This window comes from Eptesicus fuscus, chromosome 21, assembly GCF_027574615.1.
Source record: "Eptesicus fuscus isolate TK198812 chromosome 21, DD_ASM_mEF_20220401, whole genome shotgun sequence".
Taxonomy (NCBI): domain Eukaryota; kingdom Metazoa; phylum Chordata; class Mammalia; order Chiroptera; family Vespertilionidae; genus Eptesicus; species Eptesicus fuscus.
In genome coordinates, this window is record NC_072493.1 from 20,354,520 (window position 1) to 20,473,791 (window position 119,272).

The following is a 119,272-nucleotide window of genomic DNA, read 5'->3' on the forward strand; positions in this document are numbered from 1 at the left end:
ACCACTGCAGCCTCAAACTCCTGTTCTCCTCCAATGGACTTTGGCTCAAAACCACCCTCCCTAATTTCCTCCTAAAACCTAATAAGAGCTGACCTTCCCTTTGTCTCTTTGGACTTGCCTGTAGTTTGCTACAGTTTGCCTGTCCTGAATTGGAATTCCTCTCCTATTCCTGAATAAACTAATTTTTTGAGCTTGCCTCAGTTTACCTTTTTAAGTCAACATCTCCTACCCTTCTTCTCACTCTCACTGCATCAGCCTGGGAGCTGGCCGCCTCAAAGGTCCTTACATATGTGGGCTGGCTCCCTCCAAAGAGCCTTTGTGCTTGTCGCCCCTTAGCCTGGAATACTCTCCGCAGCTGCCTCCCGCCTCACCTCCTTCCGTTTTTTGCTCAAATGCCACCTTCTTGGCGAGCCCTTCTCAGACTAAGTATGTGAAGTTGCCATCTTGTCAGCCTCTATCTCCCTTCTCTACTTTATTTCTCCATAGCATGTATCCTCTCAGACATGACGTCCTTTCTTTTATTGTGTTTACCTTCCTTTGTTTTCCTCAATGTAATAGAAGATCGTAAGGAGCAATTTTTGTCCTATTCACCATTGTATCTCCAGCACCTGAAATATCACCTGGCACACAGGAGGTACACCATAAATATTTGTTGAAGGAGTGAATTTCTTGTGTGAATAAAGTGCCCAATGGGGACTGGACAAAGGAGCTGTGGGAAAGAACTGCTTTCCTCCTCCTCTTGGTCTGGCCTCCAAACCCTCCCGTATACTGTGTTGGGTGCAGTGCCCAGGCCTAATTGGATCAGGGGCTTTTTTTTTTTTTTTTTTAAATATATTTTATTGATTTTTTACAGAGAGGAAGGGAGAGGGAGAGAGAGTTAGAAACATCGATGAGAGAGAAACATCCATCAGCTGCCTCCTGCACACCCCCCACTGGGGATGTGCCCACAACCAAGGTACATGCCCTTGACCAGAATCGAACCCGGGACCCTTTAGTCCGCAGGCCGACGCTCTATCCACTGAGCCAAACCGGTCAGGGCAAGGGTCAGGGGCTTCTTATACATTCTGTGTTCATCAACATTGTAATTATTTGTGGAACTACCTGTTTATATGCCTTTATTCACTCCCTTCAACAAGATCTTCCGAAAGCCCAAACCCTTTCCATGCTTAACCCCGCTATGGCTCCCCTGTGACCTCAGGACAAAATCCAGGCTCCTTAGCATGGCCCCACAGATTCTTTGTGAACTGAGCCAGGGTCCCCTCTCCATCCACAGTGATATTTCAGTTTATTGAACAGTGCTATGAAATCTCCTACCTTCAGGCCTCTGCCCATGCTGCTTCTTCTGCCTGGAACATTCTTTGCCTGACTTCTAAAATCAGCTGTGGTTCTGTTTTTGTTTTTTTCCTCTCCAGGAAGCCTTTCCTGACCTCCTCTTCCCCAGGCAAGGTAGGGTTCCTCCTTTTGGGTCCCTCCATACCCTGGAGTTTTCCTATCCCAGCCCTGACCACTCTGGGCTGTCCCTGTCTGATGATGAGTCCATCTCCCTTAAGGGCAGGGTCCAGAGTTGCCTTAGTCACTGCTGTATCACCACACCAGCATTGTCCACAGGACCACTCAGCAAGCTCTCTTTATTTTATTTTATTTATTTATTTATTTATTTATTTTTTAAAAATATATTTTATTGATTTTTCACAGAGTGGAAGGGAGATAGAGAGTTAGAAACATCCATCAGCTGCCTCCTGCACATCTCCCACTGGGGATGTGCCCCGCAGCCAAGGTACGTGCCCTTGACCTGAATCGAACCCGGGACCTTTCAGTCTGCAGGCTGACACTCTATCCACTGAGCCAAACCGGTTTCGGCAACAAGCTCTCTTTAGGGGCTCAGTGGTTCCCAGAACGGGGCAGGCTCTTCTTAGAGTCTAGGTCTGAGTTCGATGTTCTCCAGCTTGGGTGGGGAAAGAGTGGGTGGCTTTGGGGCGGGGGAGGGGGTGGGAGGTGGTGGTAAGCACTAGGTCTGATTCCTTGCCAGTCCCTAGCATTGTGAGAGCACACAGTAAGCCCTTTTTGGAGCCCCAGTCCTCTTTTCAAGGGGGACAGAGTAGGTAAAGTCACAAGTTAGTGATTTTTTGGGTCTGATTTTTTTTTTTTTTTTACAAGTTCCAGCACAGGGCAGGCACACAGCAGAGCCTCTGGGGGTCCTGAGTTAGAATCCTTTGCATGTCTCATCACACCATGAGCACACAGTAAGTCCTCTAGGTCTGGGTCTGTTTTGGTCATGGTATGTTTTAGGATCACACAGGTGGGGAGGGGTTGGGTGGGGGGGTGAGGGTGCACACAGGCTCCCCAGCGGGTCTAGGGGGTCTAGTCGGTATCATTGAGAAGGATGCAGACAGCACACGAAGGAAGTTTGACCGGATATGTTTATTCCGTGGCTGCTCCCTGTCGGACCCTGACCCCTGCGTTGTCTGGATCAGCGAGGCCGGGCACGCGGCCCCCGAAGCGGTACGTGTACTTGCGCCCACCGCTCTTCCGCACGATATCGCGGCGGTAGTAGTACCGCAGGCCTCGGCTCAGCTTCTCGTAATTCATGCCAGGTTTTCTCTTGCGCTCGCCCCACAGTCGCGCCACCTAGGGCGAAGGCCGGGCTTAGTCAGAGAAGGTGGGAGCCGGGGTGTTGGGGTGTGGGGGGGGTGCACAGCAATAGATGGGCAGGGTTCCGGTGAAGTCCGGACACAGGTTAGGTCGGGCAGAGTGCGGGTGAGGTGAGGGCATGCTGGGGCGGGACCAAGGGCTAGGCAAAATGAATGGTGGCGCTAAGCTGGACTAGAGGAGACTAGGGCCGGACTGGGCGGGTCTGGGGGGGCTGCCCCACCTCTTTGGGGTCGCACAGTTGGAACTCGAGGCTGTTGCCTGTCCAGCGGATGCAGCTGCTCCGCGCCTCGTCTTGGAGCAGCTCCAGGAGGAACTGCCACAGCTGAATGGGACCTGCGTGGGGGGTGGGGAGGGGGCAGGTGAATACTCAGGTTTTCGGGCCCTCGTCCAGGTCATGCCGATGACCCAGGAGCCTGGGGTCCCTCACCTCGAAGGCCCAAGGGTCCAGGTTTCCCAAATCGGGACCTAGGAGTCCGGATCCCCTCCTCCTTGGGGACCAGCGAGTCCAAATCCCCAAGAGTCAGCCCCAGGCCCCATCTCGGGGATTTAGGAGTTTGGGTGCCCACCTCTGAGACCTGTCCTCTAATCCAGGAGCTTAGGTCTTCGTCCCTGGCTCCCTAGAAGACGACCTGCGTCTGACTCCTCCCTTCCCTTCCCTTCCCTTCCCTTCGGACTCAGGAGTGAGGTCTGGGGCACCTAAGTCCCGCCCCCTCTCCGCCAATTTCCCGGGTCCCCGCCCCTTCGGCGTCCAGGCCCGCCCCCCTAGACTCCAGCTTCGCTCCCTCCGGACCAAGTCTCCCGGACCTCTCACCTCGGTGGTTCGTTTTGGGGTAACGAGCCCAAATCGCGCGGTCCAGCTGCTGCTTCGGTTCGGAGGAAGTGGTGAGATCGGAACTCTGGTACCCCTTTGGAGAGGCGGTGCACGCCGCGTGCAGCCCCGAGTCCCAGGAGGCGGGGCAGTCCGAGCCCCCAGGCGCACCCCAGGGAATGCAGTCGGCGCGCCGCTCCTCCGCGCAGAGGCCCCGGCTCCAGTACGCGGCGCCGTCGGAGCCGAGAGGATCGTCCCGGCCGGGGGAGCTAGCGGGGGCGAGGGCGCGCGACCACGCGTGGGTCCCCCCCGCGGAGCTGGCAGCGTTCTGGCCCGCGACCCCCGGGGACGCAGCGAAGGGGGCGGGGCCCGGCGCCGGCGAGACTCGGCTCCACGCGTCCCAACCGGTGCATCCCCGTTGTATCCAGTCCCCCGGCCACGGGAGAGCCTGCGAGGCGTGCTCTGCGAGGAGGGACGGACCCGGAATGAGGGGAGGCCAGGGGTCCCGCTCCCTGGCCCCCTCGGGAGTTCTAGAAGCCAGAGCTCTCGGCCCTCGCGCCCGAGGCCCCCTGGCTCCCCGATCTGGGCCAGGCCACGTGAAGGACACAAGCGTCCCCCAGTCCTATCCCCATTCTCCCTCAAAATATCAGGGAAGCCAAACTTCAGCCATGGTGGAAGACCCCACACTCCTTCCCTGCCTCTCCGCACACACTCACCCGCGCCCCAGGGAGTTTCTGGGTGCGGCGTCGCGGAGCTCCAGTCCTGCGGTGGGAGGCCTGCGAGGGGTAAAGAGGTAGCTGAGTTTAGGGAAGAGGGTGAGCAGTGACTAGAGCACCCCCTCAACCACTCACCCAGCAGGCTTTATTTGTCGGGGACTGAGAGTCCTTATTACCCCCAGCCCCTACTCATTCAGACCTAGGGCTCAGGACCCAGCCCCCTCCTCTTTCAACCTCAGGAGTTCAAGCCTGCAGCCCGCTCCCCACTAAACCCCAGGAGTCCAGGCACGCCCCCTTCCTCCTCAGACCTAACCTCCCCCAGCACCCCGGGGGCTCCGCTCACAAACACCTTTCCAGCAGGCCTCCTCTGTCAGTGTGTCCACTTCAGGGAGGCAGAAGCCAAGCTCAGCTCCTTCTGCAGGCAATCAGATCAGAGCTGGTCAGGGTCAGCGGAGGCCCCCCACCTGGGCACCCCCCCACACACACACAGTTCAGCCCCACAAACCTACCCAGCCTTGACAGTCTGTTTCCCAGGGGCACTCCCTGTGGCGGTGCTTCATCCCACGTCCACAGGTCCATGGGTGCTTGTGAATGCTGGGCAGGGGGAGGAAAGGCACAGGGGGAGCTGGGGACACTGAGGGACCCTGCAGTCTGGGCCCCAGCCTGCTTCTCTCAGACCCAGTAGTCCAGACCTCCAGTCCCCAGTTCACGACAGCTCACCTCTGGTGGGTTCCTCTGCCCCACCTGGGGGTCTCAGCCTCATTTCATACCATGCATCCCCTCCCCTGGGGGCCTGGGCAGGGGGAATTTTCCGAGACGTCAGAGCTGGGGGTTGAAGCTAGGTTGAAGCTAAGGTCGAGTTGCAGGGGGCTGGGGCGGGGCTGAGCTACACTCCCCTCGCCTCCCCCCCCACCCCCTCAGGGATGGCCTCCTGCCTCGTAGCTGGGGCTGTCCTGCTACAGGGATGGCTAGGACTTGGACAGAAGCTTGGGGAACAGCAGGCTGGGCAATGGGGGGTGCAGGGGGTGATGGGAGTGGGACAGGGGTCTTGGTGGACAGGTTCTCCATCTTGGGGACTTGATCCTGCGAAATGAGTGGTGGTGGTGGGGAGGAGGGTTTGGGTCCAGCTGGGCTGTTCCAGGCTTATCTGCAACCGGAAGGGGGATTTCCGGCCAGACCCTTGGTCTGCCTACGTCACAATCCACAGGGGGACTGGGGGGGATGGGAATGGGGGGAGGCCTGACCAGGGTTTGAGTTCTCCCTTTCCAGGGCTTTAATCATAACAATAGCATTAAGAAAATAAACAATAACAACGGAAACAGCCGCCCTAGTCGGGCTGCAGGTTTAATTCCTGATTAAGGGCACATACCTGGGTTGCAGGTTCCATCCCTGGCCCTGGTTGGGGCCCTTGCAGGAGGCAACCAATCAACCCATGTGTCTCTCCCTCCCTCCCTCCCTTCCACTCTCTCTAAAAAAAATAAAATAAAATTCAATGGAAATAATACCATTGGGTGAGGATTAACAACAAAAATAACAGTAATACTGATAGCTAACATTTTATTGAGGGCTCATTGCATGCCACCAACAGTGCCATGGACCTTCATTTAACTTTCTTATGAGGTAGGTACAAGTCTGATCTCTATTTTATGGAAAGAGGAAACTGCGGAAGACTTTCTTCATCTCCAGAGTCCATGCCCTTCCATGCTATAATAGTTTGGGACAAATGGGAAATTTGAGTATGAACTGAATATGACATATAGAATTACTGATTTTCTTAGATGTGACAGTGGTATCATGATATGAATGATGTCTCTATAATGAAATGAACACTGAGGTATTTAGGGGTGATTATGATGTCTGTAACTTGCTTCAAATGATTCAGTAAACCTCCCCAGGTCTCTGTTGTTTTTTTAAAAATATATATTTTATTGATTTTTTTACAGAGAGGAAGGGAGAGGGAGAGCCAGAAACATCGATCAGCTGCCTCCTGCACCCTCCCCGCGGCCCCCCCCCCCCCACCACACACACACACTGGGGATGTGCCCACAACTCAGGTACATGCCTTTGACCAGAATCAAACCTGGGACCTTTGAGTCTACAGCCTGACGCTCTATCCACCGAGTCAAACCGACTAGGGCCCCAGGTCTCTGTTTTTAAGCCTCTCTCTCTTCTGCCCATCTCCAGTCCCATTGTACTGCCTCACAGCACTCATATCTTTTATTTTTCTGCTTCCCTCCCCATCCTTCCATTTCTGTCCATCTCTCAACTCACAATCTTTCTGTTCTCACTTTAAAACCCTATTTTCTGGCATTATTCTCCTTCCTTATTGCCTCCTTTGCCCCTGTGGTGTCAGTAGAGGCAGGGCAGGAGTAGGGAGGGCTAGTGATATGGGGGTGGGGTGGGGTTTCAGGGTGGTCGAGCCCGGTGGCAGGGGACTGAAGGGCACTTCCTGCTGGGGAAGGAGGCCCTCACCCTCTGACCAGACTGGAAAATGTGACATCAGAGAGGGGGCGGTAAAGGAGAAAGACAGAGGGAATTTGACACCTCTCCCGGGTGGCTAGCTTCCCGGAGACTGGCATTGTTTCCCACTTCACCTCTTACCGCTTCCAATCCAGGGTTCTGACTACTATGCTCCTGGGAGAATCTCATCCCTTCCTCATGCTGGAACCATGCAATCTCCCTCTGCTTCATCCCTGCCCCAGCCTCCTTCTAGACCTCCAGCCCACAGTAGTCTCAGGACTTTCTAAAGTGCAGATCTGTGATGCCAGATCCCTGCCTGAACTGTCTCAACTGCTGCCTTTGTGCTTTTAGTCTGGTATTCAAGGTCCTGCATGGACACTTCTTCAGACAGGCAGACAAGCTGGGAGCTGGGAAGAGATGGGAGGAGAGCCCCACAGATACAGAGATAACTGATTCAGAGAGATCTAGATGCATAGCAAGGGATAAACAGGGCACTCACAGAGAAACACTCAGAGAGGATTTATAGCATGAAGAAATTGGGAAACAGAGATCCAGAAGGTGAGAACTGCAGACTGGGAGAGAATGATAAAAGAGAATGAGACCGTCTCAGAAGTGACCGGTTCCTTCAGGAAGCCCTCCTTGATTCCCAGGTTGCACCAAACTCCCCCATTCCAACCCTGACCCATCTGAGCCGTCACTATCTGGCACTGGGCTTATCTTCTATCTTCTGACACTGGACCAGGAGCTTTGAGGGAATGACCTGGGACTGCTTGTCATCAATGTGTCTCTTGCAGTGCGTAAGTACTAGGTAAGTTTGCTGAAAGCCTAGAAGGCGCTGAGCTCCAGAAGGGTGAGGCCCAGAACCCCTACCTCGGTGCTGAGAACACAGGCTGGTGTCAGAAGAGCATGGGTCTGAGCCTCAGCCTGGCTTCAGCCCTGCCATAGCCCAGCTTCCTCTTCTGTGGAATGGGCTGCACTCAGTGTGCACTTAAGAGGTTTCCAGAAGATGTTATGGGAACTCAGGAGGCACTGAAAAATGCCCATCTGCATTTCTGTCTGTGTTAACTCTCAAAGCTCCCCACTATTCCCAGGTGGGGTTTGCGCTAAGCCTTGCACCCCAAAGAGTGCTTCCAAGCCCAGCCAGCGATGGAAATGAACAAAAATTTATTGACACTCGTTTTGGGGAGGATGGATGGGTGAATAGTTGGGGGTTTTCCAAAGATAACTATGGGGAGGAGCCAGCGCCCGGCCAAGTGGGAGCGGGTGCCCGGCCACAGACCCTATCTCAGGCCCAACTTCTTCTTCTCTTTCTGCTTCTTGCGCACCACATCCAGGTTCCGGTCCTTCCACATGCTCTTGCGCAGCTTGATGGGGCGCGAGCCCACATACTTCCCTGTGGGAATGGAGGTTTCCAGGTCAGGTTTAGGCCAGATGCCCGTCACATCCACTGTCCCTAGGGGAAGCCTCACTCACCATTCATCTCACGCATGGCTCGCACATAGTCGCTGGGGTCCTTAAAGCTAACGAAGCCATAGCCCTTGGTCTTGCCTGTGCGCTTGTCACGGATCACTTTAGCCTTAAGGAAGGATGGGAAGCGGCTGAAGGCGCGTGCCAAGATGTCATCATTCACCTCATTGCCCAGATCCCCACAGAAGATCCGGAAATCATCTGGAGTTGGGAGAAGAGAGGTCAGAGGATGCAGATGCCTAGTCCAGTGTCTGCCTTATTTAAAGAACCCCACCTTCTTTGGAGGCACCCCTTCCCCCCCCCCCCCAGCCATCCTCCCTTTGTATCCCTCAGCACTGGCCCCCTTAGTAATAACAGCCAACACCTGTACAGTATTTACCTGTACTAGGCTGCCCACTAAGCACTCATGAGGTTTTTAACACATCTGGAACTCCCAACAACCCTTTTACACTGAGGCACAGAGAGGTCAAGTGGCTCAAACAGGAAATGGTAGAACTGGGACAAGAACTCAGGCATCTGGCTCCATAGTTCTTTTGATTAATTGTACTATCCTTCCCACTCTAGGGACATCTTACCCATTCCCATGATGAAGCCCCTAACTCTATCCCAGCCCTGGCTTCTTCTCTGAGCCCTTGGCATCCCCTGGTCTCCTGAATACCTCCCCATGGACATTCCCGGGGTCCCTGACACGGCTGGCTCCCATAATGGCCCCCTCCTACCACAGACTTCATCTTTCCCCAGCTCTGCTTTCTCTGCAAAGGCTACTCTTAATTCCCACTTGAGTCCCTGGAACCTGAACACATTGCCTGATCCTTCTCCAAGGCTGACCTCAGTTGCCTTTTCCAGACATATCCTCTGGGCTGAGCCTCAATAGAATATGCTCATTCCCAAAGAATCCCTTCTCCACAAAGCACATACTATTATTATCCCCTTGTTAGAGAGGAGGAAAACGAGACTGGAAGGGCTAAGTGACTTGCCCAATGTCACAAATCTAAGATCTACATCAGTGGTTCCCAAAGTGGGGCACACGCCCCACAGGGAGGCAATTAGAGAATGAGTTATTATCTGAATTTTTTGCATTTCTTATGGTTCCAGGGGCCTCATATACATAAATAAACATATATTGTGACATATTTATGCATTTTCTCTATTATATGTTTTGAAACTTTGCTATTTTTTCGTATCACTTCATATTATTATTTTTTAACAATTCTTAGTGATTTCTGCCTCAGTACTTCAACTGTCCTTTCTTTTATTTTTCTCTTCCATGAGTGCCATGTTCTTTGGAAGCCTGTTTAGACCAAGTTAATGGCCTTTTAGGCTTCCTCCACGTGAATAGGAGTTCACTTTTTGAATAATCAGAATTATGTCATAGGGGGGCATCAGGATTTTAGAGATGCTTAGGTGGGGCATGGCCAAAAAGAGGTTGGGAACCACTGGTCTACATCCTGTACTGGCCACATCTGGGCCCATGCTGCCATGGCCATGGCCTGGGGTGGTAAACTGTCCAAGGAGAACAGGTAGAAGTCAAGGACTGGGATGGGAGGTAGGTACCTTTCTTCACCTACAACAGGCTGCCCCATTGTCTCTGTGGTAATTAAGGAAACTCTGAGAACAAGTTAGGCCAACCCAGGAAAAAATATTCTAACAAACTCAAGAGGGTGAGATCTTCTATAAGACAACTGGTCTGGACACTTCATATAACTATTATACACAAACAAGGCAGTGGGAGGGAAACCATTCTCATTAAAAGATAATCTAGAGCCCTAGATTATCAGTGGATAGAGCGTCAGCCTGCGGACTGAAGGGTCCCAGGTTCGACTCCTGTCAAGGGCACATGCCCAGGTTGCAGTCTTGATCCCCAGTAGGGGGCATGCATGAGGCAGCTGATCAGTGATTCTCATCATTGATGTTTCTTTCTCTCTCTCTCCCTTCCTCTCTGAAATCAATAAAAATATTTATATTAAAAAAATCTCGAGGCATAAAACTGCATGTATCCTGATTTGGGGGAAAATGGCTATAACATACAGTTTGGGGAGAACTGAGTTAATTTGAATATAAATGGAACATGAGATACCAAAGAATTTTTGTTAATTTTTTTTTTCCCTTACATGTGTTAATGGTATTATGACATGAAAGAGAATGTCACTTTTCTTAGGAGATGAATACTGAGGTATTTAGGAGTGAAGTAATAACTTAATCTATAACTTGCTTCAAATGATTGAGCAATAACCCAAAAAGCACACATACACACAGAGAGATAAAATAAATATAGCAAAATAGTTGCTGAATATAGGTTGCGTATATGTTGCTGTTCACTGTGCAATTCAGTGTTTAACATTTTTCATAAGAAGCTGGGAGAAAAAAGAATGTTTTCAAGCCAGGCCCCTCATGAATAAAACAGAGGCCAGAAGGTCCTCAGTGCCAACCACCTCCATCAAGTTCTGTTCAGTGGCTGGATGAGGGCCTGCCCCTGAGAACTGCAGCCTAGTCCTCCATGAGGTGTGCTAACAACCATGCCTGCCCTACAAAGAGGAGGCAGTTGTGAAGTTACCTGGTTCATCTTCCCTCTTTCTGCCTCAAGGAAGAGAGCTTGGCCTGACTTCGGCTCAGCAATGCCTGACCCTGAACTTTGGCCCACTTACCTGCATCCCACTCCAGCAGGCTGGGGTCTTCCCAGCTGCTCCCAGCTGCTGTGCGAATGCAGCGTTTTAATTTCTCTGGCTTTCCTTTCTTCTTGTCCTCACCCAGTGGCTCTGGGACCTGCAGAAGAAAGGGGAGCAAAGGCTTGGTGTTGGAGTCTTTTGGACCCATCTGCCCCCGTTCCCCTCTTCCTTTGCCCTCCTGCCTCCACAGTTAAAGGATACGGTCCTGGGTGTGGGGTATGTGTTTGTCACCCTCTCCCCATGTTTTTCCAGTCCCTCCAATGTCCTAGGCCAGCGGTCGGCAAACTCATTAGTCAACAGAGCCAAACATCAACAGTACAACGATTGAAATTTCTTTTGAGAGCCAAATTTTTTAAACTTAAACTTCTTCTAATGCCATTTCTTCAAAATAGACTCGCCCAGGCCATGGTATTTTGTGGAAGAGCCACACTCAAGGGGCCAAAGAGCCGCATGTGGCTCGTGAGCCGGTTTGCGGACCACGGTCCTAGGCCCCTCCTACTTCCTTCAATAGAGGACCACATGTGTTTCTGTGTGTGGAAGCCCATGGGCTCCTGTCTGCCCTCCCAGTCCTTTCTCTCCCCCCTCTGTGGTGCTCCTTACTTACCTCAAGAGCCATGAGGCCAGGGGGTGGCTCAGGCCTCGGGGGCCGGGGTCGTGGACGCAAGGACAGGAGCTCAGGAATGCGTAGTGGGGGCAGCAGGCCTCGCACAACTTCCAGAGGGAGGGGCAGGGGCTCAGGCTCAGGCAAAGGCATGGCCAGGGCCAGTGGTAGGCTGGGTCCAATGACGGCAGGGCCAGTTGGGGTGCCTCCTGCTCCCACAGCTACTGCTGCACTAGCATCCTCCAGCCCGGCTGCTGCTGCCACCACTGCCTCCTCCTTCTCTTTAAGGCCCAACCCCAGGCCTAGGCCCAGCTCTCGGGGTGTTGCTGGCTCTTCCTGTGGGCAAGGGAAGTGAATGAGAGGGTCAGCTCAAGGCTCAGACTTTACTCCCGTTCTAATCCTGTATAACAAAGCAAGGGCCCGGGGGTCAGGGAGCAGGCAAGAAATATGGAGACAGAGAAAGGAGTCTCGTCAGAAACAGACACAGGGACAGAGAAACACAGTCAGAGATACACACATACGAACAGATACAAGGACAAAGAAAGATACCAAGACAGAAAAACAGAGAGGGCCAATCAGAGGAAAAATTGAGATACAGAAATATACCACAGCATATGTTTCTCTACAGTTTTCTCAAAGAAAAACAGAGATTTGACCACAGAAATACAAGGAAAGTCAGAGAGAATGAGAAGGCAGAGATGAAAAGCCAGGGAAAAGGCAGACTTAGACACAGTCCATCAAGCCAGGATCAAGGATGTCCCCACCCACCGCACTCTGACCATCAGCAACCTGCCCACACTTACCAGGGGAGGCCTCAGAGCAGCCATGGAGCCCAGGGGAGGGCCCGGGGCCCGAGCCATCGGTGGTAGCATCATAGGTGGTCCAGGGGGCCCAGGCAGAGGGGGGCCCACGAGGGCCTGGTGAGGGGGCCGCAGGGCCATAGGGCGAGGACCACCTGCTGCAGAAGAAAGAGCAGAATCTGTCAGGGTGTTAGTGGGAGAGTTAGAGGGCTTGGGGGGGGTTATGTGGCATGGATGATGACCCTTGCCCCTCACCTGCTCTCTGAAGCACATGGGGGACGAAGGCCGGACGCAGGATAGGGGCCCTCTGGGGGGCCACAGCTGCGGGAAAGAGAGATGGGGGTGTGTGTCATGGGGGACCAGGGCACTTGGGGCAAGGTGTGTGTGTGGGTACTCTCACCATCCAAAAAGTCCTGGAGAAGAGTGTGGGGAGATGCAGAGGTCTTTTCATTTGTTCATTCAGCAGAAATTTACCATTGAGGATCTCCTCTGTGCCTCCTCCTTCTCTTTAAGGGCAATGCCAGGGACACACCAAAAGACCAAGGCTCTTAGGGAACTCCTGGTCTAGAGTAGGAGGGAATTAACCCATTACCAGAGGGTGACAGCCCAGAGTGATTAGGGCTGGGGTGGGGGAAAGACCAGGCACAGTGATTGGGGCTCGGAGGGGGAAGCCCAGGCAGTAGTGGGATCCCAGAGGAGCCCTCTGACCTATCTAGGGGACTAGAGAAGGTTTCCTAAAGAATGGGACCTGGGAGCTGAAACCCAAGAGAGAATGAAGCATTAGGCAAAAGACAAATGGAAAAAGTACTGGCAAAGGAGAACATTTATAAACAAAATCCTTTCCCCCTTTCAGTTTAGTATAATTATAAAAGAGGAAGTCAGGGTTGGAGGACATCATAAGAAAATGGTCAGGAGGTCAGTAGGCATCCAAGCATAGCCTTATTGGCTGAGCCATGAATGTCCTCCTGAGAGCACCAAGGAGTCACAGCACGGTTGGAAGCTGGGCAGGGTGACTAGATCTGATTTGCATTTTGATCAAAACCATATTAAAGAGTAAGAGATGTTAAAATTTCTCAATACCAGAATCTTAAAAAGTACAATAAATAGGATTTAACATGTTTGATCTAATAGAGATTGTACCACATCCTTTTCACAAGGAAGTAATATCACAAAAATTGCCTAAGTGTGTAAAATTCACCTCTACAACAAAAAGTAAGAATGGCCTGTGGAGAGGATAGATGCTAGTTGCCTTTGGTTAGTTGGATTTTGGTTTAGTTTACAGGTTTCAGAAGGTTATAGTTGGTGGCAGTGGGTAGGGGAGAGAACTTCAACATGAGCATTGCTGGCACATCCCAGCACAGTTTAAGGATGTGGGCGTCTCTCTCTGCCGGGAGCCAGGTGATGCAGGGTCTTGACTGGAAGGTGAACAGCTTGGTGCTTGTTTGATGGTTTGCTCATCTCATCAACAACTATTAGCATGTAATGCTTACTATTTGGCAAACACCAAGACTTCTGCCCCTCATGGAGCTTATATTTAGAGAAAGCAAAAAGTAATAAATTGTATAGCTTGTTATAAGGGGTTAAATGCTATGAAGAAAGAGAGTAGAGGGTAGGGATTAGGAATGACAAAGGAGGTTGGTTTACAATGACCAAGTTAAGCCTTATTAAGGCCAAAGTAACTTGAAATACATAATCATAGAAAGATGACAACATCAGGGTGGGGATGAAATGAACAGGGTAAGTTAGAGCAATGAATCAAGCAAGAGGCTGAAGCAGTTGAAATAAGACTGCTTAGTTACATGTGGGTTTCCTGGCCCCAGACCTACCTGCTCGTCGCAAAAACATCGCTTCTCGAGCCTCTGGACTTTCCAGGTGACTCCGATCACCAGGGCCAAAGCCAACTGTTGAGAGAGAAGAGATAAGAATGGTGGGAAGAGAGTTCTTTTTTTTTTTTTTTTTGAATATATTTTATTGGTTTTCTACAGAGAGGAAGGAACAGAGAGTCAGAAACATCGATGAGAGCCGAAACAGGTTTGGCTCAGTGGATAGAGCATCGGTCTTCGGACTGAAAGGTCCCAGGTTCGATTCCGGTCAAGGGCACGTACATTGGTTGCGGGCACATCCCCGGTGGGGGGTTTGCAGGAGGCAGCTGGTCGATGTATCTCTCTCATTGATGTTTCTAGCTCTCTATCCCTCTCCCTTTCTCTCTGTGAAAAATCAATAAAATATATTAAAAAAGAAACATCGATGAGAGAAATATCAATCAGCTGCCTCCTGCACACCCTCCACTGGGGATGTGCCTGCAACCAAGGCATATGCCCTTGACCGGAATCAAACCCGGGACCCTTCAGTCCGCAGGCCAACGCTCCATCCACTGAGCCAAACCAGCTAGGGCGGGAAGAGAGCTCTGAGCATCCCTTCTTACCACCCTACCCAATCCCCTAGCTCCCTCACCCCACTATTCCTTACTTACCTGGACCCACAAAAGGAGAGCCACCCACCATGGGAGAAACCACTGTGGCTGCAGCAGCTGCCCGGGCCTCCAGAGTTTGTTGGACCTGTTGGGAAGGAGGTTGGGGTAAGGGGCCTGACTCAGTGCTTCCAAACTGCCCTGGCTGGTGCACCTTGGGAGGCCAAGAGTTCCCAATCTTTGCACTGTGTGTGGGGCTGGCTATCCGTCAACCTTTAGGGCTTAAGATGGAATTTTTCAGAGAGGCCTTTGGGATCACACTAGCTAAAGCTGTCCTTAGCCCATCCTTAGCAGCACCTTCTCTCACTATCATGCTACTTCATCTGCCCCATAGCACTCAGCACTATCTGAAATTATGTCCATCCTGTCCTCCCTATCTCCCATGCCACCACTGTCTCTTGCCTTGATCATTATAATAGCCTCTTCCTCAATCTCCTTGATTCTGCCCTTGCCCCCCTACACTCTTTCTCTAAACATAGCCAGAACTACCCCATTAACCTCTAAGTTGGACCATATCACCCCTCTGCTCAAAATCCCTCAGGGCTTTCACACCTCAGAGTGAAAACCAAGGTCCTTATGGTGACCCACAAAGCCCTGACAACCCTGGTGTCTCTGTCCTCATCTCCTCCCACTCTCCATTGCTCACGCCACTCCAGCCACACTCTTCTCCTGGCTGTTCCCTGAACATGTCAGGTACACACCTGCTTCATGGCTCAGATATCTGCATGGTTCCCTCCATCATGCCCTTTATATCTTTGCTTAAATGTCACCTTCTCAAAAAGGCCTTCCCTACCTGCGCTGATAAACCTGTCCTTCTGACTGCGCTTTGACCTGTCTCTCCCAAGTAAAATTTAAACTCCGAAAGGTAGTGATTATTGTTCCATGTTTTCTTCTATACATGCCTAATTCCTAGAATAGTGCCTGGTGTATATAAGGCACCAAATAACTATTTGTTGACAGAATGAACAAGTTTCATTTAATTGTTTTCTGTTTAGTTTCTCTCTCCACTAGTCATACATAGCTAGCTATTGAGCACTGGAATATGACTAATGACATTCAGACACTATTTGACTGAAATATATATTTTAAATAGATATGAACATTTTCATCATTGCATAAAGTTCTACTAAACAACATGCTCTAGAATATAAGCTCTCATACGGCAAAAATATTGTTTGCCTTAGTTATTACTGTGTCCTCAGTGCCTGGCACATACACTATTTGTCATGCAAATCAATCAACAAACCAACATGTCATTAGTGCTCTCTACACAAACACTGTGTTCCAGGCATTGTGCTCTCTGACTTAGATGCCTTAGTTCAGACGTACCTGCTGGTATGTGTTGGTCGCGATAATCGGGCGGATCACAGGAGCTGTTGGGACCTGCATTGCTTCTACTGTGGGGACCGTAGGCATTGCAGGCATGGCAGTTGGGATCCCGGTTATCGGAGCCCCCAGAACTTCCTGCTCAAACCTGGGGGAACAGGACACCAAAGCTCAGGACCTTGCACCAATTCTGGAACTTTGGCTATATTGAGACAGCGCCTTCATCCCTACCAACATCTCCTTACTCCCGCCCCCACAATCCCAAGGTCCCATTTCTCCATGATAAAGCCCATATGTCGGCCCTATCGCGGCCTGGAGGCTCCAGGGTTCGGCGGCCCTGGCTCTGGGACTTTTTTTATCCCGTCCTGTCGCGGGCCTTACAGGGCCATCTCCGCCTCCATCTCCTTCAGGCGTTCTTCGCCGCTCTTGCCCGGAATGCTGGCGCCAGGGCCCGGGACCACGGGTCCTCCTGCACCCGGGAGTCCCGGGAGCGGCCCCGCTCCAGCCATCGCTGCTGCCTTCGCTGTCGCCGCTACCACCCCGGGCCTCCCTCGGTTCCGCTGTCTACTCTCGGGCTTGGTCCGCGTCGGCGCCCGCGGATGACCTGTAAGCGAAAGCGACGGGCGCTGGTGCGTGATGTCATACGCCTGTCTTCAGAGCGGAGGCCAATGAGAACCTGGCCACACCCGGAGGGCCCACCCAAGGAAGAATATGTAGGCCAATCAGAATGCTGGAAATTCGAACCAATGGAAGGACCCCTGAGTCTGGGAGTGTGCAGGGTAGAGAGGCGGGGCCGGCCTTCACAGAGGCCGAATGAGAGCGCTCTGAAGTCAGTTGGCCCGCCCCTAAAGCGGAAATCGAGCCTCGGAGAGCTTGGGAAAGGGCGGAGGCCCGTTCCGGAAGCTGCAAAACACACTTCCGTGCGCGTCAGCCCGGGGCTGGGCGAGGCTGGAGACAGCGGGCAGCGTGCGCTCCCAGCCCGGGGCAGACAGACCAGGTCCCAGACAGTGACTCCCGGAACACCAGGGGCGTGCTGCGGGAAGCTCAGAGGAGGCGCTTCCCGGAGGAGCGGACAGCTGCAGGCTTTTACTAGCGGAAATGGGGCGATGTACCGGCCGATACTGTAGTCCGGAGCGTCAACTCGGAAGGTCACGTGTGTAGGTTAGGTCTGTGTCCTTTCTTGAGACAGCTGACCGCTCCGGTTTTGGTAGTCCTCAAAATGCTTTATTATGAGTATTTTCAACAATATGCAACAATAGAGGAATGATATACCTCTCCACAATTACTAACATTCTACCCTCTTGTTTCATCTATACTTCTCTTATTATTATTATTATTATTTTTGCTGGAATATATTACATTCCAGCCATTTGTCGATTCATGCTTCATGATGTTTCTCTAACAGATAAGGGCTATTAAACATTTTCAAACCCAAGAAAATTAATTTGTAAGTATCATCTAACACCCGACTGGTGTTCAATGTTCTCTGCCTCAAAATGTCTTTATACAATAGTATTGTAAAATCGGGATCCAGATAAGACCCATATACCGCACTTGGTCTTTGTTTTTTTTTTCTCAGAACAATTTTATTGGCTACCTTGGATTCTTGAAGTTTCAGTCTGAGCACAAATGAATGTTTTGTTAAAATTCTGGCTCGTGTTTCTGTGTTAGAGATTTCATAAGAATAGGTAGCCTTTTAAAAACATTGTTATTAACTAGAGTCCATATTTTATTCAGGTTTCCTTAGTGTTTACCTAATCTCTCTTCTTTTTGAGCACTCTAACCAGGATACCAGCTTACATTTAGTTATGTTTCCTTCAGCTTCTCTGCTTGAGAATTTCTCACGCTTTCTTTGTTTTTCATGACTTCAGTAGTTTTGATGGGTAATGGGCAGGTATTTTTGTAGAATCTTCTTCATTTGGGATTTGTCTGATTTTTTTTCTTATCATTAGACTGGGTTTATTTATTTTTTGTTGTTGTTGTTGTTAGAAAAGACCACAGAAGTAAAGTGCAGTTCTCATCATATGATAAACACTATCAACATGCCTGTGACCACTGAACATGTTAGCTTTGATCTCCTGGCTAATGTAGTGTTTGTCAGGTTTCTCCACTATGAAGTTACTTCAAACAAAAACCCAGCTCTCTTTCCATGCTCTTTGAAAGGAAGTCATTATTCATTCCCAGTTCACACTTCAAGGTGGGAGTTAAGCTCCATCTCCAGAGTGCAATATTTGCATAAGTTATTTGGAATTCTTCCACTCATGGGATTTGCCTACTATCTGCCCTTTAATTTTTAAATAATATCAATATGGACTCATGAAACTGTTATACTTTGGATTGGAATACAGTAATACTTTACTTTGTTGCTCTAATTATTCCAGCTTTAAAACCCTGTCTTTTTAAAGCTATACATTTCCTTCTCCCTGCTTCTTTCTTCCTCCTTCCCCTTTTCTCTCCCTGCCCACTTTTGGCCTATTGGTTGAAGAAACTGGATCAGTTGTCCTACAGGATGTGCCACCTTTTGGATTTAACTAATTACAGTACATTGTTGTACCTGTTCCTCACCGCCCCCTCCTCCTTTTCTTACATATTGTAGTAACAGCTCGAAGCTTGATTTGATTTAGTTTAATTGGGTGAAAGAATACTTCATAGGTAATGCTGTTGCAGTGTATCCCATCAGCACATCTGGTTGTCCTCTTTGTGATGCCAAGCTTAATCAGCAGTGTCGTTCTGTCGCATCTGTTTTATGAAGTCCAGTCAACCTTTCCACTAACAGTTTTAGCAACCTTGACCATCGTTACCTGTATCTATTGCTTCATTAATGTAATGAAAATAATTGTTTTGAATTTTATTGTTCTTTTTGCAATTATTAATTTCAAATAATTTCCCACTCATCAGGAACTTGGTTCCTTGTTCACATGAAGGATAGAGAATATGCTTGATTCTTTCCCTATTTTATGAAAAAAAAAAATAAAAATGAGTTGGTTCCTAGCACCTTTCAAAGGTGACCAATGTGGTATATGTGTATAACTACCAATATAAACTTACATTTTCAAAAATACTCTATGTACTTCAAATCACTGCAGTCACCCTTATCGTTGCTCAGTATCTTTGGCAAGTGGCAGCCGTGTTGGATTGCCTCCTGAGTTCTGTCCCAATTCCAGTCGTCTTGGAGGCTTCCTTGCTCTCTGGTACAGGAAGCTCTGTACTCGTTTTGTACGTGTCCTGCTCCAAACCTGGGATCAACTATTTCCTCCTTGACTCCAGGTTCCTTCTAGTCAAAAACAGTACTGGTATTTAGAGACCATAATTTGGGCACTAGGGTTGCTCAGTTACTAGACATTTCTGTGGACTTAGGGAAATATATATATTTTGGAAAGACCTATGAATGTTCATTCTGATATTTTCAATGCAAATGCAAGATCATGGGGTATTCACTTCTTTGATTTGACATATGCATCTCTTTTTATTTACATTAAAAAGTTCAGTCTCCAGTAACACCAAAACTACTTATCTGCTTTAGTCTTAATATATCATTTATTTATAAAGTTTATTTGTTGATTTTAGAGAGAGAAGCCTCAATTTGTTTTCCACTTATTTATATATTCACTGGTTGCTTCTTGTATGTGCCCTGACTGGGGATTGAACCTGCAACCTTACTCTATCTGGCCGATGCTCTAACCAACTGAGCTACCCAGCCAGGGCTATGTAATTTCACTCTAAGGTAATGTAGAGTCTCAAAATTTTAAATCATGTATTTTTTCAAAGTAAAAATACCAATATTATAATGAACAATAAAAGCTATTGAATTCAGTTTAAAATTTCATTGCTGCTCTTTTTCTGTTAGAATCTATGTATCACCGGAGGCATCGTCTAAAACTGCTGTTTTAATATCACCTGAAATACTTATTGGAAACAATTGTGCCACCAACTTGATACATAATTAGGGTCATTTATTTCAGTTTGTTTTGAAATTTTAGGGATTTTTTTTTCCATTTTGAAAAATTATCAGATGTTTCCACAGTGAAAAGTATGAAACAGGAGCATTTGAGATCTTGCTTCCTGGCAATTATGCTTTGGCTCAAATAAACTCATAAAAATTCAAAAGGAAAAAGTATGAAAGCAGGTACATTTAGAGATGTCTGGCTTCCATCCCTCTCCTTTCTACCTTATTGTCTCCTGGTGTGGATTATTTAAAAGCAAGTGGCAGCCATGACTGGTTTGGCTCAGTGGATAGAGTGGCCGCCTCCTACATGCCCCCCACTGGGGATGGAGCCCACAACTCAGGCATGTGCCCTTGATGGGAATCGAATCTGGGACCCTTCAGTCCACTGGCAAACGTTCTATCCACTGAGCCAAACCAGCTAGGGCTACTTTGGTCTTTTTTTATTTTGGCATGCAAAAAAAATTTTTTTTAAAAATATATTTTATTGATTTTTTACAGAGAGGAAGAGAGAGGGACAGATAGTTAGAAATGAGAGTTAGAAACATCGATGCTAGAGAATTAGAAACATCGATGCTAGAGAAACATCGACCAGCTGCCTCCTGCACAACCCCCACGGGGGATGTGCCCACAACCAAGGCACATGCCCTTGACCGGAATCGAACCTGGGACCCTTCAGTCCGCAGGCCGACGCTCCATCCACCGAGCCAAACCGGTCTCGGCCAAAAATTTGTTTTGATCAATATTTTCCTTTACTGCACCTGGATTTTAAATCATTTCAGAAAGTTTGCCCAATGAAAGTTAAAGTTTGTTAGATGTGGAGAAAAGTTAGGCATAGTGGGGAAGGACCCCATGATCAGTAGGGAGGTGGGGTTTGGGAGCTGAGATGAAGAAAGGGAGGAGGGGGCACATAGGAAAGCAAATGTATAAAGTTTGGGGAAGAGTAGCTAGAGATAGAATTGAGAGTGAGGGTACTCTGGAGGCCAAGAGAGGAATTATGAGAAGGGAGATGGAAAGCCAGGTTCAAGTTCACAAAGATGTCAAATCTGCCTAATTTGTAAACTTACTGCAACCCCAATAAACCTCCCATTTGTGTTTGTATTTCTTCTGGAGCCAAGCACGTTGGGTCTAAAGTTCATTTCATTGGGAGAAAAAATTAGCAGGAGACAAGAAAACCTTGAAAAATAAGATGATGGCAACTGGCCATTCCAGATACTAAAAGGTATTTACAAGGCTTGTATAAATAAAACATGGAATGGCACACACAAACCAGACATGGGCTTGGAGAGAACCCAGATACAGCCCAATTACTCATGGACATTGAGTGTATGAAAAGGTGGCATATCAGGTCACCTAAAGTTTTACTTTATAAAGTTTAGGTGGGTAATTTTACTTTATAAATTCAATTCACAGTGAAATGCAGAGACCTAAAAATGTATAGCTCGATGAGTTCTGGCAAATTTATACACCTATGTAACGCTACCACTCTCATCATATACAATTGACCCTTACACAGTACAGGGTCAATTGAACTGTGTGGATTTGTTTCAATAAATACACACAGTACTATAAATGTATTTTCCTTACAATTTTCTTAACATTTTCTTTTTTCTGGCATACTTTGTTAGAATATAGAATATAATATATAAAACATACAAAATCTTAATTGACTCTAAGGCTTCTAGTCAAGAGCAGGCTAGTAGTTTTGGGGGAATCCAAAGTAAAAGTTATATGTGGGGTTGGCACCACTAATGCCAGCATTGTTCAAGGGTTAACTGGAATACATTCTAACTCTAGAAAGCTTCCTTCTCTTCCTTTGTTACATTTTTTGTTGTTGTTGTTAATCCCCACCAGAGGATATTTTTCCCATTGGTTTTTAGTGGAAAACCTGGAGGAGGGGAGAGATGAGAAACATGTTGATTGGTTGTCTCTAGCCTGTATATTACAACATACTAGATATTTGGCTTACTTATCTTGTCAGTGGTCAGCTTCCTTATCCTAGGATGTCAATTTCCTGAAAGCAGGGACTTTTAGTGTTTAGAGCAGGTGCTCAATTATGCTTTGCAGAAGGTAAAAGTGATGAGAAGAGTTTCAGTGGGACCTGGGGTGGGGTCTAGAGCACCCCATTCTCTTGGCTTTGGTGGGATGAAAGAAGTTGAAAGGAACAGCAGAACAGCCTGTGAGGGGAAGGGCAGGTGTGGGTGGAGACAATGGGCGACACAGCCAGGTGATGCTTTCTTTAATATTGAGGAAGGTGAGGTGTTGGGGTGAACAAATGTGAGGTTCTTGACTCCTGTTTGTGTCCCCTCTTCATCTGCACAGCTGCTGCAAGATGCCTTGGGCCTTGGCCCAGCGTAACCGCCACTGGGGCAGGGACAGGCCTTGGCAGAGCTCCCCCGAGAGGGTGACTTGGCCTGGCTGATCCCACCTGGGGAAGGGAATGGTGTAAGAGGAAGGCCTGAGCCTCCAGACCCTCACTGGCTTCCCCACATCATGGCCAGTCTCCCCCCATTCCCCTCCCAGTCTTTTCCCCAGCCCTGAGTTTGGCCTATTCCACCCAGCTCAGCTCTACCCCCCATCACCAGTCCCCCACATTCCCCTCTCACCAGTCCCCCACAATCACCTCTCACCAGTCCCCCACAATCCCCTCTCACCAGTCCCCCACATTCCCCTCTCACCAGTCCCCCACAATCCCCTCTCACCAGTCCTCCACAATCCCCTGCAGCTTGGGGATTCGTTCCAGGGTTTGTTCCAGCAGGTTCTCCAGCTGCTTTAGAGCCTGCCCCACATTCTCTTTCTGCTCCTTTTCCTGGGATGCATGGATCTGCAGCAACTCTGCAGGTTAGAAGCCCAGAAAATAGCATTGAGTCCTCTAGTTCCCTGGTGCCTTGCAGCCAATGGGTCACCAAGTAAATCTAGAGTCACCTAGTCTTGACCTCAACATCTCTCCCAAACCTCTCCCTCCTCCCAGGTCCTCATCTCAGGAGCAAGCCCACTATCCCCCCCCCCCCCACTTCATCCCGGATGCCTCCCGCCCAGACAGGCCATCAATCCCCATGACCTATTCTTCAGCTTCCTCCTCCTTCCCTACTCATGCCCCATCCCCAGCCTCCCTTAGGCTCCAGGCCTCAGTTTCCCACTCTGTTCCATCCTTTACATGGCAGCCAAAGTGATCTTCCTGAAGCCTAAACCTGATTCTTTCTAGCTTGGAACCTTCCAAGGCTTCCCATTCTAAGGTTTCCCCCTCAGACTGCTACAGCCCTTCACTCTACCAGGTCTACTCCCCCTTCACAGGTCCAAAACAGGCTCATATCAGACCTGCAGTGTGATCAGACTCCTTGGGTCTGAATCCTGACTCCAATCTCTCCTTGTGACACTGGGCATGACCCTTAGCCTTTCTTTAGCTATTCTATGGTCAGTTGTCATTATCTGAGCCACAGGATAGTGGGGTTGGAGCAGATTGAAGCATTCTGGAGATGGGACCCAGGGCTTGCTGACAGGCTGAAGGTGGGTGGGTGGGTGGGGTTAGGGGCCTGGGAGGAATTAAGGATGATTCCTGGTTTCTTGCTCAGGCACCTGGATGAGGAGGGGAGGATCATTTATTGAGGGAAGGAAATCAGGCTGAAGAAAAACAAAACTGCTTTTGGAGCAGAGGGAACGAAGTCCCATCCTATCTAATAATAGACAAATATGCAAATTGACCACACCTCCGACACACCCACAAGCCACACCCACCATCCAATCAGAGCAAGTATGCAAATTAATCCAAACCAAGATGGCTACAGCCACAGAGAGCAAGGTTTCCTAGGTAACAGAGGAAGCCAAGCTTTCCGCCTGCCCTGGCCAGGCCTAAGCCTCCACTCAAGCTACAAAGTTTCAATTATAGAAGGTAAACAAATTCAAACAAATGGCGGCAGAATGGAACTTGAGAGAGCAGGCCAGGGTTGCTGCCGGCAACAGGGGAAGCAAAGCTTTCCCCATACCCTGGCCAGGCCCACCCGCTTAAGGCAACAAAGTTTCAATTATTACCCCAACACAAATGGCTACAGGCCTCAGAGGGAGCCCCAGGCTTGGCTCTGCTCCAGGCTACAAAGTTTCAATTGTTGAAGGAAAATAAATTCCAGATACCAGGGCCTCTGCTTGGGTTGCCAGGGGGCGTGGCCGGCCTGCAAACCACCACAGGCCCCTCGCTCAGGCCGCCCCACACCCCAAGGGAACCCCCACCTGATCCGGGATGCCCTTCAGGGCAAACCAGCTGGCCCCCACCCCTGTACCAGGCCTCTATCCTATCTAATAAAAGAGTAATCTGTAGATTGATCATCACTGCAACACACAATATAGCTGCCCCCATGTGAACACAAGATGGCCACCACAAGATGGCCAGCAGGAGAGGGCAGTTAGGGGTGACCAGGCCGGCAGAGGAAGGAAGTTGGGGGCAAACAGGCTGGCAGCAGAGTGGTTAGGGGGTGATCAGGCTGGCAGGCAGAAGTGGTTAGGGGCAATCAGGAAGGCAGGCAGGTGAGCAGGTGGGAGCCAGCAGTCCTGGATTGTGAGAGGGATGTCCGACTGCCCGTTTAGGCCCGATCCCAGTGGGCAGTCGGACATCCCTTGAGGGTCCCATATTGGCGAGGGTACAGGCTGGGCTGAGGGACAACCTCCCTCCGTGCATGAATTTCGTGCACCGGGCCTCTAGTTTACACATGTTCAAGTTCACAATGCCCACGAGGTGGGATGCAGCTGTGCTGGCTCTGGGGCTGCTCCTGCACACCGCCCCGTGCCCATTGGAGAGGGGGAAGGCACCAAGCCTGAAACTCAAAAACAGTTTCTTCCTATTTTCTTGACAGTACCCTGATTCATTTCTCATCAATTCACCTCTTCTATTTACCCTTTGATTCTACCACCAGGACACCCCCGGGGCCGGACTGCTCTTGCCTCTCTCCCCATTGAGCTCTTGGGGCCAGCACCTGGCAGGTACCCACTGGGTGCTTGCTGAGTGAATCCAGGAATGAACAACTTTTCTTAGAAATTTCCATTTCCTCATTTGTAAACGGAATCTTAAACTCTTTCTGTCCCTCATGGTAAGCACTGGAAGAGACTGCACATGAGCAGACAAAATGACTGTAATCTCATACCTGACTATGTCTTCCCAGCAACTCTGTAAGGTATGCTTATTCCACTGAGGAGGAAACTGAGGCATAGGGAGATTACACAAGAGGCAGTCCTGAGAAGAGATTCCAGGTAGTTTAGCTCTACAGCCCAGCTTTTAACTCTTCAAGCATAATACTGGATGGTGACAAATGAGTACTTAGCAATTAGATAGGCAGTGTCACCTAGTGGTTAGGAGCACAGACCCATCGGAAGCCAGAACGCCCGAGTTAAATCTTAGCCCTGCCATCTTGGCATCTAAGCAGGCCTCTGCATCCAAGTCCCTCCTCTGTAAAAGGGAGAATGGCAGCACTAACCCCCTGGGGCTGCTGTGCAGATGAAAGTAGTGAACATGCTTAAAGCACTCAGAGCTCGGAAGGCTCTGTGTCAGCCATGGGTGGTTTGTGATTGGTCCTAGAGGTTGATGGTCCTGGGAGTGGGCAAGGATGCTAGATATAGAAGCAGGGCAGGCCTACCCTGGGTGGATGGTCCTGGCGGTAGGCTGTTCTTCATATGGAGCAGATCCCAGCACTGGAGTTTACCCTGGTCCTGGGAGAACAGAAGGTCCTGGCGAAGGGAGGCAGCCTTTGGGAGGAGCAGCTCTGGAGCCTAGAGGAAGGGGGAGAAGACAATCATCTCGGGTGGGGGTCGGGATGGAAAGATAGGTCCTAGGGGTAGAGCACTCACCTTCCCCGTGGGTAGCCCCAGAATGTGGCTAAGCGCTATAAGGCTGGAGCCCCTTGAGGACGCAGGATGTAACTGGTGGATGGATGGCAAGACTGTAGGCAGGGGCTGCAATCTGGGGGGAAAGTCCAGGTTAGGTGGGGCATTGAGAGCAGAGGCTCTGGGGCTGAGGGATAATTTTGGGAGGTCCAGGAACCTGGATGTGAGTCTTGGGACTAGAATTCTAGAGTGGGACTGAGGACCTGAGTGAGGTCTGGCAGCCTGGGAACACTAGGGTCTGGAATTATCTTTTCTGGAGTAGGCGGATTATTTTTTTGGAGTGGGACGGTCAACCAAGGGAGGGGATACAGGGGATGGCCCCCGTCTCACCCTCCAGGACTGTGCCGCAGCAGGGTGCCCAGCAGAAGGTGGGGCAGATGCCGGGCCTCCTCCTCTAGACAGCGAAGCAGTTCCTGGCTCTGTGGTGCCACTGCCTCAGATGTGGGGGCTACCTTTCGCTGAATCAGAGCATGCACCTGTGGGGAAGGAAAGGGAAGGGCGGGGAAACCGGAGATCACCCAGCCCCATCCCCTAGACCTGGCCCTACCCAGACCTCATTCCAAATCCCAACTCACCTCCCCAGGGCTCCGACACAGGTGCGTCTTGCTGGCTGAGTTGCTCTTGATGAGTAATCGGACCTGCTCCTGTGTCTCCCCCTGGATAACCAGGGGGCCACCAAGACGGGCTGCTATTCCTTCCCAGCTCCCAGCCTCCAGCCCTGCCCTCCCCTTTCCACAGGTCCTACTTCTTCTTGGGAGACTCATCCTGGGCCTCTTCCCCCACCAGGAGGCCCAGTTCGGTATCATAAAGCTCCCACCCTCACTCTGACCCTCCACCAGGCCCTGCCATTTCTCCCGGAATCCTGCTTCTCACCACCAGCTGGCGCCAGTGCAGGATCCGTTGCTGTTTGGCTTGTAGCTCCTGCAGCAGAAGCTGCTGCCGTTCAACTGCCTCTTCCAGCTCCTGGCTATGGGCACGCAGGGCCTTGAGCTCTGCCCACAGGCCATGAGTCCGGAGTCCCAGCACCAATGCCTGCCTGGAGAACAAGCAGAAGAGAACAATGGAGAGGAAGGTGACTAAGACTCACGGTGGCGGAGGAAATGCCCAACGCAAGGAGAGCAGGGAGGCAGGGACAAGAGCGAGAGGGGCAGAAAAAGCCCAATATTCTGAGACCCCAGGGAGAGAGAGACGGCCTAGAGGCCTCTGCCCTGGGAGCCCCCTCACCTCTCATTGGATCCCAGGGCACACCTCTCCACCTCCTCCAACAGGCTCTGGAGGCGCTGGGTCAGGACGCGATGCTCCTTCAGGAGAGGGCCCCGCTGGGTGACCAGCACACTCACAGTTTGCCAGCCCTCCTGGGGCAGGGGGACAAAGTCAGGGTGGGCATCATCCCTGGTGGTGAGGGGACTGAGTGGGCCTTGGGATAGGAAAGAGATAAGAGTCTGGAAGGGTGCCTGGGGGTCACCTGGATGAGATGCATCACGGACGGCAGGGCCTGGCTGGAGGCTGACTGATCTGGTACCTGGGACCTGGGGGTGGGGTGAAACTGGTGAGGGAGGAGTCCCGTCCCCTTGCTTGGACTCTTGAGGGTAGCCAATGTCAACCCCACCTGGGTTTGGCCCCTGGGTTTCAGTTCTCTTATCAGTAATCCCTGTGCCCGGTCTTGGCCTGTCCCAGCTCACACAGCCACCTGCCCTGCCTGACCATGGAAGTACTCGACTACACACCTGGCTATCCTCGTATCTTGGAGTCTGTCCTGACTGCACAGGGACCGAATCTCTGCTTCCCGTTCTGCAGCCAGGTGTTCCAAGGCAGCCAAGACGTGGCTGGGAGGGTGGTTTGTCAGCAGTGTCTGGTGTGGGGAGGGGTGAAGTAAGGGCAGGATGGGGGCCGGGCTGTGAGCTGGGACCACAAGGGGACTGGGCAAGGATGAACATTTAGGTCCTGGCACCCTGAGGCTTGATAATGGGACAGTGGGTATGGTCTCTCCTGAAAGCCCCCCTCACCTCCACTGAGCTAAGCCATTGCTGGTAGGAAGTTCCAAAGTGGTCATCTTGAGGGGTTCTGTGGGGTTGGGGGAGGGGACAGAAAATGTTACAAGACATATCAATTCTTCCTCTAATGATCACCACCACCCTATAAAGTAGGATCTGTCCCTGTGCCCAGTTTATAGATGAGGAAACCTAATTCATCTATGCTCATTTGACTTGATTCCCCCTCTTATACCAACTTGCTGACCATGGGCCCTTTCAGATGTGCTGCTTGCCTGCAACACCTTTCCTAAGCCTCCTCACCCGAGACCCATCCTCCCTGCTTCCTGAGCTGCGTAGGGTGTCTCCTCTCAGTACCCAGAGCCTCCTAGGCTTCCCCATCCCCCAACAGTCCTAACTGCCTGGGTTGTTAATGTCTGTGATGGGTCTGTCTCCACCTCCTCCCAGCCTGGGAGCCCTGTCAGGGCAGGCCTGGGTCTGACACAGCCCAGACACTCAGTGTCTGATCAATTAACAGACAAGTAACTCCTTCCAAAGCCCAGGTTCTTTGTAGGGTTTCTGGGGGCTTAGTGACACTCACGGGATGCTGCCTCCTTTGGCCTGAGGAATCAAAAGGTTCTGCAGGAACTCGGTTCGGAGGGTGCAGGCTCTTCGGACATCACCCTGGGAACAAGAGGATGGGACATAAAGGGGACCCAGGGGTCCAACCTGATCCCAGACTCCCTCCTCTCCCCCCATGGCCCAGGACTCTTACCAGGACCAAAGGCTCCAGGCCTAGGGCTGCCGATGTCAAGGGGCCAAAGGTTATATCCATTTTAGTCTTCCTGGAAAGAGGAGTGCAATTGGGGCTGGGTCTCTGGTAGGAGGGAGCTTGGAGAACAGATGTTTGTGTCCCCTCCTGCTGCCAGCAAAGCTAGTCACAGGGATCCCTGAGTCTGAATCTCAGGGGCCATCTCCAAAATTAGGCCACTGTCATCTCCTGGCTGGATGACTCCATTAGCCTCCTCACTGGTCTTCCTTACTTTCGTTCTCTGCAGTCTGTTCTCCACCCAGCAGTTAAGTGATCCTGTTAAAACCTCAGAAAGAGCATGTCACTGTTCTGCTCAAAACCCTTGTATATAATATATGTCCTCGTCACCATTAGAATAACAGTGGTTAACAGAAACTCTTCTAAGCACTTTGCATGATTTAACTCAATTATCATACCTGCCATGTAAAGCAGGTAATATTATTCCCATTCTATAGATCTTCAAAACTGAGGCACAAACTTTGCCCAAGGTCACACTGTAAGTGGCCAAGCCAGGGCATGAACTCAGCCTGAGAATTCCAGTGACTCCATGGTGCTGTCTCCCTCTCTACCCCCACCTTCTCAAGCTCCCCCTCTTGCCTGTGACACTCAGGCTGAACTGCACTCCTGGCTGTTCTTCCCATGTGCCAAGTTCAGGGCTTCTGCTCTTGCTGTCCCTCTTCGTGCAAGTTCCTTCCCCAACTCAAATGTTACCTCATCAGAGAGGCTTCTCTGACCATCCTACCCAGAGTAGCATCTTCGTCTCCCCTTACTTAATTTTTCTTCATAGCACTCATCTCTCCCTGCAATTACTGGGTTTGTTTGCTTTCTAGTTTACCAGCTGTTTCCTCTGCATCAGAGTGTAAGGTCCACGAAGGCAGGGTTGTCCCTTGTTTACTGTTCTTCCCCAGCCAGTGGTGTTCTAGATGTACACTGAGTGGCCAGATTATCATGATCTCTGAACGCATAATAATCTGGCCACTCAGTGTATAGGTGGCACCATTCTAGGTACAAATTCTGGTGGGTGAGATGACAAAACTTCCTGGCCTCATGGACTTTAAATCCTAAAGAGCAGAGCCTAGAATTCTGGAACTCAAGAAGGGGTCAGGGCAGAATACTGGGGTCTCGAAGGAAAATGTCTCTCCACCCAGCCCGGTGGGCACCTGAAGCCCACCTTTCTATGTCCTGCAGGCGCCTGAGCTGATTCTGTAACCACTGCATGGGATGTTGGAGTCCGTGCTGCTGTCTTCTCATGGCCCCAGCTTGGGCCCGCAGGAGGAGAGCATGCCGCTGGGTGTCTTGCATGCTCTGCAATGCCTGCTCCATGGCCATGTCTGTGGGAGGAGCAGAGTGGTCATCAGTACCTTCCCAATACCCTTTCTGCTGCCCATCTGTCCAGCCACATGGGTTACCCTGAGCCTCGGTCTCTTGATCCATCAGCTCCGAGCTCTGGTCTAACTCCTGGATCTCTGCCCGTAGGTGGGCAACAGCAGCTTCCAGCTCCAACTTCCGACAGGCCTGGTGGGATCAGGTACAAGGTCAGATACATGGCCTAGCCTTGGCTCTGCCTGGCCTGACTATCCTTTGTGGAGCATGAGTCTTCATCTGCCCGGGGGTGTGGCAGATTTTTTTTCCTGGGTAGTTACTGTGTCTGAACCTCTAGGCCCAGAGGTACATTAGGGTACTATCCTGGGCCCCTTCCTCTGGAATTATATCACCCTCCCAACCTGTTTCCTGTCTCTGCATTGATGACACATCTCTGTCCCAGTCCTCATCTCTTCATGAGCCCCGCATCTAAGAGTTTCAAGGTCTCTTGGAAGTGCCCCCCCAGATGTCACCTGGACCGTTCGCACATACTGAGTCCCACCCTGGCCTCAAACTAATGCATTCTCCTATCTTCCCTCACCAGCTCTGATGCCTCATATCTATGTTCTTCCCTTTCCCCTAGCTCATGCCTGTCTCCCCTTGCCTGTAAACCCTATGAATGCATGGATCAAGGCTGTGACCCAGCATCCCCGTTATCACTCAATACAAGGCGGGGCCCAGAGCAAATGATCCTCTCTTTTGATGAAAGAAAATCTTGTAGCACATGCTTCTTACCTCTGAACTGTATTCGTGGCCATACCTGAGGAAATGAGGACAGAGTTAGGGAATGACAGGGACTTCCAGGAGGTGTGAGGCTGTGTGTGTGTGTGTGTCAGGGGGTGGGGGGGGGGGGGTGGGGGGAGGGAAGAGACAGGGCTGGATGGGACTGTGGGAAATATGGATAGCTTTGAGGACAAGTTACCAGAGTAGGTTTCCCCGGATCTTCTTGACATTCCTACAGTGAGAAGTAGGAGAAGTTACTGTGGGACTTGCCTGTGTTCCTTCCCCTGCCACAGCCACCCCTATGCAGCCAGGCTCACCTCTGGCTGTGCACATGCTGTAAGACATAGGCCCAGATGTCAGCCCCCTGGCCCAGACACAGCCTGTGGGGACAGTATGCAAAGGTATGCCTGGGACATCACCCAGTATGGAGGATCCTAATTCCCACGGTGGTGGTGGTGGTGGTGCGGGGGCGGGTCTTTACTAGGGAATTCTCACTTCTCCCACGGAGGGAGGATTCATATTTTGGGGGTTAAGATATTCCTTCTTGGATGGGTCCCTGCGAGGGTGGGCTTCTCACAGGGTGTGGGGCAGTCTCATTCCCTCCCTGGCCGGTGCCTCCTCTCTCCTGGGAGAGGGTTACTTCTAGAGGTGGGGGTGGCGGATATCTGTCATTCCTGGATGTGGGCTATCATTCCCTCAGATTTAATCTCCAACGGGGTGGTCTTTGCTGACTCGAATGTCCCCACTGGCTGAGCTGGGTGGTGGGTGGTGCAGACAGCCTCCCTTACCCAGGAGTTCCTATTTACACACGGGAAGAAGGGCTTCCTAAACTCATGGAGGATCCTCACGGGGTGGGGGTGGAGTGTGGGGGTTACCGCCGTGACGTCCTCACCGAGGTCCAGGATCCTCTTCCTGGATACACTACTGGGGGGCGGGGGGCGGGGAAGCGCCCTGAGAGCTGATTCTCACAGGCGCGGAGGAGGAAGGCGCGGCCGCGGTCAAGGTGGGGCTCTCCCTCCCGGAGGCTCTCCCGGATGGGTGGTCCTCACTCCCGAGCCGCCCTCACCTGCGCAGCAACGACTCCGGGGCCCGGGCTGCCTCGGGCGCCTCCATCTCTTCCGCAGCCCAGCAGACCAGTTCCCGCGCTTCCTGCACTAACTCCATGCCGCCGCCGCCGCCGCCGCCGCGGGCCGCGCGCCCTCCAGCGGCGCCGCCTCTGACGTCACGAGCGCGCGGACAGGGCGGGGCCGGCTCCCGGCTCCGAGCCTCCGGACTTCGCGGGACGTCCCCGGAGGGTCCCGTTGAATGCAGCGGGGCGGAGCGCGGGAAAACGCTGGAGGCCGCTTGCTCTCTGCGTCCTCCCTCTCTCTACTAGCTGTTCCCTAAAAGCCAGAACGTCCCTGACGGCTCACTTGATGTTCTTGACGAAATGGGACTTTCATCCTGGGCAAGGAGCTGCCACACTTACTGCTCGCGGAGTTCAGAAACGGGGGATCTGGGGTCTGAGTGAGGAACAGGGGGCGGAGAGCATGACCCCAATATGGTCCCGGCCTGCTTTCTTCCAGATTCGTGTGTCCCTGCCGCTCCACAACAGTCCTGAGCCTTCCCGGTGCTGGGGTCACCGCGGTGGCCCACCCAGCCTCAGCCTCCATGCGACGGAGCTCTCAGTTCAGTGGAGAAACAGATGCTTCACCAGGTAGGGATGGTAGAAAATAAGCAGCAGGGGTGGGTCCCTTTGGGATACTGGGGTGCCCCAGAAAGCACTGGACACTAGCTAGGGCTGGAGTCCTGGAGAGCCCACGCAGCCTCAAAAGAAAAAGGCAACATTTAGGGACCTTTCATTAACAGGATTGCCTAGGTCACCACGCGGTCCTCTGTCCAGTACAGAGCCTGACTGGTAAATATTTGTTGGGCGGGTAGCGGGTGTGTGTGTGTGTGTGTGTGTGTGTGTGTGTGTGGTGACACTAAAGTTGGGAACTCAGGGAGGAGAGTGGAGCAGAATGAGGAGCAAGGAAAGTGCTGGTCTGCAGTAGGGCTGTGGAGCAGAAAGGAGACTGAGTGGATGGGTTGATTGGCTGTTGGTGTGTGTGTGTGTGTGTGTGTGTGTGTGTGTGTGTGTGTGTGTGTCCATCCAAGCATGAGGCCCAGGACTCTGGCGTAGGGATTAGATGGAGCAGACCTTGAAATCCGGAAGTGAAAGAAGGGGCAAGTGCTGACAGCAGTGTGGGACGCTATCCCTATGAGGAGCCAAGGAGAGACATCCGAGGGCTGGTGAGTCTCTGGAGTCCCAGGGACAAGGGGACCATGGGATCACCATTGAGAAGGCAGATTTGGGGAAGAAGCTGAGTCAAGCTTCAAATGTTTCATAAGGGCTGAGAAGCAGAAGAGGGTGCCAGGGGCTGATGTAATCCAGGTGGGCTTCCTGGAAGAAAGATGATCAGTTGCTGCTCCATGATGCTTGATTTCTCAACAGTTGTCATTTCTCTCAAATATCTCCACTCTTCCACTTTGTGGGCTGTTTTTCTATTTAAAAAAAAATATCAGCCGAAACCGGTTTGGCTCAGTGGATAGAACTCAAGGGTCCCAGGTTCGATTCCGGTCAAGGGCATGTACCTTGGTTGCGGGCACATTCCCAGTAGGGGGTGTGCAAGAGGCAGCTGATGGATGTTTCTCTCTCATCGATGTTTCTAACTCTCTATCCCTCTCTCTTCCTCTCTGTAAAAAATCAATAAAATATATTAAAAAAATATCAATAGCCAGCATATCTGCCAAAAATTACTGGCTGTAAGAGAATTAAAAGATAAGCCACAGACTGGGATAAAATATTTCCAAAACACATCTGATGATGAACTTGGATCCAAAATATATATAAAAAAAAAACCTCTCCAAACTCAACCATAGATAACAAATAATCCAATTAAAAATGGACAAAAGTTATGAACAGATGTCTCACCAAAGAAGATATACAGAAGCATATGAAAAGTTGCTCAATTTCAGCCCTGGCTGGTTTGGCTTGGTGGATAGAGCGTCGGCCTGCGGACTGAAAGGTCCCAGGTTCGATTCCGGTCAAGGGGCATGTACCTTGGTTGTGGGCACATCCCCCCGGGGGAGGTGTGCAGGAGGCAGCTGATCGGTGTTTCTCTCTCATTGATGTTTCTGACTCTCTATCCCTCTCCCTTTCTCTCTGTAAAAAATCAATAAAATATATATATATAAAAAAAGTTGCTCAATTTCAGATGTTATCAGGTATTGCAGACTAAGACAATGGGATTCATCTATTAAAATGTCTAAAATCCAGGATGTGCGGGCAATCTGGCTGTGACATCTGTCACCCCATTGATCGCCAGGGTTGATTCGGCTGATCTGGCTGGCTAGGCGGGTGTCCCCCTCCTCCCTCACCGATCCATGTGCGTCCCTCCCGAAGCTGCGCGCTCGGTGGGTCGAAGAGGATGACCTTCCCCCCAGAGCAGAGGACCGGTCTTCGGTCAAGGGTATACGAGTAGCTGCGCTCCCCTGCTAGAACCTCCAAACAAGCTCTCAAGGTCCATTTGTAGGAGAACGTAGGGTAGTCAAGCTTCCAAGACTCCAGACACATCCAAATGAGGCGCTGCACGTGGCAGTCTGCCTTTAAAAATAAATAAATAAATAAATAAATAAATAAATAAATAAATAAAATGTCTAAAATCCAGCCCCAGCTGGTTTGACTCAGTGGATAGAGCTTGTTGGACTGAAGGGTCCCAAGTTCGATTCCGTTCAAGGGCACATGCCCAGGTTGTGGGCTCGATCCCCAGTAGGGGGTGTGCAGGAGGCAGCCAGTCAATGATTCTCTCTCATCATTGATGTTTCTCTCTCTCCCTCTCCTTTCCTTTCTGAAATCAATAAAAATTTATTTTAAAAAAGTCTAAAATCCAAAACAGCAACACTAAATGCTGTTGAGGATGTGGAACAACAGAACTCTGAATTGCCGATGTAAATACCAAATGATACAGCCACTTTGGAAGACAACCTGAATAGGTAATATACTGTGTGATTACAATTATGTGACATTCTGGAAAAGGCAAAACTATTAGAGATCAGTGAAAAGATCAGCGGTTGCAAGGGGAATCATGGGATGGGGTAGAGATGAAGAGGTGAAAGATGGGTGAAAGTAATTTGTTTGATATTGTAATGGTGGATACATCACATTACACATTTGTAAAAAGCCGTAGTACAACACAGAGTGAGTCCTAATGTAAGGTATGGATTTAATTAGTAGTAATGTTTCACTATTGGTCATCAGTTGTAACCAAGGTATATTCCTGCAAGATAGAGGAAACTGTCTGTAGAGGGAGAGGAGGTATATGGGAACTTTCCTTTTTGTGGAATTTTCTATAAGCATAAAACTCACACACAAAAAATGTCTATTAAAAAGTATTGGCTGAAAGATGGAGTATTGTTTAATGAAATACCTATAACCATAACCTAATGACAACTAATCAGATGCACCTTGATTCAAGTTACATAATTATATATAAACTAGAAGCCTTGTGCATGAAATTGGTGCACGGGCGGGGGGGTGGGGGGGAGGAGGCGTCCCTCAGCCTGGCCTGCACTCTCTCCAATCCGGGACCCCTCAGGGGATGTACGACTGCCTCCCACAAACTGCTGGCTCCTAACTGCTCACCTGCCTGCCTGCCTTATCGCCCCTAACCACCTCTGCCTCACCCCACACCTGGGACCCAGGATTCCCTCCTCTGGCCGGTTGCAGGCACCTGGGACCCAGGCCAGCTTCACCCAGGCTGGCTGCAGCTGCAGGGAACCATGGGCGGGTGGCTTTGCCCAGGCCAAAGCTGCAGGCATCCGGGACCGCGGGGCGGGCGGCTTGTCCTTCTCCTGGGCTGCAGGCACAGGCACAGCCACTGGTATCCGGGACTGTAGGGCGTGCCGCTTGTCCCTCTCCTGGGTGGCCGCCTGACTGATCCCTATTCCTCTCTCGCGAGCTCATTTGTGCCTGACTGGTACCCATTCCTCTCTCCGCAGAGTTGAGTGTCTGAGCGGTTCCAGGGCAAGGACAGACGGCATGACAACCATTGGCATATTAGCTCTTTATCATCTACACTAATAAAAGAGAAACATGCAAATTGACTGTCCCTCTGCTATGCCCACCAGCCAATCAGAGTGAGTATGAAATTAACCCAACAAAGATGGTGGCGGCCACGGAGCTGGAGCGAGTAGGAGGCTTGGGTTGCCCTTGGTGACAGAGGAAGCCAAGCTTACTGCCCGCCCTGGCTTCTGTTCAAGGAGGCACTGGGGAAAAAATAAAAGAGGGGCTGGGAGCCTGGGTCACCAGGGGGCGTGGCCAGCCTGAAAATGGCCCTCAGCCCCTCACCCAGGATGGCCACACCCCCATGGAGTAAGATTCCCTGCTGGGGGGCGTGGCCAGCCTGCAAACAGCCATCAGCCCCTCACCCAGGCTGGCTACACCCCCCCAGTGGGGACCCTCACCCCATGGGGTCATGGCCGGCCTGCAAACCACCACAGGCCCCTCGCCCAGGCCGCCCCATGCCCCAAGGGAACCCCCACCCTGATCCGGGATACACTTCAGGGCAAACCAGCTGGCCTTCACCCATGCACCAGGCCTCTATCTATACTAATAAAAGGATAATATGCTAATTAGACTGGGAGACCTTCCAGGAGACTTTTGGGGCGTTTTCTGGACAAAGCCATGGTGGCGGGGCCGAGGTAGAAGCGGTTAGAAGCCAAGAGGGGAGGGCAGTTGTGGGTGATGAGGCCAGGATGGGACGGCAGTTGTGGGTGATCAGGCCGGTGGGGGTGAGCAGACCAGCAGGGGGGCCAGTTGGGGGTGAGCAGGCCATCAGTGGGGGGTCAGTTGGAGGTTATCAGGACAGTGGGGGGGCAGTTTGGAGTGAGCAGGCCAGCGGGGGGGGGGGCAGTTGGGGGCAAGCACACTGGCGCAGAGGACAGTTGAGGGGATCAGGCTGGTGGGGGGCATTTGGGGGTGAGCAGGCTGGCCACAGGGGCAGTTGGGGACAAGCAGGTCAGCAGGCAGAGTAGTTAGGGGCAATCAGGCAGTCAGGGAGGTGAGCGGTTAGGAGCCAGCAGTCCTGGATTGTGAGAGGGATGTCTGACTGCCAGCTTAGGCCCGATCCCTGTAAACTGCCAGTAGGACATCCTTCAAGGGGTCTCAGATTGGAGAGGGTACAGACTGGGCTGAGGGACAACCTTCCCCCCCCGTGCATGAATTTCGTGCACCGGGCCACTAGTATAGTATATGAAATGTTTCTGTATGTTTTAGAGGAAAAGTTAAAGCCAAGTAAGAGGTAAGTACCCCATCCCCCAACTCTAAAAAATACAAAAAACCCCCAGGGGTTTTTATACATATCCTGTAAGATACCTAAGAGAGAGCAGAGCTGGTCATGTGACCATCTCCCCAGCAACCACTTACCATATCACCACTCTCTTCCAGTCTCTGTGTGGTGGCTTTGTAATAGGTCAGCTTGACTAGGCTGAATGAACTATATCCTGGAATTACATTCTCTGTATGTGTCCATTAGGATGGGCCAAAAGATTCTTGGACCAGATTTGTAGGTCAGAATAAAGCAGCTTCTATTTTGTAGATTACACAGGTTGTGATCTACAAATTGTGTGATCTATATTTTTGCATAGAGCAGCAGCCAGGCCAGCAATTATTCCACCTTCTCCTGGATCTTCCTTCAACTTCAACTCCTTGGCTAGGTGTGTATTTAGCTCCATGATGAAGGATGCCAGCTTCTCCTGTAGATGCTCATTCCACCAAGGGTAAAGGCAAGTTTGTTCCAGCGTGTCCTAGCTTTACCCCACTTTACATCTCTCCTCTCTTCCTAACTGCCTGCCCTGTGCACTTTGAGTGCAAGTATTAGACACTGAGACAATCTTAGGGACTGCTTAACAACCCCACTAATTGCACAAGGTTAAACCCCTGATATCTTTATCTATCTATCTATCTATCTATCTATCTATCTATCTATCTATCTTCTATCTGTCATACTTTATAATAAAGAGGTAATATGCAAATTGATCGTCAGGCCCTCGCACAAGATAGCTGCCCCCATGTGGTCACAAGATGCCACCACAAGATGGCCAGCAGGGGAGGGCAGTTGTGGGCAATCAGGCCAGCAGGGGAGGGAAGTTGGGGGTGACTGGGCCTGCAGGGGAGGGAATTTGGGGGTAGTTGGGGGTGACCAGGTCGGCAGGGTATGGCAGTTGGGGGCGATCAGGCCAGCAGGAGAGCAGTTAGGTGTCGATCAGTCTGGCAGGGGAGTGGTTAGGGGGTGATTAGGCTGGCAGGCAGAAGTGGTTAGGGGCAATCAGGCAGGCAGGCAGGTGAGCGGTTGGGAGCCAGCAGTCCTGGATTGTGAGAGGGATGTCTGACTGCCTGTGGCAGTGGTCAGCAAACTCATTAGTCAACAGAGCCAAATATCAACAGTACAACGATTGAAATTTCTTTTGAGAGCCAAATTTTTTAAACTTAAACTTCTTTTTTTTCTTATTTTATTGATTTTTTACAGAGAGGAAGAGAGAGGGATAGAGAGTCAGAAACATCGATGAGGGAGAAACATCCATCAGCTGCCTCTTGCACACCCCCTACTGGGGACGTGCCCGCAACCAAGGTACATGCCCTTGACCGGAATCGAACCCGGGACCCCTGAGTCCGCAGGCCGACGCTCTATCCACTGAGCCAAACCGGTCTCGGCTAAACTTAAACTTCTAACGCCACTTCTTCAAAATAGACTCGCCCAGGCCATGGTATTTTGTGGAAGAGCCACACTAAAGGGGCCAAAGAGCTGCGCGTGGCTCACGAGCTGCAGTTTGCCGACCACGGGCCTATGGGATCGGGCCTAAACCCATAGACATCCCCTGAGGGGTCCCAGATTGGGGAGAGTGAAGGCTGGGTTGAGGGATGCCCCCGCCGCCCCCGTGCATGAATTTTGTGCACTGGGCCTCTAGTCTAATATATCTCTTCTAGTGGTTCAGCCTCTCTGATTGAAACCTAATACATTCTGTAAGCAGAGACTCTTTATGTCCGAGAATCACTGTTATATCAAGCTGTTGTTGTTGGACAAGTTGCAGTGGCTTTCCTCCTCTCCTCTGTGAGAGGAGGGGTCTTCTCCACCCCCAAAAAGTCTGATGCAAAAAGTGAGATTGACATTTTACTCACAGGACAAAAAACGTAAGTCATGTTTGTACCCCATTGTATTCAGTTTGTTCAATATATTTTGCAAAATTATTTTTGTCTCTAAACTGAGCAGATGCTCAAGGTCAGCATTCCCAGCATTTCAGGGGCTTGTTAGAAATGCAGAACCCCTTGCCCCTTAACCCCTGGATTTACTGAATCAAAACCTGAATTTTGACAAAAATCTGTCAGTGATTTGTTACATATTGAAGTTTAAGAAGTGCAGTCTAAGGAGAAACCAAGATGGCAGCATAGGTAAACACCTAAACTGCAGCCTCGCACAACAATTTCAAAAATACAACTAAAAGACAAAACAGACATCATCCAGAACCACAGGAAAGCTGGCTGACTGGAAATCCTACAACTAGAAGGAAAGAGGAAACCACAAGGAAAATCAGAGGAGCTGTAAAAGCCTGAGGTACTGAGACACGGGCGTGCACGTGCGGAGAGGACGGTGCCGGAGGGACGGGGCGGCCAAGTGCCTGGCTGGCGTTCTCTAGGGGGAAGGAGATAAAAGCTCCGGACTGCACTGAACCCCAGTTCCGACTGCACTGAACCCTAGTTCCGGGCAAGAATCTGGGAATCCAGATTCATTGCTGGGGAGACTAGACTGTCTGGCAGCGGGTGAAACTCGAGGGTGCCTTTCTCTCAGAGGTGCTTGCAGCGAGTACTGAGGGACACTGAGGGACACTGAGACCCAGGAACCTCATAGGGCAGGGCTGATGGGAAGCCAAGGCTGTAGGCTTCACCCTGAAACTCCGCCCCATCCAAGCTGAGCACAGAGGCTTTTGCAATTTTGCAAGTCTAGTCGAATAAGGCTATCTCCTGGCATAGACACAGCTGATCCTCACAGCCAATTGGCCTGGAGGTCAACTCCTCCCACTGATATCAACAACAATCAAGACTTAACTACAACAAGGCTGTACACACAGTCCACATAGGGGTGCACCAAGAGTGTCCACCTAAGGTAACTGGGGAGGCTGAGCCACTGGCCCATATAGGACACCTAGTACACAAAGCTACCCTACCAACTCAGGGAAGCAGCGAAAATGCGGAGACAAACAGATCACAAACGAAAGAAATGGAGGAAAACAAACGACTGGAGATAGAGTTCAAAACCACGGTTATAAGGTTTTTCAAGAATTTCCTAGAAAAGGCCCATAAATTTAGCAAGAACCTCGAGGATATGAGAGAGACCCTCGAGGATATGGAAAAGGACCAACTAGAAATTAAACATACACTGACTGAAACAAAAAATATTATGCAGACACCCAACAGCAAACTAGAGGAACGCAAGAATCAAGTCAAAGATTTGAAATACAAAGAAGCAAAAATCACTCAACTGGAAAAGCTAAAAGAAAAAAGAATCCAAAAATTTGAAGATAGTGTAAGAAGCCTCTGGGACAACTTCAAGCATACCAACATCAGAATTATGGGGGTGCCAGAAGAAGAGAGAGAGCAAGATACTGAAAACCTATTTGAAGAAATAATGACTGAAAACTTCCCCCACCTGGTGAAAGAAATAGACTTACAAGTTCCCCCACAGAACACCAGACAAAAGGAATCCAAAGAGGACCACACCAAGACACATAATAATTAAAATGCCAAGAGCAAAAGACAGAGAGAGAATATTAAAAGCAGCAAGAGAAAAACAGTTAATTACCTACAAGGGAGCACCCATACGATTGTCAGCTGATTTCTCAACAGAAACTATGCAGGCCAGACGTGAGTGGCAAGAAATAGTCAAAGTGATGAATAGCAAGAACCTACAACCAAGAGTACTCTACCCAACCAAGATGACATTCAGAATTGAAGGTCAGCTAAAGAGCTTCACAGATAAGAAAAAGCTAAAGGAGTTCATCACCGCCAAACCAGTATTATATGAAATGCTGAAAGGCATTCTCTAAGAAGAGGAAGAAGAAGAAAAAGGTAAAGATAAAAATTATGAACAACAAATACATATCTATCAACAAGTGAATCTAAAAATCAAGTGAATTAAAAATCTGAGGAACAGAATAAACTGGTGAATATAATAGAATCAGGGGCATAGAAAGGGAATGGACTGACAACTCTCAGGGGGACAGGCGTTTGGGGGGTTCGGGAAGAGACTGGATGAGGACAGTGCGTGGGAGGTAAGGGAAGAGGGTGGGATGGGAACCAGGTGGAGGGGAGCTATGGGGGGAAAAAGAGGAACAACTGTAATAATCTGAACAATAAAGATTTATTAAATTAAAAAAAAAAAAGAAGTGCAGTCTATAGAACACTACTTTTGGGGGATGAGACCTTTTTTTAAAAAAAATTACCATTAATTGTTGAAGTGGATTCTTATTGAAACCACTTGCTTCTTGGATATACAGTTTTAAAATATGTGATCAATATCTGGCACATCTTAGACCATCCTGTCTTTTTTTTTTTTAAATATATTTTATTGATTTTTTTACAGAGAGGAAGAGAGAGGGATAGAGAGTTAGAAACATCGATGAGAGAGAAACATCCATCAGCTGCCTCCTGCACACCCCCTACTGGGGATGTGCCCGCAACCAAGGTACATGCCCTAGACTGGAATCGAACCTGGGACCTTTCAGTCCACAGGCCGACGCTCTATCCACTGAGCCAAACCAGTTTCGGCAGACCATCCTGTCTTAATTTCCTTATAACAATGACCATTTTTATAACCATGTCAACTGACATTTTTATAACTGAGCCACACCTTCTAGTGTGACCTGGAAGGTAAAGAGCTGGAAAGGTTTGACAGAAGTCACTAAGGACTACTACACATCCAAAACAACAATTCTGGCCCAGCTGGTGTGGCTCAGTGATTGAGCGCTGACCTATGAACCAGGAGGTCAGGTTTCGATTCCTGGTCAGGGCACATGCCTGGGTTGCAGGCTCGATCCCCAGTGTGGAGTGTGCAGGAGGCAGCGGAGCAATGATTCTCTCTCATCGTTGATGTTTCTATCTCTCTCTCCCTCTCCCTTCCTCTCTGAAATCAATAAAAATATTTTAAAAAAAAATGTGGTGGCCACAGCTGGAGCCTGGGTCCTCTGCACAAGAACTCTGGTGTGGGTCTTTACAAGAGGGTTGGTGAATTCCTGATACACAATCTCTTTTCTGGAGTCGGGGGTGAGACAGCTGTAGGTCTTAGAGACGGCAGCAAAGGTGGCTTTGGCGAGGTAGCCCGGGGTGGCAGTGCAGCCCCTGGCCGAGGTATAGCAGTCGTCAATACTGGCCATCAGTAGCAGCGTCTTGGGCACAGGGGCTGAGATGATGCCAGTGATTCTGGGGCAGAGATGAGGCACACCAGCACAGACCTACAGCAGCTGGTCACCTTGTAAGGGATGGTGTGGGGCTTGCCAGTCTTGTTCCTTCAGTAGCCTCACTGCACAGGGACAGTAGAGAGCTTGATCAGGATGATGACTCCACGGATACAGTGGCTACTTCCTTGGAGCACTGGAACCGGGTCCTCTGGCCAGCACGTCTGCTTTTGCACGGGCATAGTTTTCAAAACCTCATCCTTGAGAGATGCCCCCAGGAAAAAAGTCAATAATCTCAGATTCTTTGATGCACAGGAGAAGACACAGATATTCTCCAGGGATTTGACCTTCGTGTTCTTAACCAGGTGACCCAGCTTGGTGACAGGGATCCACTCCTTGTCCTCCTTGTTCATGCCTCTGCTAGCTGCACGGCCTCAGCCCAGTCCTGACCGCCCACCATGACCTTGGCCCTGGATGCTGCTGCCAAATCCTCCATGGAAGTTGCTGCAGCCTCCCATTCCAAGGCCCCTGGAATTCCAGGCCTTCCAGTAGCACTGGTGTCATCTGCATTTGGTGTTTCCTTGGAGAAGAAGCAGATTTGAAACCTTTATCTAAATAAATTAAAAAATTTAGTTTTTTACTTTGTTAACAGTATTACAGATACCTCTCACTACCTGCCTCCTACTCTTTGCTCCACTCCACCCAACGCCTGCCCTGCCCTAGGACTTCATCTCACTATTGTCTGTGTCCATGGGCTATGCATATATATTCTTTGATTAATCTCTTCCCATTCCCCACCACACCCTTCCCCTCTGAGGTCTGTCTTCTTGTTCCTTTATCCATATTTCTGGGTGTATTTTTTTTTCTGGATGTATTTTGATCATCAGTTTATTTTGTTCATTAGATTCCACATAGAAGTGAGATCATGTGATATTTGTGTTTCTCTGACCGGCTTTTTTTTTTCGCTTAGCATAATAATCTCTAGGTCCATCCATATTGTCTCAAAGGGTAAGAGAGCCTTCGTTTTTTACAGCTGCATAGTATTCCATTTTAAAATGTACCAATGGACACTTGGGCTCTTTCCAGATCTTAGCTACTGTAAATTGTGCGGCTATGAACATAGGGGTGCATATATTCTTTCTAATTGGTGTTTTGGGATTCATAGGATATATTCCTAGAAGTTGGATCACAGAGTCAAATGCCAGTTCCATTTTTAATTTTTTAAAAAAGTTAGTTATTATGTGTTATTTATTTATTTATTTATTTATTTATTTATTTATTTATTATTGATTTCAGAGAGGAAGAGAGAGGGAGAGAGAGACAGAAATATCAATGATGAGAGACAATCACCAATTAGCTGCATCCTGCATGCCCCCTACTGGGGATTGAGGCTGCAACCTGGGCATGTGCCCTAACCGAAAAAGAACCCGGGATCCTTTAGTCTGCAGGCTGACGCTCTATCCACTGAGCCAAACCGGCTTGAGCCATTTTTAATTTTTTGAAGAAACTCCACAGTGACTGCACCAGTCTGCATTTCCACCAGCTATCATTGTAAGAATGATTAATCAGGCTGTGAACCACAATTGTTTTGTTCTGATGAAAGAAGACACACGCTAACCTGGCTGGACATTGCAGGCGGTACCTGGGAGCTCACCTGGACACGCGGCCCATCCTCCCCATCCTGGAGCTGCCTATTAATCACGGAAAGATGAACAACCTTGTTGCTGAAACCAGAGCCTCCAGCCCTTTGCATATTGCCAGTCTGCATTATCTGTAAACTGTCCACTTGGCATACCCTTTTGGCTACTTCCCCATGTAGTCTTTGTCCTTCTACCCCATGTAAGCAGCTGGTTTATGGTGGGGGGCAGAGCAGATTTCCGTGGCTGGCCTGCTCTCCCGTACTGCGGCAGTACTGGAATAAATACGTACGATTCGACCCTGTCTCTGCTTAACTGGCTCAAGTAGTGACAGGCAGCCCGGACCCGTTGGCTGTCCGGTGACAGTACTTCCCTTCTACTTCTGGGATTTTATTCCCGCTGTGCCCTCCCTCAGTCACACTTACTCCTTATCTTCAATACTACCTCCTCCTCAGACGTTCCCTCCCGGGAGAGCCTGCTCTGCCCTTCCCAGGTTTGCTGGGTTACCTCCTCTGGACTCAGAGCTAAATCTCCTTTTGGATTCTGAATGTCTGAAAACCCAATTCCAAGTAGTTTTCCCCCTCCCAAATAAGAGACATCTTGGCGCTCACATTGTTTAAAAAAACAACAACACTGGTGCAGGTGAGGTGTGATTCAGCAGCTCAAACACTGGGAAGGCACTCAGAATGAGCAAAACCCTCTGTAGTCTGACTGACTGGGTTTGAATCCCGACTCCACCGTTCACAGGCAGATGAGTTTGGGCAAGTCTCTCAATCACTCTGGCTTCAGTTTTCTCATTTATGAGCTGGGGACAATAACAATACCGACTTTTCAGTATTGTTGTGGCATTTAAATGAGATAATATGCATAAGCTCTTTGAACAGTGCTTGAACACAAGTGACTGTTCAGTGACTATCATGGTGATGGTAATAGCGACGTTGAGGAACCTGTTTCCTGTTCAGCCATGTTCTATTGTTTTCTTGGCTTTTCCTAAATTCTGGCAACCCCAGGCTCTCCCACTTGGTTGAGAACTGGCTTACCCTGCAGCCTTCAAGGTGAGGGAGAAAGATGTGGTTTTAGAGGCCAACATGGAAGAGGTAGGCTGCTTCTCTTTGGTATAAACATCTGGAGACCACTTATTTAAGTTTCACTGGCTCAGGAAGGTTCACGTGCCTACTGTTGAACCAATCTCTGAGCCAGAATATGGTTCCCAAACCATATAATGACTGCTCTGCTGCACCTCCCAGACTTCTCTCTGACCTCCTTCCCCAGATCACACAAAGGGAACTCTGCCCTTCCAGCTCCTAATGCCATGAGACAATGGACTGAGAGCAAAAGGGTCAGGCTCTTTAGAGCCAAAGCTTAATTGTAACAATTCCCCATGGTTTACCATGGTGTAACCGCCAAATGAAATTGTAGTATATTTAAAATGTGTAACAGGCCCTGGCCGGTTTGGCTCAGTGGATAGAGTGTCGGCCTGCGGACTCAAGGGTCCCGGATTCGATTCCGGTCAGGGGCATGTACCTTGGTTGCGGGCACATCCCAAGTAGGGGGTGTGCAGGAGGCAGCTGATTGATGTTTCTCTCTCATCAATGTTTCTAACTCTCTCTCCCTCTCTCTTTCTCTCTGTAAAAAATCAATAAAATATATTAAAATGTGTAACAGGGTGATTTGATATATGTATACGTTGTGAAATTATTAGCATAATCAAGTTAGCACATCCATCATCTCACATAGTTGCTTCTTTTTTGTTTTGTTACATAGTTACTTTTTTTTAATAAATTTATTTTTTTAATATATATTTTATTGATTCTTTACAGAGAGGAAGAGAGGGGATAGAGAGTTAGAAACATCGATGAGAGAGAATCATCGATCAGCTGCCTCCTGCACACCCCCCACTAGGGATGTGCCCGCAACCAAGGTACATGCCCTTGACCGGAATCGAACCTGGGACCTTTCAGTCCGCAGGCCGACGCTCTATCCACTGAGCCAAACCGGTTTTGGCACATAGTTACTTTTTATTTTGGTGAGAATGCTTAAGATCTACTCTCAGCATATTTTAGTATACAGTACAGTACTGTTAATCATATTCACCATGTTATACATTAGAATCTCAAACCTTATTCATTTTCTAACTGTAAGGTTATACATTTTTACCAGCTTGTCCCCATTACCCCCACCCTCTAGCCCCTGGCAACCATCATTCTACATTCTGTTTCTGTGATTCCACGTTTAAGTGATAACACACAGTCTTTGTCCTTCTCTGAATTGTTTCACTTAGTAAAACACCCTTAAGATCCATCTATGTTGCCAAAATGGCAGGATTTCATATTTCTCATGGCTGAATCATATTCCTTTGTGTATATATTCCATATCTTTTACCCATTTATTTTTAAAATATATATTTTTATTGATTTTAGAGAGGAAGAGAGAAAGAGAAATAGAAACATCAATGATGAGAAAGAATCATTGATTGGCTGCCTCCTGCACGACCCACACTGGGGATTGTGCCCACAACCCAGGCATATGCTCTGACCAGGAATTGAACCATGACCTCCTGGGTTCATAGGTTGATGCCCAACCACTGACCCACACTGGCCGGGCTATCCATATATTAATTGTCAGGCACTTAAGTTTTAATTTCCCATATCTTGGCTATTGTGAATAATGCTGTAATGATAACAGGAGTATAGGTACCTCTTTGAGACAGTGATTTTTATTTCCTATGGATATATGCCCAGAAGTGGGGTTGCTGGATCATATGGTACTACTGTTTTTCATTTTTTGAGGAACCTCCATACTGTTTTCCATTGTGGCTGTACATCCCACCACAGTGCATAAGGGTTCACTTTTGGGCCAGTCTTTTTAAGAAGCAAGTGTGCTTTCTTCACTCTCTGCTTGGGCTCTGAGCCCTTAGGAGATGGTGTAATTACTAAGTGGAAGGAGTCTGAATCCCTGCTTTTATATGTGGATCACCAGGAATATCCACATTGGTAGGTTCTGTGAGAAATAAACTATTTTGAGAGCTACTGATTTGAAGTTTTTAAAAATATTTTTTTCATTTTTATTGATTTCAGAGAGGAAGAGAGAGGGAGAGAGAGATGGGAGCATCAATGGTGAGAGAGAATCATTGATGGCTACCTCCTGCAAGCCCCCTACTAGTGATCAAGCCTGCAACCCGGGCATATGACTAGAATCGAACCCGGGACCCTTCAGTCTGCAGGCTGTCACTCTATCCACTGAACCAAACTGACTAGGGCTGATTTCAAGTTTGTGATAGCTGCTAGTAGGACCCCAGACAATAAACCCGATAGGTTTCATTGCTCCCTCCCTGTCATCTCAAACTGTTTGTGGTTATGGTGTAGGACTCATTTGTGTTTTATTTATTTATTTATTTATTTTTTATATCTCCAACGTTTCAGGAACTGATCCTTTGGTCTATACCCTATTTGACAAGACAAGTCTCTTGACCATATACTTGGATGCAATGACAATGTCAAATTGCTGTAAGTTTTAAAGCACTTATTGGCAATTTCCGCACTTATCGTGTTGCAGACCATTAAGAGTGGTGGACAGTACTGGCACTGCTTTAGTTTATGGCCTTATTTTTTCTCTATAGCATTTTCCATGCTCTGTAATCCTCTCACTTATTTAGAGGTCTAGTTATTTATGGTTTTCTTCCCCACTAAAATGTAGGCTCCTTCAGAAAGGTGTCTTATTTTCTTTTCTCTGTTGTGGTTCTAGCTCCTAGTGCCATGCCTGGTACCTCGTAGGTGCTCAGAAGTATTTGTTGGGTGATGAATAAATCACGAATTTCATGGTTTCGGAGAGGCATGGGGGAGAAGGCAGTCCCTCCCTGTTATAGGAGCTGTGCACAATCAGAATGGGAACCACACTTTAACCAGTTCCGTGACAGCCGCTTGACTTCCTGGTTTGCTGCTTTGCAGATCAGATTAGGTCTGGTTCTTACAACCCACCTCCCTTGGTTTCCCCCATTAGCGATTAGACTGCTGGGAACTGTCACTATCTGGTGATAAGTCTCTCTTCCACCCTAGCTTATAAGTGCTGTGGGGGTGAGGTTGGAACGTAAGTAGTGACTGCTAAGTCCCCAGAGTCAGGCAGCACAGTCCAGGCCCTTGGTCAACAGGAATAAATTTGTGGCATGAACGCATGAATGTCGGCCGGAGGGAAGGCTGCCCTGGGGAAACAATTCCCTACCCTGTCTCCCAGGGCCCCCATCCCTTGGTAGGGTCTCAGGGATGGTTTTGAGCTCTGGTCCACTGGGCTGCCTGAACTACTGAGAGGGTTAACTTGAAACCCCTGCAGGCAGATAGGGCAGGGGTCCAGTGGGAAACAAAGGCAGGTGGGACATAGGCAGGGGCAGACATGGCAGTTTGAGCAGCCTGACCACAGGAACCAACCAAGCAGAAATAATAAAATGTTTCTGGGCTCAAAGCAGGAGGCATGGGAAAATAAGGGAGGGCCTGTAGCAACTAGTGGTACGAACACATAGAAACAGGGAAAGTTCAGGTCTGTTGCTGGGCAAGAACAACTGAGGGAGTCAATCAGGTGACAACACAGGTAGACATAGAGCAGGCTTGTGGCAAATACATACCCCTGGACTACAAGGCTTTAATGGGCAGCCCATTACTGGGTCCCCTCCCCTTTCGGGGAGCCTGAATCTGCTTATAATAAATTTCCCACACTTTTGCTTAAATCTTCCGGTCCGCAGAGCTCATTCTTCAGCGTCACAAGACACAGCCCCGGGAAAACACCTGGGCTCACCGTTCCGGTCATCACTACCACTTCCTTCCCTATCGAGCACCTCACATTGCAGGCTCAGATGGACAGCATTTGGCTCTCCAGATATGGAAGAGTGGGAATCTCATTTGGCACAACTGGATACTTAAGAGTCAAGGGTCAGTAACACAGTAGTATATATTTGTTGGTTTGTTCATGAATTGAAGAGGAAGTTACCGAGACAATAAGTCCGTCATGTAGAAAACCAAGATGATGAGTATGATGAGGCTTCCCATAACAATCCCCAAGACTGCAATGTAGAAGACTTGGTGGGAGGTCTCAGCCGCCAAGGCTCGTTCATGCCATCGGTTGCTGTGCTTTGTCTGATTTGAGGGGAGAGGTAGAATAGGAATAGACGGGCTTAAGAGGATTATTGTATAAGGGTAAACCATGGAACTGTGTGGACATAGGGTGGGGACCTGAACCCACAGAGAGAAACAGGGAAGAATTCGAGTCAGGGTTCTGACCTGGAGGAAGAGGGAGGGAAAGATTCAGGGAGGGAGGGCGTGACTCAGATTCCCACCTGGATAGAGAAGATCAAGGCTATCATGCCTATGGGAAAACACAACAAGCAGGCCAAAATCGACAGGCACATGTAATCTTTGGGGGGCTTCTCGGGCAAAATTTCAAATGTCTGGGGGAAGAGAGTAGGTTACGGCTTAATATGGTTTCTGGAATCTACCATCCCCTATGATCTCATCCCTTTTCACACTAATATCTCTCCTTTGCTCCTGTAAATTCTTCATTGAAAACTCTCACTGACTCTGTCTAACTCCCATCACATCCTCTCTAACCTCTTCCTATCCCCTTTAATATCTCCCTGTCCCCTAGAATTCCCAGACCCAACATTCCCCCATGCCCTAATTCCTCTCGGTTCCTTAAAACCCTTTTCATGTCTCCCATAACCTCCCTCCTTGTTTTCTATAACTGCCTGGCAGATCCCTACAGCATGTCTTTCTTGGCCCCATCCTGTCCACCCAAATCTCTCTGACTCTGATGACTCTCACGTGTCCTCCCTGAAACCTCAACGAATCCACTATCACACTTTGTCCTACAATTGCCTCATTGTCACACAAGCAACCATGTCTTCGCCTCTATAAAACAAAGAAGGCCCTCACTCAACACTTTAACCATCTCAGTTTATCTATGAAACCTTCATTATCCCTTATAAAAATTCTCACCCTAGCCCTAGCCAGTTTGGCTCAATGGATAGAGTGTTGGCCTGCCAACTGAAGGGTCCTGGGTTCAATTCCAGGCAAGGGCATGTACCTCAGTTGCAGGTTCCTCACTAGCCAGGGCCCTGGTGGGGGCTCGTGCAAGAGGCAACCAATCGATGTGTTTCTCTCACGTTGATATTTCTCTCTGTCTTTCCCTCTCTCTTCCACTCTTTCTAAAAATCAATAGAAAAATATCCTTGGGTGAGGATTAAAAAAAAAAAATCTCATCCTATAAAACTTTTAATGACAATAATAGCTCTCTATTTGTCCCATTTATAATATCCCTCACTTAGTCCCTATGAGTCTGTTTGGTCCAGCTGTGATCCATAAACTCTCACTAGACTCCTCTAGGACCTTCTTTAAACATCCTTCTCATGACACTCATAGCCTTTTCTCTGTCCCTTTATAAAGGCCTGGCCTTTCTCCCTCTAAGACCTTCTATCTCTCCACCTAGCTTTCTGACCTTTGAGCTCCTTCTGTGTCCACTTATTACAGCTTCCCTGTTCTCCTAAAGCTAAGCTCCCTCTACACTTACCTACTTTTAACACCCTCTTTGCCCGCTTATGAAGCCCTCCTTGCCCCCTTATTCCTCCTCTAACTCCTTCCCACCTGTCCCCCCATAAATTCCCTCCCACCCCCCCTCAAACACCCCCATTTGGGCATCTCGATCTAGCTGCACGCAGCCTCTCCCTCACGCCAACCCGCTGGGATTGCCATGGAGACCACGCAAGCCCCTCCTCCTATCCTGGCTTTCTATTTCTATTGGCTGATTGGAGGTTGTCTGTAATTGGGGAAGACGGTAGTACTGGCCTGGCTGCTGATTGGTCTGATGGAGTGCTGGTCCTTCCTACTTTCTTGTGTGATTGATCAATCCAGGGAGTTGTTTTTATAACAGTTTAGTTTTTGAAAGTCATGTATTTTGGATAATCCTTTTGTCAGATATTATTTTCTTGGTCTGTAGCTTTTCATTTCCTAACAGTGTTATTTGCAGAGCACAAGTTTTAATATTTATGGAATCTAAATTAATTTTTTTTCCCTTTAGGAATGTGTTTTTGGTGTCATGTCTAAGAACTCTTTGCTTAACCCAGGGTCAGGAAGATTTTCTTCTATGTTTTTTTCCCCTAATTTTTGATAGTTTATATCAGTGATGGCGAACCTATGACACGCGTGTCAGCACTGACACGCGTAGCCATTTCTGATGACACGCGGCCACTGAGGCGGCCGCATGCCGAGGATGAAACATTTGCTGCTCCTGAGGATGAAACATTTGCGAAATAATGTTTTTTCCTCAAAGTGACACACTACCCAAGTTATGCTCAGTTTTTTGGCGAAGTTTGACACACCAAGCTCAAAAGGTTGCCCATCACTGGTTTATATATTTAGATCTATGATTCACATTGAGTTAATATTTGTATAAGATGTGAGGTTTTAGTGGATATTAATTTTTTTCATATGGCTTTTCACTGAATTTAAACCATAACAGAAAAAATATTTTCTCCAATAAATTGCCTTTGGACTTCTTTTTAAAATAAATTTGCCATATATTTGTGTGCGTTTCTTTCTGCAGTTCTTATTCTTCTGTTCTGTTGATATAGGTGCATATCTGTTTGACAATAACACACTGTCTTATTAGTGTAGCTTTACAGTGATTCTTAAAATTGGGTAGTGTGAGTACTCTAATTTTATTTTTAAACAGTGTTTTGATTATGCTTATCTAAATCAACAAATCTTGTTGCTCTTTTTTATTGTTGTTGTTAATCCTCACCCAAGGATATTTTTCCATTGGTTTTTTAGAGAGAATGGAAGGGAGGGGAAGAGACATAGAGAGAGAAACATTGATGTGAGAGAGATACCTCGATTGGTTGCTCTCCTCACTCCCTGGCTGGTAACCAAGGTACATGCCCTTGACTGGAATCGAACCCAGGACCCTTCAGTCCATGGGCCAACACTATTCACTGAACCAAAGCAGCTAGGGCCTTGGTAGTCTTTTAATAGGAGTTGTGTCAGAATTACATATCAATTTAGGAGAGATGTTCCAATTCATGACGGTTGGAAGGTTCTCCATTTCTTTAGGGCTTCTTTTATTTCTATAATCAGCAGCTGTAGTTTAAACATAATAGCTCATACACAAGATATTTTAAATTTATACCCGCCTACTTGATTTTTTTGGGAGCTATTGAAATGGTATTTCAAAACATTTTTGGTTCCTGATCGTTCATTGCTAGTATATAAAAATGTAGTAGTTTTGTGTGTGTGTGTGTGTGTGTGTGTGTGTGTGTGTGTGTGTGTGTTGATATTCAACCTGAGATTTTGCTAAAGTCATTTTATTAATTCTAGGAGGTTTTTTTTGGGGTAGATTTCTTGTGATTTTCTACATAGACAATCATGTCATATGCAATTAAGGTTAATTTTATTTCTTCCTTTATAATTTGTATGTTCTTTCTTTTTCTGACTTCTTTTGCTGATTAGGACTTCCAGTATGATGTGGAATTGGAGTGATGAGAGTGGACATCCTTGTCTTGTTACAAATTTTAGGGAGAACCCTTCCCCTTTTTCGTGGTAGAAAACCCAGTTGATTATAGTGAATTCTATTTATATACTTCTGATTTTTATTTTCTAATATTTCATTAACAAATTTTCTGTCTATATTCATGAGAGATGTTGGTCTGTAGTGTTCTGTACAGAATCTCTATCTAGTTTTAGTATTAAGGTAATGATGGCCTGCGATGAGTTGGGAAATATTCCCTCCTCTTTTATTTTCTGGAAAAGATTATGTGGGGATGATGGTATTTGTTTGGTATAATTTACCAATAAAATCATCTGGGTCTGGAAAGCTTTTAGTTACAGAATCAATTTCTTTAATAGATATAAAATTATTATTCAGATAATCTCTTCATTGTTCATCAGTTTTTGGACTTAAAAAAAGGTTCAATTTTTATCTAAGTTGTAAAATTTATGTGTGAAAAGTTGTTTGTCATGGTCCTTTGTTCTTCCTTTAATGTCTCAAGGTTCTGTAGTGATAGTCTCTCAATTTTAAATATTGATCATATGTGTCTTCCCTCTTGTTTTGTTCAGTCTTATGAGAGGTTTATTAATTTAATTGGTCTTTTAAAAAAACAACTTTTAGTTTCATTAATTTTCTTTATTGTTTTTCCCCTTTCAATTTTATTGCTTTCCAATTTTATCTCTTATTTATTCTCTTTGTTTTGCTCTTATGTTACTAGTTTCGTAAGTTACAAGCTTAGGTTGCTAATTGGAGACATTTCTTTTTCTAAATAAAATTTATTGGGGTGACATTTGTTAAGAACTATATGAGTTTCAAGTATACAATTATATAATACATTATTTGTATATTGCATTTTGTGCTCACCAGTCAAAAATCTACTCTCCTTCCATCACAATATATTTGACCCCCTTTGCTCCCTTCACCCTCCACCACCTGTCTTTCATTCTGATAATCACCATACTGTTATCTATGTCTTTGAGTTTGTTTTGCTTATTTGTGGTTTCTTTCTGTTTTATTTCACACCTATGAGTGAAATGATATGGTTCTTGTTCTTTTCCATCTGACTTATTTTACTTAGCATGATACTCTCAAGATCCACACTTGTTGCTGCAAATGGCAGTATTTCCCCCTTTCTTATGACTGAGTGATATTCCATGGTCATTGAAGGACAGACACAGACACTTCAGCTGTTTCCTTGTCTTGGCTACCATGAGCAATGCTGCAATGAACATAGGGGTACATGTATCTTTATAAATACACATTTTTTTTTAATTTTTTGGATAGATACCAAGAAGAGGGATGGCTGGATCATAAGGTGGCTTTATTCTTAATTTTTTTGAGGAAATTCCATACTGTTTTCTGTAGTGGCTGTACCAGTTTACATTCCTACCAGCAGTGTGTGAGGGTTCCTTTTTATCCACATCCTCTCCAACACTTGTTACTTCTTGTCTTGTTGATAATAGCCATTCTAACAGGTGTAAGTTGGTATCTCATTGTGGTTTTGATTTGCATTTTTCTAATAGCTAGGGCTGTGGTTGGCAAACTGCAGCTCTCGAGCCACATGTGGTTCTTTGGCCCCTTGAGTGTGGCTCTTCCACAACATACCACGGCCTGGGCGAGTCTATTTTGAAGAAGTGGCGTTAGAAGAAGTTTAAGTTTAAAAAATTTGGCTCTCAAAAGAAATTTCAATCGTTGTACGTTTGATATTTGGCTCTGTTGACTAATGAGTTTGCTGACCACTGAGCTAGGGAAGTTGAACTTCTTTTCATATATCTGTTGGCCATTTTTATGTCTTTTTGTGAGAAGTGTCTGTTTGGGTCCTCTGTCCATTTCTTAATTAGAATGTTTGTTTTGTTGTTGAGTTGTATGAGTTCTTTACATGTTTAGAATATTAGCCCCTTACTGAATGTGTTGTTTACAAATATCTTCTCCCATTTGGTTAACTGCCTTTTTGTTTTGTTGATGGTTTCTTTTGCTGTGCAGGATCTTTTTATTTATTTTTAAAATATTTTATTGATTACAGAGAGAAAGGGAGAGGGAGAAAGAGATAGAACATCAATGATGAGAGAGAATCATTGAATGGCTGCCTCCTGCACACCCCACACTGGGGATTGAGTTAGCGGTTCTCAACCTGTGGGTCGAGACCCACAGGTTGAGAACCGCTGCTGTAGAGCCTAAGACCATCAGAAAACACAGATATTTACATTATGATTCATAACAGTAGCAAAATTACAGTTATGAAGTAGCAACGAAAATAATTTTATGGTTGGGGGTCACCACAACATGCGGAGCTGTATTAAAGGGTTGCGGCATTAGAAAGGTTGAGAACTACTGATATAGATAGTCCCATTTATTTATTTATTTATTTATTTATTTATTTATTTATTTAATATATTTTTATTGATTTCAGAGAGGAAGGGAGAGGGAGAGAAATATGGAAACATCAATGATGAGAGAGAATCATTGATTGGCTGCCTCCTGCATGCCTCTTACTGGGGATCAAGCTCGCAACCCAGGCATGTGCCCTTGACTGGAATCGAACCCAGGACCCTTCAGTCTGCAGGCTGACACTCTATCCACTGACCCAAACAAGCTAGGGCTAGTCCCATTTATTTATTTTTACTTTTATTTCCCTTGACTTTGGGGTCAAATTTGTAAAATTTTCTCTAAGACCAAGGTCCACAAGTTTAGTGCCTATGTTTTCTTCTATGTATTTTGTTTCAGATCTCATATTTAAGTTTTTAATCCATTTTGAATTAATTTTTGAGTATTATGTCAAAAGTTTCATTCTTTTGCATGTGACTATCCAATTTCCCAACACCATTATTGAAGGGGCTTTCATTTCTCCATTGTATGTTCTTAGCTTCATTGTTGAAAATTAGTTGCTCATATATGTGGGTTTATTTCTGGGGACTCAATTAAAATTTTTTTAAAATTGCTTTTAGAGATAAAGGGAGAGGGAGAGAGATAGAAACATCAATGATCAGAGAGAATAATTGATCTGCTGCCTCCTGCACACCCCACATTGGGGATCCACCCAATAGCCTGGGCATGTACCCTGACTGGGAATCGAACTATGAACTCCTGGTTCGTAGGTCGATGCTCAACCACTGAGCCATGCCTGCTGGGCTGGGGACTCAGTTTTGTCCCATTGGTCTGTGTGGCTTGTTATCTGCCAATATTATACTGCTTTGATTATTGTACTTTTGTTTTTGTTTAATATATTTTTAATGATTTCAGAGAGGAAGGGAGAGGGAGAATAATAGAAACATCAATGATGAGAGAGAATCAGTGATTAGCTCCTGCACACCCCACACTGGGGACTGAGCCCACAAGCTGGGCATGTGCCCTGACCAGGAATTGAACCGTAACCTCCTGGTTCATAGGTCGACACTCAACCCCTGAGCCCTGCCCGCTGGGCTGATTATTGTACTTTTGTAGTATAATTTGAAGTTGGGAGTGTGATACTTCCAGCTTTGTTCCTTTTTCTCAGGGTTGCTTTGGCTATTTGTTTTTCTGTGTGTGTAGTTCCATACAAATTTGATGATTTTTTTGTTCTATTTTTTGTGTGAAAAATTCCACTGGGATTTTGATAGCGATTGCATTAAGTTTGTGTATTGCTTTAGGTCAGTGGTCGGCAAACTCATTAGTCAACAGAGCCAAATATCAACAGTACAACGATTGAAATTTCTTTTGAGAGCCAATTTTTTTAAACTTAAACTTCTTCTAACGCCACTTCTTCAAAATAGACTCGCCCAGGCCGTGGTATTTTGTGGAAGAGCCACACTCAAGGGGCCAAAGAGCCGCATGTGGCTCGCGAGCCGCAGTTTGCCGACCACGGCTTTAGGTCTCTGAGTCTGCAAGACCGCCATGCAGACCTCCCCTGCGCTTGTCAGGTCAGCATGTGGCCCCTTTCGTCCACACTTCTATATCCCCGAGCTTCACCATTACACATTCTGATTATCACATGGTCTGGTAAACAGGTAGCTCCAGAGAAACACAGACACTGACTCAGAAACACATACACACGAAAAGCTGGGACATTCCCTTCAATTTTATTGGTTTAAATAATTCTTTTTTTTTTCTTCTGAAAGAGCAGCCCAGTATCAAGGAGCTAAGAGCATAAAGGGCATGAAAATGAGGACCCCCAACATGAATGACGTCAGCTCTGGAGGCCACGGGGACGTAGTAGTATGGTTTTCCTGAGCTAGTGGACTGCTTGGATGTTGAGTTCCTTGGCTGGTGGCTTTCCAGGTTAGGGATGTCTCAGTTGTTGGTTTCTTGCATGGTGGCTGATTTGGCTTGTTAGTGTCTTGGTGGCAGGTCCTGTTGGGGGTGGACCCGGGGGACACTGGGCCTGGTCTTCACACAAACAGAGCGTAGTAATAAAGGAGGCTTAAACCGATGAGTATGGCAAATACATCCAGCCAACCAGTTCGGCCTGAGTTGATGTAAGCTTCTTCCCAATTGCTTTCCTGGTTAGCCTTCGTGGTCTGTAGGGATGGGAGCTTTAGATGTGGGTTTCTGAATTCAGCTTTGTGACACCATTGGGAAATGGCTGGAGACCTGCTGCCATTGAGGGAAAACCCCAACCCAGGTCCCAGGAAGGAAGCATATGCAAGGGGCAGTTAGAGGACAGGATGGGTCATAGCTTAGGCATTATTTTACCTTGTAACTGAAGTACATAGCTAGAAATCCCAGGGGAAAGAAACAAATTATGGCCAGGATGGTCAGACATAGGTAACTCGGGGCATAAAAAGCTACTTCTTCAGCTGTTTGTGTAGGCTCTGGAAGCTTTTGTTCCTCCCCAGGTGGGACATTTGCGGCGCCTGGCGCGCCTGCAGCGGCTGGGGCACCTGGGGCGGCTGGGGCGCCTGCGGCGGCTGGGGCACCTGGGGCGGCTGGGGCGCCTGCGGGGGCGGGGGCGCCTGCGGCGGCTGGGGCATCTGGGGCGGCTGGGGCATCTGGGGCCTCTCCTGGTTTCCGAGGGGGCATGATCTTTCTACCCAGACAAAGACAGACCCCAAATGTCTTGAAATCAGAGAGCCACACCCCCTAGGCCTCCCCCGTGCTCGAGCCAGAATCCCCAGACCCAAACCGTCACAATCCAGTTCTTCACAATGGGAGAAACCAGCACCTAAAATCCTGATTGGCTGTCCCTATATGGGGGTGTGGTCTTGGGGTTCTAAGCTCCTCCCAGACTCAGAGGATAAAGCCAGGCTCCACCTTCTAATCTAGCCGAACATCGACTCCACCCTTAGGAACTGGTTGGAAGTCCTAGGTTGGGTCCTGCCTCCTTCTTCGCCTTCAGACCCCTATCTGTAGATAGGGCTGGAAGCTAGCTCCCAGAGCAGCAGGAGAGAGGCAGTAAACAAGCCCAGTAAGAAAACTGGATTTACAAACAGAGAGAAGGATAATGAATTTTGCCAGTAGATTATGAAATACTACATTAAAAGTATTCTTTAGTCTGTACTGCCAGAAAGAACAGAGAAAGGTAAAAAAGGGGAAGGTCTTCCTTAAAGTAGAATGTCATCTAATGAAATGTGGATGGAATGGTGCATATGGGCGCCGCATGTGGTAGGCAGAATTCTAAGATAGCCCTAAGATTTCTGCTCCCTGGTATACACACCTTATCCCAGTTACTCTAATTTAACTACTAAGTTATGTGCTGCTGTGAAGGGATTTTGCAGATATAGGTGTTAGGGGCAGAAATAGAATATTGGAAAGTGCTTATTAGCTATAAGAAATAAAATAAGAAATATTAATCATGCTCTGATAACTGTGATTGTTTTGTACTGATTAAGGAAAGCCTCCCATTCTAACCTTTCTGGGAGTTGTACGTCCCCAGGACCTGGGAGTCCACCTTGGACCTGGGAGTCCACCTTGGAATGTGCTCCAGCCTCATATCATGGAAAGATTAACAACCTTGTTGCCCAAACAATGGCGCTCCCCCCACCCCAGAGCCCACCTTGCCTACTTCCCCAGGCCTGTGATTCCTGCTTCCCCATGTAATCTTTGTTCTACCCAGTATAAGCAACTGGCTTATGTGGGCTGCAGAGCAGATTTTTGTGGATGATCTGCTCTCCGATACTGCGGGAGTATTGGAATAAATGCTCATGTAGGATTCGACCCTGTCTCTGCTTAATTGGCTCAAGTAGTGACAGGCAGCCTGGACCCATTGTTTGTCCGGTTTCATAGGTAAGGTTTGTGAGAATTATGAGAATAAACAACTAATCTGTCAAAAAAAAAAAGGGAGTTTTAAGCAGCTGCCATGTTTACTCACATGACTTGGCAGCCGCCATTTTGAAACAGCAAAGGTCAACCCCTCCCTGTCCTTGAATTAGCCAATCATGCAAGAATGTGAGCCTAAGCTTTGACCAATCAAGAGTGAGGGACAGATGGTGTTCGTCAGGGATAAAACCTGAGCAGACTGTTGGGTGTGTGTGCTGCCAGACCTTGTGTTGGCTGCACACCCTCCTGCAGGAGTAAAGATGTTTACCTCGCTGTCTGGCTCCTGAGTGTCCTTTATGTTCTACCAGGAACCCTGGATTGGGAGCTCGCCTTATCCTACCTAATAATAGACAAATATGCAAATTGACCATACCTCCGACACACCCACAAGCCACGCCCACCATCTAATCAGAGCAAGCATGCAAACTAACCCAAACCAAGATGGCTACAGCCACAGAGAGCAAGGTTTCCTAGGTAACAGAGGAAGCCAAGCTTTCAGACTGCCCTTGCCAGGCCTAAGCCTCCACTCAAGCTACAAAGTTTCAATTATAGAAGGTAAACAAATTCAAACAAATGGCGGCAGAACGGAGCTTGAGAGAGCAGGCCAGGGTTGCTGCCGGCAACAGGGGAAGCAAAGCTTTCCACACACCCTGGCCGGGCCCACCTGCTTAAGGCAACAAAGTTTCAATTATAACCCCAACACAAATGGCTGCCGGCCGTGGAGGGAGCCCCAGGCTTGGCTCCACTCCAGGCTTCAAAGTTTCAATTGTAGAAGGAAAATAAATTCCAGATACCAGGGCCTCCGCTTGGGTCGCCAGGGGGCATGGCCGGCCTGCAAACCACCACAGGCCCCTCGCTCAGGCGGCCCCACACCCCGAGGGAACCCCCACCTGATCCGGGATGCCCTTCAGGGCAAACCAGTTGGCCCCCACCCCTGTACCAGGCCTCTATCCTATCTAATAAAAGAGTAATATGCAGATTGACCATCACTCCAACACACAATATAGCTGCCCCCATGTGGTCAAAGATCCTGCCCCCATGTGGACACAAGATGGCCACCACAAGATGACCAGCAGGAGAGGGCAGTTGGGAGGCACCCAGCCGGCAAGGGAGGGCAGTTGAGAGGGACCAAGCCTGCAAGGGAGGGCAGTTGGAGGTGATCAACCCTGCAGGAGAGGGCAGTTAGGGGTGACCAGGCCGGCAGAGGAGGGAAGTTGGGGGCAAATAGGCTGGCAGCAGAGTGGTTAGGGGGTGATCAGGCTGACAGGCAGAAGCGGTTAAGGGCAATCAGGAAGGCAGGCAGGCAAGCAGTTGGGAGCCAGCAGTCCTGGATTGTGAGAGGGATGTCCGACTGCCCGTTTAGGGATCTGACTGCCCACCGGGATCGTGCCTGAACGGGCAGTCGGACATCCCTCAAGGGGTCCCATATTGGAGAGGGTACAGGCTGGGCTGAGGGACAACCCCCCTCCGTGCACGAATTTCGTGCACCGGGCCTCCAGTTTCTAATAGGTTCTCAATCAGTTAATTTTAAGAATGGGAGAATATCCCTTTAAGCTATTGGGTCTAACCTAATCAGGGGTGTTCTTAAAAGGGACTTGGTCTCATTGGCAAAAAAGATTTAAAGCATGAGACAGACTGCAGGCAAAGGAGATTTTCCATCACTGCCTTGAAGATGAATGGGACCGTGTGGCAAGGAATGCAGGCAGCCTCTAGGTGAGAGTGGCTCCCAGCTGACAGCAGGGCAATGGGGATGCTAATTCTACAACAATAAAGACCTGAATCTTGCCATAACCGGATTTGTTTGGAAGGTTATCCTAACTCCAAATGAGAATGCATGCTGGCCAACCCTTTGATTTTAGCTTTGTGAGATCTTGAACAGATAACCCAGCCATTCTGACCTACAGAACTGTGAGTGAATAACTAAGTTTGTTGACATTTGTTATGCATCGTTAGAAAGCTAACAAACATTTCAAACACCGTAGTAATTAGTGACTCAGGTAAAAATCATCAATGGATGCTGATACCTCTGGGTTTTAGTCGACAGGTTCCTAAACTGGAGATTTTATAAGAATGGAGGGTGTGAGGACCAAATTTGAAGGAAGTTTTAGGTGGGTAGGAGGTGACATAAAAAAGTTCACAAATATAGACTACGACATGGTTTGTCAAAGATACAACTATATTTAAGCACAAAGACCTTTTACACCCAGCTCCCCAACCCCTCCCCTTTGACAGCTATCAGTCTGTTCTCTGTATCTATGAGTCTGTATTATTTTGTTTGTTAGTTTATTTTGTTCATTACATGCCACATATGAGTGAAATCATATGGTATTTGTCTTTCTCTGACTGGCTTATTTCACTTAGCATTATAATCTCCAGGTCCATCCATGCTGTCACAAAGGGTAAGATATCCTTCTTCTTTTTTTTTTCTTTTTGGCTTAGTATTTTATTGTATAAATGTTCCACAGCCTTTTAACCCACTCATTTACTGATGGGCACTTGGACTGCTTTCAAATCTCGGCTATTGTAAATAATCCTGCAATGAACATAGGGATGCATACACTGAGTGGCCAGATTATTATGATCTCGGAATGCATAATAATCTGGCCACTCAGTGTGTGTGTATGTGTGTGTGTGTGTGTGTGTGTGTGTGTGTGTGTGTATATATATATATATATATATATATATATATATATATAGCCTGGTGCATGAATTTGTGCATGGGTGTGGTTCGGCCAGCCTGGCCAGGGGGAGGGGACATGGGCAGTTGGCCAGCCAGCTTGCTGGTCGAACTCCTGGTCGAGGGGACAATTTGCATATTAGCCTTTTATTATATAGGATATACACTGAGTGGCCAGATTATTATGTGTTCAGAGATCATAATAATCTGGCCACTCAGTGTATATTCTTTCAAATTAGTGTTTCGGGTTTCTTCAGGTAAATTCCCAGAAGCTGAACCGTTGGGCCATTTGCAATTCATTTTGAATTTTTTGAGGTAACTGCACACTACTTTTCACAGTGGCTGCACCAATGTGCATCCCCATCAACAGTGCATGAGGGCTTCCTTTACTCCATATTCTCATGAACACTTGTTTGTTGATTTATTGATAATAGCCATTTTGACACACATGAAGTGATACCTCATTGTGATCTTGACCACATCAATGTCATAGAGCTTCTTCACAGCCAGTTTGATCTGGGGCATGTTGGCCTTGACATCCACAAAGAACACCAGTGTATTGCTGTCTCCTATCTTCTCCACGGCTGACTCAGCAGTCAGGGGGGATTTGATGATGGCATAGTGGTCAAGCTTGTTTCTCCTGGGTGTGCTCTTCCGAGGATATTTAGGCTGCCCTCGGAGCCTTCGTGTCTTTGGGTGTTGGAAGGTAGGTGATGTGCGGATCTTCTTTTTTGTGTGGCTGTGGATGCTTTTTCAACACCGCTTTCTTTGCCTTCGAAGTCTTTGCTTTGGCTTCAGCTTTGGGAGGGGCAGGGGCTTCCTTCTTAGCTTTCGGCGCCATCTTCGTAAAAAAGCCACCCTATGTCTTTAGATGTAAATCCATTTACATTTAAGGTTATTATTGACTAGTGGCCTGGTGCATGAAATTCATGCACATTAAGTAGAATTAATTAGAGGAAATATTTTAATATTACTATTTGCCCTTTCTCTATAATAGAAATGTCTGGATGGGCCCACCCCCATTGGGTGACACTAAGACCCAGCCGGCCCCATCCTCATCAAGCCCTGCCAGGCAGGGGACGCAGCCTCATGTCCTGGCACCGGGGTGGGGGGCGCGGCCTCAGGGGTTGTGACCTCAGGTCCCCCAGACCTGGCCTGGTGCCACACAGTCTCAGGTCCCTGTTGATCAGTCAATATGGCGTCATGGCATGACAACCATTTGCATATTAGCCTTTTATTATTATGACTAGAGGCCCAGTGCATGAAGATTCATGCACTGGAGGGGGTGTTTCTCAGCCCAGCCTGCACCCTCTCACAGTCCAGGAGCTCTCAGCGGTGGGAGGAAACCCGGCGATCAGGGGAAGGAGATGTCCCATCACACCTCTGCTGTTGCCACTGCTGGCAGCACAGGCTTTGGCTGGCCCTGGTTACCTGAGCCTCGGGCAGGCCCTGGGTGGCTGGGCAGCTGCCATCCGAGGCTTGCCTGTGCCTCAGGCCGGCCCTGGGTGGCTGGGGGGACTGAGGGAACTGGGCGCCGCCATCTTGTGGCTGTGGGCGCCACCATCTTTGAGGTCGTGACAGTCAATTAGCATATTCCCTCCTTATTGGCTGTGGGCGCTGCCATATTTGAGGGCGGGGCAGTCAATTAGTATATTCCCTCCTTATTGGCTGTGGGCACCACCATCTTTGAGGGCAGGGCAATCAATTAGCATATTCTCTCCTTATTGGCTGTGGGCGCTGCCATCTTTCTTTTTCTTTAATTTCTTTATTAATTAAAGTATTACATGTGTCCTTATTCCCCCATTACTCTCCCAACCCCCCCCCCCCCATTCATGCCCTTACCCCCCTGTTGTCTGTGTCCATTGGTTAGGCTTATGTGCATGCATACAAGTCCTTTGGTTGATCTCTTACCCACTCCTCCCACCTTCCCCTGCCTTCCCTCTGAGGTTTGACGACCTGTTCGATGCTACTATGTCTCTGGATCTATTTTTGTTCATCAGTTTATGTTGTTCATTATATTCCACAAATGAGTGAGATCATGTGGTATTTATCTTTCTCTCACTGGCTTATTTCACTTAGCATAATGCTCTCCAGTTCCATCCATGCTGTTGCAAATGGTAAGAACTCCTTTTATACCACAGTGTAGTATTCCATTGTGTAGATGTACCACAGTTTTTTAATCCACTAATCTGCTGATGGGCACTTAGGCTGTTTCCAAACCTTAGCTATGGTGAATTGTGCTGCTATGAACATAGGGGTGCATATATCCTTTCTGATTCATGTTTCTAGTTTCTTGGGCTATATTCCTAGAAGTGGGATCACTGGGTCAAATGGGAGTTCCATTTTTAGTTTTTTGAGGAAACTCCATACTGTTCTCCACAGTGGCTGCACCAGTCTGCATTCCCACCAGCAGTGCACGAGGGTTCCTTTTTCTCTGCATCCTCGCCAGCACTTGTCATTTGTTGATTTGTTGATGATAGCCATTCTGACAGGTGTGAGATGGTATCTCATTGTTGTTTTGATTTGCATCTCTTGGATGATTAGTGACTTTGAGCAGGTTTTCATATGTCTCTTTTTTTTAAAAATATTTTTATTGATTTTTTTACAGAGAGGAAGGAAGAGGGATAGAGAGCTAGAAACATCGATGAGAGAGAATCATCGACCAGCTGCCTCCTGCACACCCCCCACCAGGGATGTGCCCGCAGCCAATGCACATGCCCTTGACCGGAATTGAACCTGGGACCCTTCAGTCCGCAGACCGACGCTCCATCCATTGAGCCAAACCGATTTTGGCTTCATATGTCTCTTGGCCTTCCTTCTGTCTTCTTTCGAAAAGTATCTATTTAGGTCTGTTGCCCATTTTATATATATATATATAAAATACATATATATATATATATTATTGATTTTTTATAGAGAGGAAGGGAGAGGGAGAGTTAGAAACATTGATGAGAGAGAAACATCAATCAGCTGCCTCCTGCACACCCTCCACTGGGGGTGTGCCTGCAACCAAGGTACATGCCCTTGACCGGAATTGAACCTGGGACCCTTGAGTCCACAGGCCGACGCTCTATCCACTGAGCCAAACCCGTTAGGGCTGTTGCCCATTTTTTAATTGGATTGTTTATCTTCTTTTTGTTAAGTTGTATGAGTTCCCTGTGAATGTTGGAGATTAAACCCTTATTGGTGATAACATTGGCAAATATGTTCTCCCATGCTGTGGGCTTTCTTGTTTTGTTGATGGTTTCCTTTGCTGTGGAAAAGCTTTTTATTTTGATGTAGTCCCATTTGTTTATTTTCTCTTTAGTTTCCATTGCCCTAGGAGCGGTATCAGTGAAGAAATTGCTTCCTCATATGTCTGAGATGTCGCTGCCTGTGGATTCCTCTAGTATTTTTATGGTTTCCCGTCTTATGTTTAAGTTCTGTATCCATTATGAGTTTATTTTTGTGTATGGTGTAAGTTGGTGGTCTAGTTTCATTTCTTTGCATGTATCTGTCCAATTTTCCCAACACCATTTATTGAAGAGACTGTCTTGACTCCATTGTATGTTCATGCCTCCTTTGTCAAATATTATTGGCTGTGGGCGCTGCCATGTCTGAGGGCGGGGCAGTCAATTAGCATATTCCCTCCTTATTGGCTGTGGGCGCCACCATCTTTGTGATGGCATGAGGGTCAATTAGCATATTCCCTCTTTATTAGATAGGATAGGTATTTATTTATTTCTATTTTTGTTTTCTGTATGCCTATGATCCTCTCTCCTTTTCTTCTTTTTCATAACAGTCCCTTTAGCATTTCTTTTTTTTACTATGTCAAAAAATCTTTATTGTTGAGAGTATTACAGATATAATACTTTTTTCCTCCCCTTTGTCCCCCTCCACCTGGTTCCCACTCCACCCCAGGCCTTCACCACCCTACTGTCTGTTTCCATAGATAAGATATATGATTATTCTCTTCCTGCCCCACCTTCCCCCTTGCCTGAGATGCATCAGTCTGTTTCATGCTTCCATGCCTCTGATTCTATTTTATTTACCAGTTTATTTTGTTCATTCGATTTCTTGTTAGTTTATTTTGATTTTTAGATTCAATTGCTGATAGATTTTTTTTTGCCATTTTATTGTTCATATTTTCTATCTCTTCTTCTTCCTCTTCCTCTTCTTAAAGAATACCCTTCAACATTTCATGTAATACTGGTTTGGTGGTGATGAACTCTTTTAGCATGTTCTTGTTTGTGAAGCTCTTTATCTGACCCTCAATTCTAAATGAGAGCTTTGCTGGGTAGAGTAATTTGGGTTGTAGGTCCTTACTATTCATCAATTTGAATATTTCTTGCCACTCCCCCTGGCATTCATAGTTTCTGTTGAGAAAACAGCTGACAGTCGTATGGATACTCCCTTATAGGTAACTTACTGCTTTTCTCTTGCTGCTTTTAAGAGTCTCTCTGTCTTTAACCCTTGGCATTTTAATTATGATGTGTCTTGGTGTGGTCCTCTTTGGGTTCCTCTTGTTTGGGATTCTCTGTGCTTCCTGGACTTGTAAATCTATTTCTTTCACCAGGTAGGGGAAGTTTTCGGTCATTATTTCTTCAAATAGGATTTTAATATCTTGCTCTCTCTCTTCTTCTGGCACCCCCATAATGTGAACGTTGGTACACTTGAAGTTGTCCCAGAGCCTCCTTACATTGTCTTCATATTTTTGGGTTCTTTTTATTTTTTGCTCTTCTGCTTGGGTGTTTTTTGCTTCCTCATATTCTAAATCATTGATTTGATTCTTGGAATCCTCTATCCTACTGTTGAATCTCTGAAAATTATTCTTAATTTCAGTTAGTGTGTGCTTAATTTCTGACTGGTTCTTTTTCAGGTCTTTGACATTCTCAGTAAGTTCCTTGAAGGTCTCATGAAAATCCTTGAGTAACCTAATCACCATGGTTTTGAACTCTGTATCCAGTAATTTGCTTGATTCCATTTTTTTTTTCATTTGTGACATGTTTCTTTATCTCCACATTTTGGCTGCTTCCCTGTTTTTGTTTCTATGTATTATGTAGAGATGCTATGTCTCTTGGAATTGGTAGAGTGGCCTTGTGTAGTAGGTGTCCTATAGGGCTCAATGGCTCAGCCTCCCCAGTCTCCTGAGCTGGGCACTCTAGGTGTGCCCCTGTGTGGATTGTTTGCACAGTCTTGTAGTTTAGCCTTGATTGCTGTTGGCATCAGTAGGAGGAATTGACCTCCAGGCCAATTGGCTGTGAGGACCAGCTGTGACTACAGTGGGAAAGTTGCTGTGCAGGAAACATTCCTATGGAGCAGGACTTGCTTCAGTGAGGCTTTGATGCTCACTGAGTCTGCCCCTTGAGTGTGTGACTTGTGGATGTGTAGAGTTGTAATCCTCTATGATTTGAAGCTGTCCATCAGGTGTACTGCCTCTGGGGCTTCTAGGGAGGTGAAAAGTCAGCCACTGCATGGGGCTACCCAGCAGGAGGTACAGAGAGATCTGCAGATGGCTGCTATTTGCTATTTGTTTTGGGCTTGGAGGTCCCCAGCAAAGCCCAGCTATGAAGCAAGGCAGGCTGGTGCTAGTGCCGAGTTCAGGCCTTTGATTGATAGGTTTGGCGAATGCTGTCACCAGCTGCAGCTTTTTTGAGAGATTTTAGCAAAGTGTGAAGCCTGAGCCAGGACAGGCCATTCATATGGAAAAGACACTGCAAAGAGCTTTGTTGGGGCAGGGTCTCAGGGAATCCACAGGACAGAGAGAAAGGTATGTTCTAGGTTATGGAGACTCATATTTGGCTGCCAGTGGAGGTCCCAGCACAGGAACAATGACCCTTATAAAGCACCCCCATCTGGGAGAAAGCTGCCCTCGAGTTCTTGTCCAATGCCTTACAATCCAGCTCCTCCCCATATGTGTCTGGGTTTCCCCATGATGCTGGCTCACACCCACAGTTCTTTGTTCCTATATCCTTTTCCTTCCTCCCTACATCCTACTTGCCCTGGGGAAATTCAGTAACCATTTCCATTAAAAGTTGACTATGCTGGAGATGGATCACAGAGGCCTCTTTCCTATAAGGCTGGTCCTGAGCTCCACTGTGTGGCCCTTCTCACTGATCAGAAGGAGCTTTCCAGGCTGCAGAATGACAGGGTGCTAGCACCATTCTATCCAAGGACTTCAGCCCCAGGCTTCCTTTGCTACACCCACTCTGCAGTCTCCATAGCCAGTGCTCTCTGGCTATGGGCCTCCTCTCTCAGTCTTAGGCCCTCCTGTCTCACCTACAGATCTACAGCCTCTTTAGCCTCCTCAGGTCCTTAGTTCTAATTGTCCAGGTCAGGGGAGGCTACATCCACCTCCTGGCCTTCAGTACCTTTCCTGTCCCCTAGACCTGGTAGTGGAGCTGAGCAGCTGGGCTCTAGGGTGGTGGTTACAGCATAGTAGCAGTGGCATCCCTGCTAAGTTAATGTGGGTGAGTACACAACAGGAGCTAGAGTCCTGCTGGGTTAGTGGTGGTTGCACGACGGTGGCACAGAGCCCAGGCTAAGTCCCCATCTGGCGAGGGGTCAGGCTGGGTGCCTGCCTGGCGTGCAAAGGTCTTGCCGGTGTCCGTTGCAGGCACAGGATCTGGGTTGTGACCTCTGTGGGTGTGTAGAGTCCCAGGCCCATGAGTTCGGGAGAGGCTTGGCTGCCCTCCCTGTAGCCTCCTCCCAAGGAGGACCTTGTTAATCTTTCAAGATGGCGTGGACTCTGAACCAGAGCTGCGCACCAGGAGTGGCTGTGGTGGCAGCAGTGGCTCTTTGGCCAGGAGAGCCTGAAACTCCCCGCATCCCCAAGATTTCCTCATGATTGGACTGTAACACACACACACACACACACACACACACACACACACACACACCCATACACTCAGTCTCTCACTTCCTCACTCACTCACACTCTCCCTCATTTGGGTACTACTGGCCACCATATGGGAATCTCTTCCTGCCTCTTATGCCAGTACCAGGCTGTGTTTTTTTATTGATTTCAGAGAGGAAGGGAGAGAGACATAGAAACATCAATGATGAGAGAGAATCATTGATCCTGCTGCCTCCTGCATGCCTCACACTGAGGATCAAGCCCACAACCTGGACATGTACCCTGACCAGAATCCAACTGTGACCTTCTGGTTCATAGGTTGGTGCTCAACCACTGAGCCATGCCAGCTGGGCCAGGCTGTTTTGATTACAATGGCCTTGTAGTGTAGTTTGATATCAGGTATTGTGATACCTCCAACTTTGTTCTTCTTTCTCAAGATTGCTAAGGCTATTCGAGGTCTTTCTTTGTTCCATATAAATTTTTGAAATATTTGTTCTAGATCTGTGAAATATGCCATTGGTATTTTAATAGGAATTGCATTGAATCTATAGATTGTTTTGGATAGTATAGACATTATAATGATGTTGTTTCTTCCAATCCACGAACACAGCATATGCTTCCACTTATTTGTATCTTCCTTAATTTCTTTCTTCAATGTCCTATATTTTTCTGAGTACAGGTTTTTTACCTCCTTGGTTAAGTTTATTACTAGGTACCTTATTCTTTTTGTTGAAATAGTAAATGAGCTTGTTTTCTTAATTCCTCTTTCTGATAGTTCATTATTGGTGTATAGAAATGCCACCAACTTCTGAATATTAATTTTGTATCCTGCTACTTTGTCAAATTCATTTATTAATTCTTGTAGTTTTTTTTGATGGAGTCTGTAGGGCAAGCATGTCAAACTCATGGCACACCATTTCTCTCCACTAATACTAGCAGCAAATATTTTAGCAGCCGATTGCCATGTCATTATTCTTGGACTGACTTATTTGTTGTGCGCAACAGGAAATATATTATTTTTTATTAAAATGTTCTATTATTTTATGTTAACAATTACTTATTTCAGCCCTTTGTATTCAGCATGTATCTATTGAAATAAACCTACGTTTCTATGAAAATTGAAGCTATTGTTTTTTTGTGGCCCACAGCTGCATTCAGGATCTCTGATCACTTAGTCCTGCTCGCCTCTCCCCTTAGCATGCAAGCACTATGGATAGGACCGTGACTGTTTTGCTCACTGCAAATCCCAGTGCTCAACAAAAAGCTTGGCACATAATGTATGCTCAATAAACATTCAGTCAATAATTAAATGAAGGGTAATTTTAATGAGAAGCCTGTTCGTCAAATGGAGTCTAGTGTGATTCAGTGTATTCAAAGGTCTGTGAGGACTCTCCAGCAGGCTGCCTTGGTTCCAATCCTGGCTCTGCCACTTATTAGCTGTGTGACCTTGGGCAAGTATTTAATTTCTCTGCACCTGTTTTAAGTATATTTTCATTGATTTCAGAGAGTAAGGGAGAGGGAGAGAGGAATAGAAACATCAATGCTGAGAGAGAATCCTTGATCGGCTGGCTATCTCCTGCACGCCCCCCGGGGATCGAGCTCACAGCCTGAGCATGTGCTCTGACCAGGAATCGAACCGTGACCTCCTGGTTCATAGGTTGATGCTCAACTACTGAACCACGCTGGCCAGGCTGCACCTCAGTTCTTCATAGTCAAATAGGAATAAAAACAGTACTACCCTGGCTGGTTTGGCTCAGTGAATAGTGTTGGCCTGCGGACTGAAGGGTTCCGGGTTCAATTCCAGTCAAGGGCACATTCCTGGGTTGCAGGCTTGATCCCCAGTGGGGGGCATGCAGGAGGCAGCTGATCAATGATTCTCATCACGATGTCTCTCTCTCTCTTCCTCTCTGAAATCAATTAAAAGACAACAGCAACAACAAAACAGTACCTTTTTAATGAAGTTATCGTGAGGATAAAACATGCTCATACATATAGAGCACGGAACACGGCTGAGCCCAGGGAGTCCTAATGAGGGGCAGCTGTTACTACCGGCTTCCTGTCATTGTGCCTGTCCCTCTATTTGTGTTGGGGCTGTGTTGGACAAAGAACATCATTCCAAGGCAGAACCCTGGTCCATCTTAGTGTTTGTGGCCATGACAACTGCTTAATGTGCTAACTGTCCCAGGGAACTTGAGACTTATCCAGTCAACAGAAGTCCATTAAGTGCCTGCCTACTATTTGCCATTTTAGGTACTACAAACACGTCAGACCAAAAAACAAACAAAATCCCTGCCCTCATGGAGTTCATACTCTATTGGGGATTCAAAAATACACAAGCAACCCAATAGGAAAAAATACATAGTATGTCAGAGGGTGATAAGTACTTCAGCGGGGAGGTGGGGGGGGGGGCAGCGGGGGAGGAAAGTGGAGAAGGTAATGGAGATGGAGAGGGCTGGGGGGAGACTGCAGCCTACAATTTTAACTCGGCCAGGAAGTCTCACTGGGAAGGCAACCTTTGTGTAAAGACCTGATGAAGGGTCAGAGGGAGCCATGAAGATATCTGGGGGAAGCGCTGGCTGGTGTATCTCAGTGGTGTATCTCAGCGTCGGCTCACACACCAAAGGGTCATAGGTTCGATTCCCAGTTAAGGGCACATACCTGGGTTGCAGGTTCAATCTTGCATGTGGGAGGCAACCAATCAATGTCTCTCTCTCTCTCTCACCCCTCTCCCTTCCTCCCTTTCACTCTCTCTAAAAAAAAAATCCATGGAAAAATATCCTCAGATGAGGATTAACATCAACAACAACAAAATAACCACAAACAAACAAACAAACAAACAAACAAAAGGGTATCTTGGGGGAAGAATATTCCAAGGAGCGGAAAGAGCAAATGCAAAGGCCAGGAGGCAGGAGGCTGTTTGCTGTGTCTGGGGCATGCCTGGAAGCCACTGTGGCTGGAATGGAACAGGTCAGGTGGAGATTGGGAAGTGAGGTCAGGGAGGCAACAGGGCAGATCACTAAGGGCTTAGGCGATAATGTGGGGCCCTGGCTTTTACCAGGAGTGAGGTGCATCTGGGAAGGCTTTGAGCCCCAAAGGCCCTGACCTGATCTTGGGGTTCACAAGCTCCCTGTCTGTGTGTGTGGAGCAAATTGTGGGGATGGGGACGAGAGCGGGAGACCGGGGAGGAGGCCGCTATGCTATCCGTGAGGAGAGGATGGAGGTTGTACCAGAGTAGGGGCAGAGAAAAGGGAGAGATGGTTGCATTCTGGATGTAATGTTAAGATCCTGGATAAGGACAGCCTGGCAATCTCCTGAGGCTGGTTGACCTTTCCACATCTGGACAAGAGTGGGAGGGAGCAGGACACAGGAGATCTGGCTGCCAGCTTAGCCAGGCGGGGGCCAGACCTTGACCCCCCACTTGTTGGCCCTCTGCCTGCTCCTGTGCTTGCTTAAAGATGAGGGAGACAGTCCCTGCCTGCCCAGCCCTAGCTTCAGTCTTTTTTTTTTTTTTTATGATTAAGCACTTTTTAAAAAAAATTTCTTTATTGATTAAGGTATCACATATTTGTCCTCATCCCCCATTCCCATCCCCACACATGCCCCCACCCCCCTGTTGTCCTTAACCGCCGGTTAGGCTCATATGCCTGCACACAAGTCCTTTGGTTGATCTCCCCCTTTACCCCCACCCTTCCTACCCTCCCTCTGAGGCCCGACAGTCTGATCCATGTCCCCTTGTTTCTGGGACTGTTCTTGTTCATTAGTCTATGTTGTTCATTATTTCCCCTAGATGAGTGAGCCTAGCTTCAGTCTTCCCAGGGTTTGAGCGACCTGACCAGGAGGTGAAGGGCATGGCTAGTTGCACTATCTTATCAGAGAGGCCAAACACATACTAAAAGTCACGTCACAATGAGTCCTTTCACTCAGCAAATACTCCCTGAGGCAGCCTGGGCTGGGCAATGCAGGGCAAGGTTGGGACCTAGACATTCTGGATCCTGTCCTCATGAGTCCCAGAAGACGAAATGTCACCCAGTAGTGACAGCCAGAGTGGCCAGGGAGTGGTCAGAGCTGGGATGTGGAAACCTGGGGTCTGTGACAGCCCAGGGGAGGTACTTGCCCAGCCAGGCGGATGGTCCCAGGTTTCCTGGAGGAAGAAGCATCTGCACTAGAACAGGGAAGAGGAGGAACAGCTGGACGTGGGGAGGGTGCAGGGCAATGTTGCAGAGAGAGGAACATTGGCCAAGGTCTTGACAAGCTACTTTTGACAAACAGAAGGCGGGGGTTGGAGGGTGGGGCTGGGAGGAGGGTGAGCGCTGAGTCCTAAAGCACTAAAGGACAACATGGCATCGGGCCTCGTCGGGCTGAATCCTTAAAGTGTGTTTGATTAGGGTTCCAGGAGACTCGGTCAAATCCCCCTTAAAACCCACTCAATAAGTCACCACTTAATAGTATGTCCTCTGCCCTGTCTTTCTCAGGGAAAGAAAATGTTTTTAAAATTCTGGCTGTTTGTTGTTCTCAAAAGTCTTTAACGATCCATGTGTCCAGGCTCAGAGAAATCTTGCAGCACTGTGCTAAATGGGCCATGGCACACTTGTGACGTTCTTGTGAGAATGACCCCAGGTCATGTTGGGAGTTGCCCATCAGCCTGAGATGCATGGCACGGCCCACCTGGGGTCTGCTTCAGGGTGCCAAAGATGTTGGCACACCCCTCGCTTTACCCAGCTTCTGTCTGTGGGTAACAGCCTGTGTCCATCCCCAGACACAGCTTGAATTGCTTGGACACACAATGAAAGGATAAATGCACAAGTAAAGAACCCCCACCCCCTCCCAAAGACACAGAACTTGATAGCATTGGAAGGCTGTGCAGCCAAAGGGGCCGGTAAAAATATTTACCCATCAACAGGGTGGACATTGACCCGTCAGAGTGGACAAGGTTGGGCTGCCCCTGGAGGTGGTTGGGCGTGGGAGGCCTGGGGGCTCAGGCAGTGGCTGTTTCATTACTTTAATCATCAGTACAGAAATTTCTATTTCAATAGAAAATAAAGACATCATAGAATAGCCCTGTGGTCATCCCCTAAAGCCTCTTGATATCCCCAAATGTCCACCTTCTTCCAGAATCAAAGATGCGGTTTATCCTGACAAGATGCTCTGTGAAGGGCACACATCACAGTATGTTCTGACCAAAAGTGCACAACCTGAATCTCATCACGAAGAACCATCGGCAAAACCCAGCTGAGGGAATTCTACATAATAACTGCTACTCTTTCAAAATGTCAAGGTCATAAAAGACAGGGAAGACTGAGAAAATGTCACAGATTGAAGGAGACCCAGAGGCATGACAACTAAATGCGGAGTATGGTCCTGGGTTAGATCCTGGACCAAGAAAAGGACATGAGTGGGAAAATGGGAAATTCAAATAAATTCTCTAAATTAGTTAATAATGTCACATCAGTGTTAATTTCTGAACTTAGTCATTGAACTGTGGTTATGCAAGAGAGTGTCCTTATTCACAGGAGCTACATGCTTGAGTACTTATGGATATAACCATCCTGTCTCCAACTCTCTCTCAAATGATTCAGCCAAAACTTAAAAAAAATATCTATATCTAATCTATATCTGTATCTATATCTATATATCTATCTATCTATCTATCTATCTTTCTACTTATCTATCTATCTTATAGTACAAATGTGGTAAAATCATTAAATTTAGGTGAAGGTTTACTATTCCTGTAACTTATAGGTTTGAAATAAAAATATTTGAAATTAGCATAAAATAATAAAACTAATAAGTGAGAAATAAAAAGAAAATGAGGCAGAAACAAGAGAAGGAGGCTCTTTGAGTTTTGACAAAAGTTTGCACAATATCACAGGTCAGCCATCTGCTGCCAGTGGTAGTGATGACCGGAACGGTGAGCCCAGGTGTTTTCCCAGGGTCGTGTCTTATGACACCGAAGAATGAGCTCCACGGACCAGAAGATTTAAGCAAAAGTGTGGAAATTTATTACAAGCAGATTCAGACTCCCCGCAAGGGGAGGGGACCCAGTAATGGGCTGCCCGTTAAAGCCTTGTAGTCCAGGGGTATATATTTGCCACAAGCCTGCTCTCTGTCACCTCATTGACTCCCTCAATTGTTCTTGCCCAGCAACGGACCTGCACTTGCCCTGTTTCTGTGTGTGCTTTCTCTGTTCCTATGCTGAGCTTTCCCTGTTTCTATGTGTTCGTACACCTTGTTTATTGCAGGCCCTCCCTTGCTTCCCCATGCCTCCCGCTTTGAGCCCAGAAACATTTTATTATTTCTGCTTGGTTGGTTCCTGTGGTTAGGCTGCTCAAACTGCCATGTCTGCCCCTGCCTATGTCCCACCTGCCTTTGTTTCCCACTGGACCCCTGCCCTATCTGCCTGCAGGGGTTTCAAGCTAACTTCTCTCAATAGTGCCTCAGTCTCTGCATCTGTGACATAGGTCGTGGGGTTCCCTAATCTGCGCAGACACAACCCCATATCTGCCTCAGGCCCTGGACACTTTGGGGGTAGTAAGCTGGTGGGCCAGGGTGGCAGGGCTGGAGACAGGAGGGGCACCTGAGAAGATTCCAAGGGCCTTCCCCGGACACCAGCTTTGTTTATGACCATTCCCAACCCCCGGGTGCGATGGATCCTGCTCAACGTTCAGAAATATTTGTGTGTGTGTCCGGGGAATGTTCCAGGTGTTATGTAGACATCAGCAAACACAACCTAGGCCCAGTCTTCCTTCTGGTACAACAAGATTGTCACCCACCAAATAAAAATACAATACGATATCATGTTGGGATAAGGGGTGTGAATTAAGCAGGGCTAGTGGATGGAGCTTGATGGGAGTGCAATATACAAGTAAGGATCTCTGAAGAGGTGGCATTTGAGGTGAGACCTGCAGGTGAGAAAGAGCCAGGAAGATATCAGGCAGAAAAAGCTGCAGGGGCAAAGGCCCTGGGGCAGGAATGACCATGGTCTCTTATAAGGAGGCCACTGAGCCAGGAGAGGGGAGCTGGAGCCAGATCTCAGAGGAATGACTGTGGTGTTTATTCGGAGAGAAAAGCAAAGCCCCTGGAGGGCTGTAGGCAGGAGAATGCCACAAACTATTTCACATGCGTGGCCCGGAGAGATGAATGCCAGTGGGCAAGTGGACACGTTGTAAGGGGTAGTCAATGTGACTGTGGTCTGCCTCTCTTTTGGGGTTTCCTGTAGCAGACTAGGGATCACCAGCTTGGAGCGGGGCGGGGCGGGGAGGTGGGGGCGGGAGTAAGGGAAGGAGCTGGGATTGCTTAACAGCTTTGACTTTCTTATGTGACCTGCCCCAGAGGAGAAGGACATCACCAAGGCAATTATCTTATCAGATAAAGGCACACTTGCCCCTGGAGACACGTTCACCCCTGAGGCCCAAGCTTGAGATATCAAGGACCCACCGTGCAACCAGTCCAGCCTCTCATCGGTGCCCACAGAGGCCCCTGCCTGGGGGATTGGAAGTCCCCAGACTAAACCTGGCCCTAAGCACCAAGTACAGCACCAAGCCAGGACCCTTGGACACACCTTTTCCCCAGTTTGCACCTTGGTTTCCCACCTGGGCAGGTTGGGGTGGAGACAAGGGGATGATTGAAAGCTGTGATGGCTATAGCTGGATGTGTGGAGTACCCCTAGGAATCCTCCTTGAACCTCTCTGAGCCTCAGTTTCCCTCTCTGCACAATGGGAATAACAGTGGCATCTTCACAGGGGTTTGTTGGGAGGATCCATGAGATTACATGTGTGTAGTACCTGGGCATACTTTGCACTGCAGTTGTGAAGTTTTGGGTTTTTCATTGGTGATCCCTTATGAGGACCAGGCTCCTGGGTCCCACATGGGCTGGAATCCTGTTCCAGATACTTGTTACAACCTTAGGCCAAAGTTCTTAACCTCTCTGTGCCTCAGTTTCCGCATGTGAACAATGGAACATAACTTTATAGGGCTGTTATGAGGAGCTAATGAAGCATTTTCACAAAGCACCTGGGGGAAGCCCCACACCCAGTGAGTGCTCCCTAAAGGACAGCCAGGATCGTGACTGTGGGGCGCGCCCTCCCCCTCCAGGTGTGGCACAGCGATATGTTCTAATAATGGACCCTCTGCAACCAACCTATTTGATTCTGAGTTCTGACTCTTTCACACCCTATCTTGGGGACCATGAGTATGTGACTTCACCCCTTTGTGCCTCAGTTTTCCCATGTATAAGGCAGGGTAAAAATAGTTCTCACTTCAAAGGGTTGTTGTGAGGTTAAGTTGGCACATGAAAGCACTCAGCGCAGTGCCTGGCATAGATGTTTGCTATTTTCTTGTTACTATGGATATTCCTACTGATTCCCTGATCTCAGTGGCAGGTTGCGATGGGGTCTGGGCAGGTTGGGCAGCCCAGGAAGGAATGCCTGAGAGGTCACCCCAAGGAGCCCTGTAATCAGCTGTAATCAGGCAGCCCTGCCCCACCTCCTCCTTCCCTGGGTATATCTGGGCTGGTCCACATCCAGGCTCTGTATTGGCAAAGGAGGGCAGCTGCACTGGGAACCATGGGAAAGGCAGTGAGTGGGGCCTGGGGCCAGGGGTCCAGGGTGTGGAGGGTTGGAGGTTGGAGGCAGGGGTTCTGGTGGGATCTGATGCCTCCCCTCTCTCCCTGTCCCCAGGAGAAATACGAGTTGTACTCAGTAGAGCTGGGTCCTGGCCCTGGTGGGGACATGGCAGCCAAGCTGAGCAAGAAGAAGGCAGGCAGTGGAGGGGGCAAGAGAAAGGAGAAGCTGGAGAACATGAAGAAGGAGATGGAGATTGTGAGCATGGGGCTGAAGGGCTGGGTAGGGGGCTGGGGTGAGGGCCAGTGAGAGCCGGACAGTGAATGTCCTGCCCCCACCACACAGAATGACCACCAGCTGTCAGTAGCGGAGCTGGAACAGAAATACCAGACCAGTGCGACCAAGGTGAGCTGGGGGCAGAGGGAGGAGTGGGTGAAGAGATGGGTAATGGTGAAGAGGGAGAAAAAGGGAAAATGCATGACAGAGAGAGGTAGATAGGGAGGGAGGGAGAAGGAGAGAGAGAGAGAGCGAGAGAGAGGAAGAGGAGAGAAGCAGATAAAGAAAGACAAAGAGAGAGGCAGAGAGATGGCAAGAAAGAGAGACAGGGCAGAGACATCAGGAATACAGAGATAGAAAGTTGAGAGAGAGAGAGGGGGGCATAAAGGATGGAAGGGGAAAGGGACAGGAACAGAGACAAAGATGGAGAAAGAAAGAAAGAGGCACAAGACAGATGGGGGAGCAGAGGGAGGGAAACAGGGGAAGGAGAGACAGAGGGTGTATGGGGAGAGGAAAGCCCTGAGCAGCCACTGCTGCCCCACCCTGTCCCCAGGGCCTGTCTGCCAGCTTGGCTGCGGAGCTGCTGCTGCGGGATGGGCCCAACGCACTGCGGCCACCAAAGGGTACCCCAGAGTACGTCAAGTTCGCACGGCAGTTGGCAGGTGGTCTGCAGTGCCTCATGTGGGTGGCTGCTGCCATCTGCCTCATTGCCTTTGGCATCCAAGCCAGTGAGGGTGACCTCACCACTGACGACAATGTGAGTGTTGGGTACGGGGGATGAGGGGGTGGGGGAGGACAGACACTGGACACAGGGCCCTGGAGGAGAGAGAACATTAAGCGTGAGCCTCGGGACACCAGGGACATAGGGTGGAGATACAGAGACACAGAAATGCAGCTCCAAGACATGGTCATGGAGGTGGGGATGGACAGACCCAAGATCAGAGGAGACACAGAGATAATGTGTTCCAGGTGTGGAGGACATAGGGGGGGATACAAAGAGATGCAATACGTAAGGGCTGGGGCTTGGGAATGGAGGACATGGGACAGATCAAGGACAGAGGGCACAGGGGACATTGGGAATAAGGGACAAAAGACTCAGGACACAGTACATGGAGAGACATAAGACATCAGACAGGGAAGCACAGAGACACAGAGAATATCGAGATGGAGGAGAAGAGGACATTAGATATATGACAGGGGTCAGAACAAGAGACATGGAGATTTAGGGACATGTAACATTGCATCTGGCATGGGATGGGGACTCAGAATTATATAGACATGGAAGACACTGGACATAGGAACTTGGAGTTTGGAACCCGAGACACTGATTGTGGAGTTCACAGAATATGAGGCATAAGATTGACAGCACACAGACACATGGACACGGGGACACGGGGGCACAGGAGCTATTGTGCCCAGAGGATACAGATGATGTCAGGCAGATTATGAAAATAGAATATGAAACTTGGAGCCCGGGAAATATAAGATGTGGGCGTATGAGGAGACCCATGGCAGTGGACGTGTGGAATGCAAGACTTGGGGAACACAGGAAAAGGGGACCCATATGACCAAGGTTCTTGGTGACATGGAGCACAAGCCTTATGATGTGGGGACATGGGAGACCTAGGATTCAGGGGCCAGCGAATATGGGATCCCCAAGACAATGAGAATTCAGGGCCATTTAATGAGGGGTATGAAGAACAGGAGACAAAAGCCACAGGGAATAGTGCCTAAGGATTCCTAGTAGGGTGGGGAAAATCGTGGTGGACGTGACCCTAAGAGCACCAGGGGACCAGGGTGCAGATCGGGGGCCTTGTACAGGGAGCTTCCGGCCTCTGCTCACAAGCTGACGCCCTCCCCTCCTCCCCCAGCTGTACTTGGCAGTGGCTCTCATTGCTGTGGTTGTGGTCACCGGCTGCTTCGGCTACTATCAGGAATTTAAGAGCACCAACATCATCGCCAGCTTCAAGAACCTTGTGCCCCAGGTGGGTCCCACAGCCCGTCACCACGTCAGGTTCCAGAGACTCCACACCAGCGCGGGCAGGCTCCTGGCATCTGTGTGGCCCCTCCCCTGAGGCCCAGCCTGCCTTTTTGCACTCGGCCTCCATCTGTCCCTATAGGTCCTCAGCTCACCCCCTTGTTCATCTCCCCACAACCCCACTGAGCTCAGCAACTTCCACCCCCACCCCTTATCCACAACTCTGGTGCCCCTGCCCCACAGCAAGCAACTGTAATCCGAGACGGGGACAAGTTCCAGATCAATGCCGACCAGCTTGTGGTGGGTGACCTGGTGGAGATGAAAGGCGGGGACCGAGTGCCCGCCGATATCCGCATCCTCCAAGCCCAGGGCTGCAAGGTGGACAACTCCTCGCTGACGGGAGAGTCGGAGCCACAGACCCGCTCCCCTGAGTGCACACACGAGAGCCCCCTGGAGACCCGCAACATCGCCTTCTTCTCCACCATGTGCCTTGAGGGTCCGTGAGGACTTGCCTGCTCACCCAGCTGACCACGCTGCCTCAGCACTCCCTATCCCACCCCCATTGCCCTTCTCCTGCTGCTTTCTGAGACACACTGCCTCCCATTTCACACGACTGCCACCGCTCTAAGTCATGCTACCTCTCTAGCTCCTGTTGTTGCCCCTCTCCTCCCAGGCCGCACTGCCTCCACTGCCTTGCATTGCTGCCCCCTCCTTCAGTCCACACGGCTGTGCCTGCCCCACTGCTGCCCTCCCAGCCCTCAGTCGCCCTCTTGGCCCCACTGCAGGCACAGCACAGGGCCTGGTGGTGAGCACGGGGGACCGTACCATCATCGGGCGCATCGCATCGCTGGCCTCTGGAGTGGAAAATGAGAAAACACCCATCGCTATCGAGATTGAACATTTTGTGGACATCATTGCAGGCTTAGCCATCCTCTTCGGGGCCACATTTTTTGTGGTGGCCATGTGCATTGGCTACACCTTCCTGCGGGCGATGGTCTTTTTCATGGCCATTGTGGTAGCCTATGTACCTGAGGGGCTGCTGGCCACGGTCACGGTGAGTTGGGGAGGCAGAAGGGGGTCCGTCTGTCCAGTCATCCAGGCTTCCCTCCACCATCTCCCAACTTCCTGTCTCTTTATTCACCTCCCATCCTCCCACCCACCTTCTCATCATCCCTCTTTCCCTCCCACCCCCATCCCTCCACCTATCCATCCAGTCAGCAAACATTCCTGAGGCTTCTGTGGACCATGTCCTGTGCCACGCGCTAAGGACTCAGAGATGAAAGGCAGGGTCCTTGACTGAAGGAGGCTGAGGGTTGAGGGTGTGGACAACCTTCAACAGTCAGTTCAGAGAAGGCTGAGGGAATGCTCACTTTCTTATTCTATTTATTTGTTAATCCTCCCTTGAGGATATATTTTTTCCATTGATTTAGAGAGAGTGAAAGGAAGGGGGGCGAGAGATGGGCGGTGGAGAGGGGGGGAGAGAGAGAAAGAGAGAGAGAGAAACATTGATGTATCGATTGGTTGCCTCCCGCACTGACTGCTGCTGGGGATCGAACCTGCATCCCAGGTGCATGCTCTTGACTGTGAATCGAACCTGGGACCCTCCAGTGCACAGGCCAATGCTCTGAACCACACTGGCCACATTTTCTCATTTTAATTGTGTTGATAAGTGAACTTACAGCACCTCAGCTAGGGCAGCTTACAGAGGGGCCTGGCTATGTTTATCTGGGTGAATTGGGGAGGCATCCCAAATAGGAAGCACAGGTTGAACAAAAGGGTGCAGGCAAGAAAAAGCCTGGGTTTTGTGGGGGAAATGCTGCATAATCAGTACTGTGGCTGGGGTAAAGGGTTCCCAATGCCAAGAGGAGGGAAGTGGGCCTGGAAGCTAAGACTGACCTCCAGGTTGGCTTTTCTCGCCTTCGCCCAGGTCTGCCTGTCTCTGACAGCCAAGAGGCTGGCCAGCAAGAACTGTGTAGTCAAGAACCTGGAAGCAGTGGAGACACTGGGCTCCACGTCAGTGATCTGCTCTGACAAGACGGGGACCCTCACTCAGAACCGCATGACTGTGTCCCATCTGTGGTTTGACAACCACATCCACTCAGCGGACACGACGGAAGATCAGTCAGGTCTGGGAGTGGGAAGAGAGGGGGCCTGGAGCAGGATGGAGGCTTGGATGGGAGCTCGGAGGTTACTGAAGAGAACCTGGGAGGGCTTTGCATTAATGGAGAGGAACTCCATCCAGATGGGCCCAGAGTCCAGGGCGGGCTTGGTATGGAGTCTCACGGGACTCTCATAGGGGACTCCACACTGGGTCTGAAGAGAAGGCTCCGTCCTGGGGTATGAAGGGAGGGTTTGGGCCCCACACAGGTCTGGGAGGGGAATCCTGTCCTAAATTGGGGGTCGGGGGTCGGTTGTGATGTGGGAGAGCCGCCGCTCTGTGTCTGTTGCAATCTGGTGTAGTGGCCTCGCGGCCCCAGCCTGGACGTCTGTCCTCCAGGGCAGACGTTTGACCAGTCCTCGGAGACATGGCGGGCGCTGTGCCGCGTGCTCACCCTGTGCAACCGAGCTGCCTTCAAGTCGGGCCAGGACGCGGTGCCCGTGCCCAAGGTGAGAGCCGGGGGACTTGGGAGATAACGGGAGCCCGGTACCACCCGGCGCCACCTGACGCCCTCCGCTCCCAGCGCATCGTGATCGGGGACGCATCGGAGACCGCGCTGCTCAAGTTCTCCGAGCTGACGCTGGGCAACGCCATGGGCTACCGAGAACGCTTCCCCAAAGTCTGCGAGATCCCCTTCAACTCCACCAACAAGTTCCAGGTGTGAGCCCGCCCTGCCCAGGCCGCCCACCGCCAGCCCGGCTCCCGGGAGTCTCCACCCACCTCCGGGGCTGCCCTACGGCCGGGCCTCGCAGCCTCCTCCCTCTCGCCGGCTCCCTTCTCGCCCCCTCCGAAGCCCAGCTCTGTCTGCAACTGCACCCGCAGAACGTTTACGGCCGGGCCGCGCCCAGCCCTTAGCCGCCGGCTCTTGCCTGCTCTCTGCTGTCAGGACTCTGACAGGTGGCAGCTCTCAATTCAAATCCCGCCGGACCGGCTCCGGCGCTAAATCAGTCCATTCCGGCACCCAGGCCCTTCACTGCAGCCCCTCCCCAAACCTCGGCCTCCAGAGAGGACCTGCCCAGCCCCAACCCGGTCATCCTAAGGCTCTTTGGTCAGCGCCCCGCCGTCAGCCCCGCCCCCTCCCCTCTTGACCCGGCTCACTACACCGTCCCCTTAACCCCCCATCACCACCCCCCCTCGCCCCCGCAGCTGTCCATCCACACACTGGAGGACCCCCGGGACCCGCGGCACGTGTTGGTGATGAAGGGCGCCCCCGAGCGCGTGCTGGAGCGCTGTAGCTCCATCCTCATCAAGGGCCAGGAGCTGCCCCTGGACGAGCAATGGCGTGAGGCCTTCCAGACTGCCTACCTCAGCCTGGGAGGCCTGGGCGAACGCGTGCTGGGTGAGACGGCCAGTGCGGGGTAGGGAGGGGGTAACCGGTGTGCGAGAAGCTAGCACAGTAGCACAGACCGAGGCCAGTCCTCCCTGCCCTTTCCTGGCTGACTGCTGATCTGTCTCAGTCTACACACTCACCTTTGTTTCCCCTATTTCACTCCTGATCTCTGTCTATGCCCCATTCCTACCTTCACTCAGCCTCTCCAGACCCGTCCTCACTTGGACCTTCCCTATCCTGACCCGACCTTTGACCCATTGGTTTCCCTAGCTCTTGCCCCAAACCTGCCTTTGCTTTCACCTCCACTTTTCAGTCTTCTTCTTGACCCTTTGACCTTCTCCAATCCCTGCCTCAACTCAAGACTTTCCCCAATCCTTGTCCTGACGTCTGACCTCCCCCAGTTTTGTCCTGACTCCTTAAACTTTCCTAACCCCTTCCTCGGCCCTGGAAGGCGCAGACCTGTGGTCGAATTCTGGAGTTTTCATTTCACTTGCTGTGCAATGACTTGCAAGAATTGTCCCCTAAGCCAGTTTTTTCATCTGCAAGAGGAGGATCCTAGTAGGCTCATAGGGTGAGTGTGAGGATGGATTCAGATAATGTGAATGAAGGGTTCAGCACAGGGCCAGGCATCACGGGTGCATGGTGCAAGGGGCCTGGCCTTGCTAGCAAAGGGTCCACCCAGGACTTGCCTGACTTTTCCTCTCTTCTGATCAGGCTTCTGCCAGCTCTACCTGAGTGAGAAGGACTACCCGCCTGGCTATGCCTTCGACGTGGATGCCATGAACTTTCCAACCAGTGGCCTGTGCTTCGCGGGACTTGTATCCATGATAGACCCGCCCCGGGCCACTGTCCCTGATGCTGTGCTCAAGTGCCGCACAGCAGGCATCCGGGTATGCCACTTGAGGAAGGACCAGGCAGGGGCAAGAACAGAGGATGGCAGTATTTGGGGATGAGGAACCCTGTGTTATCTGAAAATAGCTTGAACCAAAAAGTTCTGGGGAATGAAGTTTCAGATATAGCTGGGTCCAAGCATTTGTGTCATTAGGAATTTCCCTTCATGTGCCAGCTCAGCTTTTCTCTCTGCTGGCTTTATTCTCAAGCAGTCCCTCCATTTTATTTTATTTTTTTAAATATATTTTATTGATTTTTTACAGAGAGGAAGAGAGAGGGATAGAGAGCTAGAAACATCGAGGAGAGAGAAACATCCACCAGCTGCCCCCTGCACACTCCCCACCGGGGATGTGCCCGCAACCAATGCACATGCCCTTGACCGGAATCGAACCTGGGACCCCTCAGTCCGCAGGCCGACGCTCCATCCACCGAGCCAAACCAGTTTTGGCCAGTCCCTCCATTTTAATAGACAAACATGACCATCCCCCAGCAGCTCCAATTTACCTGTTTAGCCGCCCACTCTTTCTGTGCCCCCTTTGCAGTTGCACTAGACTGGGTCACATGTTCCTCTCTGAACCAGTCACTGTGGCTGGGGGAATAGAGACCTTGTTTGGCCAGGTCTGGGTTTACTTGCCCAATCTTGGCCAGAGACCTCAACTAGAAGCTGAGGGGAGGAGTGGTTCCCCAAAGACAAATCAAGGGTGGGAGAGCCAGTGCTGAGCAAGTATCACCCACCCCAAGTCTTTCCTATGGTCTGGAAGACCCTATAAGATCTGAGCACAGTTACTTTTTGAAGCTTATTCATTAGCTCTCTACCTCTTGTTCACTCCTCTCTAGTCATCTTGGCCTGCCTATTGTTCCTTCAATAGTTCAGGCATGTTCTCACCTCTCTCATTTTATATTGGCTTGTCAGGAACACTCCCCCCCACAGATTTCTATGTGGCCAACTCTCACCTCTTTCAGGTGTCTGCTCAAATGTCACCTTCTTGATGAGGCTTTCTCTGGACACATTTAAAATTGAACCATTCCTTTTTTTACCCAACACTTGCCATCCCCTTTGCCCAGTTTAATTTCCCCCTCCTTCTAACATGCTATACCATTCATTTCTAATTAAAAAATATTCTGGCCGAAACCGGTTTGGCTCAGTGGATAGAGCGTCGGTCTGCGGACTGGAAGGTCCCAGGTTCGATTCCGGTCAAGGGCATGTACATTGGTTGCGGGCATATCCCCAGTAGGGGGTGTGCAGGAGGCAGCTGGTCGATGTTTCTCTCTCATCGATATTTCTAGCTCTCTATCCCTCTTCCTTCCTCTCTGTAAAAATTAAATAAAATATATTAAAAAAAATATTCTGTCTCTCACATCAGAATGTCAACTCCATGAAGACAGGGATTTTTGTCTATTTTGTCTCTGCTCCTTCCAAGGCACATAGCAGGTGGTCACAACTGGTTGAATAAATGAATGAGTATATCACCAGGGAAGGCAGCAAGAATGGGCTGATCTGAAGGAGTCAAGGGTCTGCTGGTCCTTCCCACAGGTGATTATGGTGACAGGCGACCACCCCATCACAGCCAAGGCTATTGCGGCCAGCGTGGGCATCATCTCTGAAGGCAGTGAGACAGTGGAGGACATCGCTGCTCGTCTCCGTGTGCCTGTAGACCAGGTTAATCGGAAGTAAGCCCCCTTCAGCTCTCCCCATGGATCTTCCCATGCCCTACCCAGACTGAGGCCAGTGATGCCCCCCTACCTTCCTCCCCAGGGATGCCCGTGCCTGCGTGATCAACGGCATGCAGCTGAAGGACATGGACCCGTCAGAGCTGGTTGAGGTGCTGCGCACCCACCCTGAGATGGTGTTTGCTCGTACCAGTCCCCAGCAGAAGCTAGTGATTGTGGAGAGCTGCCAGCGACTGGTGCGACCCTGCTGATGGAGGTGGGCAGAAGGGCTGGGCTGGCCCTGGGCCAGCCTTTCACTGACCACCTGCCCACCTCCACCCACTCCCTGCAGGGTGCAATCGTGGCTGTGACAGGGGATGGTGTCAATGACTCCCCAGCCCTGAAGAAGGCAGATATTGGTGTGGCCATGGGCATTGCTGGCTCAGATGCTGCCAAAAATGCAGCCGACATGATCCTGCTGGATGACAACTTTGCCTCCATCGTGACAGGCGTGGAGCAGGGTCCGGGCTGGGTCAGAGATAGGGGCTGGCAGTGTGGGCACAGGAGGAAGTGTCCTGCGAGGAGGCTGAGGTGCCTACTGTACTCCCATAGGCCGACTGATCTTCGACAATCTGAAGAAGTCCATCGCTTACACACTGACCAAGAACATCCCGGAACTGACGCCATACCTCATTTACATCACTGTCAGTGTGCCCTTGCCCCTCGGGTGCATCACTATCCTCTTCATAGAACTCTGCACTGACATTGTGAGTCTACAGCTCCATGCCTTCTCCCACACATGGCCATAGACGTATGTCCATAGAGACCACCACAGGCAGGCAGGAAGATAGACACAGACAGAACTACACACGGGTAGATGCTCAGGTAGGCATGGACAAAACCCATGGACACAACCCATGGACACACATGGATTCAGATACAGATACGCAGATAAACAAAAGTATTGACAGATACAGATGTCTGGCTAAACTTGGATCATAGACTGACGTCTCTCAATAGGTATGGGCAAATAAATACCATCAGATAGCCTCAAGGCAGACAGATATGACAGAGCCACAAATGTAGCCAGAGGCTGGCCATGTTGACATGTTTATTCAACAACTTACATAGTGCCTAGTCTGGACCAGGCACTCATTAATTTACTTAATTTTGTCCTCATAGCCACTCTATGACCTGGGCTGTATTTATCACCCTTGTTTTACTGATGAGCTCACTGGGCATAGGTAGGTTGAGTAACTTGCCCCAGGTCACACAGCTAGTAAGTGGCACAGCTGGGATATGAGGCCAGGCAGTCAGATGCCCCCAGAGCCTGTGCTCTTTTTTTTTTTTTTAAATATATTTTATTGACTTTTCACAGAGAGGAAGGAAGAGGGATAGAGAGCCAGAAACATCGATGAGAGAGAGACATCGACCAGCTGCCTCCTGCACACCCCCCACCGGGGGATGTGCCCACAACCAATGTACATGCCCTTGACCGGAATCGAACCCAGGACCCTCCAGTCCGCAGGCTGACGCTCCATCCACTGAGCCAAACCGGCTTCGGCAGACCCTGTGCTCTTGATCAGTACACCTTGCTGCCACTCTGTAGTCACACACATATGGGGTGGAGCATGTTTTTTTCTGCCAAGATCCATTTGGATATTTATAACATCATTTGCTTAATATAATTCACTTAATATAAATTATGTTGCTATGAGAAAAGCTCCTAGATTTATTGGATTTTGAGTTCTGCATAAGGTTGCCTTGGCAAGGACAGACCAAATTATTTTGTGTGCCTCATACGGCCACAGTCCGGACGTTCCCCACCCCTGGATACAGAGAAACAAAGATAGTGACAGACATAGAAACAGGGACACAGTCACAAAAGCAGAGACAGAGTCACAGAGAAAGATACCAGAGACAGGGACAGAGAAACAAAGTAAGGGAGGGAAATAGAGGGGCCCAAGACTAGAGTACCCTAGAGAAAAAACAGAGACAGAGAAGAAAAGAGAAGGTGGCAGCAGCAAGGGAGGAGACAGAGACAGAGATGGGGAGAGAATATGTAATCGTGTAGACAAATGCAGATGTTCTGATAGAGACAGATAGCAGGACATATGTGAACAGAGATGTGGAGTAGATATGCCAACACGCCTGACAGGGACCAGCTGGACCTAGGCTGTTCAGGCAGGTGTGGCTGTGTGGTCACTGCAGATCTTACCTCCTAACCTCAGTCCTATCCCTGCCCACTGGCAATGGGGAAGAGAGCTCCAGAGAGTAGGGGGCCGGGGTCCAGGAAAACCCTTAACCCAGGTTGCTTCTCCTTCTGGACAGTTCCCATCTGTGTCCCTGGCATATGAGAAGGCCGAGAGTGACATCATGCATCTGCGGCCACGGAACCCGAAGCGTGACCGATTAGTCAACGAGCCCCTGGCTGCCTACTCCTACTTCCAGATCGGTGAGGTCTCATGGGGCTGGGAAGCCTGGGCTCTCCTGCAGGGCTGCTTACCTGCCTTGAGGTCTCTGAGGCTCTGGCTTGTTCTGGATCTGGGTGTCTGCATTTGATCCTGGGTCTCTGTCATTCTGAGTCCTATCTGTACATAATGGTTTCTGTGATCCCTTATATCCCTTCTCTGCCTCTGTTCTCTATGATCCTGTCTCTGGGTTGTTGCCTTCTTCTGGCAATTTTGAGTTCTCTGAGTGTCTCTGTCACTCTGCCGTCTTTAGTGTCCTTATCAATCTCCTGGGGCCTTGTCTTTCTGTATCTGTCTCTCCAAGTCTGCTCCTGTCATTCTCATGTCATCATTTCTAAGTCCCTGACTTTGTGTTTCTGTCTGTGTCCCTGCCCCTCTCAGGTGCCATCCAGTCATTTGCTGGCTTCACTGACTACTTCACGGCCATGGCCCAGGAGGGCTGGTTCCCATTGCTGTGCGTGGGGCTGCGGCCACAATGGGAGAACCACCACCTACAAGATCTGCAGGACAGCTATGGCCAGGAGTGGGTGAGTCCCATGACTCCCTTATTTCCGATGCCAGCAATCTGGTGTGTTGTACACATGCAAACTGAGCTCAGCCAGAGCATCCCAGACACCCGGGCTCCCTGCCAGTTCTGGGGCAGAGGGCCTTTCTTTACTCTATCTTGCTCCAAACTCTTCTGAAGATCCCAGCTGCAGATGGTCCTCTCCCTGCCCTGACAGTAACACGTCATCTCAGGTGTGGAACCAGGCCCCTATTCTGTTATTTCCCCCAGTATCACTAACACAGTGTATATGCATTTGTGGCTGACTTTAATGAAGGTTTGGAGCACAGAGGTCAGACCTGATTGGCAGGTGTGTTTAGCTTGTCCTATAGAGCTCAGATCAGGTTATTTCCCTTAAACATTTACTGCCATGGTTAAGAATGTCGACCTTAGAGCCAGACTGCCTTGGATTCATATAGTATGCCATGTTCCTCACTGTGGTGTAACCCTGGGCAAGTTGCTTTGACTCACTGTGCCCATTTTCTCACCTCTGAAGTGGAGAGAACACTGATGCCTACCTCAGTGATATTCAGTGTGGCCCCTAGACCAGCAGCATCAGCATAACATAGGAACTTATTTGAAATGCAAACTATCAGCTCCTCCCCCAGACCTCTGGGGTCAGAAACTTTGGGGGCAGGCCTGGAATCTGTTTTAAGCAGCCCTTCTGGGGTTCTGGTGCACACTGAAGTTTGAGTACCACCAATCTATCTCATGGGAATATTGGATTAAATGAGATGAAACATGTGAAACACTTAGTACCTGCAGCATAGGAAGTGTTCTCCACACAATGAGTTGGTATTAAAAATAGTTTTATTAATTCTACCTCCCTTCTTTCATCATGAAAGCAATTGGATGACCTGTCACCTACCCATGCACCGACTTCCAAGCTCCACTAGATGGCTTCTGCGCCTCACGCTGTGGGGTCCTACAAACCTAGCAGATCCTGTGCCTTTTCCCCCATCCTAGGCTCTGATGCAGGGGAAAGAGCAGTTGAGGGTCCCTGGCCCCAGCCCGAGGGCCAGGCTGGCTGCAGAGGCTCCCCTTTGGGCTCAGGCTGCTTTTGTTCCGTTCCACAGACATTTGGGCAGCGCCTGTACCAGCAGTACACTTGCTACACCGTGTTCTTCATCAGCATCGAGATGTGCCAGATCGCTGACGTTCTCATCAGAAAGACACGCCGCCTCTCTACCTTCCAGCAGGGCTTCTTCAGGTGTCCCCAGCCCTGTCCTCAAGCCCTAGTCCCAACTCCCATCAGGTCCTGACCAGGGCTTACTGCAGTCAGCGAACACCGGCACTGAATGCGCAGATGTGCCAGTGCCAGGTGCTAATATTCCTTATCGATAGCTGGTCAGTAGCTCCCACCATGTGCCTTTCAACTGGCCCCTCCATGTTTCATCAACTAAAAGGATGATGCTGATAGGCCAGCACTGTTGCGGAGGGGCAGGCCACTCCTGTGTTAAATGTTTAGAACATCTCCCTGCCGCTAATGGCATCTGACCTCCTCTGACCTAGGACCTTATTTCTATCTGGCCCCCATTTCCTAAAAGGCTCAGACTGAGTCCGGCAGTCTGAGCCTGTTCCACCCTGTGCCACCTGCAGGAACAAGATCCTGGTGCTTGCCATCGTGTTCCAGGTCTGCATCGGCTGCTTCCTGTGCTACTGCCCGGGAATGCCCAACATCTTCAACTTCATGCCCATTCGGTGAGGGGTCATGAGGTGTGAGCAGAGGGATGGGCATGTGGGACACAGACTGGGGATGGCCCTCACCTTGTCATCTCCCCTGTGCCTTCAGGTTCCAGTGGTGGCTGGTCCCCATGCCCTTTGGCCTCCTCATCTTCGTCTATGATGAGATCCGAAAACTTGGAGTTCGCTGTTGCCCAGGGAGTGAGTGTGGAGACTGGAGGCCTGGGGATTGGGGGCTGAACTGTTCTCAGAGCACCTGTCTGACCTTTGACCCTCACATTTGACCTCCAAATCAAACTGCCACAACCGCTGAGACCCTGGCCCCACCTCCTGACCCCTCTCCCCTCAGCACTGAGTCTTTGTTTTCTCTCCCAGGCTGGTGGGACCAGGAACTCTACTATTAGAAGGACTGCTGCCTTCAAGTCATCCCTGCCTCTACCACAGCCAGGCTGGGGCAAGATTCATGGGACTGTCTGGCAGTCACTCAAACACCTGAGCAATCAAGAATCCTAGCCTGACCTGTGGCTGTTCCTGTAGCCCAAGGCACCCCAACCTTGAAGAGACCCTCCCTACTGCCCTTCCCCATCTAAAAGGGTCCTCGGCGCTGGCCTGGGGAAGCCCCCATCTGAGGGGGGAGGTTTGATGGGGAGGAGCTAGTAGCTCCTGTGAGGTGGGGTACTGGGGACTCTTTGTTAAAACACACTTGTGTCTGCGTAATAGTAATAAACCAGCTCACAGGGACTGCTCTTTCATTTGGTGTGGCACCATCTTAAGTGGTTTTCATGAGCCCCTTTGGTCCCACAATCCTACAACTTAGGGGCTGTTATCTCCAGTTCCTAAAACACAGCCTGGCACACAGTAGGTACTCAATAACCCTTCCTTGGGAAAATAAAGTCCCATTTCTTTGCCTAGGGTTACAGCACTTAAAGGTGAGATGGATGTGACCACAGGCACCCACCCTCCAGAGCACTCTTTAACCATTCCACTAACCTAAACACTGCCTCTGGGCTCTCTCAGCACCCCTTCTCCCTCTGGGGAGGCTCCTTGACACAGGGTGTCAAAATCTTTTCCACCTCAGGCTGTCCCCGCCCTCCAGCCTTCACAGGTGGCTCCACTCTGATTCCACTTGTTCACTCCTTTGCAAAGCAATGGGCATCCCAACTTACTCCTGGGATTAAACTCACAGGCTCCTCTTTACACCCTCACCTGAAAAGTTAAGCTTCCAACTGCCAGAAATACCCCTGTCCCAGGCCCTCCACCTCCCTCTGGCCCCACCCTTTCTTGTCTCTTTTTCCCTTTCTTTAATGAGTCTCTCTGGCTAGGCCCCTGGCTTCTCCCTCCTCTTCATCAGTGCCCCTGCCCACATCTCAGTTCTGTCTCTGCAGTGTTACCCGAATCTGTTTCTAGCTTCCCCTGGCATGTCTGAGAGGACCCAAGCTGGTCTTTGTATCATCCTCCAACCTGCTCCCATCCACTGTCGCATCAGTAGGTTCCTCCTCCTAGGAAAATGTGATGAGACCTTGGGAAGGGCTCTTTACTCCTCTCTCACCTGTCATCTCCACAATCCCCCTACCACACAGAAAAAAACAGGCTGATGGTCACCACCTCTACTCTGCTTATAGCCACTCTCCTTCTTCCACCATCCCTGTCCTGGTCCAGTCCTGATTTTCTAGTCTGTCTCCCCACCCACAGTGCCCACAATCTCCCCAAAGCCAAATCTGACCCTGTCGTCCCCCCAACACAGAACTCTCCCTGGTTCCCCACTGTCCCTGGTCAAGTCCTCAGACCAACCCTCAGAGCCTTCTGGGATCCAGACCCTGACTTCTGTCTCACAAGCCCCCTTGAACTTGTTCCAACCAGTTTTTTGATGAAAAGGGAAGGCCTTGACTTCAAGGCCTTTATACAGGCCTGGACACCTGTTTTGTTCTCTTAGTCTCACTAACTCATCTTTCAGGTCTCAGCTCATACATCTCTCTTCCAGGGAGCCCAGCCTGCCCTCCCCCTCTACTCTCTCCCCACCCGTCTGAGTCAGCTGGCTCCTCTGTTTTACCATCACAGCTCTGATCACTAGTTTAGCTCATCAGTCCTATCACTCTGACCAGGCTTCACCCATCACAGTCCTGATTCCTCTTGGCCTGTGCTACCCCCTCCCCCGCAACCACTCTGGTCTGTCTGTATCCCATGGAAGCTGGGATTAGTTCATAGACAGTTAGCCACCAGAAGTGGGGCCTGGGAGTCCCTGCTCAGCAAATAATTGTTGAATAATTTCTGCACACTTCATTTGTCCCAACACGTGTCAAGAGCTAGGTGGTGCATGGGATAAAGGTATATGAGAAAGTGACTCCATTACATATCCACCTACCTGGACTGGGGGAGTACCTGCTTTAATCCCTTTTCCAAGTCAAAGTCAGGGTGACCAATCAATCACTTCCCCATTCCTCTCCCAAGATACCTGTGGACCCTGTCTTGACTAGGGGCAAGGGGATGGGGCTAGATAGTGGTTGTATGTTCCCTCTGAAAACACCAAGACTGCCATAGCAGAGCTGAGCAGCTGTGCACGATGCTTTCCTAGGCCCAGAGTTAAATAACATTATGGCAGGACCTCCACTGGTAGAGTGAGAGAGGGGGCAACTGCCCGGTCTCACATCCTGGGGGATTCCACTGGGAAAACCAGGGCTGGGGAGCACTCTCCTGGGTGGCAGGATTTGCATCAAGGTGGAGCTAAAACATGAAATTCAAAGCTCTGCTTCTGACATCCCTCAGGGAGGGGTCAGAAATAGGGCAGGGAGCTGACCCCACCGGATCAAGGAAAGGTTGGTATGGGGAGGGTGGCATCCAGGACAACATCCAAATTTAGGGGCTCAAATGCTCTGCTTGGCTGCAGCTGTCTCTGAACTCCACCCTAAGAAGACTCAGACCAGGATTTTATCTGAGGAGCATAGAAGTGAGGAACTCAGAATCACAGAAGTCTGCCCCAACAGTTCGGTGTGCAAAGGGGAGCTCTAGATGGTTGTGAGGAGGATGAATTAGTAAGACTGGGTTTCAGATAGATCCCCCTGGCTGCCATATAAAGGGTGGATCAAAGGAGATTAGGAACAGGGGTCTCGGAGGTAACCAGTGAGGTAAGGGCCCATATGGTAGAAGGCCAGGTTAAGGTTGTGAGAAGTCCCCAAGAACTTTGGATTCTAGCTCCCCTCTATCACCCGTTCGCTAATTTGCCACTGCTCAAATATTATATACTTTAAGCCCCTTCAGTCTACCCTGGGAAAACAAAGAGCTGAGGAAGGGCTACAGGAACATAGGACAAATCAGAGCCAGGTTGTCTACCTGGCTCCAAAGCCAGAACAAGGGCCTCGGGGACACAGGTGAGAGTGGTATTGGTAGACAGCTCCAGAGAGAAATGTAGGCGGAAACAACTCCCCAAATACTGTTTAATTCACTAAAACCCGGAGACAAGGAAAAAGTATGTGAATGCCTGGGACTCAAGCCTAGGAGTGCACGTTGACAACGGCGACATACAACGCCAGGGTGCTGAGGGCCAGCAGCCCTGTCACTACTGCTCGGGCCAGAAGTGCTGTCCAGCTGCCCAAGGAACAAAGGTGGACGAAGGTCCTGTGAGGAAACATCGCAATGAAAGAAGGAAAACAGATAATCCATCCCCTTTTGGACCCGTCCTTGAATCCCACCCAACTCACTCCATGACAAAGGCCTTATACACGCTGAGGAACATCAGCAGGAGGACAGCTGGCCGGAAAGTGTGGTACAGGTCGTAGCGTGTTATCATCCACACCTGGGCAGACGCACAGATGTAATGGACCTGAAGGGAGGCAGGAAGTCAGGGCCAAGTATTGGAGAGAAGTACTGCCACCAGCAAAAAGGTGTGTATGGGACAGTAGCACCGCCTACCAGGCTGATGTTGGAATCAATGCTCATCTGGATGTATTTCCAGTCAAATTCAATGCCCCGGGCTCCAACCCAGAGGGGGATGCAACTGAAAAAGGCAAAGGGAAGGATTCTCCAGTACCCAGAAACCCTCAGCACCCGGAATCTGAGCCCCCACCCTCCAGAATCTCTCTGAAACCCAGTTGGTTCTTTCTCAGGAACCTGCACACACCGGGACATAATGAGCTCTGCAGTGGCCCAGCCCAGGGCAGCAACCATAATCTTGTACTCCCCTTTGCCGGCATTCCGAGACATGACAAGGTTTAGGCCTACTAGGTCTGCCACATCCACGCTGGCCTTCATGAACTCCTGTGGGTCAGGTTAAGGCTTGAGTAAGTACCGATGTCAGGAGGCCTTACTTGTGCACTCCCTCCCCCCTCCCTTGCCCCACTCACCCCAATGAAGTCATAGATGCCGCCTTCCCAGGTGGGAAAGAAAGTGGCCAGGAACAACATCTGAGAACAGAAAACAGAGGTCACCTCAAGGTAGGGGAAGTTAGTGTGTACGGTCCTGGGGTTCTCATATGGGGAGGGACCACCAGATGAGGGGGCAAGATGACAGGACCGGTGGAGATGCAGGGAAGAGGCCTGGAAGCTTTTCTGTGGTGGTCCCAGGGTCAGACCTGGAGGTGTGTGGGCTGGCCGCGACCAGCAGCATTTGCAGCACCCGGTGGTGGCTAGTGGTTCTTCACCATACAAAACCCCTTCAAACGACACAACCGCGTTTTCTCAGTCTTACAAAAACAGCTATGCAAAAGCTGCCTGCAGGCGTCTCCTCAGGTTCCACCCTTCCAGAGCCCATCTTCTATGGGTAGAGCTGAGGACCACACAGCGCGATCTGGGCAGGGTGGCGCGCTCGGGTCTGGCGAGCCCGGGGCCAGACGAGCGGCTCTGGGCGCCCTCACCTTGCACAGCTGCACGAAGAGGTAGGTGACCCCAGCCTGGACGCACTTCCAGAAGGCATTGTACTCGGACCTGCAGGAGCCGGCGGTGAGGGCTCGCCCGGACCCGCGCCCCCCGCCCCGCGGCCGCCCCGCACTCACAGGCCGCTGCACTTGTAGGTGATGAAGTAGGGGAAGTAGGCCAGCGCGAAGCAGTTCCCGAAGTGGAACAAGGTCATGGCGCCGCCCCCGCCCGCCGCAGCGCAGGTCTCCACCTCGTCCTGCCCGCGCTGGGCGCCCCGGCCTCCGCCGCGGCCCGCGCGGCCTTCTGGGAGCGGAGTCCAGGGCGCGCGGCGCTGACGTCACGAGCTGCGCCGGGGCGCTGAGCGCGGCCGCTGGAGCCTGCGCCGGCCCGTCTCACCTGCGGGATCGGCGCCGAGTGGAGGCGCTCGGCCCTTGTGCACCTGCCGAGGGTGGAAGTGGGGACTGCTTCCCCCCCCCTCCCCACCCCCGCCCTCGGGGACGGCGCAGAGACACGGGCGCAGCTGTGAGCACGTTGTTTTTATTTCGCTGGCGGCCCACGGGCGGGCCCGTGCGCTGGGCGCTCTCCTTGCCCTCTAGAGAGGTGGAGGTTCTGGACTGGGAGCACAGGGGGGAGTGGAGGGGCTGTCGCACTTCACTTGTCTCGGCTAAACATGTAACGGATCAGGTCCACCACCCGGTGACTATAGCCGAATTCATTGTCGTACCTGGGGAGGGCGGTAGAGGGTCAGGGGATCCCTCCCCGTGACCCGGAGCTCCCCGCGTTCTCTCTGACCCGCCCCCCTCCTTACCAGGAAATGAGCTTCACGAAGTTGTCGTTGAGCGCGATGCCCGCTTTGGCATCGAAGACGGACGAGTGGGTATCGCCGATAAAGTCCGTGGAGACAACCTGGGTGTCAGAATTTCTGAGGTTAAGTTTGGGTCGCCGAGCAAAGACCTCCCGGAGTCCAGGTGCTGACTCAGGCATTATTGGCTATGCGTTCAGTCTACAATATTTGGTGGAGCCCTACTGTGTCCAGGCTGTGGGGATGGGATATGAAGAAGGCACATGGGGGCTTTGCTGGTGGGGGACTGGCCAAAGGACACAGACCACAAACACCCTGATGCTGCACCAATAAGTATCATTTCCTGGGAATAATTCAGGCACTTGGAATGGGCTGGCACCGAGGCCCCAAGTGGAGGCAGCAAGGCTGGGTCTGGATGACCAGGAGGCTGGGTCTGGCTGACTCAGGCCCTCAGCAGACCTGAGGTAAAAGGAGCTGCAGCACAGAGGCTCAGAGGGTTTGGGGCCTGGTGTGGTGGAAGGCCACAGGAAGGTTTTCTGCAGTGGGGGGAGGGAGGATGTGATCTGATTTCATTTAAACAAGAGGTCCTGGTGGCTGTGTGAGGGTGGACTTGCAAGGAGCTAAACCAAGGAGGCAGCACCAGAGATGGTACTACTGGGAGCAAAGGGACAATGACATCTGTTTCTCACCGGGAAGGTGCCTGCCCATGGCCTGCCCTGAGCAAGTGTTGAAAAATGGTGTATTTTGTCTTGTTCAGGAAACATGTATTGAGCATCTGCTGCGTGCCAGGCCCTGGGAAGATGGCTGGAGCCATGGAAGTGAAAAGATAGTCCCCACATCCTTGCCTTATTGGAGTGCACGTGCTAGCAGGACCCATCGTGACTGAAATGGAATTTCAGGTGAAGAAAGGGGCCACAAAAAGAACACCTTGCTGAGGAGGGAGGCTGAAGTGAAGAATTGGAGGAGGTGAGGGCAGATATATGGCCACTTGGGGGAAAAGCTTTCCAGACCAAAGGAGCAGCAAGTGCAAAGATGCTGAGGCAGGAGATCTGACTCTCCCAGCCCTGCAGTTCCTATCTTGATACACTGCGAGCAGCTCCTTGGCAAGTGGGAAGTCATGCTCTCTCCCCAGAGGGTTCCTCCCAGGGTCTCTTCTCAGTCCCTACCTCATCCTCGGTGTAGGCAAGTATGCCAGACATTGGCCCCTTGGCTGCTGCTTTTATGGCATCCTTGATGGCTGAGTATGTGGTAGGCCGGGCTAGGCGGCAGGTCAGGTCCACAACAGACACGTCTGGGGTTGGCACCCGGAACGCCATTCCTGTCAGCTTCCTGGACAGTTTCACATCGAGGTGGAAGTCAGAACCCACGGACTTCTCCATCTGTCCCCCTCACCTCCACCTTCCTCTCATTAGATACCTCAAGGATTGGGGCCCGTCTGCTCTTCCCAGGGTATGCCTCCCACCCTGGTTGCAGCTTCCTGCACTCATACCCTTTGAGGTCTGGGATGACTTTGCCCACGGCCTTGGCAGCCCCTGTAGAGGCTGGGATGATGTTCTGGTGGGCTCCTCGTCCGTCTCTCCAGGCCTTCTTTGATGGCCCGTCCACTGTCTTCTGAGTGGCCGTGTAGGAATGGACTGTGGTCTTGGGGAAGAAGAGGGCTGAGGTGAGGCCTTCCTGCTCCTAAGTTCCTATGCCTCTTTATTTTAGGTCTGAAGTGATGAGCCAGGTGTGGAGGTTGTGGGGCCACCACAGACCCCTGGAGGGGCACCTGCCTGCCAGGGTTCAGCCTTGCCGAGAGTTACACAGAATTTTAGAAGACTCCACCCCTGGTGGGCCTTTCCTCTCGAAACCAGTCTCTTTCTATTAAAGTCACACACTAAGCAAATCCTGAGAGGAAGAGGTACCGTTTCCCTGCCATCCATCCTGCCCAGCCCTCTCCCCAACTCACCATCAGTCCTTCCACAATCCCGAATCGCTCATGAATGACCTTGGCAAGGGGGGCCAGGCAGTTGGTGGTGCAGGATGCATTGCTGAAACAGCCCGGTATGCAAGGGAACTGTGAGGTGAGTGTCAGAGCCACTCTTCCACCCTTACCTCATTTGGGGGATATGCTCAGAGTGAACAGTCAGGATGGGGATGAGAAAGATCGCTGGGGATGCCTTCAGACTGAAGGAGGCACCGGCGGTGCTGCTGGGGGAAGCCCCCCAAGCATATTCTCCAGAAGTTGTGCATTTCTAACAGTTCTAGGGGAATGTTAACATGGTGACTGTTAAGACTTTGGGAGGGAGAAGCAGATGCAGATATGAAAGAAGCACCACTGGGGGTGGAGGTGTGGGGCGGGAGGCTGAGTCTGATCCCTTTCCATCACAGGCTGGCATGTTCTCTGGACATCACCCACCCACTTCTGGATGTTGCTGTCCGTTACCTGACAACTTTCATGGAACCAGGATTATAGTCCTTTTCATTCACCCCCATGACAAACATGGGTGCATCTGGTGAGGGTGCGCTGATGACCACACGAAAGGCACCTGCCTGGATGTGGTTCTAGGGAAGGAGGAAGGAACACTGGTGTCATGAATTTATGAGATGCTTTGAGTGTCACACCCCCTGGCCAGCCCTGCCCACTTCTCCCCCACTTACGGAAGCTTCCTCTTGGGACAGGTACACTCCTGTGGACTCTACCACATAGGGGCTCCCGACAGATTTCCAAGGGATCTCTTTGGGCAGCTTGCTGTGGAGAGGTGGCAGGGCTGTGTATCAGTCTCCCTTGCATGGCCTTGCCTTCATAGTCCCTGGCCTTTACTGTTTGAAAGGCTGACTAGACACCTTCCCACCTGGCCTGTAACCATTCTCTTCTCCCCACCCCACACATACTTAGCTATCCCAGGTAGATTTGACCCTGCTAGCCTTGCCTCTTGGCAGCTTGCTTAGGAGGGAGGCTGAAAGCTTTCCAGACCAAAGGAGCAGCAAGTGCAAAGATTCGGAGGCAGGAGATCTGACTTTCCCAGCCCTGCAGTTCCTATCTTGATACACTGCGAGCAGCTCTTGTGGGCTACTACCTTGACTGCCCTTCCCCTGCTATGCCCTGGTATATACAAGTTGCCACCTCCCCTACTCAGGCTCATTCACCCTCTGTCTCCAGGGGACCACCCCTGACTACTGCCAACCAGGTCAGGCCCTTTCTCCATATGTTGCCTAGAATGTAGACTCCAGAAGGGCGAGGCCTGCTGCACTGCTTCGGATTCCCTGCCCTCTCAACCTCACCGTGGCCCTCCTTGCCTCTTGTCTCTGTCACTCAGCTTCTGCAACAGGGAGCCTACTGCCAGAGGCTGAGCAAGTCCCTGAAGACAGGCACTACATCCTGGGAGCAATGGGGGAGAGGGATGGAACTGTAGCCTCAGGCTACCCTGGGGTCAGCAGTGGTTAGAGTTTTACATCAGAAAGGTCAAGGCCTTTTTGGTTTCCACTTTTATAAATTTACTAGAGGCCCAGTGCACGAATTTGTGCACGGGTGGGGTCCTTCTGCCTGGCCGGCAATTGAGGCCTATTGGGGGGCTGGCCGGCTGGGAGGAGGGGCCGCAGGTGGTTGGCTGTGGGAGTGCACTGACCATCAGGGGGCAGCTCCTGTGTTGAGTGTCTGCTCCCCTAGTGGTCAGTGTGCATCATAGCAACTGGTTGACCGGTCATTCATGTTGTTTGGTTGTAACAGTCGCTTAGGCTTTTATATATATAGACATTTTTACTTGGTAGTTTTATCTAAAGTTTGCATTTGGAACATTAAATATTATTGCTGTTTTCTACTTGGTTTGTATATGAGTCTTCTTCTTCACAGGACTTATCACAACTGCAGTATTTGCTTTTGTGATTTTTTTGTTAGCATCTATCTCATCTTTTAGACCGCTCTGTGGCAAAGGGTTATGCCTGTTTCCTTTGTCATTGAGCCTGCTCCCTCCAAAGAGGTTCAGACAGTATTTGTAGTGTTATTTTTCATTAGCCATCCTACACATGTTTACTGAACACCTGCCATGTGCCCATGTTCTAAGTGCTTCGCCTTCACTGAATCATTTAACCCTCACACCCTTATTGGCATTCTCTAGAGAAGCCAGGGCAGAGGTGAAGGGGTAGGAGACAGAGCTGGCTGAAAGTACAGGCAGGCTGGTCCTAGGATCTGTACTGGCTGCATACCAGATTAAAGGAATGAATGAGTAGCTTCCTCTCTTCTCTCTGGGCCACCACACATGGTTCTCTTTTATTGGTCATCTGCTCTGTCAGGTCATACTTTTCATCATTTGGCTTAATTACCTCTTCTCTGAGGCGCCCCCATGTCCTGCCTTCTGAGTTAGGGAGGAAGGCTACTCAACAAACTCCTCTGCAACAGTTGTTAAGTTGCCACCTCAGGAGACCTCAGCCCTTTCCCCTAGACTGTTGGGCCCTGCCTTCCTGCCCAGGGTCTTGCTTTGAGGATTCCATTCATTCATTCGTTCAAGGAAGTACTGAGTTTACCCAGAGCCAGGATCTGCACTATAGGTGCCAAAGCAACAGTGGTGACACAAACTGACAGGATAGGATTCTTCCTGCAAGGAGGCTGCGGCCTTGTGGGAAAATGCCCTTCCCAGTGCTCCCCACATGGCTGTTTAACTTTGGCTGTGCTACCTGCTATGGATCTGAACCCATCCCCATGAGTTACAGGAAGAAACAGGCTCAAGGAAATTCACTTCCCTAGCCCAAGGTCGCCTGTCTAGAAAGGGTGGAGCAGGGTAAAGTACACCCAAAAGCAACATCACTTTTGTGCCTGGGAACACCCACAGTGCAGTGACTGGGGTGGCGGGGGGAATAACTACTGCAGTGACCTGACAAGGCAGAACCTGAGTAGGGGTGCACAATGAGGGGGAGAGTGGTGCAAGTGGCAGGAACAACGGTGCCCAGGTTGAGGAAGGAAAGGACATGGTATGTCTGAGGAATGACCTCTGTGCCAGAATTGTTTTTGGTTATGATTTCAAACTTGGGTCAAGAAGCTTCTCTCTCACCGATGTTCCAGTCCCCACCTCCACCCCTCCCCTGCACCCAGCCCTGACCACCTAACCACAAGCCTTCCTTGTCCCTCTTTTATTCACATCCCCCTACACTCCAATAAATGAGAGGGGCTGGGAGTGGACCTGCTGGGAGGAGCGCTGGGAAGGCTTGTGAGCATGCAAGCACAAGTATATGTCAAATCAGGGCCAGCAGTGGCCAGTAATTTACATTAGAAATATGAAGTAGGTTCACTATTTTCCATTTTATACATTTTTAGTTTTCTTGATGTCTTTGGAGCATATTAAACATCTAATAATGGGCCAAGAGGTGGATGGCCAGTGTGGCTGAGATTACATTAGAAGGCTCAGGCGTAGGGCTCATAGTGCTTGTGGGGCCCTATCAGGAGGTGGGGTTTTATTTGTGGGGTGATGGGAGGGTTTAAGTAGGGCAGTAACGGCCCAGTTGATGTTTTAAAAAGGCCTCTGTGGTTGCTGTGTAAGAACCGAGTAGGAGCACTTGGCCAGATGGCGATGTCGCTTCCTGGGAAGGGAGATGAATAGGTTTGGGGGTTGATGGAGAATCAAGAGGTGAGTTTTAGACATGTTGAATTGACATGCCTGTGTGAAAACTTGCACATGTGCATTAAATCAAAAGTATTATTGAGAATAGGGGGGCATCTTTCTGAGTTAGTGCTTCCCATCCATTTTAGCAGTCACAGACTTCTCTGAGACCTCCCTCTTCAAACCAGTACCAAGACACACACATGCTGAGGGGTTATGAATCCCAAGTGAGGGGCTGGGATCCCATTCTTGTCATCTTTACACCCCCGCCGTTAATGTGTTGCAGGCATGCATCAGACAGCTGTCCTTACCACTGGAAGACACTAATCTCCTGGTTATCCACAACCAGCCGTCCATTCTTGTATTCCACAGTTCCCTTGTATCGGCCATGGGTGGAGTCATACTTAAACATGTACACCTGTGGGAGACAGAATGGCTCCTGATCTTGGGGGAGGCAGGGGTAGGGGAGCAAGCATCCCTAAGGAATCCCTGCCTTGGTGAAGGTTTCATATTGCAGCTGAGAACCTTCCAGAGAGCACCCCTGAACCCCCGATCCTACCCTTTGCCTGCTACTCACCATGTATTCCGGGTCAATGAATGGATCATTCACTGCCACCACCTTAACGCCCTTCTGCATGCAGGCTCGCAGCACCAGGCGACCGATGCGTCCAAATCTGTCCAGGACAGGGGTTGTGGGGTTGTCTTCAGAATCCTCAGCCAGCAGGCAGAGGAGGGGACAGGAAAGAAGGGGGTAACAGGAGGCTCCTTAAGGGAACTGGGTGGGACTCCTCGGTCTGGGGGAAGAAGGCAACCAACCCCTTGCAGGCAGCTATCACCTTGCTCATGATCTCACCAGCTTAACCGATTTGCCTGGTTCCTCACCCATCCACCCTTTACCCCATTCCTAATCGTGTAGCTGGATGGATTTTTCACAACTTCAGGTCCGATTATGTCTCTTGGCCTGAAAACCTCCACAACTCCATCAGTAAAACCAGATCCAAACTCCTTACCATGGTTTACCAGGCCCGTCTGCTTCCCACCACACTCCTTCCTCTTCTGCCTTGTTTGCTCCACACCAGCACTGAATTCCTGCCTGTCCTTTGCACACTGCGCTGCCACCTCTACCCCCGAGCCATTGCTTGCTGCACAGCTGCCACTCAGGCCTCACTCCAGTGTCACCTCCCAGAGGTCTTTCCTGACACCCCAGCGAACACTGGCCTCTCCAGTCTTAACTATACTCCATACTGTTCATTCACACATCACCAAACCAAATGTTCCTTATTTGATTGTTGTTTTCCCACCAGAATATGAGCTCTCTTAGGGGGCAAAGCCCTGCCTACTTGCCTCCCGCTTTCTCCAAGGCGGACAGAATGAAAGCATTGATGGTGAGAAATGTGGAGATGTCCTTTTCAGTAACTGGAGGAATGCCTGGGCCCTACAGCTTCAGGAAGGCTCGGAGGCCAGGGCTGACTCACCCATTGATGCCAACAGTCAGTTCCCGAATCAAAGAAGCCTTCTTAGTTGGAGGAGGAGGAGGAGGAGGCGGAGGAGGTGGAGGAGGTGGGGCTTCCTCCTTGATAGGCTCTGGCTCTGGCTCTGGTTCTGGTTCTGGTTCTGGCTCTGGCTCTGGCTCTGGCTCTGGCTCTGCCTCAACTTTGGGTGGTGGTGGTGGTGGTGGTGGTGGTGGTCTGCTCACTGTTGGAAGGAGTGGGGGGTGGCAATGAGCTGCACCATCACAGTGAGAGAAAAGGAGCCGTATTTCCCAAACCTACCTGCTCCACAAAATGAATAGAGGATGGGCTTGCTTTAAAATATCAGTGCCAGGGCCCCTTCCCTGGTGATTCTAACTCAGTGGGTACTATGTATCTGTAACAGTTGCTTGGGGTGACACTCTGTGACTCAGTTTTCTCCTTTCTAAAATGGAGACAATAGTACTCTCAAGAGGGTCACTGTGAGGATTAAATGAGGTAATAATATATGTAGCGCTTATGACAATAGTCTGGGAACATTCCGCATACCTTAGTATTTTCAAAGACCTTTCCCCAAATGGCCTGATAATTCATGTAGCCCAGTGGTCCATGCCTCCTAGGGAAATCTGACTCAGTAGGTCTGTTTTGAGCTCAAGTGTTTTTAAGGAGCACTTAAGGTGATTCTTATCCTCAGAGAAGTTTAGGGAATACAGATGTACCAGAACTTGAAACAAATGGAGATCGTTATCAGCTTCTGGCTCTCTAAACACACACTTCCACCCCCTCACTGCATATTCAAACACCTGTGGTTGGAGGTGTGCTATCTGAGCTCCAGGTGAAGGCTTGAGAGGAGGGGAGATGTGGAGACAGCAGTCAGAGGTCTGCCTGGCAGAGGGTTTCACACTGGAGGTCAGGTCCGGTTGTCATCCCTGGCTCAGCTACTTGGCATCTGGCCTTGTGCAAGTTAATGAACCTCTCTGCCTTGTTTCCTGTCATCACATCTGACCCTCTCCTTGGGGGCTTCTGGGAGGACTCGGTGAGATCTCAGGTGCTGGTTTTAATACAGGGGAGGAAGTCTGATACCGAGTATTCATGAGGAAAGGGAGAGAGAAGGGGATGGAGAGCGGCCCGAGGATGAAGGTGGGAGTTGGCTTTGGCACCTGGGAAGTGGAGTGGCTAGGAGCCAGGGCCAGCTGGCCTGTTGTCTCCCTGACCTCTCTGGGCGGCCACGGACCTTGTGGCCTGAGGCTGGGCTGTGGGTGTTTGCAGTAGCAGTACAAGTTCATAAACGTATTAGTCTTCATTGGTGGCAGAGGCCCCGTGATTATTGGTGACCTTAGTTAGGATGTTTGCATTCCCTGGGGTTCTGTTTCTGTTATAACAAAGGAGGTGTGTCCATCTGGATTAGGAGTAGGGATGAATCCACTCCTCTACCTAAAACTCTCCCAACTTCCCTCAGCCTTGCCCTCTCTTCCCCTCCACTCTAGCGGTGGGGTCCCGGGGCTGGAGAAAAGTTGCTGCACTGAGCGGGTGGAGCCCAGCCGAGCTGCTTCCGCGGGTGAAGCGCTGTCGCAGGTGCGCTCTCCCAATTACAGCGACGCTAGGTGCTGTGCTGAGCTCCACGTGCTCCTGGGAGACTTATGCTACAAATCCACTTTACAAAGGGGAACCGAGGCCCGAGGGCACCGAGCCGTGACCAGCAGCGAGCGGGTTCCAGGCCCCAGAGCAGCACCTAAGCCCGGGCCACGCCCAGCCCCTTGGGGAGGAGCTTCCTGGCTGTTTCTCACCCCCACGCCCCTACCGGCAGTGAGGAGGCCGGGAGGGAATGCGGTTGCCTCCCGAAGACCTGGGCTCCTTGGTGTGTGTGTGTGTGTGTGTGTGTGTGTGTGTGTGTGTGTATACACGCGCACTTCCGACTGGGTGAAGTAGGGCTGCCCAGTGGTTGCGAGCGGGACTCGAGTCCCAACTCGCCGCTTCCCGTGGGAGAGACCTAGGGGAAGTGGTCTGCGCTCTTGGAAAAGGGAACAGTGAACACGCTGACCTCACGATGTGGTTGTGAGGCTTCAGTAAGCGCACGCTAGCGAAGCGCTGGGCACAGCCCTGGGAGGTTGCAAGTGTCCTCGCTTGGTGCAATACAGGGAGGGACAGAGCCCGCCAGCTCCCAAGCGGCCCTTCCGCCCTGGTGGACGGGAGCGTCCATTTCAGGTGAAACCTCTCCCCCCGAGCTTCTCAACCCCAGAGGCTGTCCCCGGAGCTGCCCCCTCAGAAACTCGGCTCCCGCTTCCGTCCCAGCCCCTGCTTCCAGCCTTCCACCACCAGCGCGAGAGGCGCCCAGCCCGTCCTCGCTTCCACCATCGCCATGGAAACCACTAGGCTAGCAAACTCTGGTGGTCGACTGGGGAGGGGTGGCTGGAGGGTGGGAGGAGGGCGGCCCGGATGGGAGAGCCGGTGGGCCAGAGCGCGCCTCCCGCCCCTCTTTTGCGGACGCTCTATGAAGGGGGCTCCGACCCGGCGAGCGCTGTTCCCCCTCCTCCCTCGCCCCCGCCCTCCCCGCTCCTAGCGGGCTCCTCCGCCTCCTCCCTCACCGGGGCATGGCTGTCGCAGCAGCTGGACCACGGTGACATTGGTGAGGACGATGTCGCGCTTCGGCATGGCCTCCTAAAATTTCATGGCCTGGCTGCCCAGGGACTCGCCGCGATGTTACTGCGACGCGGGGCGCGGGGCCAGCGGGGCAAGAGCTTTCTGCCGTGACGTCACAATCCAGTGACGTCACAGAGGCAGTGGCGCAAAGGGCCCATCCCATCCCAGCGGAGGTGAGCTGTCTGCACATTGTGCACCACCATTCCAACGCCACCGCTGGCGTCTAGAATGGAATCCAACTTTTTACCCTGGTCCTCAAAGCCCTTCTCTCCCCCGCTAAGCACACGGGCTGCGTGCTGTTCCTGGACACACACCCCCGTTCCCCATAGTTACTCCGCTGTTCCTTTAAGCCTGGAAGCCCACCAGAGGCCTCCCCTCAGCTGGCTGCCTCTTAGTTTCCCTCAGGTGTTGCCCTTTATTTAAAAAACATGCTTTTATTGATTTTAGAGAGAAAGGAAAGGAGAGGGAGAGAGAGAAATATCAATAGGTTGTCTTGCACACATCCATCCCTACAGGGATCAAGCCCACAACCTGGGCATGTGTCCTGACAGGGAATAAAACCAGTGACCTTTTGGATGATGCTCAACCAATCGAACCACACTGGCCAGGGGTCAGGGCAGGTGTTACCCTTCGAAAGAGACCCTCCTGACTCCCCATCTAAAGTTCTCTCCTTTCTCAGTCACTACCTGCCACCAGCCTCACCCCCTCAATGTACCCAACTTTCAGGAAGCCTGTCTGACTCCCCGTCCTAAGTTGGATGTTCCAAGTCTAAAACTACTCCAGAGTTATGCTATTCTTTTTTTATTTTCCTCACAGCAAATGTCTCCAAACCCCATTCTTTTCCTTGTGGCTTTCCATGTAGTTTGTCACGACCTAGTTTTGATGTCCTTGTTCATTGTCTCCCACAAGGCACGCATTCTTGTCTATTTTGTTCACCCCTGGGCCTCCAGCACCTAGAACTGTGCCTGGCACAAAGCAAGCTTCCACAGACGTTTGGGGAAGAACAAATGGACAGATGGTCCCCTTCCCCTAAAGCACCGCGGGGGGAGCTTGCTTGCACATCTGTGACTCACAGGCAGGCACCTTGCAGGGCCAGTTGACACACAGCTGTGACCAAGATTGAGGGGTGTGGGGGTTTGAGCCAGGAAGGAGTCACCATCCCAAGAAGAGGTGTGGAAACAAGAAGGGGCACAATGATATAACCTCTTCCCCAAACCTCCATGGGAACTCAGTTTACTAAAGCAACTGCCATGGGTTAGGGTGAGGGTGAGGCCTTCCTGCTTGGATGGCCTGGGAGAGGTGGAAATGAAACTACTAAATTGGGTACACATACAGATAAGGAGATTTCAAGACCACAAAAAGAGAGCGATTAAACAAAGGCGGGGACAAACTTTACCTGTATGATCTAGAGTGGTGGAAAGACCATACAAATAAAACCAGGACTGAGAAGGGACTGATTTTGTATAACTTGACAATAATACATATGAAACGCTTGATGAAATCAAAATATTTCTTAGAGAATATAAAGGATCAAAACTTGTACAAAAAGAAATGGCAGATCTGAGTAGGCCAATAACAAGAGACAAAGAGTTAAGATCCCGAAGGCTGAATCGGATCCTGATTTTATGGCAAGATCTGCCAAAGCATCAGGAACAAGGATTTGCCAGACGGTAGGAAATGCTGCAGATCCTAACCAGAGCTGGAAAGCCTGCGGCAGCTCCTGTGCAGAGAGGCTCCGGGCAACCAATGTTCAGAGGCCCTGTGGACCGGCATGCACACTGCGCACTTTCATGGCAAACTTTGGGAGTTCTTTGGGGGAGCTGTGATGGCTCCGTGATGGAAAGCTCCGCCACTCGCTCTAGGAAAGCAACACAGCCATGTAGCCAAAACCAGCAGAGGATGGCAGGCCAGTCTCACAGAGATAGATGCCAAAATCCAAACCAAACAGTGGCCAATGGGAATGGAGCCCTGAGGAGGGGGCCGGAGGCTGACAGAAGGTGGTAGGGTAGGGCAGAGAGAGGGGTGGAAAGAGAAATGGAGAAACCCCCCTGTCAATCTCAGGGAGGATTAGGATTCTGGAGCTCCCCACCCAGCAATCTCCCGGCATGGGAAACTCCCTCATGTAGGCACCAGACAGGGCAGGAAAGCCACACCTGAGGTTGCCCAGGGATTTGGCTTTGTTCCTGGAGCGTGAAACTTGGAAACATATGATGAGCTCAAGCGTGGAGAGGTGGTACACCTAGTCACCCTGTATGGGCAGAGCACAGAGAAGGCAGAAGCTCCTGGGCCTCTGGGTCTCGGATGCCTGGTTCTGGATCGAGCCAAGTGTCCAGCATCTGGGGTGGGGCCCTGGGTCTGCCAAGGGAAGTGGGCCTTGTTGTCCTTGTTTGAGCAAAGCCCCAAAACACGTACAGATTCTCACCACACCTGGGCACCCACACACATAATTTTGCCACCCCCAATTGCTCACACCCTGCACATTCCTTCCTGCCTGGCCTTCCCACTTGCAATCCCACCTCCACCCCCTCTCTCAGTCTCTCCCTTGGCACAAAAACCCAAATATCTTACACCCCTTCACCCAACTGCCCTACTGGTCTTGTCCTACTGGCTCTTGTCCTCTCGGTCTCTGCCTGCCTCTAAGCTACCTCCAGATAGATACTCTGCCACAGATCTACAAACTGCTACCTGCCCTTTCTCCTGATGCCTCTCTTCACACTTAGGCCAAACTCTCAGCTATTTCCTCCTTCAACCCATGCTGCCATGTCAACACCTGGGGCTTCTGGTTGGGACTTATGAGTCTCCAGGGGAGGAGGTCAGGAAGAATGAGCTCCTGGCCCCCAGCCCAGGTTCTGGCTGACAGTCTCCTGCTGCTCTGGGTCTCCAGCCCCTCCCCATGGCTGCCTCAACCGGCTTTTCAGGAGGCACTGCGTCCTGTCCCAGCTCATGGTAATCAGCCCCCTGCCCTTGCTCAAGGGCTGGGAGGTAGGAGGCTAGGGTTCTGTGATGAGAATGTGATCCTGGCTCCAAAATCTGCAACCCTCCCAAGGCACCCTCTGGGGCCCCAGGCACCCTTCCCCCCCCCCCCCCCCCCAGCACCCTCTGAGACTCAGGCTTAGGCCTATCCTTTCCTTGGCTTCTTCTAATCCATCCATTTGTCCAATCTATAAATATCTACTGAACTCCAGGCAATGTTCTAGAAGTTGGGGATATGGCAGTAACGAACACAGACAAAGGCCCTGTCCTCTGAATGTTTATAATCTGATAGGAGAGACAGACAGTAAAAAAGGTAATTGTGGATCAATTAAGTGATATAAAAACCAAAGGATGATATTACAGAATATAACTGGGGGACGGCCAGGGAAGTTTTTTGAGAAGGTGATATTTGAGCCAAAAACAGAATGAGGAGGAACCTGCCATGTGAAGACCTGAGTACTGCATCCCACACAGAATAGCAAGGGGAAAGGCCATAAAGCAGGAATGAGCTTCGTGTGTTTCAGGACTAGGGAGAACAACAAGGGCAAAGGCCATATGGCAGGAATGAACTTGGTGTTTTTGAGGGCCAGGGAGAAGTCCTGTGTGGCTGAAGCATAGTAAATTGTGTGTCTCTGTGTGTGTGTGTGTGTGTGTGTGTGTGAGAGAGAGAGAGAGAGAGAGAGAGAGAGAGAGAGAGAGAGAAGGGGGTCTATAAGAACAATAGAACAAGGTCCGATGATTTACTCATCTCCCTGAAAGTGCTCACCTCCCCCTGACTGTATTTCTCATCTTTCTAGAATCTCAATGCTGGGAAGCTGGATCCTTGATCCCCTGAGAGGAGTGAAGAAGCTGAGGAACCAGAGATGGGGGGTGATTGAAGGTGGGGTTGGGAGAGAGGAGACCTGGCTAGTGGGTGAGGAATGAAAAGAGGAGGTAGTTGGAAGGGCAGACATCTAGGCCCTGGGGTGGAGGGCCCAAACTGGGCAGGAGCAAAAATGCCATGTGAGTATTCTTCATGACTCACCCTCTCTTCCTCCTCCTCTTCATTGCTCAACCTCAAATCTCCCTGGGAAATACCTCCTTGACTGGGGACCAAGTCAGTGCCTCACGGGGGTAACTGAGTCATGAGGGGTGGAGAATAGGGAGGGAGGCAGAAGATAAATAGCAGCTTGGCTTAGCTGGTTCCTCTCTGCATCCTCCTCATCCTCCCAACAATATGCATCTTGCCAGATTGGTCAGTTCTTGCTCCCTCCTACTGCTATTGGGGGCCCTGCCTGGATGGGCAGCCAGTGATGACCCCATTGAGAAGGTCATTGAAGGGATCAACCGAGGGCTGAGCAATGCAGAGAGAGAAGTGGGCAAGGCCCTGGAAGGCATCAATAATGGCATCACTCAAGCTGGAAGGGAAGTGGAGAAAGTTTTTAATGGACTTAGCAACATGGGGAGCCAGGCCGGCAAGGAGCTGGACAAAGGCGTCCAGGGGCTCAACCACGGCTTGGACAAGGTAGCCCATGGTACCAACAATGGCGTCGGACAAGCAGGAAAGGAAGCAGAGAAGTTTATCCATGGGGTCAACAACGCTGCTGGACAGGTTGGGAAGGAGGCAGACAAAGTGATTCAGGGGGTCCATCATGGGGTCAACCAGGCGGGAAGTGAGGCAGGGAGGTTTGGCCAGGGGGTCCACCATGCCGCTGGGCAGGCTGGGAACGAGGCAGGGAGGTTTGGTCAGGGGGTCCACCATGGGATTGATCAAGCCTGGAAGGAGACTGAGAAGTTTGGTCAGGGGGTCCACCATGCCGCTGGGCAGGCTGGGAACGAGGCAGGGAGGTTTGGCCAGGGGGTCCACCATGCTGCTGGGCAGGCTGGGAACGAGGCAGGGAGGTTTGGTCAGGGGGTCCACCATGCCGCTGGGCAGGCTGGGAACGAGGCGGGGAGGTTTGGCCAGGGGGTCCACCATGGGATTGATCAGGCCTGGAAGGAGACTGAGAAGTTTGGTCAGGGGGTCCACCATGCCGCTGGGCAGGCTGGGAACGAGGCAGGGAGGTTTGGTCAGGGGGTCCACCATGCCGCTGGGCAGGCTGGGAACGAGGCGGGGAGGTTTGGTCAGGGGGTCCACCATGCTGCTGGGCAGGCTGGGAACGAGGCAGGGAGGTTTGGTCAGGGGGTCCACCATGCCGCTGGGCAGGCTGGGAACGAGGCAGAAAAGTTTGGCCATGGGGTTCACCATGGGATTGATCAGGCCTGGAAGGAGACTGAGAAGTTTGGTCAGGGGGTCCACCATGCCGCTGGGCAGGCTGGGAATGAGGCAGGGAGGTTTGGTCAGGGGGTCCACCATGCCGCTGGGCAGGCTGGGAACGAGGCAGGGAGGTTTGGTCAGGGGGTCCACCATGGGATTGATCAAGCCTGGAAGGAGACTGAGAAGTTTGGTCAGGGGGTTCACCATGGGATTGATCAAGCCTGGAAGGAGACTGAGAAGTTTGGTCAAGGGGTCCACCATGCCGCTGGGCAGGCTGGGAATGAGGCAGGGAGGTTTGGCCAGGGGGTCCACCATGCTGCTGGGCAGGCTGGGAACGAGGCAGAAAAGTTTGGCCATGGGGTTCACCATGGGATTGATCAGGCCTGGAAGGAGGCTGAGAAGTTTGGTCAGGGGGTCCACCATGCTGCTGGGCATGGAGGGGACAAAATAGTCCAAGGAGTCCATCATGGGGTTAACCAGGCTGGGAAGGAGGTGGAGTGGTTTGGGCAGGATGCTCAGTATGCCGCAGGACAGAGTGAAAAGGAGGGAGACAAAATAGTCCAAGGTGTCCGTCCTGGGGTCAATCAGGCCGGGAAGGAGGTGGAGCAGTTTGGCCATGGGGTCCACCATGAGGTTAATGAGGCCTGGAAGGAGGCAGAGAAGTTTGGTCAGGGGGTCCACCATGCAGCAGGGCAGGCTGGGAAAGAGGGGGACAAAGTGGTCCAAGGGGTCCACAATGGAGTCAACCAGGCTGGGAAGGAGATGGAGCAGTTTGGCCAGGGAGTTCACCATACCGTTGAACAGGCTGGAAAGGAGGCAGACAAAGTAGTCCACGGGGTCTACGATGGGGTCAACCAGGCCGGGAAGGAGGCAGAGAAATTTGGCCAAGGGGTCAACCACGCTGCTGGCCAGGCTGGAAAGGAAGCGGAGAAACTTGGCCAAGGTGTCCACCATGCTGCTGGCCAGGCCGGGAAGGAGGTGGACAGGTGGCAGCAGAATGCTCATTATGGGGTCAACCAAGACGGCAAGGAGGCCAACCAGCTGCTGAATGTAGGTGAACAAGGGTGGGGAAATGGGGAGAAGGGGGCTGGGGGAGGGGAAGGTTGAACCTTTAAGACATTCGGGGAGCCCAGGTAGCCTGCATGTGGTGAAAGCTTAGGCAGCTGTAAGGCCATGCCCTCCTCCCTCTCCTCCTTTACAAAGGGGCTGCTGGTGAGCTGGTCAGATGGATCCATCCATCTTATCGGCAAAGCTTTGAACCAGATAGTGTGAATGTGACCCAGCCCCACCTCTGGGAGCTGCCCTCCTCGTTGAGGAGGTCTGGAGGGAGGAACTTGAAGCCTCTCCTGGGGAACAGGAATCAATGACTGAGCCAGTACCTGTGACTGTGGGAGCAGATGAGCACTGAGAAAAGGCAGAACATCTGGGTGTGAGCATGAGGAATAGCTTTGGAGATAAGCCCTTTTTTGTTTAATTTTCATGATGAGCCTTTGAGGTTGTCAGGGTGAGGAGGCTGTCTTGACTCCCTGATTCTCAGATGAGAAAACTGGAGCTCAGTGAGGCTTAAGGGGATTTGCCAAGGTCCCGTGGCTAGCACACATCTTCGGCAAATCACAGGCCGGGGCTCTTCCTCTCCTCCACACTGCCTCATCGGAGTAGGTCTCCTGGAGGGTTTCTGAGCCCCATTTAGGTAGAGGGAACAAATACTGGAGGACAGGAGAGGCAAGTAGCACTATGCATAGCTGAACAGGCACCAAGGAGGGAGCTTGGCAATAGAAGGCAGACTCCTGCCTGCCTCAATTCTCCACTCTGTAATCTCCATGAGGAGTCTTTGGGATACTATCTTGAGGGACTGGCCTAAGCCTCAAAGCCTATAACCACATTGGCTTCCGGGCAGGGAGCCAGGGATGTGGGTGGGAAGGAAGGGTCTATGTAGAAAGCATGCACGGTAGGGGAAAGGGCTGAGACAGACAGCAGGATTCACCATGCAGAGACGAGGAGAGGGAGGTTTGTGATAAGGCTCCAGGCTGGCAGCAGCAGCAGCAGCAGAGAGTATCTGGGGATAGGATTGAAGATAGGAATCAACCTGAGTTAGGGATCAGGCTCAAGTGCCTATAAAGGGGGTAGAGTTGAGGTCAGGGCTGAGGTTAACTATGGTCTTGGTATTTGTGTGGGTCCTCTGGGTTCCCTTTCTAGTCAGGCCCCTTCTCAGTGACTGAAAGCATCTCATTAACTAGAATAAAAGGGAATGGGGGAAGAGCAGTCAGTAGGGGCAGACACCCTTACTGCGTTTCTTCCCATGTCCTACAGAATTACCACAGCAACCAGGCCTTTGGGTTTCTTTCTGGACAGTGAGGGGATAGTGGGTTAGTCACCCTAGAGGGCAGCAGGTAACTGGGGAAAAGGAACTTGGGAGACCCTCAAGGACTGAGGGGTTGTAATGATGGTCTGGGCTTTGTCAACAGGGCGGTCACCCAGGCGGATCCACCGGCCATCACGGAGGGGGCGCAACCACAACATTAACATCTGGAGTAAGTCTCACAAGTAGAGCATAGACTTGGAAGTGGGGGGTGGAGGCCCTTCTGAGATGGTGCTGGGGTGGGTGATGGGCACTGACCCTCTTGTCCTTGAATTTCAGGCTTCGGTCAACAAGCCCTTCATCAGCTTTTCAGCTCTATGGAGGGTAAGTGCCCACATGGTTTTAGATTTCCGCTCTCTGTCTTGGGAGATGCCTGTGCATTGCCCTTCCCATTGCCTGTTCGTAGACAACTTCACTGTGGCCAGATTCTCAGCCTTTCCGAGACGATGCAACCCATTCCCCAGCCCTGCTTGTCCCCTTCTTCACCTGCTTCTTGCCCTTTGCATCCTGCTTTTATCTCTTGGGTGTTTTTCATTCCCACTGGAGCAAACACAAGCTGGCAGAAAAGACCTCCAGGGGCGCATATACATCTGAGAGCCAGGGAGAGAGGGGTGGCTGAAACCACCCCCTCCATGTGCCCACCATCTTTCCTCATCATTTCCTCTGCGACTCCCTCCCTACCTCAACCCGCTGTAAACACCTCTGCTACGCATCCCCGCTGTCATGCAGCAATATGCTGGGTGGTGGGAACCTGTAGCTCTGTCCTTTCCCTGAATAAAGACTCCTGTGGGATCCTGGTCCCAAGTAAAGTCCTGGCTGTGTACCTCAGCTGCCTGAGGCTGGGCGGAAGGGTAAGGGTGGGTAACAGCTCTTTAGACTCCTCCTGAAACCCAAAGGCACACCTTGCTTATTCCTGGGCTATGGGATGGCAGGGGATTCTCTGAGGCAAAGCAGATAAGGCTTCTCAGTTCTTACAGAGTCCCCCTCTTGGTGTCTCTGCCCTGGAGTACTGGCTCCCTGTTCTTTCTCAATCTAGGTGCTACCTTCCTTAAGATATTCTCTGGAATATAGGCAATTACTGGGCCAAAGTAGCCAGTCTCCCTTTCATTTCTCTAGGGAAGGATGTGAGGGCAAAGGTCTCGATGCCCTTATGACTGTATACCCTGCATTCACGCCCTATCTCCTTCTCTCTTCCAGAGCGTCGCCAACATCATTCCCTAAACTGATGCACTGGCCTTGCTGAGCAGACTCGCTTTCCTGCTGGCGTATCAGCTGAAATGACTTGGAGGAGCTAGGGATGGGAGGCGGGTAGATTTCGGGAGTCCCTTGAGGGAACTGTACTGATATTTGTGAATAAATATGACACAACATGCTCTCATTATGGTCCACATGCTTCCTAAGGAGGAATGTGAGGGGAGGCTTGTCTTTTCTCTTCTGGCTTCTTTGCTGAGAGCTGGGGGTCTGATGCACAGGACAGGTTGAGCTAGGGATTTCAGGCTGATCAGATCTAAGAAGGCAGTTAGAGAGACAAACTGAGTTCCATTAGTGAGCAAGGTTCGTGGTCAGCACTGGGAGGAGCGTCATGAAAGAAAGCCACTTCAGGCCAGGAGTGGGGGCAGAAACCCCAAGGAAGAGATGGCAGGAACCATCTCAGCATCTTCATTCAGGGGATGTTGCGCCAAAGGAATAACAATGATTACTTGGGTTTATTATGCAATTTAGGCCTGCTAGGCTCCCGGACGGGTGCTTTACATGCATGACATCACTGAAGTCTCCCAACCACCCAGTTAGGTAAGAGGTACGGTTATTGCCCCATTTTATTGAGAAGCATGTGGAGGCTTGCACAGGTTAAGAAACATGACTAGTATTTGGAGGGAGAAACAGCCTAACAGCTACTAGGGATAGTCTAAAACAAAGAGGTCTTTCCTTGTTCGGCATCAGTAGCTATGGGAACCGGTGAATAAGGAGAGAGGAAAGACATACATTTGGGAGATCCCCTCTCCGGGAGGAAGGCCAAAGGCTCAGGGGGAAAGGCACACCGATGACAGGAGGGCGAGCTTCTTTACAAAGGCAGGAATGGTGACCGAGGAGGCCCAGCTTTCAGATCGTGGATGACTCAACGCCTCTGACATCATCATAGCAACTACTATCTACTGAGCACTTACTGTGAAGAGTGTTCATGCTCTGTAACCATTTAAACCTCTCCCAACCCAAAGGCGTAAGTCCTCTTATGATCCCCATTGCGTGGATGAGGAAGCTGAGGCTCAGAGGGGGCAGAGCACTTGCCCCAGGTAACCCATGAGAAAGCAGCATGCCTTCCTATTGCCATACCCTGCTGGGAGACGGGCATTCCAATCAGGATCCTGTGCCTCCACAGGGGCCATTAATTTCCTCCTATATAAAGAAGGGATGCTTGCCTGCAGAAGAGGACTATAAACATGGCTTCCAGCGTCAAAATTCCATCAATGGTGGGACCAAAAGAAAAAAAAGGAAGAGAGACAGTGTTCTGCCCTGTAATTTACAGGCTTCCTGAGGAGACAAGGCCTAGAAACAGAATATGAAAACAAATGCAAGGCAATGCAGCAGTAAGAACAAATGACACACTAGGGAGGGTGTGCACGATAAAGGTGATGTTCCTGACTCATTATATTGAAAATATTTCAAATTTAGCACAAAGATGAAGAACTTTAGAGTGGACACTTGCATACCCACTATTTAAATTTTACCACTAACATTTTGCTATGCTTGCTTTCTCACACATCCATCCATCACACACATCTCTCCATCTAGCCATCTATCAATACATTTTTTTATGCACTTCAAAGTAAATTTCAGACATCCATTTCCTGCATTTTTTAAAAGAGAAGCATTCATTCATAGCACACATTACTGAAAGTCTACTCTGTGCTGGACATTGGAGGACTCCCTTCCAAAAAGGGAATACTCAAGGGAATTATCCTTTCATAAAGTAAAAATTTTCACTAATTACTTGTATGCACATTTTTTTTTTTTTGCTGGATTTATTTGCCAAAGAGGTATGGGATAAATCATTATGTACTGGGAGTCAACCCTGAGAGGCTTCTGGAAAAGAAGGTCGTACCTGGTTCGAAGAGTAAAAGAAGCATGGCACATTCTTCCCTCGAGGCCTTGCATGCTGTTCACTCTGCTAGGAATATTCTCTATACGCTCTCCCCTTTGAAATTAAAGTATAGTTGACCGTTTGCAACAACATGGATGGACCTAGAGGGCATTATGCTAAGTGAAATAAGTCAGTTAGAGAAGAACAAATACGGTAAGATATCAGTACATGTGGAATCCAAAAAGCAAAACAAATTAACTAACAAAACAGAAACACACATAGGTACAAAGGACAAATAGATAGCTGACAGAGGAGAGAGGGTGGGGGCATAGGTGAAAAAGGTGAAGGGGAATTAGAGGTACAAACCTCCATGTCCCTTTTGTCCCCTATGTTAGTTCCTCCTCACCCTTTAGGTCTCAGCTACCTTGACCACACAATCTAAACTAAGGACCACCTTTGTTATTCTTTCTCACGGCACACTGCTTTTTTTCTTCATAGCACATACGACAATTTGTAGTTATTGTATAGACAAATTGTAGAGGGTGTCCCCCCAAAATGTGTACACAAACTTTGAATAACTATAAAGGCAGTGTTTATTAAACTACATTTCATTTTCAAAATTGAGCAATCAGCTGTTACAATATATATGTATTTTTTGGGGGACAGCCTGTATTTACTTATTTCATATCCATTTTCCCTCTAGACTAAGAGGTTTAAAAGGAAAGGTCCAGGCTAGGCACAAATGGCTGACAACTGGTAGAGGGAAGGCTTGAGCAGACTTGGGAAAGGCCTTGGAATAAGTGTTAGCAAGAATGAGGCACCTGACACAGGTAGGCGGAGCCAAGACGGGAGGTGCCAGTTTCTGCAGATGTGGAAGAACAAGGAGAGGAGTTTGGGCGGGACCGGACAGCCATCTCCATTGGGTGCTTACTATGTCTATGCTAAGCACTTACAGACATGATTCATTCCATCCTCACAACCTCTCCATGAGGCAGGTACCATGATTATCCCCCTTACAGATGATACAGTTGAGGTTCAGGGAAGGGAGAGAGTTGCCTGAGGCCACCCAGCTAGTAAGTGGTGATGGTGGGCTCTCTTCAAGAGCACTTCCCTGCTGGTGATCTCTGCTAGTGAGGCGGCATGCTTCCCTGGGACCCTGCTGCTTCAAAGTAAGTCCTCTTTGAAAATAAGTGTCTCTATTTGGCTCTTTCAGGAAGTGCATGTGTATGTCTCAAAATTAAACAACTGCTGAGAAAGCATTACAACAACAACGTTAACACGCCCAACATATATGTGTGCCGGGCACTGCTCTAAGCTCTTTGCATTATTACCCCATTTAACCCTCACATTCACCTCTCTTACAGATAGGGAAATTGTTATACAGATGGATTTAACTTATGGCTAGTAAGTGGTGGAGCCAGAATTTCAACCTAGACTCCAGGACAGACACTGTGGAAGAGATGAGCCAGTAGGTGCTAGTTTGAGGCCTAGGACCCCATAGGAGGGAGCAGAAACACTGCCCAGACCCAAGGCCTCGTCTCCTCTCTATACTTGAGTCCAACCTCCAAACCCGCCATCCTCAAGCCCCTTCCCTGATCTCTGTACTCCCCTCTCCCCACAACTGTCTGTTCCCCAGAGGAGCCCTGTTCACACCCAAGTCAGATCACAGCCTTCCTCAGGTCCAAGTCCTCAGCTGGTTCCATCTCAATCAGATAAAAGTCAAAGTCTTCACAATGGTTACTTCTTCACAAAATATATAAGAACACATAAAACACCAATCAAACAAGCAATCCAATTAAAAAATGGGTTGTGGACTTGAACAGACACCTCTCCCAAGAAGACATACAAATGCCCCACAGATATACAAAAAGATGCTCAACGTCAGTAGCTATTAGGAAGATGCAAATCAAAACTACAATGAGATACCACCTTGTGCCTGTTAGAATGGCTATTATCATCAAGATAGCTAATAATGAGTGTGGGAGAGGTTGCGGAGAAAAGGGAACCCTCATTCACTGCTGGTGGGAATGTAAACTGGTACAACCACTATGGAAAGCAGTCTGGTGGTTCCTCAAAAAAAAAAATCAAGAACAGAGTTACCACATGACCCAACAATCCCTCTTCTTGGGTATCTACCCAAAAAACTTGACAACATTTATTTGCAAAGACATATGCACCCCTATGTTCATTGCAGCATTATTCATGGTGACCAAGACATGGAGACAAGCAAAGTGTTCTTTAATAAGGGGCTGTATAAAGAAGATGTGGTAGTATTCAGCCATAAAAAAGATGAAATACTGACATTGGTGACAACATGGATGGACCTTGAGAATATTATACTAAGCAAAATAAGTCAGTCACAAAAAGCTAAGAACCATAGGATTTCACTCATATATGGGATATAAAACTGAAACTCATAGACACAGACAACAGTATGGTGGTTACCAGAGGGAAGGGGTGGGGGTAGTAAAAGGTAAAGGGGGCCAAATATATGGTGACAGAGATGCTTTGACTTTGGGTGTTGGGCACACAATGCATTATATAGATCATGTACCATAGAAATGTACACTTGAAACCTATATGATCTTATTAACCAATGCCACCCCAATAAATGTAATTTTAAAAATGGTTACCTCTTTGATATAAACTCCTCCCATTTCCCCCTGCTCCAGCCTCAAAGCCTCTGCACTACCATTCCCTTGCTCAGGATACACTATCCCCAGATACCCTCATGGCTCAGTTTCCCACTTCCTTTGGGTTTCGGTTCATAGGTGACATCTCAAAGAGCCCTTTCCTGACCACCCTATTTAAAATACCCACTCTGTCTTCTCTATTCCCTCACTCCACTGTGTTTTCCTTCATAGTGCTCATCACCACCTGATATGTTTATTGTCCAAATTCCCCCACAATGAATGTGAGCTCCCTAAGGAAAGAGATTTTGATGATCTTGTTCCATGTGGTATCCCCAGTGCCTAGAACAGGCGTGGCACAGGGTAGGTACTCAATAAATATTTGTTGAATGAATAAAGTGGTGCACGAGAGAGAAAAGATGAAATCAGAAGGTTGTGGACATGATGCGGGCATGCCAGATTTGTGGGTGCTATCATATACAAAACAAGGGAGGCATGGTGAGGTTGGGGTGGTGGTAGTAAAAGCTGTTTGGAGTCAGACAGACTTGGGTAAAATTCTGACAACTCCATTTCACCATAATCTTTTCACATATGATCCTGTGTATGTGTTTAAAACTCTAGACCTGTTACCTCATCTGTAAAATGGGCATAACCTCCTTCCTGAGGTTATAGTGAGGATTAAATGAGAACATGCATGTGAAGGCACCACATCATCTGTCGGACTGGGTATATAATAACTATGCCTTAAGACTGATTTGAGGTGACTGCTCAGGTACAGAGATGTCTGAGGTAGTTTTTCTCAGAATGTAGAACATGAACCTGCTGCTGGCAGAGGAAAATTTAGGTGTTCAGTGATCACGGCTTTAGATCACTCTGAACCACCCCGTGAGGAACTCTTTTCTCAATTTCCTTTGACGCTTTCTGATTTTGTTAGAGAGGAACACTCAATTCTGTGCTGGTGTGCCTTAAACATCTCTCTCATACTTGCTAATAAAGAGGATACAGAAACCGCAGCCATCTGTAATGTAACACCATTGTTTGCTTCTCTCTATGTTTTTCTGGTACTTTCTATTTATGGGCAAGTGATTCTGGCTTTCTACTTCCAGCAGCAAT

The 119,272-nt window shown here is 49.7% G+C and overlaps 8 protein-coding genes, 2 long non-coding RNA genes and 1 pseudogene across 16 annotated transcripts; 3 read left to right on the forward strand and 8 right to left on the reverse strand.

Moving 5' to 3' along the window:
- Window positions 1-2,415: 2,415 nt before the first annotated feature.
- Window positions 2,416-5,093, reverse strand: ETV2 (ETS variant transcription factor 2). The gene is made up of 7 exons (XM_054711267.1): window positions 4,897-5,093; window positions 4,686-4,770; window positions 4,526-4,591; window positions 4,177-4,236; window positions 3,464-3,922; window positions 2,873-2,985; window positions 2,416-2,628 (listed from the first exon to the last, which is right to left on the reverse strand). The coding sequence occupies exons 2-7, from the start codon at window positions 4,753-4,755 to the stop codon at window positions 2,422-2,424; spliced, it is 975 nt and encodes a 324-aa protein (XP_054567242.1). The 5' UTR covers window positions 4,756-4,770; window positions 4,897-5,093; the 3' UTR covers window positions 2,416-2,421.
- A 2,690-nt stretch (window positions 5,094-7,783) lies between these two features.
- Window positions 7,784-16,572, reverse strand: RBM42 (RNA binding motif protein 42). 3 transcript variants are annotated; one of them, XM_008139820.3, is made up of 10 exons: window positions 16,348-16,572; window positions 15,970-16,114; window positions 14,644-14,728; window positions 13,997-14,071; window positions 12,426-12,491; window positions 12,174-12,349; window positions 11,374-11,706; window positions 10,749-10,866; window positions 8,110-8,304; window positions 7,784-8,029 (listed from the first exon to the last, which is right to left on the reverse strand). In XM_008139820.3, exons 1-10 carry the CDS (start codon window positions 16,473-16,475, stop codon window positions 7,917-7,919), a joined length of 1,434 nt encoding a protein of 477 aa, XP_008138042.1. In that variant the 5' UTR covers window positions 16,476-16,572; the 3' UTR covers window positions 7,784-7,916. The 3 variants fall into 3 exon arrangements, with proteins under 3 accessions (XP_008138042.1, XP_027999293.1, XP_008138043.1); XM_028143492.2 differs by having other exon boundaries at window positions 12,174-12,328; window positions 16,348-16,534; XM_008139821.3 differs by lacking the exon at window positions 12,426-12,491 and having other exon boundaries at window positions 12,174-12,328; window positions 16,348-16,534.
- A 325-nt stretch (window positions 16,573-16,897) lies between these two features.
- On the forward strand, window positions 16,898-90,276 carry ATP4A (ATPase H+/K+ transporting subunit alpha). Its single transcript, XM_028143572.2, has 23 exons — window positions 16,898-17,132; window positions 32,209-32,339; window positions 76,688-76,828; window positions 76,916-76,975; window positions 77,400-77,603; window positions 78,718-78,831; window positions 79,068-79,320; window positions 79,610-79,878; window positions 80,752-80,950; window positions 81,322-81,431; window positions 81,506-81,640; window positions 82,129-82,321; window positions 83,027-83,202; window positions 84,738-84,874; window positions 84,960-85,110; window positions 85,206-85,374; window positions 85,466-85,620; window positions 87,185-87,308; window positions 87,706-87,851; window positions 88,945-89,078; window positions 89,468-89,569; window positions 89,661-89,752; window positions 89,927-90,276. The coding sequence occupies exons 2-23, from the start codon at window positions 32,328-32,330 to the stop codon at window positions 89,953-89,955; spliced, it is 3,105 nt and encodes a 1,034-aa protein (XP_027999373.2). The 5' UTR covers window positions 16,898-17,132; window positions 32,209-32,327; the 3' UTR covers window positions 89,956-90,276.
- Window positions 22,113-31,824, reverse strand: HAUS5 (HAUS augmin like complex subunit 5). Its single transcript, XM_054711238.1, has 19 exons — window positions 31,710-31,824; window positions 30,961-31,023; window positions 30,843-30,875; window positions 30,656-30,680; window positions 29,968-30,073; window positions 29,730-29,889; window positions 28,523-28,592; window positions 28,349-28,431; window positions 27,784-27,841; window positions 27,505-27,629; window positions 27,243-27,306; window positions 27,002-27,132; window positions 26,651-26,813; window positions 26,353-26,433; window positions 26,108-26,253; window positions 25,742-25,853; window positions 25,531-25,663; window positions 22,612-22,744; window positions 22,113-22,337 (listed from the first exon to the last, which is right to left on the reverse strand). Exons 1-19 carry the CDS (start codon window positions 31,805-31,807, stop codon window positions 22,220-22,222), a joined length of 1,902 nt encoding a protein of 633 aa, XP_054567213.1. The 5' UTR covers window positions 31,808-31,824; the 3' UTR covers window positions 22,113-22,219.
- Window positions 41,873-43,862, reverse strand: LOC114230871 (40S ribosomal protein S2-like; annotated as a pseudogene).
- Window positions 48,667-50,464, reverse strand: LOC114230957 (uncharacterized). Its single transcript, XR_003616958.1, has 3 exons — window positions 50,413-50,464; window positions 49,070-49,180; window positions 48,667-48,869 (listed from the first exon to the last, which is right to left on the reverse strand). It is a non-coding gene; the product is annotated as an uncharacterized LOC114230957 (long non-coding RNA).
- Window positions 56,309-57,279, reverse strand: PMIS2 (PMIS2 transmembrane protein). The gene is made up of 2 exons (XM_054711291.1): window positions 56,938-57,279; window positions 56,309-56,762 (listed from the first exon to the last, which is right to left on the reverse strand). Exons 1-2 carry the CDS (start codon window positions 57,262-57,264, stop codon window positions 56,634-56,636), a joined length of 456 nt encoding a protein of 151 aa, XP_054567266.1. The 5' UTR covers window positions 57,265-57,279; the 3' UTR covers window positions 56,309-56,633.
- A 2,692-nt stretch (window positions 90,277-92,968) lies between the features above and the next one.
- Window positions 92,969-94,782, reverse strand: TMEM147 (transmembrane protein 147). Of its 2 annotated transcripts, XM_008139817.3 has the most exons (7): window positions 94,536-94,782; window positions 94,398-94,467; window positions 93,889-93,948; window positions 93,666-93,802; window positions 93,458-93,542; window positions 93,247-93,368; window positions 92,969-93,163 (listed from the first exon to the last, which is right to left on the reverse strand). In XM_008139817.3, exons 1-7 carry the CDS (start codon window positions 94,610-94,612, stop codon window positions 93,040-93,042), a joined length of 675 nt encoding a protein of 224 aa, XP_008138039.2. In that variant the 5' UTR covers window positions 94,613-94,782; the 3' UTR covers window positions 92,969-93,039. The 2 variants fall into 2 exon arrangements, with proteins under 2 accessions (XP_008138039.2, XP_054567258.1); XM_054711283.1 differs by lacking the exon at window positions 94,398-94,467 and having other exon boundaries at window positions 94,536-94,591.
- A 137-nt stretch (window positions 94,783-94,919) lies between these two features.
- GAPDHS (glyceraldehyde-3-phosphate dehydrogenase, spermatogenic) lies at window positions 94,920-104,955 on the reverse strand. Its single transcript, XM_028143524.2, has 11 exons — window positions 104,828-104,955; window positions 102,249-102,468; window positions 101,351-101,447; window positions 101,085-101,191; window positions 97,841-97,931; window positions 97,626-97,744; window positions 97,149-97,230; window positions 96,690-96,841; window positions 96,367-96,529; window positions 95,207-95,304; window positions 94,920-95,122 (listed from the first exon to the last, which is right to left on the reverse strand). The coding sequence occupies exons 1-11, from the start codon at window positions 104,892-104,894 to the stop codon at window positions 95,050-95,052; spliced, it is 1,269 nt and encodes a 422-aa protein (XP_027999325.2). The 5' UTR covers window positions 104,895-104,955; the 3' UTR covers window positions 94,920-95,049.
- On the forward strand, window positions 95,298-99,000 carry LOC114230954 (uncharacterized). Of its 2 annotated transcripts, none has more exons than XR_008555020.1 (4): window positions 95,298-95,366; window positions 95,958-96,166; window positions 96,908-97,263; window positions 97,571-99,000. It is a non-coding gene; the product is annotated as an uncharacterized LOC114230954 (long non-coding RNA). The 2 variants fall into 2 exon arrangements; XR_008555021.1 differs by having other exon boundaries at window positions 95,958-96,099.
- A 4,058-nt stretch (window positions 104,956-109,013) lies between the features above and the next one.
- On the forward strand, window positions 109,014-113,828 carry SBSN (suprabasin). 3 transcript variants are annotated; one of them, XM_054711233.1, is made up of 5 exons: window positions 109,021-109,467; window positions 110,896-111,141; window positions 112,557-112,622; window positions 112,730-112,774; window positions 113,648-113,828. In XM_054711233.1, exons 1-5 carry the CDS (start codon window positions 109,072-109,074, stop codon window positions 113,669-113,671), a joined length of 777 nt encoding a protein of 258 aa, XP_054567208.1. In that variant the 5' UTR covers window positions 109,021-109,071; the 3' UTR covers window positions 113,672-113,828. The 3 variants fall into 3 exon arrangements, with proteins under 3 accessions (XP_054567207.1, XP_054567209.1, XP_054567208.1); XM_054711232.1 differs by having other exon boundaries at window positions 109,014-111,141; XM_054711234.1 differs by lacking the exon at window positions 110,896-111,141 and having other exon boundaries at window positions 109,020-109,446.
- Window positions 113,829-119,272: the final 5,444 nt, after the last annotated feature.

What these genes read in the sequence shown, in the direction of transcription:
- ETV2 (XM_054711267.1), bottom strand. Translation starts at nt 4,755, where the DNA reads ATGGACCTGTGGACGTGGGATGAAGCACCGCCACAGGGAGTGCCCCTG. An exon ending in AAACAGACTGTCAAGGCTGG is followed by an intron (nt 4,592 to 4,685) that starts GTAGGTTTGTGG and finishes GATTGCCTGCAG; the next exon opens with AAGGAGCTGAGCTTGGCTTC. An exon ending in AGAAACTCCCTGGGGCGCGG is followed by an intron (nt 3,923 to 4,176) that starts GTGAGTGTGTGC and finishes CCCTCCTCGCAG; the next exon opens with AGCACGCCTCGCAGGCTCTC.
- RBM42 (XM_008139820.3), bottom strand. Translation starts at nt 16,475, where the DNA reads ATGGCTGGAGCGGGGCCGCTCCCGGGACTCCCGGGTGCAGGAGGACCC. An exon ending in CGACCAACACATACCAGCAG is followed by an intron (nt 14,729 to 15,969) that starts GTACGTCTGAAC and finishes CCTTCCCAACAG; the next exon opens with GTCCAACAAACTCTGGAGGC. An exon ending in CTGGCCTCATGGCTCTTGAG is followed by an intron (nt 10,867 to 11,373) that starts GTAAGTAAGGAG and finishes TTTCTTCTGCAG; the next exon opens with GTCCCAGAGCCACTGGGTGA.
- HAUS5 (XM_054711238.1), bottom strand. Translation starts at nt 31,807, where the DNA reads ATGGAGTTAGTGCAGGAAGCGCGGGAACTGGTCTGCTGGGCTGCGGAA. An exon ending in AATGGCTTAGCTCAGTGGAG is followed by an intron (nt 27,630 to 27,783) that starts GTGAGGGGGGCT and finishes TCCCCACACCAG; the next exon opens with ACACTGCTGACAAACCACCC. An exon ending in CAGGGGATTGTGGAGGACTG is followed by an intron (nt 22,338 to 22,611) that starts GTGAGAGGGGAT and finishes TCCCTTCCCCAG; the next exon opens with GTGGGATCAGCCAGGCCAAG.
- ATP4A (XM_028143572.2), top strand. An exon ending in GGCTGCTGGCCACGGTCACG is followed by an intron (nt 79,879 to 80,751) that starts GTGAGTTGGGGA and finishes GCCTTCGCCCAG; the next exon opens with GTCTGCCTGTCTCTGACAGC. An exon ending in AGTTCGCTGTTGCCCAGGGA is followed by an intron (nt 89,753 to 89,926) that starts GTGAGTGTGGAG and finishes TTTCTCTCCCAG; the next exon opens with GCTGGTGGGACCAGGAACTC.
- PMIS2 (XM_054711291.1), bottom strand. Translation starts at nt 57,264, where the DNA reads ATGCCCCCTCGGAAACCAGGAGAGGCCCCAGATGCCCCAGCCGCCCCA. An exon ending in CTATGTACTTCAGTTACAAG is followed by an intron (nt 56,763 to 56,937) that starts GTAAAATAATGC and finishes CCATCCCTACAG; the next exon opens with ACCACGAAGGCTAACCAGGA.
- TMEM147 (XM_008139817.3), bottom strand. Translation starts at nt 94,612, where the DNA reads ATGACCTTGTTCCACTTCGGGAACTGCTTCGCGCTGGCCTACTTCCCC. An exon ending in GCATCTATGACTTCATTGGG is followed by an intron (nt 93,803 to 93,888) that starts GTGAGTGGGGCA and finishes CCTGACCCACAG; the next exon opens with GAGTTCATGAAGGCCAGCGT. An exon ending in TTGATTCCAACATCAGCCTG is followed by an intron (nt 93,369 to 93,457) that starts GTAGGCGGTGCT and finishes GCCTCCCTTCAG; the next exon opens with GTCCATTACATCTGTGCGTC.
- GAPDHS (XM_028143524.2), bottom strand. Translation starts at nt 104,894, where the DNA reads ATGCCGAAGCGCGACATCGTCCTCACCAATGTCACCGTGGTCCAGCTG. An exon ending in GTCATCCCAGACCTCAAAGG is followed by an intron (nt 96,530 to 96,689) that starts GTATGAGTGCAG and finishes GAAACTGTCCAG; the next exon opens with GAAGCTGACAGGAATGGCGT. An exon ending in TTCGTGAAGCTCATTTCCTG is followed by an intron (nt 95,123 to 95,206) that starts GTAAGGAGGGGG and finishes CGCCCTCCCCAG; the next exon opens with GTACGACAATGAATTCGGCT.
- SBSN (XM_054711232.1), top strand. Translation starts at nt 109,072, where the DNA reads ATGCATCTTGCCAGATTGGTCAGTTCTTGCTCCCTCCTACTGCTATTG. An exon ending in AGGCCAACCAGCTGCTGAAT is followed by an intron (nt 111,142 to 112,556) that starts GTAGGTGAACAA and finishes CTTTGTCAACAG; the next exon opens with GGCGGTCACCCAGGCGGATC. An exon ending in GCTTTTCAGCTCTATGGAGG is followed by an intron (nt 112,775 to 113,647) that starts GTAAGTGCCCAC and finishes TCTCTCTTCCAG; the next exon opens with AGCGTCGCCAACATCATTCC.